The sequence below is a fragment of the Diceros bicornis genome, chromosome 17 (genome assembly GCF_020826845.1).
Source record: "Diceros bicornis minor isolate mBicDic1 chromosome 17, mDicBic1.mat.cur, whole genome shotgun sequence".
NCBI classification, from domain to species: domain Eukaryota; kingdom Metazoa; phylum Chordata; class Mammalia; order Perissodactyla; family Rhinocerotidae; genus Diceros; species Diceros bicornis.
In genome coordinates, this window is record NC_080756.1 from 56,845,291 (window position 1) to 56,968,467 (window position 123,177).

A 123,177-nucleotide genomic window follows, 5' to 3' on the forward strand; every position below is an offset into this window, starting at 1 on the left:
CCAAAACAGACCCTAATAGTGACAGAATTTGGTATATAATAAGAGCCAATATCTACATAGCACTTATTCATGTATCAAGCACTCTTTTAATTGCTTTACATACATTAATTCATTTAATTCTCACAACGATCATATGAGTAGACACTATTGTAACTATTTTACAGATGAACAAACTGAGGCACAGAGGGGTTACTAACCTGCCTAAGATCACCTAGCTGGCCATTACCGGAGATGGGATTTGAAACCAGGCAGGCTGGTTCCAGAATCCATGCATTTAACTTCTAACCTGTGACAAAGATGGTATCACAAATTATTGGCTGAGAAAAAGATTATTTAGTAAATAATAGAAAAGGGAAAGGAAGTTATCACTTCACTATATACTGTGTCCTAAAATAAAATGCAGATGTTTTAGAATTAAACATTAGAAAATATAAGAAAATATAGTTAAGTATGAACTTAATATTGCAAAAGGGAAGAATAATGGAAGAATCCACAAATGAAAACATTTAATAGATTTGACTAAATAAAAATTTAACTTCTACATATTAAAAATCAAGTAATTAGTGGGAAAAAATATTTGCAACATGTAATATATGGTTAAAAGCTTCACTATATAAAAGGTGGTTACACGATGGCAAAAAAAAGTTTATCAAAAAGAAGTTTATTGTGATAAGAAAATATGCAAATTGCATTCACAAAAGAAGTAAAATAACCAACAAACATACAAAAAATGGTTCCTCTCATGATCAAAGAAATGCACATGAATAAACAGTAAGATATACTTTATACCCTATCGAATATACAAAGGTTTCAAAAACAAGGAATATATTCAGCATTAGGATGGATGGGCTACCACTGATGGGTATATAAATTGTCCACACTTTCTTGAGGCCATTTTCTCACTTAAAGATGTTTACTCTCTTTAGAGCAGTAATTCCATTTCCTGAGGAAATCATCAGATATGTGGGCAAAGTGTACAAAAATGTTCCTTGCAGAATTATTTATAGTGTTGAGGCCATTTATGAGATGACACCTTTTGTCACACCACACTGGACTCTCATCTCCAAACTGAGCACATGAATTTGAAAATTTATCTCATGGTAACTTCCCTGCATTTCTGAAACAATTTTCCTAGGAGTGGGATAACCTACACTTCAACTTGTTTTCTGGAGTTTTAATCCTGGGGACCTGGTTGCAACACTAACTTTGTCATTTCCACCAAGAGCAAAGGAACCAAGTGGCTTCACATAGAAAAGACTCAGGGTGGCCATGCTGAGACCCTGGTGCTCTGAAAATTTCTCTCTAGGTTAGACTTCCAGCGTCCTCATCATCTCCTAATTCTATCCTGTACTGGGTGGGGGCTCTTCTCTCCCTTCTGGCTTCCCCTCAGCACTGATGGCTTCCAAATCTATACCTGACCTTAGCCAAAATGCCAGCAATGAACTTTGAAACCCCTCCTGTCTGATTCTCCACAGTCACATCAGAGTCCACATGCCTAAGAAGAATATCGTGATCCCTATCAAACTGGATTCCCTTTCTGACTCTCCACCCTGGTTCAGGCCCTGCTAGGTTTGACTTTATTATGGGGGGAACCATTTAGCATTTTTAAGCAAGGGAATAAAAATTCAAGGTTGTGTGTTATGGGGAAAACTCTGACAATGGTGAAACTTGGAATGAATAGAGGTAAAAAAATAAACAAAAGGTAAAAAGATCAATTAAGAGGCCTTTTTTATAGTGTCAACTTTTTATCTTTGAATCCCCAGCACCTAGGACAATATTTAAAACATCATGAGAGTTCAGCCAAATTGAAATTAACAGAAAATTTTGTAACACTCAATGAAAGCAAGGGAACCAGGGTCGTAGAAAGGTTCGTTTTATTTTTATCAATGGTTGGCAATTAATATATTCTGCTTTTTTCTTTTTATTTCAGAGTGCCTGATTATGAGCCCCACAAAACCAAGTCATCCAGGTTTACAGCTCTGGACTTAGAATCAGAAGACGGTTTGCCACTGATCAGCTGTGCCACTTTGGGTAAATCTGCCCTGCTTCTCCTCACCTGTAAAATGGAGACAGTATTTCCCCCTCAGGTTGTTGTGAGCCTAACTCACATCTTGCCTTTCACATGTGTATGAATGAGCGCAATGACTAAAGGCAGAGATAGCCCTGTGTGTATTTGATATGCCAAGTAGACTCCAGTGCAGTGTTGGGCATATTTGGTAGGAGGTCAGTCACTTTTTAAATGAATCAGTGAACGAGTGCTTATGCAGTCTAGTCGTGAAACTTACAAAGGAAACTCAGAAGGGCAGAGGCTTTGTTTTTTATCCACACTATGATCCTTCGAGTTTTCCTAAAAATTCATCCAGGGTTTTGTTTCCATTTTGATTTACAATCACTAGATGAAGACTGTCCTTGAGAAAGAATCTAAGTATTAGGTTTAAAGGACCTAGGAATGTTTCTTCAGTCGACACTGAAAAAAAATCATTTGGAGAAGGTAGTGGGTTATGAAAGCTTCTTTGAAAATTCACCCCGCCCACTCTGTTAAAGGGTCTCCCAATGGCCATTTCTTGTGAACCTGTGGTCTCACACAGCTCAGGCTTGCTCTGGCCCCAGGAAAATTGGAAAGGGTGACCACCTTTCCTTTCCTCCTCCAACTCTCATTTTTCCTGATGGCACCGAAAGCCTGTGTCTCTCCCTGCCACTGCCATTAATTTCTGATACCTGGTCTCTTTGCAGTTGTCCTGTAACATGGAGTGATGCCCACTTCACAGGTTGGTGGTGAGGATGAGGATGAGCAAATATATGAGGGAGGCTTGGGTCTATTTCAGGTCAGCATATGTTGCTCCTTGGATCCAGGTTTCCCCTGGTTTTCTGACCTGACAAGGTGGCCAGGGGTCTGCATTAGGCCACCAGCAAATTTTCTTGGGCACACAGAGATTTTTTTGCTTTATTTTATGTAGTTAGTTTTCAATATTTAAAAACAAAGGGGTTTCACACATTTACAAAAATTAGATTTTCAGCTTCCCTTGAGAAACTGGAGATCCGGCACGATTGACCAACATCCCCATCTGGAAACAATCATCTGGAGAGAGCAGGCGGGGGCTGCCCCAGTTCACCACAGTCCCTTTTGGTAAGGATAACTGTGAAACAAAGGTAACAATCACGACTCTCATATGGATATAGAAATGAACACAAGTTAAAGATTGTGTTTAATTCATTAATGAGGAAAGTGATGAGATGTTACAACTCGTTTAAAGGAGAATCCAAAGATCAGGAATCCTGAAATAAATGTGCCATTGGAGGCAGAACTGGGGGAGACAGTTCAGCTGAACCTCCGCTGGACAGAACTTACATGTCTACAGACAAGAATTATTTTGCATTGCTATGGGTTATCTACACTTTACAGTGTGGTAAAATAGCTCCCAGATAGCTTCAGATAACCTGGAAGGTTGTGTTCCCATCTAGAGTTTAGACTCCAGCCAATGCACAATTTTCCAATGAAGTACAATTTTTCCCCTACACTTCTATTTCCTAGTGTCCTATTTACGGACTGCCTAGCTCCAGAAGTGTTTCTCCACTCAGATCCTATAGAGCGGTCATTTCTCTTGTTTTTATTGTTTCTTCAATTATAAAATGTGGAGATTGGACTAGATAATCTCTAAATTCCCTTACAAGTCCTTAATTCCAATTTCTTAGTACTGCTTCCATCCAACCCCCTCCAACATACACCCCCTCCATCAGTTATTCATCCTGATTCAGCCGTCAGGTCCTTATCAGCGAGGTGCAGCTGCTTCAATTTGTGCTGAGGTGTTAATGGGTGATGTCTTATTAATACGATACTTTATCCTCTGCCACACCTACTTCTACAGCCTCAATTACCATCCCAAACCATCATCACTTTCATGAAAGCAACCCACGAGATTCAGCTTTGAACATCTGCTGCCAGGAAGGCCCAGACATCTATCTGTCAGTGAAGACCCTCGCCCCATAAGACTGTGCTCTTTTCCCCAATCCCCCTCTTGCCCTCGACCCAGGCCCAGAAAGAGGACAACCTCTGCTGGTAAACTGGGGATGAAGATAAGTGAAGGCTGAGAAAGTTAGCCAACCATGCCGTCTTTCTGGAGTCCAGCTGGAGGGCAGAAGAGATTTCAGTTGCCAGGCTAGGATTTTAATTATTACTCAATACTGGCATCCTAATGACCAACTTGAGATTTTATTACAAAATTGAAATTGTTATTACCTGAACAAGTCCAGGACAATTTGAGGTCAGATGAAGTTTTTATCTAAGAATAACCAAAGAGTCTCTCCATCTCATTCATTCATTCAACAAATAATTATTGGGTGCCAAGGAAGAGCCCAGCGCTGCTTTAGGTGTTAGAGACACAGCAGCAAAGACGACAAATAAACAGTCCTGCTTCATGTGGTTTACATCCAGTGCAGAAATCTTAAAGGCAAGTTGAGAGACAAAAATTGAAATCGCACTTTGAATGCCTCGGGAAGAAGTTTCCTTTAACATATGCTCTCACATGACTACCACTACCAATCCACACTCTCCTGGTGTTGAGGCTAACTCCCCATCTGTGCTCTGAATTGTCCCTTCCACTTCCTCCAGGACCAGGCACACAAATCACGCCAGGTTCACCCCAGTGCACATCAAGGTACTTAGATCTTTGCACCCCCCTGACCAAGAGGGCCTTGCTGTTGTCCCCTCAGCCTGACTAAACTTTAGACTCTGGGCTCCTGACCTCCCTTAGAGCATTTTCTTTAGAAAACTTGTAAAGTCTTTCTCTGTCCCTTGGAGACGTATGTAAATATTTTTAAAAGCCTCTTGCCAATTTTACAACCCAGGAACGTCTTTCTCAAGGACCTGAGAGCCATCTCTTTGAAATGTAATCATCAAAGTGATGACATCCCTATCTCTCAGTTTCTGTGGGACGGGAGGAGCCTAAGTCTGTTGGGGGGAGGGGGGCGCCTTGCTCCAATCTGCAGAACTACAGACGAGAGTGGTTTCTTTTTCCTTTGGATAAAGTCAGTTAGCAAACATGGATGGCCTATGACCCCCTACATCCCAGCCCTTACAGAATCCAGATGGCCTGACATCCTCCAGTCCTTTTCCATGAGCTCACCCCAGCCCTTAAGAACCCTCCCACCCTCTGCTTCAGCCGAGCAGAGCTCAGACTTTGTTTTGGTCTCTCTCTTCAATTCAATACTCTCTTTCCCTCCTTGTAATAATCTTTCCAAATACAAGGCTTTCCTTACTAATCTGAATTTGTTTTGCATTTGACACCCCTCAACCTTCAGCCCTGCTCTTGCTCTCATTCTCTCTCAGGCCTTTCCTTCAATGGAAACATTTCTTCAAATATGCCTTCAATTCCCTACACCTCCCATTCACTGCATAGCCTTCTAGAACATAAGTCTGATCATGGCTTTCTCCTGAGCATCCTTAAATTCTTCCTGGAACGAGGTGTGGGGGATCAGAATTGGCCACCCCAAAATGTGTCTTTTTGGCATGAGGATTATTTTGGGCTGTGTTGGGGAAGAGGGAGAATCCCCCTCCACCCTTTCCCTTAAAGTTCTTATGGCTGGCCAAATAATTAAAAGACAGGTTAGCAGGAGAAAATAATACCAAGTTTAATAACATGTATACATGGGAGAAACCAGGGAAACTGAGTTTCTCAACAAAATGGCAGAGATTCTCATCTTAAATACTATCTTTAGCTAAAGACAAAGGAGGATGTTGGGGGTGGGGGGAGTCGGTTATGGGAGATTACCAGAAAAGCACAGTAAACAAGAGTAAGGTTATTATGCAGATTTAAGGCCTCACCTTTCACACTGATAAGTTTCTAGAGATGAGGTCATCCCCTCTCTTCCCAGTACAGAGAGAGAGATACCTTTACAAATGGAGATTTTCCTTATAAATGTAAATGTTTGGCAGCTCTTTTCAGGGTCACCTAGAGAATGTGGCCGGGGAGAGACAGAATTTTTGAATAAGATGGGCTTGGTGCCTTTGCTATTGTAACATCTATTTTACATTATATTACAACCATCATATGATAGTTCCTTCATGAAACAGGTCTTCTATGTTAAATTCTTTAGGCAGTTTGGGGGAGGTCAAATATGCATCAGAGAAAATAATCAAGGTAAAGCGATATATTTCAGGGTGGCCAATTTTTATCTCCCACAGCTGATTACTTTTAAAAACTGCAGACATGGGAGAAGCCCTGAAAAGTAGAATTTACCCTTTGTAAGAGACATTTACATTTGTAAGGGAAATCTCCATTTGTAAAGGTATCTCCCTCTCTGTACCAGGAAGAAGGGGGGATGACCTTATCCTATAAACTCTTATCAGTGTGGAAGGCAAGGACTTAAATCTGCATATTAACCTTACTCTTGTTTACTGTGCTTTTCTAGTAATCTCCCATAAGTGACTCCCCCACCCCCAACATCCTCCTGTTTTTAGCTGAAGATAGTATTTAAGATGAGAGTCCCTGCCATTTTGGTGAGTTACCCAGTTTTTCCTGGGTCTTTCCCATGTACACGTTATAAAGCTTTCTTTGATTTTCTTCTGTTATTCTCTCTCACGTAAATTTAATTCGCACCCCAGTCAGAAGGACCCAGGGTCGGTAGAGGATATGTCTTCCTCCCCTACAGAGGCATCGGTTTTATATCAGTTTTATTGTCAGACAGAGCCAGGTCAGAAAACCAGTTCAGCTATTTACCTACGGGGAAATTGACCTTCTCTAAGTTCCTGTTTCCATCATTTAGCAAATAGGGATCACTCCCTCCCTCTCAAGAAAGGCAGCCATTACCTATTAATTATTAAGGCAGGAAACAAATGTATAGACTCAGATAGTCATGGTGTTCTCTGCTTAAATAATAGCTAACATTTACTTAGTGCTTACTATGTGCCATGCTCAGCATTTTAGATGCATTATCTCATTTAATTCCTCACCACAATCCTATGATGTAGGTATTTGTAGGTATTATTATCATCACCTCCATTTTACAGACAGGGAAACTGAGGCTGAGAGAGGTCAGTTTTGTCCAAATCTCACAGCTAAGAGGCTGAGTTCACATGTGAACCCAAGTCTGTGCAGAGCTTAGCTGCTCAAACACTCTGCACCACCTCCAAGATCAAGGTTAAACCCCCCACTCCTCCCCCTCTCCCCGCACAGACTCTGCATCCTACTGATGCCCACCTACTCTCTCCTGCCCTAGTGTGCTTGTTCACGCTGTTTTCACACAGTGACTGCTTCCTCCTCACCCAAACACACATGCACACAAACGCAAAAGCACACTCACACATTTCACCTTGTTTACCTCAACACAGCTTTAAAAATCCGTTTTCTGTAGTTTTCCCTGACTCCTTCAGAGAAAGCCTCTTCTTCATATTCTCAGCTCTTCACGTATATCTCCACATATGCTTCCATTAAAGAACTTACATTTATCATTAGGATAAGGTTTGTGGCGACCTTAGAGCCAGGCAAAGCTGATGGAGACAGACATACAGGACGGCCCAGGGAGAAAGGAATTTAGAACTTAGAGTAGGAATTTGGAGGATCAGAAGGTAACTAGATTTGTTGAATTACAAAGGTATAATGATAAATGTAGGTAGTTTATAATGACAATGTAATGATAAATGGGGTGGGTTTAGTCTTGCAGGCTGAAATCAGCTTTGATGATCATGTAACGTGCAACTTGAATCCAGAGAGTATGGGCTACGAGCGCACCCCTGGGAGGACATGCTTTGAAGTCGCTACAGGAAAAGCCCCTATAAATGGACATTCAGCTCGTCCCTCTTTATCACGAAAAGAATCACCCTGGATATGAGTGTCCCAGATCTTGCATCCAGGGCATAGACCCTGGTCACACGCAATCTCCACACATTAAGAAGAGAATTCCAAAAAGCCTGGGATGATACAATTGTTTCCTTAGTTGGTAAAGGTCTTCAACCTCTGAAAGACTTAAAATTAAATATGCAGAATGAAGTAATTCAAAACTTAATATTTTACATTAAATTTGGAAATAACCTGTGCATATTTCGTATTGAAAGTATTTATATTTAAGAAGTTAGCATTTTGAAGTCTAACAGATTCATCTTATGATTCCAACTTCAAATGTGTACTTTATTAATTCAGACTTTGATGTTTAAGTTGAAAGTTATGAGAATTTTGCTAAGTTTTTAAATAGTATCATGATTACCAGACTTTAAGATGAATCTCTACATAATTAATTAGCTTTACTAGAATTGTTCAAGTGCGTGGGAAGGTTTTGTATATTAGTCAGACAGCTCCAAAACTTAACAGAAAAAAGAATTTGTTAGATTTAAAAATGAGTTTAAAATATCTAAGGAAATTTAAGTAACTGAATTATAAGAACCCCTTAAAGCCAACTGCTAAATTCACTAGATTTATAAAATTACGGATTGAATTTAAAAGCTGAAAATTAGTTTTATTACTTCAATAAATTATATAATTTGAAAATTTCTGTACTGGTAAACTGCCCTCTGGGAACCCTAAAAATCTATGTTGAGGTACAATAATTACTGTTTGTGTGTCTGTTTCCTGCCACTAAACTATGAATCCATTGAGTAGCAAGCATCTTCTCCCTACTTACATCCCCAGCACCGAGCACAAGAAGGGCCAGAAGAGTAGGTCATGCACGATGAGAATACCAGCAGCCAATATTTACTGTTTACCAGAAGCCAGGACTGTGATATGTGCTTTATCCACATAATCTTGAAGAATCCTCACCACAACCTACTTATACGTTTGAGGGAGGGAACAGCAATGACCCGGAAAGTTTAAACAACTCTTAGGTTCACACAGAGAGGGAGCTGGAGCCCAGGCTGAATGCAGGCTCTCTGACTACAGGGGCTGCATCTTCCCTTAGCTTTTATGTTACTAGTTGAATGGATGAAATTCTTTAATGGTGGGACTTTTGACAGTATTATTTGAGCAGAGGGGACAATATGCATGTGCTAGACAAATGGATGTAATTGTCCCATGTGAACAAGTGAACAGAGCAGTGATATAGGATCCAAGTGGAACGTCCTGGGAACGGTTTGAGAAAGGTGAAAAGGCAGTCTTCCTTAAAAGACAGAAAACGTGAAGATTCTGGAGGGAAGGAGATAAGCAATGGAGGAGAAGAAAGCAGTCTGGCTTCATTGAGAAGGACCAGGAAAAGCACCGCCTGGCTCCTGCTTTATTTGGTGGAGGCCCAGGGACATTTCCTTCATGGTCAGTTGGCTGTCGCGGCATTTTGATTTGGAGCTGAGGCGTAAGGCCAGGTAACTCAGATTAAGCAAAACAAGATTCCTCAGGAACCGAGGAAAGTGAAAGAGAAACCTTTGGCACTGGTCTAAGGAAAGAAGCCTGAGAGAACAAGCTGAGGAGAGCCCAAACAGACAAACAGTATTAGAGAGGTCGCTTGACCTGGAAATGAAACCAAGCAAAATAACCACTAAATTTTGGTTATTGTGCTAATTTGTGGCAAACCATGAATAGTGAGTCTATACTTTTAATTTAATATACTTTAATTTAAAGTCAGCACCCAGAGATACACATACAAAAGGATTCCTCTTCCTCTTTTTGTATTCTGAACTTCAAATGTGTTAACTTCTACTGCAGGGGGCGGCCCCGTGGCTTAGCGGTTAAGTGCGCGTGCTCCGCTGCTGGCGGCCCGGGTTCAGATCCCGGGTGCGCACCGACGCACCACTTCTCCGGCCATGCTGAGGCCGCGTCCCACATACAGCAATTAGAAGGATGTGCAGCTATGACATACAACTATCTACTGGGGCTTTGGGGGAAAAAATAAATAAATAAAATTAAAAAAAAAAAAAAAAACTTCTACTGCAATGTACTGTGGGGGAAGAGGATCAGAAGCAAAGCAGGAAGGCTGAACCACAATTTGTCCTGGGCCTACCTGACAGAAAAGCCAAAGGAGAATGTTACGTGCTGGTGCTGCACAATTGGCAGGTAAGCGAGGGAAATACTATACTCAGCTTTTTAAATTAAACCATGGTCACCTTACCTAAACCCATCCCCCAACTCCCGAGACAAGATAACAGCATACTTTCAAAAGATTTCCATGGCACAGATCACAGCAGTAGTTCTCAACAGGAGAGGTACAGCCCCCTGGAGGGCATGTGGGAAATCTGTGGGTGCAATGTTTGGTTGTAACAGTGATGGGGGGGCACTATGGGCATTCAGTGGGTGGGAACCAGGAGTGGTGGACACACCACAGAAAGTTAGAACACACAAATGAGGAGTTAAAACATATCTCTCATGACTTTCAAAAACCCATTTATAGTCATCTGAACTTCGAATCTAATTCTGTTTTATAGATAAAAGGGACTTCTGGTATGGATGTAATATATGCTGAATTCTAAGAATGCAATTATATATAAATCTAGGGAGGATTATATTTTGTTTTGTTCTGAACTTTACAAAAGCTGTTCACTAATTCAGAAGCCGACATCATGAACAGTGACAGCGCTCACAGTATTTAAGCTGCCAATACAACCCCTCCCCCACACTTCAGGCCAGTTTGCACTTGTGCCTGCTGTAACTGCCCACATGGGTGCAAGCAATTGGTGACTTCATCATACCCTCAGTGTGGTTGAGCTCACGTACCGACACATTGGACTACATGTTATTTTATTATGTGTTACTTTCCTTTAATTTCCTGTTTATATCAGGTAAGGCATCGTACTTTGATTACATGTTAGATAGGTTATAGTAGCTATGACCTTCATATTAGGATCATAAACGATGCATTACAAAACATAAGCGGGGGCATCGGTGTGACAGGAAGGAACTACCCTGGTTGATTGATGGTTTTAGAGAAAGCAAGTATGTAGCATTATGAGTTACGACACAAATAGAAGAGATGTGAAACAGCATTGCCAGAACATGCAGATACTGTGAGAGAAGATGCTGTACACTATAGAATTATTATTTCTTTTCAAGTCAAATCCATTCATCTGTGTGCCTACTGTCTGGCTTATGGCCAGCAGGGATATCTTCTGAAATAACAACAGATAACTGAAGAAAAAAATTAAGCTGGAGTTGGGCTCCTTTCCCTACAACACTGACTCTCACATATTAGTGTACCTGAGAATAAACTGGCATGTTTAATAAACATAAAATTTCTGGGCTTTTTCTCTAGAGGTTCTGATTCAGTAGGCCTGGGGTGGGGCTCAGGCACCTGAATTAATAACAGAAATCGTACAACTCTGATGCGGCACTGCTGTACATCAGTGCTCTTTACACTAATGTGCAAACAAATCTTCCGGGGAGCTTTTTAAAATGCAGATCCTGGTTCAACCTGCCTGGGGTGGGCCTGGTATTCTGCATTTCTAACAAGCTCCTCGTGATGCTGATGCTGCTGCCTGTGGACCACATCTTGAATAGCACATTTCTGTCCATTTTGGGACAAAAGACTGGAGCATGCTGAGAGGGCAGGCAGAGAACTCCCCTTCAACATTCATGTGCCTTACTCTGTAAGGATGAGATGGGCATTCCTATAACTGAACAGGGTTTTCACTAACATTCCCATCCTACAGATCAAGGGGCTGAATTGTGGGGAAATGCAGTGACCAACCTGGGGTCACTATGGGACCTACGGGATAGTGGTGTGTTGGCTTCATCGCAAATTATGGGAATTTTCAATTGTATTGTACTGAGGGATTTGCCAACACTAAACCAACTGTTCATCTGGATCTTGGCTGCAATATTAACAACTTACACAAAAAGTTCTAATTCCTAAGCATTGGCATTACTGAAGAGAGGGTGCAGCACCTCCTGCACAGGAGAGTTTCCATCTATACATGTTATCTGAAATCCTCTGGATGGTGTCCTAACAGCAGGGGACAGAGGCCTCAGGTAGCTCAGATCTGAGCAGAGGACTATGAAATTACTGTAAGTGGTTGAGAATCCATGTCTACAGACGTTTTTATATGTATGTACTATTTTTAAAATGTATGTAGATATCTTTAAGACAAATTTTTAAAAATATCTTAAATGTGAATAAATTCAGATTAGTTATAGGACATTCTTTTCTCAAATAACGGATATTAAAAGACAATCACAGGGCTGGCCCCGTGGCTTAAGTGCGCACGCTCCACTACTGGCGGCCCGGGTTCGGATCTGGCTTCTCTGGCCATGCTGAGGTCGCGTCCCACATACAGCAACTAGAAGGATGTGCAACTGTGACATACAACTATCTACCGGGGCTTTGGGGGAAAAAAAAAGGAGGAGGATTGGCAATGGATGTTAGCTCAGAGCCGGTCTTCCTCAGCAAAAAGAGGACGATTGGCATGGATGTTAGCTCAGGGCTGATCTTCCTCACACACAAAAAAAAAGACAATCACATATCACTTGGGGTCTTCATAATATTTTGACATTAAAAAGACACCTTGTCTTCCAGAACATATGCTAGAAGTGGCCTGACATAGGGAAATTCAAATCCTCCAGCATTTCAGAGAATAAATGATATATATGTCATTATTAAATATATATATTTGGAGAAAATTATGCTCCAATTCTAAATGACTGAATTTCTCATTTTATAAATCAAGAAAGAAATTGTGGTAGCAGAATTTAACCCCAGATGTTTTAAGAGAGGGATCTTATTCACTATGTACAAGATTCTCTGACGAAAGTGGCTGGTCGCTAGCCAGGTGACCTGAATGACACCAAACACCAAGGGCAGCTCAGGAGCCACTAAACGTCGACAGTCTTGGCTGGCTTCACCTCTTCCATTTCAGAAGACAGCCAGCGGTAACTGCGATGACGCCGCAGCACCTCAGTGGCCTTGAGTTCCAGGGGTGTTGCCTGAATACCAAGGTCCTCCAAGCCAGGGAGGTGAGGCAGGGTCATGTCTGTGATGTGAACCTGTGAAGAAACAAAGAACCATGCAGAGCGCTGAGAACTAGCCAAGAACACAACGTGCCATCCTAGCAAACACTTATAGACATTTGAGCCGACCTGAGCCCCATTACCAAGACTTAACTGTTTTCAAAGGAGATGTGGCAGATTTTGATTCCTGGAACTCACTAAAAGTAGACTGTAAAAAAAAGAGTTTAAGGGGAAAAAGGCAAGGTCACCAAATATCAGCCCAAAGGTCCCCAGCATTATCCAGGAGCACAGGACACCGGCTCTCAGTGCGATTTACACAGGATAAGTCTAGAGTGGAGAGCACGAACCACTGCATTCGTCAGGGTGGCTTTACAGTAGGGGCAGGAATAAAACAGAGGCTAAAGCAGAACCAGCCCATTCCCCAAGTCTCCCTGTGCCTGCCCTCTGAACACAGGCTTTCTGCCTCTGTTTTAAATGAAGGAAGGAGATAATCAGCATTTGTTCTTTGTTCATTGAGAGAGTATCCATTAACCTTTGTGCTCCAGCTATACTTACCTGCTTGACTAATGCTCACTATAGATCTAAAAAACCAAACCCATCTTGTTTGTAAAGAAGCATGAACTAGGGCCAGCCCCGCGGCTTAGCGGTTAAGTGCGCGCGCTCCACTGCTGGAGGCCCGGGTTCGGATCCCGGGCGCGCACCAACGCATCGCTTCTCCGGCCATGCTGAGGCCGCATCCCACATACAGCAACTAGAAGGATGTGCAGCTATGAGCAGCTATGACATACAACTACCTACTGGGGCTTTGGGGGGAAAAAAATAAATAAATAAAATCTTTAAAAAAAAAAAAAAAAAAAAGAAGCACGAACTATAAGATTTTCAAAGATTCCAGCTCATCCAAAAGCATATGAAGAGGATCGATCTGCGAATAGAGCAGCATTAATCCTTCATCTTCACCACCCGAGAAAGTCTCACTCTACCAGAGAGCTGTAAAGAAGTCTCCAAACGAATCCAAAACCCATTCGGCCAAGTGAATCAACACTTTCTCACTTATAGGAGGCACATTAGTGTAAGAAACACTGAAGTGTTCTGACACCCAACTCTCCTGCCCAATCTTTCTTGAACACTGAAGGGACATCTTGAAAATGGTCTCAGCTTTCCAGATGCAGCCTGTCAGAAGGGAGGATAATGGCTGCCTATTCACATCTGTTCCCTAAGGACTATTTTTTCATCTTCTCCACATGTCAGCTTTTAGGTAACATTCAGAGGACAATCTGGCTGCTGCTTGTTGATAAAAGGTCAACAAGTCTTCAAAGGCAGGGACAGTATAGTATTTTTATTTTATTTTGTATCCTCCCTACAAACACTCCTACACACAGTGGCAAATGATCAATGAGGACGACTAGAATGGGAGACAGCAAGATGGGAAAAGCCAGAGCTTTGGCATTCAACATGCTGTAGAGCGAGAAGAGGCAGCAGGAGACTGGTCAAGAGAATAAGGAAGGAGAGCAGCTTGGGTCAGAGTGGGTAGAGGGGAGATAATTTCCTCTACCTTTCTGTAAACTGAAAAATTCCAATACTATTATAAACATTTTCATACTAAAAAGTTGAATAAAAAGGTAGGAAGAGGGAGTAGTAGTAAGATCTGGCATAGATTTTGAGGGTTACCCGAATAATACTTGCTGATGGTTTAGATCTATGCTGTCCAATATAATAGCCACTAGCCAAATGTGATGATTTTAAGTTTAAATTAATTAAAATTTAATAAAATTCAAATCTTATTTCTGCAGTCACACTAGCTACACTTCAAGTGTTCAAGTCACATGTTGCTAGTGGTTACGTTTTGGACACTGTAGATTATAGAACATTTCCATCATTGCAGAAAGTTCTACCAGACAGTACTGGTTTAGATCTACACTGGTAAGGGAAAAGAAGAAATCAAGGGGGATTCCTAGATTTTTGGCTTGAGCAACAGAGAGAATAGTGATGTTAATTGAGATGAGAGAGGCTAGGGGAAATGCAGGTTTGCAATTCTATTTAAGGACATGTTATGTTTCAGATGACTATAACATATCTAAATAGATTTTAGAGTCTGCGCAGCTGAGGGTGTGAGGGCAATTCAGGGCTGGCAATAAAATTGCAGCCATGAGCTTACAGACAGCAGCTGGAGCACGGGATGAGGTGATGGTCATTTAGAGAATGAGTAAAGACAGAAAAGGGCTGAGGACAGAGCCTTGAGGTCCTCCAAAATTTAGAGATCAAGAAGAAGAGAGTGAACCAGGAAGAGAGACTGAAAAACATGGCCTAATAAGAGGAGGAAAAGCAAGAGAAGGTGGAGTTGGCCAGAAAAGAGGTGAGAAATCAGGGTTTCAGGAAGGAGAGAAGGGGCCCCTGTGACAAACGCTGCTCACAGGTGGAGTGAGATGAGGTCAGAGAACCGACCATTGGATTTGGCAGACTGGAGATCACAGGTGACCTTGAAAAGAGCAGTTTTAGGGGGGAAATGGGAATAAAAGCCTGAATGGAGTGGGTTAAAGAAAGAATGAGGTAAGAAGCTGTCAACAGCAGGTATAGACAGCAGTTCCGAGGGTATGACACAAAGGGACACAGACAAACAGGGCCACAGCTAAAAGGGACGTGGGGGCAGGGAGGGTTTTGCCTGTAAAGAAATGGAGCTCTTAAGGCATGTCTGTACACCAATGGGAATGACCCAGCCGAGAAACACTGATGATGTCCGAGAGAAGATAATGGAGAAACCACACCCTGGAGCAGGCTAAGAGAGGGTGAGTTTCAGCACACAAGCGGAAGGGCTGACTTTAGACAGAAGGAGGACAGACCAGAGCATGAGAATAACCCAAGCGAGCAAGCAAAAAAAAATCCCTTCTTCCTTATCCATCTCTGCAGCTCTCTCCCAACATCTGCCCGGGCCGCTGTCCACCCGCATACTCACCCGCTCCACCTTATCCCTCGTGGTCCAGGGCTCAAATGGACTCACTTCCAAGAGTCGTGCCACCAATCTGGAAAAAGGAAGAAAGATGGCCCGTGTTGTAAGTGTCTCCTATGCCCAATATTCGAGAACCACAGGAAGAGAGGCTGCTGTAGAGGCAGGAATTCACTCAATCCTTTTTTTTTTTTAAACAGTTTTATTTATTTATTTATTTATTTTGTTAGGAAAATCAGCCCTGAGCTAACATCCATGCTAATCCTCCTCTTTTTGCTGAGGAAGACTGGCTCTGAGCTAACATCTATTGCCAATCCTCCTCCTTTTTTTCCCCAAAGCCCCAGTGGATAGTTGTATGTCATAGTTGTACATCCTTCTAGTTGCTGTATGTGGGACGCGGCCTCAGCATGGCTGGAGAAGCGGTGCATCGGTGTGCGCCCAGGGTTCCGAACCCGGGCCGCCAGTAGCAGAGCGCGTGCACTTAACTGCCAAGCCACGGGGCCGGCCCCACTCAATCCTTTTTTAAGAAAATCACCACCATCCAGGCACCACTACCCGTGAAGCTACTCTCCTCTCACGCTAACCCAGCCTGACTGCTGGAGCTGCTGGCAACAACTCCCTGTTCTCCACCAAAGAGACAATGAATCCTAAAAACTAAAATAAAGTGAAGCTGCCACCACCAATAAAACAAACAAATAAGATCCAACATTCAGTGAAGGCTGTGAAACTCAATCTAATTTAAGCCTCAGACATTCAAATATGCTTCTGTTAAGGATGCAGGCCAAGCCGAGTAGCATGCAAGATATCAACTGCAATCCTTCAAAGCAGGGGCCCCATGGGAACCAAAACATCCACAAGTAAGGAGAAGCCTGCGATCTACGATTCAAATCAGGAAGCCAAACAAACCCCAGGACAAGAGCGGCTATCTGCCTTGATCAATGCCATCTCCTCACTCTAGAGAAAACTGAGGGTTCTCTTTATCTGTCATCTCATTTCTGTCTTAAGTATCCTTAGGGCAGTGGGTTTTAAGCCAGCGTCTGAGGTACCCTAGGAAATCCTTGGGGTCCCCACAGAGGACTCAGGGCAAAGGCTGCGAGTATATGCTCTGAGTACCACCCATCACTGCAGCCAGACCAGCTCTGCTTTTATCTGACTTAGCTGGTGGGCCTTTATGTAAAAAGTCATTGAAGATAAGGCTCCACAGCTTTTTAAAAACTTGAAAAACATCGTTCTAACATGTGGCACAAAACAATGAGAAAGGAAGCTGAAGATTGGTCAGAACATATAAAGCCTCAGATTCTAGACAACCTGTGCCAATGGCAGGAAAAGGCACCTTACTGGGCTCACATAGCTTAATAAACACCCCTAACAAACCCCCAACTCTCTGCACTCTGGTTCTGTGCTAACACGTCACTTCTGGTGTCTATTTCAGTGTCCTCAGTGGGCCATGCCATGTGCACATGCCAACTCCACTATAATTCAATTTTATGCACAACCAAGAAAGTAGCTCCCTGCAATCTGGCTTATGATACCCCCCGCCCCCACCCAGTGCACTGAAGCCGCTGTAACAAATGACCTCACTACTAACTCCAGTGGACACTTTTTAGTCCTTTATCTTATTTGACTCTTCTGTGCCATTTCATTCCACAAATATTAACAGAGTGCCTATTGTGTGCCAAGCACTGTTCTAGGGGCTGCAAATACAGATATGAACAAACAGTAATGCTCCATTCTTAACACAGTCCTTCTCTCCTTGGAACATGCCCTTCCCTTTGGTATCTAGGCTTCCAAACTCTTTTCCTTTTTCACTTAAATGTCTAATTACTCTTGTTCAGTCTCCGTGATAAAGTTCTCTCCCTCTGCTAGTCCTTTAACTGGAGGTATTTCTCTCGCCCTGTCCTCAGCAACACTCTCACTCACTCTAGACACTCTTCCCACCTACTTCACAGTCACTGTGAGTATTAAATGAGGATGAAGTAGACAGCCAGAAAAAGAGAACACTCTTGATAAATACTTTCATCACACTGCATTCTAACTGTCTACTTTTCTGATACCTCTGTTTGATCATCAGCTTTTTGAGGGTTTACTGCAACATCCTGAGTCCCTACTGCATTGCCTAAGACACAACAGGCAATCAATAAATACTCGTTGAATGAATGAATGAACAAGCGAATGAAGGAGTGAGCTGCCATGTTGGTTTATAAATCAATCTCGGGCAAACTGGATGTCAAAGTCTCCCTGACCAGACAACTAGTGCGTGACGTGACAACTCCAAGATTCTAAACCTACAAAGGGAAGAAGTGAACCAAGAAGCAGGCAAAGAAGACAGGCAACCGCAAGCCAAGTCTGAGTCAACCCAGCTCCTTTCGCCAACCACATGATCAAACTAGTTTAATAAAGAAGGGTCCCTTTCCCACTCTGGGCCAGTGGTATGAAACAGAGGGAAACGTGATCACTCCTTTGTACAACCTGCCAAGAAAGATACTTCTCCAAATTAAAACTTAGTGATTTTTAATTGGAGAATTTGAAGAATTGCAAATCTAACCTCTCAACACACATTGTTTTTCTCATCCACACTAATCTATATTTCTCTCTCTCAGACACTTCTGGTTCTTTCCTAGACTAACGTCAAGACACCAGGAGCACCTCCCAGTTAAGAGATTCGGAGACCTCATTGTAAAAGACAAACTCCCTATAACCCTAAGTGAGAGCATTACGAACAAACGTATCGAGTTAGTTCTATTTTAGAAGGCACCAAAAGAAGCACTTTACTTACTGATAGGCAAAATGTGGCAAAGGGTACGGGAGGAAGGGTCTGTGAGCCACAGCATAGACATACTGCACCAGGTCAAAAAGGAGGTACCGATTGGGCCTACAAAAAGAGAATTCATAGTTCTTCAAATTATTTGCTCCTTACAAATTTTCTTTTTTAATTTAACAAAATAACATTTTTCTTATGAAAAGAGAAACACATATGCATTATAGCAAATACAGATTAGCATAAAGAAAAATCACCCATAATCCTGCCAAAGATAAAGTTAATATATTTAATACATATCCTTCTTAACCCCTAACATATACACATTTTTTATTTTTATAAATATAAGATTACACAGGTCATCCTATTCTGTAATGTCTTTTTCATCTGATATTAAATCCCAATCATCTTTCTATGTCATTAAATATGCTAGTGCATGTTTAAAGGTTGCACGTATTGCACTGCATGTAATCATAACTATTTTACCAATTCCCAGTTCTTAGATATTTAAGCTATTAAATATATTCTTTTAATAAAATGCTTTTAATGAATACTTATAGTAAATATTTGTACTTATCCATGATTATATATTTATAATACATTCTAGAAGTGGAACTGGCTCAAAGTATATTTTCAAATTTTCAAGCTTTTATTGAATACTTCCAAACTACCTTCTAAAAAGATTTATCAATTTACCCAAAATGCTAGTAGCCTCTTCACCAAAAATGAGTTTAGTCATAAAAAATAAGCAAACTCAATTTTGCCAACCTGCCAGGTAAACAAGGTACCTCAATGCTTTAATTAGCACTACTTTTATACTAGAGATTAATTTTTTTCTTCATATATTTTTGGCCATTTACACTTCTTTCTTTTCTCTCTTTCCTCCTGGAGTCCCTCCTTGTAAGAACGATTTGTAAAAATTCTTTTTATTTTAATGATATAGTTGGAAATATCTTTTATTGTCTGTATTTTGCTTTTTAATGTTTAAGTGTTTTGTGGCATACAAAAGTTTAAATATTTCATTTAATCAAAACTACTGATTTCTTTTACTTTATGGTTTGTTTTTATATTTAGAAAAATCCCTCTACAGTCACCAGTGACATAAACGGCCATATATTCTGTGTAATGTTTTTAAGCTGTTTTTTAATACCTTAAAATAAGTTCCTTCTATAATATATTTCTGTATTGATATAAAGCTCTAACACCATTTACTGAATAATCTACCCTTTCCTCACATTTTGAAATGTCACCCTTATCACATACTATATTCTGACACGTATTTGAGACTGTTTCTGGAATTCTGTTCTATTCTATCGATCTGGACAGTTTTGCACCATTATAACCTAGCTTTAATAATTATCACTTATAATACATTTTAAAATCTCTTCACCTATTTTCCTACTCCCTTTTGCCTCAGAAAGCCTGTGACAGCTAAGAGCTGAATGAAGGTAATTCATTGAGAACTTCATCATTCAAAACAAAAACAAAAACAAAACCTACGAAAATGTCAGCTAGGGGAAATATCAGACAAAGCCCTCAGATAGCTTCTTTCAAGTTCCAGAAGGACCTGTAAGGATTATTGCAGGGCATATAATATATACTATGGCAAAGAACAATTCGTAATCTTTACGCTGACAAGCAATCCTGATATCGTGGGTAAACTAATTACATGGAATACGTTTGCTCTTCAACTGTTCTAAAGCACTTTGTGTTCCGCTGTGACTCAAAGACTGCTTTCAGTGACCCTGCTAACAGAGAAAGGTACACTGAAGCCTATGTCCTTCCCAGCTTAGATTTCATGGTTCAGCACTGTAGTCATCCCTCTGCAAATATCCTCAGCAAAACCCTGTCCCTTCTGTACTAGTGTAGCAAAACCCCTACTCTGATTAACCCAAGCACCTGTCTTCTTTGTGCCTGAAGCCCCAGCAAGACAGAGCTGTAGAGAAAATACAACTGGGCTAACTGGCTTCACCCACTTCAAACGGAAGACTCGGCTCTGCCTGCAATCCTACTGTGCTCTCCAAGGAAGTATCCTTTTCCTGTCCTCCTAGGGAATACTTCCTATCTTCTCCTCTGTCCTCCAATTCTCCACATACCTCTCTGATTCACCCCCTCCTGCCTTCTAGCTGACGATCTCCTCACTGGTCTTTTCATCATTTTCTTAATGGTATCTTTTGAAGTACAGAAGTTTTTAATTTTGATGAAGTCTGATTTATCAATGTTTCCTTTTATGAAGCATGCTTTTGATGCCATATCTAACAACCTTTGCCTAACCTAGAAGATTTTTTATTTTTCTTCAAAAAGTTTCATAGTCTTAACTCTTGCATTGAGGTCCTTGATCTGTTCCAAGTTTTTTTTCATGTATGGCGTGATGAAAGAATCTAAGGCCATTTTTTTGCAAGCGGATATCTCAGTACAATTGGTTGAAAAGACTATCCTTTCCCCATTGAGGTGTCATAGCACCTTTGTTAAAAAACAACCATCCATAAACATAAAGGTGGATTTCTAGACTATCAATTCTGTTTAATTGATCTCTACGTCTGTTCTTATGCCAGGACCACACTGTCTTGATAATTACAGCTTTAGAGAAAGTTTTGAAATTGGGAGGCTTATGTGCTCTAACTTTATTCTTCTTTGTCAAAATGGTTTTGGCTATTGTGGGTCTTTTGCATTTCCATATAAATTTAGAATCAATTTGTTAATTTCTGCAAAAAGCCTACTGGAATTTTAATAGGATTGAGTTAAATATATAGATCAATTTGGGGAAAATTACCATTTTAACAATATTGACTCTTCCAATCCACAAACATGAGCTATCTTTCCATTTACTTAAGTCTTCTTTAATTTCCCTCAAAAATGTTTTGCAATTTTCAGTATACAAGTCTTGTACTTCTTTTGCTAAATTTATACCTAAATATTTTATTCTTGTTGATGCTACTGTGAACAAAATTATTTTAATTTTATTTTCAGATTATTCACTTGCTAATACATGGAAATGGATTTTTATATATTGATCTTGTACCTTGTGCCTTTGCTGAACTTGTTTATTAGTTCTCATAGTTTTGTGTATGTGTGTGTATCAGTAAGTATTTAATGAATGAACGATAGAATGCACCAACATCATATAATTAATAACTGTGAAAAACCTGGGAGCAAAATTAAGCTCTTATGCCTCTGCCTTAGCCTCAAAATGTCAGGGAAATAAGCAAAGTTTTCCCCTGGGGCTGAAGAGAGAAAAAGAGAAGTGTAGATGAATATTTACAATTTCATAAGGAAAAATGCCTACACTGCCATGTCTAGCATTACTGTTCCCATCACTGTGCCAAACAAGTACGACTTACTATAGCCTGGCAGAGATTGGAGAGGCTGGACAAAGGTAAAGAGGAGAATGGCTAAGTCATCCCAGAGCCATTTCCCCTGAGTAGTGAGCAAAGTTTGTAAAGCCGTTTCTGTTCATTCCTTGAAATCCTGGTCTAAGTACTTTTTGACTAGATCCTGGTATCTTTTGAGTCTAGACTTTTATGGAACTTGCGCTGAACACTTTTATAAATAATTTTCCTAGAGTATATAACTGATTACATACTAATGTACCAAATTGGGAACTCAAAGAGAAATACACATCTTGCAGGAGCTAGTTGACATAAACATGATATAGAGTTTTTTGCACTGAAAAAAAAATTTACTAAATTTATTAATAAAAGTGAAACATCACAATGTATGAATTCATAATCCTGGGAATATATACTATGCCTCCAGAGAGAAGTGTCTTTTCTTTTTGTTGTTGTTAATACCACAGAGTCAATTCCAACTCCTAGCGCCCCTGTGTACAGCAGAGCAGAACCTGCCCAGTCTTTGTGCACCACCCTCTCACCTCCCGATGCCATATCAGACAATGCTCCACTGCTATTCACGGGGTTTTTGTGGCCAATTTTTTTCAGAAATGTGTGGCCAGGTCTTCTTCCTAGTCTGTCTTAGTCTGGAAGCTCCACTGAAACCTGTCCACCACGGGTGACCCTGCTGGTATTTGAAATACCAGTGGCATAGCTTTCAGCATCACAGCCACACGCAGCTGCCACACTATGACAACTGACAGACCAGTGGTGTGGTTCCCTGACCGGGAAATGAACCCAAGCCTCAGGAATGAGAGTGCAGAATCTTAACCACTAGACCACCAGGGCTGGCCCGTCTTTTCTCTAGAAGCAAATATTTTTTAGGAATTAGGCTATAACTTATCTGTTGAATCAGATCCCCACCTTTCATAGAACATCAGGTGTCATTAGTTTGCTTCAATAATGACAAGGTTCTGGGCCAAGTATCAAGTGGACTTGGTACTTTTCAACTTGGTAGATTGAGTCTCAGTTTTTCAGTTTTAGTTAATTCAGTAAAAAGGTCCTAAACCTAGCTGTGACATGATTCAATAATTTCGAGTAAGTCACATAGCTTAACTGTGCCCCATTTTTCCTGAGAGCAAATTTCAACAAAGAGAGCATAAAATAAATTGCACAGCACGAGCAACTGTACCCTAAACCAGCCATTTCCAACCTTTTGGAGGTAATGACATACTCTACCAAAATTCATTCAATTTTGCAACTATACTCACTCCCTAAAAGTATTCTGTTTATGTTTCAGAATTTATAGTAGTATGCTTTTATATATTAAAAACATCGCTGTAGTAGTACAAAACCATCCTTGGGGAATCACTGGACTAAGTATATGTAATATACTAGGGCAGTGGTTCTCAGACTTTGGGGATAGAAGAATCATTTATTAAAATAGATTCCAGGTTCCCTTAAATTCTGATTTAATATATACATTCAGGAGATTCTGACAATGGTGGCCTTTGGACTGCTCTTTGAGACACACCGGTCTCAGGGCTAAGGGAGTAAGGTTTCTGGAATAAATACAGTCGAAGAAAGACACTGTAAAAATACAACGAACAAGTCTGTTAGTAACACGTTTAGAAATCTTTGTTGTAAATCATTATGATTCTTTCGTTTTAACAGGTAGCACAATTTTAAAGTCAAGGTCTAGCCACCTACCCAACGAAGACAAAAGTCTTCCCTCTGGCATCTGGGTCCTTAATTGCATTAACAATTCCTTTGGCTACGTCTACAACCTATAAGAAATTATAACACGTGTTTGAGTAATTGTTGAAAGAGAGAGAAACAGAGAGATGGGGAGAGAAAGAAAGAGAGGAAGGGAGGAAGGGAGGGAGAAAGGAAGAGAGGAAGGAAGGAAAGAAAGCCACATCAATCACACACAAAAAAACCCCACAATCAAAGTAACGGCATTGTCTGTTTTCAGAAAGCTTCTGAAAGAACCCACTTCTCAAGAGCTCAAATAATCTCCACATTGGAAGGCTCACTTACCTATTTCCTCTCCTCAGAACGAGTTTGTCTTCAGACGGCTGTCAGGCCCTTCTGAGGTGCCTTTGCCCACTCCCGCTCCCATCTCACCCCTGACCACTCCTCCCAACTCTGTTACTAAGACACCACTGACCACTAGGCTCCACCACATGGAACTGCCGATATTCTACCACTCGACTTTCAAAATAATAATTTTATGTGGTTTCAGACCCCACGGTTTTCAACTGGGGGTGATTTTGGCCCCCAGGGGACATGTGGCAAATACCCAGAGACATTTTTAGCCTGGAGGGGGGGGCCGCCAGGGGCAGTGTCCTACTGCCATCTGGTGGCTAGCAGCCAGAAACACTGCTAAACATTCTACAACAGCCCCTACAACAAAGCATTATCTGGCCCAAAACGTCAATAGTGCCATAGCTGAGAAACCCTGGTTCAACATCATATGGAATCCAACACTGCTCTCTCACCTTTGGGCCCCTATACACTCTGTTCCCTCTGCATGGAATACTCTTCCCCAACCCTTTCATCTGACTTGCTACTGGTCATGTTTAAGGTCTCATCTTAGATGTCATTTCCTCTGGAAGGCCTTCCCTGACCCTCAAGTCCGGATCAGGTGTCCCTCTGATGTAATTATGTAAAACCCTCTTCCCATCACAGCACTTATCAAGTTGCATGATAACTGCTTTGCTGACCTGCCTCTGAGACCAACTTGAGGACAGCAATCCATGTCTGTTGAGTTAATATCTCTGTATTCCCAGTGATGTGTACAGTGTGTCTAAGGGTTCAATACATTTTCCTTAAATGAACAAATAAGTGAAGACACAGAGAATACATGCACCTCTTAGGTAAACTGAGAGGCAACCAGTTGAAGCAAGTTGACAAAGAAGAAAATGAAGGAGTTACAGGATTAAGATAAAACCAGAAAATTGATCCCCTGAATCTGAATTCAGCTAAAGCCCCTTCACCCAAGGTACTTACATGTACTGGTTGTTTCACTGTCTTCTTGCCCATGGAAATAAAAGGTACACCACCAAATGAGCGAATATCTGGCAGAAGAAAGAGAACTATTCTTAGAAGGCCTAAGCTGCTATAAGACCCACCAATCTCCAGGTGCTCCAGGTAAGCATAACATTTCATTTTGCATAACAGAAATAACGAAATAAATGAAGCTGACTCTGAGGAAGCTAATGATCTTCCTCATTAAAAGGAGTAGCCATGTGTTTCTCAGACATGGAGACATGGAAAGTAAAAAGGCCTTGGCTACTTGTCTTCTACTCTATAATGCTAGAGGCATGGCCACTCCCAAGACTGGGCTCTAACTGCACCCCATTCTAAGGAGGAACATGGGAATCAACAGATGAGCGATACAGCATAGGTAACCCAGAAAAGGATGCTGGTAAAAAAGGGACTCAGTGTATGATGACTGCAGTACCACAAATATGTGGGAAACGGAAATATTATCTAATACATGGTGCTGAGACAATCATTCTACTCTGTGAAAAACAAATAAAAAGAAATGGCTCACATCTTACCACAAACCAAAACAAATCAGAAGTGGATTAAATGTAAAAATAAAAAAAGCTTTTTAAAAGAACTTGTTCTTTTGGTGAGGAAGATTCATCTGTTGGCAATCGTCCTCTTTTTTTTTTTTTTTTTTGCTTGAGGAAGATTAGCCCTGAGCTAACATCTGTGCCTATCTTCCTCTACTTTATATGTGGGATGCCTCCACAGCATGGCTAATGAGTAGAGTAGGTCCGCACCTGGGATCTGAACCTGCAAACTCGGGCTGCCAAAGCAGAGCCCATGAACTTTAACCCCTCGGCCATGGGGCCAGCACCTAAAAGAACTTTTAAAAGCAGAAATTATTTATAAGAGCATCAAAAAGAATAAATACTTAGGAATAAACTTAATGAAGTTGGCTAAAGATCTGCACACTGAGAACTACAAAACATTGCTGAAAGAAATCTGAAGACACAAATAAATGGAAAGACACCCCATGTTCATGGATTAGAAGACTTAATATTGTTAAGATGTCAATACTACCCAAAGCAATCTACAGATCTAATGAAATCCCTATCAAAATCCCAATGGTGTTTCTTGCAGAAATATAAAAATCTCCATCCTAAAATTCACATGGAATCTTAAGGGACCCCAAGTAGCCTCAACAATCTTGAAAAAGAAAACAAAGTTGAAAGTCTCACACTTCCTGATTTCAAAACTTATTACAAAACTACAGTAATCAAAACAGTTTATAGTAACCAAAACAGTGGCATAAAGATAGACATATAGACCAGTGGAGTCGAACAATCAGAAATAACCCTTGTGTATACGGTCAATGATTTTTGACAGGGTGCCAAGACCATTCAATAGAGAAACGACAGTCTTTTCAACAAATGGTCCTGGCAAAACTGTATATCCATGTATAAAAGAATGAAGTTAGACCCTTAATTTACACCCTATACAAAAATTAACTTAAAATGGATCAAAGAGCTAAAACTACAGAATCCTTACCAAAAAAAAACAGGGGAAAAGCTTCAAGATATTAGATTTAGCAATGATTTCTTGGATATGACACCTAAAGCATAGGCAACAAAAGTAAAAATAGATAAATTAGACTACATCAAAATTTAAAACTTCTGTGTATCAAAGGACACAATTAACAGAGTGAAAAGGCAACCTATGGAATGGGAGAAAATATTTGCAAATCATATATCTGATAAGGGGTTAATATCCAGAATATATAAAGAACTCCTACAATTCAACAATAACAAAAAACAAACAACCCAATTAAAAAATGAGCAAAGAATGTGAATAGACATTTCTCCATATAAGATACACAAACGGCCAACAAGCACATGAAAAGATGCTCAACATCTCTAATCATTAGGGCAATACAAATCAAAACCACGAGATATTACCTCACATCCATTAGGTGTGTCTTTCTCTGCCAAGACAAGTCCAATTAGTAAACACAAAAACCCCGAGAGTAAACATCAAAAAAATAGAAAATAACAAGTATTGGCAAGGATATGAAACAAACTGGCACTCTTGGTGGAAATGTAAACTGGTACAGCCACTATGGAAAACAGTATGGCAGTTCTTCAAAAAATTAAAAGTAGAACTACCATATGATCCAGCAATTCTACTTCTGGATATATATCCAAAAGAACTGGAAGCAAGGTTTGGAAGAGATACTTGCACAGCCACGTTCATAGCAGCATTATTCACAATAGCCAAAAGGTGGAAGCAACCCAGTGGCCACTGACAGATGAATGGGTAAACAAAATGTGGTCTATACATACAAGGGAATATTATTCAGTCTTAAAAAGGAAGGAAATTCTGTCACATGCTACAACCTGGATGAACCTTGAGCACATCATGCTAAGTGAAATAAGCCAGTCACAAAAAGACACATACTGTATGATTCCATATGTATAAGGTACTTAGAATAGTCAAATTCACAGAGACAGAAAGAAAGATGGTGGTTGCCAGTACCTGGAGGGAAGAGAGAACCCGGAGTTGTTGTCTAACAGACACAGAGTTTCAATTTCACAAAATGAAAAGAGTTGTGGAGATGGGTTGCACTACAATGTGAATATACATTCTACTACTGAACGGTACACTTAGAAATGGTTAAAATGGCATCTTAGTCTGCTGGGGCTGCCATAACAAAATACTATAGACTGGGTGGCTTAATTAAACAAGAGAAATTCATTTTCTCACAGCTCTGGAGGCTGGAAAGTCGGAGATCAAGGTGTCTGGTGCAAGCTCTCTTCCAGACTTGTAGGCAGCCACCTATGTTCTTACATGGCCTTTCCTCAGATCTCTCTCTCTTTCTTCCTCTTCTTATAAGGCCACCAATCCTATCAGGTTAGGACCCCACCCTTATGACCTCATTTAACCTTAATTACCTCCTAAAAGGCCCATCTCCAAATACAGTCACACTGGGGTGAAGGCTTCAAGAAATGAATTTGCAGGGAACACAACTCAGTCCATAGCAGAAGGTTAAATTTTATATTATGTATATTTTACCACCATTTTTTTTAAAGTGGAACTCAATACAAAAGGTGAAAGGACACAAGCAATTGGAGGAAAAAACACATGATAAAAACATCTAAATTAGGGGGCCAGCCTGGTGGTGTGGTTAAGTTCACACGCTCTGCTTCAGCGGCCCGGGGTTTGCAGGTTCGGATCCCGGGCACGGACTTATGCACCGCTCATCAAGCCATGCTGTGGCAGCATCCCACATACAAAATAGAGGAAGACGGCCACAGATGTTAGCTCAGGGCTAATCTTCCTCAGCAAAAAGAGGAAGACGGCAATGGATGTTAGCTCACAGCCAATCTTCCTCACCAAAAAAAAAACACAACAAAACAAAACATCTAAATTGGATAAACAAACTGTGGTACACCCATACAATGGAATATTATTCAACTATAAAAAAAAATGACGGGCTGGTCCTGCAGCCAAGTGGTTCAAGTTCCACCCACTCTGCTTCAGCAGCCCAGGTTCATGGGTTCAGATCCCAGGAGCAGACCTACTCCACTCATCAGCCATGCTGTGGAGGTGGTCCCACCTCCCACGTGGTGGTCCCACGTGCAAAGTGGAGGAAGACTGGCACAGATGTTAGCTCAGGGTGAATCTTCCTCAAGCAAAAAACGAGGAACTGCCAACAAATGTTAGCTCAGGGTGAATCTTCCTCATCAAAAAAAAAAATAAAGAAATGAGTTCTCAAGCCATGAAAAGACATGGAGGAACCTTAAACACATATTAACATATTCCTCAGTGAAAGAAGCCAGTCTGAAAAGGCTACACACTGTGTAATTCCAACTATATGATATTCTACAAAAGGCAAAACTATGGAGACAGTAGAAAGTTCAGTGTTAGCCAGGGATTAGGGGTGGGGGTAGGGGGAAAGGAGGGAGGGATAAATAGGTGGAACAAAGGGGATTTTTAGGGCAGTGAAACTATTCTCTATGATATTCTAAAGGTAGATATATGTCATTATACATTTGTCAAAATCCACAGAATGTACAACATAAAGAATGGACTTCAGTTAATAATAATGTATCAATATTAGCCCATCAAGTGTAACAAAGGTACCACACTAATGCAAGATGGTAACAATAGAGAAAACTGCTGTGGGGGAGACTGAGGGATTAAAGGACATGTGGGAACTCTGTGCTTTCCACTCAAGTTCTCTGTAAACCTAAAACTGCCCCCAAAAATAAAGTCTATTATTAAGGAAAATAAAAAAATTAAAGTAAATAAGCTAACAAAAAAGTTGTAGCAAATATAAGAAAAGATACATATTCATAATAGATAAAGAGCCTAAATAAATCAATAAGAAAAACTTCTCTCAAAAAAACAACCAAAAACCCACATGGGCAAAGGACATACATAAAAAACTCACAGAACAATACAAATAGCTAACGAGGAGACACAGGAAGGTTCTGATAAAACAGTAACTACTAACCGTCCTAGTACTTCCTAGGAGGAAGGTCCAAATCCTCTCCCAACACAGAAGTGAATAAATTTAGAGGTAACTGGTAGTTCACTCGAATCAGAAACTAAAGCTGGGTTCTTATCACAGACTTTAAAAATGTATTCTCCACTCCTGCCCCCAGAGAAGTACAGGGAAATCATTTTCTCATCCCTAAAATCTCAAAATCTCTTCACTTAGTCAAACACTGATTTTCTCTGCCAAGACAAGTCTAATTAGTAAACAAAAACCCTGAGAGTAAACAAAACATCTTCCAGCCTATGAAAGCAGTTTATACCAACTGACTGGTTCTAGTTTAGCAATGCCCAAATTAATATTTATTAATCTCTAATCCTGTTCCATAGAAATTGCTATTAACAAGGAAGACCTATTAAATGTGTCTGACCAAGCACAATGCTACCTCTTTGTCTTTGAAAGCCAACATACAAGTGACTTGGCTGTCAGACTAAATGTGAGAAAGCAGTAAAGAAACAGGGACTTCAGAGGAAAAGTACAAATGAAGCCAACATTTAAGCATTTACTATGTGCCAGGTGCTGTAACATAGGCTACTTCATTAATTAACGCACCACTCTTGAGGTAGACATTATTATGTCCACATTCACAGACAAGGAAGCTGCCACTAATAGACTTGCTGAAGTCACAGAGCTAGTTAGTCCTAGGGCCAAAATTTAAACTCAGGTCTCTGACTCCCAAGTCCATGCTCTTTCCATGAATATGAGTTGCTTCTTTTGATACAGAGTAATGAAGATCAGGAGAAGGACCACACTGACTAGGCAAATATAACCTTTGGGGAGAAAACGGCAAGTAGGGGAAAAAAAATGTAATCTCAGTCTGTCAAGTCAGAGAACACTGTTAGCTTGTGCTTAACTTCAACCTGGTTAACCAGTGTCCTCTCTTCTACTATTAAGAATACATACTTGCGAAATGATTGAGGAATCTATCCTCTCTTCCAAAGATGTCCGATGGCTTTATGATAGTGGCTTCTGGAAAAGCATTTCTCACTTCTTTCTCTCCAAGAGCCTAAACAAACAACCAAACAAAACAGAGTTCTGAGGCGAGTGAACAAAGCTTCCATTCATTCCACTGTCAGGACACTACTTATATTTCAAAGGTCATATTTTCCTCCAGATTAGGGTAATCATAGTATTCACAAAACTCAGTTACACAGAAATTCTTTTAAAAAATAACACATAAAAATGCCCTGCCTCTTACAGCTCTTTTTGGGTTTCTTCTCATATTCATTTGACAGAAGCTTACACAGAAGAAAGAAAAATCAGAGTAGAATTTTTCTAGCCTCCCTTTTTCCTTCTAATCACAGACTCTGGTTTGTGTCAACAATCTGGCAGGCTGCCACAGAAAGAAGAACATGCTGGAACAAGCTACAATAATGGAAGCAGCAATCGTATACCAGAGGAGTTGGGATGGGTCATTTATCTTCCTAATTTCAACTGCTGTAACCCACTCACTTGTCATCTGCTCACCTCCTAGACAAGGCTTCTTGTTCACTGCCAATATCAGCACCACTTCAGTCTTCCTTTCCACCCCAACTTCCTTTCCACCTACACCACCACTGTGGGCATCATCAATGTCCACGTGGACTTGGACCTCTCAGTTTCTTAAGCGTATCAACGCCAGTGACCTCCTCTTCACTCCACTTCTGCTACTTGCAACTCTGTCAGGCCGCAGAGCATATCAACTACCAAAAGTGCCCTTCTTCTGAAACACTGAATGAAGACAGCCTACTCTCAGGTGACAATCCCTTGTACTTCCAGCCTGTCTGTTCTCTGTTCATCCGTTCCCGAGATATCTGTTCCTCAGCCTTCTCAGGAACTCTAGTCCACTGATTCTGCTTTCCTCTGTTATCAACCCCTCTTAACTTCCCCCGCCTCAGATTAGATTCTACGGCCCAACTTTTCAATCACTCTCTTACCAATATCGTAAACCACCTTGTCCCTCTGTCCTTTACTCTACCCACCAGGCAAAATCTCAATCCTGTAGGAACCCCATTAGCCTCCTTTTTTGAGTCACTCACTCCTGCTGCCTTCGGAGCTGGAGGAAAATAAATAAAAATCATAAATTGGTACCACTGTAAATTCATGTTACCAATTTTAACTGGGCTCTCAACATTTCCGAGAAATAGCGTTTTCTTCTAATTAGTTTACTGTCCCATATGACAATTTCAAACATTTTCTATTCTATTCAAATTTCTCCCTTACTTTTCTCTTCCTTCCAGTAAATGACTTCACCTTCTAACTCAAAGAGAAAATACAGCAGCAGAGAAAAACCAGATCAAGTTCCCATCACTAAATCCATACTCAGGTGCATGAACCAACATTTTCTCCTCCTTTCTTACCGCAACAGAGGCGCAGTGCCACCTGCAATGCTTTAGAGTTCCCCTCCTTTCATTTTCTCCAGAACCTGCCCAATTTATTCTCTCCCACATCTTCAGTCTCACTCTCTTTACCAGCCCCTTCCCAACAGTATGCAAACAATGTCAAGATCCTCTACTTGAAAAGAAAAAACAGTCCTGACTCCACATGCCCGTCCGGCTTCCTGGCCCCTCCGTCCTCTTACCAAACCACTTAAAAATGCTACCTGCCCTCACTGTCCCCACTGTCTCAGCTCCTGCTCACTCTTCGCTCACCTATACTCTGGATCCTGCCCTGACACTGCACTCCAACTATTCCTGATAAGGTCATCGATGACCTCCATGTCAGCGGATCCAAGGTGACTTTACACCTCTCACCTTACTTGGCTTCTCAACGGCATTCATAAGTAGCTACTCCCTCCTGCGACACCGTCTTCTCTTGGCTTCCACAACCTTGCACTCTGCTGGTTTCCCTCCTATCCCACTGTGTGATGGGAGTGGTCCCGTCTTTCTGTCTGTTTTGTGTTTGCAGGTGCCTCCTCATCTCCCAAACCACTGATCATCGGTATTCCTCTGGTCTAGTCCAAAGCTCTCTTCTCAATCTACACTTCCTCACCAGGCCATCTTATCCTCTCCCATTGCTTCAATTAACAACAAATGCTGGTGACTCCCTAATTTATATCTCCACTCCAGACCCCTCTTCTGAGCTCCAGGATCATAAACTCCATTCACCACTGTTACCTTGTTGATTGACATGCAATCTCTGCTGCACACTGGAATTACCCAAGGATAGTTAAAAAATACTGACACCCAAGGTATATCCCCAGAGATTCTATTTTAATTGGTCTGGGTGCAGCCTAGGTATCAGGATTTTTGAAAGCTCCCTCAGTGATTCTAATGTGCAGCTAAGGCTAAGAACCACTGTCCTAAAGCCTAGTGTCCCATATGTTTCACCTTATTCAACAGTACCACCATCCACCCAGTGGTGTAAGCCAGAGGGCTGGACGTCTCTGACTCTTCCCTCTTTCTCACCACTGACAACTTGCTCCATCCCTCCCAAACAATCATGAATTCAGACGATTCTATGAATGCTAGGGCTGAGGCAGGCACAGTGTGCACTCTCTCTTTCTCTCCAATGTAGTACGAAAATGTGAGGCCTGGATGTACCATCAGCCAGTTCTGTGACTATGAGAAACAAAGCTTACACAAAAAAAAAGAGCTGAAAGAATCACAGAGAGACAAAGCTGAAGTCCCAATGAACCTGGGCACCAATGTGGCTAAGATTCCCTATTGCTGGATTTTTCAGATACGTAGGCCTATAAATTCCCTTTATTTTTAAGCCAATTTACACCGAATTTTCTGATGCTAGTAATTAACTGCTCCTATCTGATAGGTGGCCCCTCTCCCCCATTATTGTAGCTATGGCACAGTTTGCTACTCTACAATATCTGGTGCATCTGGAATTATTTTCCTCAATGGACTAGAAACTAGATATGGGCTAAGACCACGTCTGTTTCATTCACAACCGTATCCCAGCACCTAACACAATATGTAGCACACAATAAGTGCTTAATAAATAATCTGTTCAACAAAAGAATACAGTGGATTGAAAAGCTGACGCCACTGTCAAGGAACTCTGTGGTGCTTATCAGTCTGACTGAAAGCAGGCTCACTGCGGCAGAAGCCAATGCTAAAGGCAGTTCCAGACACTGCAATCCTTTCTGAGTCCTTGATAATAAAGGCGTTTCAGGTTACAGACTGATTCCAAACAGGAGTGGTCAATCCCTAGGTACAACCTGGACTACGATGGGGTTTCTGGAAGTACAAGAAGCCTAAATACTATGTGAATAGCCATTTTCCTTGGCAAACATTTATCCGTGTCATCCTCAGCCTTCATATAACTCCTTCAAGGTGGCATAAGACCATGACTGTGCAAGGGGTCTGAGAAAGAAAGATGGTCCTTTAACCTTGGTAGGAGACACAGATATGATTCTTTTGGCAGGAATCATACTCTACCTTTTATGATGTTTACTGTGTAATTCTATTATACCCCAAGAAATTTTAAGCATTTGTCAGCAGGTAATAATATGGTCTATTTATCTCTGAAGCTCCTTAGCATAGTTGCCTGCAAACAGAAGGCACTCAACGAAAGTGTCAGAACACACACACACACACAAAATCTAATTCTGGATATGGAGAATTAGAAACCCCTTCTAATTCTGGATATGTCAAGGAGAAACCCTTCTTTTTTTTTTTTTTGCGAGGAAGATCAGCCCTGAGCTAACATCCATGCCAATCCTCCTCTTTTTTGCTGAAGAAGACTGGCCCTGAGCTAATATCTATTGCCAATCCTCCTCCTTTTTTTCCCTTTTTCTCCCCAAAGTCCCAGTAGATAGTTGTATGTCATAGTTGCACATCTTTCTAGTTGCTGTATGTGGGACGCCGCCTCAGTATGGCCAGACAAGCGGTGCGTCAGTGCGCGCCCGGGATCCGAACCCGGGCTGCCAGTAGCGGCGTGTGCACACTTAATCGCTAAGCCACGGGGCCGGCAGCCAAGGAGAAACCCTTCTGATTTAACTCACGTTTCAGAGGGGCTGAGAAACTCTAGCTCTGTGAACTGCTTCCCAAATCAATTTGTTACCTTATTTCTCAGATATCTAGAAGAGCTTTTAATATCAGCATTCAGATGGGAAATATGAATGAATTTTTCAATTCCAGCTTCCTTGGACACTTGAGCAATCGCTAGGGGAATCTTCACAAAAACATCCTCAAAATCAAAATTCCTGGAAGAAAAAAATAGGGATCAGTTAAGAACACCTGACTCAGGATTTCAAAGCTTTCTGCAATAAGCTGGTTTTCATCTTATTGCTAAAATCATAATAGTTAAACTTTTAAACAGCACTGATTTAACCCAAAGTCAAAATTAATGTTTTTTTTTTTTCAATTTTACAGGCCTGCTCATCATCATTATTATACTTAATTTAAGGCTTACTATATGTTATAAACCAGCATGTGTAACATTCTCTGTCCTCAAGGAATTCTAAATCTGAGGCCCTTTAGAAACATCTGGCTGCACTGGTTGGGTGGGGCGGGGGGAAGTATTGGGGGCTGGAAGGGGAATCACTTCTTACCCTTGGGCCTTTGTTTCCCTCAGGGAAAAAGGGAAACTAAAACGTCAGTCACTAATTTTCTCCAACAACATTAACTACATGCTTACTCTGTACAAGGCACTGTGTTAGTCACTACGGGGGATATAAAGTTGAACAAGACCCTCCAAGTTGTCAAAAACTTAAAATATATGATGAGGCAGACACATATAAATAAATCTAAGTCAAACTTTAATAAATTGTAGAATTACAGGATTAAAACGTTATTTGTTGATAAACAATCCAAACAAAAGCTAAAAAAAACTGTCCAAACCAGTACTCACGCCATTTTTGATTAACAATGTGGAGAACAGACCCAGAACTTTGTCTACTCAAGAAAAATCAAGGTTCAACTTGTTGAACAGTAGAACAGGGAAAATCCTCCTTGCTAACCTCATCCCAGCTGGACAGATCCAAGCACAGGACCAACACCAGTCATTCCGTCACATTAATGACACTGACCACAATGACACAATCCATACTGGCTTGTTAGGGGCAGCACATCACACTGCTTACTTACATCAGACTTACTGCCAACTAAATTCCCTAAGGGGGAGTCACTGGGTACGTAAAAGGTCCAGTCTTTTCATGGACTAATTGAAAAGGTCACAACTACAATGCCTGGCATATTAGGTGCCCAATGAACATCTACTGAACCCTAAGACAGCTTTAAGAAGAAACGAGAGTCAGACACTTACTTGGTTTCCCAATCTCGCCCAACAAGATTGATGACCACATTGCTGTGCTCCACTGCTCTTCGGATAGAATCTTTGTTTCTCCCATTCCATTCCTATAATAGCAGTAGCCAGTCACATGAAAACATAACGGGTGCACCCTGGCAATGAACACTTCTACAGCCCCCAACCAGCAAGTTTCAAAATGGGCCACATGTTATAGTTGTAATACGACACCATTTCGTACAGGCTCCATTTATTACAACAGAAATAATTTTGAGGTCTCAAACTTCCTGTTGATTCTCTGACTCTTCTGGAGACAAATAGGTCAAAGTACATTTTATTCAGGTAATCAAATGATAGAACTAGAAAAGACATATTCATTTTTAATGGGGCATATCAATTTTTGTCCAGCTAACTGCCCCCCACAAGTTTGTAAAGGAATCCAGTAATCAAGTCTCCCTTCCTGAAATATAGCCAAAGAACCAAGGAACATTTGGGAGGTAAACCGACTTTCCCTTTTTAGCAGCAACCAGTTAGACTGCAGATAAGAGGAATGCTCTTAAAGGCTAACATTAAATTGGAAACATTTACAACTATTTTCCTATTTCTTTTTAACTCTTTACTCTTTATAATCCTAGATCTAGTCATTTCTACTTAAACAAATGAAAACAAAACTCAGAGACAACTGACCTACCTAAAACTTCAGGGTGAGCCAATGCCAGATTTTGGTGTAGAACTATACTTCTGAGCAGTTATGCAGGAGTTAAATTAGATTGATGATTCTTTATCCAAAATAGTGACTGGGGATTAAATAACCCCAGACAAAGGTACAGAATTTTCTACGTCAAAACTATACTGAATTTTAAAAATATTTCAATGGAAGATAATAAAGAATAATTTCTTAGAGTCAAATATTAAGTGTGTATGTATGAGTGAGTAGGGTGGGAGGGAGAGTGAGAGAGGAAGGGAGAACGGGGAAGAGAAAGGGTGAGAGAGAGAGAGAGTACTAAAATGCCTGCGTAATTAGACAAGAGAGAATGGGCTACAGAAATGAGATTCTAGAACAAAAAGATGAAGCCCTCAGCAGGAGGAACTAGTTACCACTGATGATGGAGAGTGGGTACATGAGACAGTATAGAATAATAGATCTGAAGTCAGACAGGAATGCAAATTCCAGTTTGCCATTTACTAACCACGTACAAATGATCTCTCCAACCTCCACCTAAAATCTGAAAATGCAACCTACCTCATGGGGTTGCTATGAAGATTAAGTGAAATATACATAAAATCTGCAGCACAGTGAGTGACATACTCAACAAAAAAAAGCCGCTCAACACACAGAGAGCTAAAAACGTCTTTTCCAGACAAGATGGCAAGGGTGAGAGAGGAAGAATCCCAGAAGACTCAAAGAGTGGAAGAGCTTGAGGCATAACTGCATGAACGGCCCGAGAGCCCAAGAGCGATGCGGAAAGAGAAGGAATCAAAAGGAAACAAAATTCACAGGGATAAGGCCTAGGGGGCACAGTCAGATTGGTAAACCAAGTAGCCATTCAGACAGCAGTTTCAAACAGAGACTAAAGCGGGAAAATTAGCACCCCGCATCCGATGTGGTCCATCCTTCTCAAAAATAAACAACAATATAGCGCTCCCCCATTACACCTTCCCTGGACTTCCCCTTTCATAAACATTATTATATCCAAAGTTATGTGTTTGGTGACTGTATTCCCTGTTAAGACTGTGAACTCCCTACGGTCTTGCTCATCAAGACATGCTCAGAACTTAGCTCAATGTCAGGCATATAGCACTCAATAAACACCTGTGGAAAGAATGGACTACATTTCATACGGCTCAATTCCAATGATTCCACATTTGCATGCCAGTGAAAGTTTTCACCTATCACTTGCTAAATACTTTAATTTTGAGGATTGACAAGGTGACTAATAATCTTAAATCACAAAGAACTGGGAAAAAGCTAAGCTCCTGTAAGTGTAGTATCAAGAAGATATTTGAGAGTAAGATTTTGAAAAAGAAAAACACTTTAGATACAAGAAATTTCCAATATAAATATTATACTTAGCTTGTGAACATTCAGTAAAGAATAAATGAAAATGCCACTAAAAATAAGTCAAAATTTAAAGAGATCACAAATACTCTGTATAATATCAGAGATACTAAGGACGTTTACCAAACATTTTTTAAAAGGGGAAAGTGTGTAAAGGGAGGAGCTCAGTTCTACACAGGATGACAGAAGTAGGAAAGTGAGCTAAAAGAACAGCAGAGCCAAGCATCAAGGCCCAGAGCGTTTCTGCACAGGATCACTGCAGGCCCTGTGGGCAGCATAACTCTTTGTGGAGAAAGACTGTCCTGTGCACTGTAGGATATGTAGCATCCCTGGCCCCTACCTGATAAACCAGTATGGTCTCCAGTCACTGTGATAACCCAAAGGGCCCACACATTTTTTTTTTTGGTGAGGAAGATTAGCCCTGAGCTAACATCTGTTGCCAATCCTCCTCTCTTTGCTGAGAAAGATTGGCCCTGGGCTAACATCCGTGCCCATCTTCCTCTATTTTATATGTAGGATGCCTGCCACAGCATGGCTTGACAAGTGGTGCATAGGTCTGCGCCCGGGATCCAAACTTTGTGAACCCAGGGCCACCAAAGTGGAGCGTGTGAACTTAACCACTACACCACCGGGGCAGCCCCAGGGCCCACACATTTTTAATAACTCCTTTGAAGGGTCTTCCCCTACTCTATTCCCTCTGTCTAGCCCTACTGGCAATGTTTGGCCTAAAGGAAGAACCTGCAGATTACAGAAAAACAACAGGAAACGCTCAGGAAGGACTGTTCTAAGTTAAGCCTATGCCAAGCACATCGTAACTCAGACTAGCCACATTTCAAGTGCTAATAGCCATGTGGCTACTGGCTACCATACTGGACAGCACAGCTCTAGAGCAGGGGTTGGCAAGCTATGACCCACAGGCAAATCTAGCCTGCAGTCTAACTTTGTAAATAATGTTTTATTGGAACACAGCCACTCCCATTCATTTACATATTGTTTATGGCTGCTTTGGGGCTATGGGGACAGAGCTGAGTAATCATGACAAAGACCCTATGACCTGCAAAGCCTAAAATATTTACTATCTGGTCCTTTAGAAAAGAAATTTGCCAACTGCAGTTTACAAGAATGCCCTGTGAATGGAGGATGTCCTTGGTCCACCCCGGGATGCAACTGTTACTTTATTATACTGCCTTTCTCTCCTAAAAATGACCTTAGTAATTTACATCTGTCAACTCCAATAATAGTAATACAGGCTCTTACCAAAAAGATAATCTGGCCCAGGTCACCCATGGGACGAAGGTACATGATGTCATATGTATCACACCGATAGGGTATGATCACCTGTGACCCCATACGTCCTAAAAAAGAATGGATTGAAACAAGGATCAACGTTAACATAATAAGGATACATTATACAACATTGATTTGGTAAATATTTAAATTCTAGTCTGATATGTGAATTGATACTATCTTTAGCAAAAAGCACATTTCGCCACGCTAGAGATGCCATAACTTTTCAGAGTCCTCTATTCTCATTTTAACATCCTATATAGAAAGCATGGGTGGGCTCATAATGCACAGCAGACCAAAATTACATAAATCCAAGATAGGAGTATTTTGTAACACCGTTAAAATGAAAAGAAACAAAGCTCATGGCTTCTCATTAGGCAATCCTAGTAAGTGGCCTTTAGTATACTAAACTCAAGGAACTTTACTTACCAAGGCGATTGACAACATATCGGCCCAGGAATCCTGTTGCTCCAAACACAGTGGCCACAACCCCACTGACTGAGGAGCGCCCGCCTTTCCCATGAGGTATGAGTGCATGATGAAGCTGGCGCTGGGGTGGGCCATGAAACACGGATGTGGCTATTGCAGTAATAGAAGAACCTTAAACAAAACCCCAGAATATACAAAAATGGCCAATGTTAATATAAATGTGACTACGAATACAAACAGTTTCTTTTCCTAGAAACTTGTAATGTTATTTTGCTATCAGTATTTTCATTTACTGAGGTTAAAGTTTAAATTTAACTTTTAAATTGGAAGTTATAATTCAAGTGCCAACAGCAATAATAAACACAAACTATTGCAACAAAGAATACATAGGACATAAGGAAATATACAAAAATGAAGAAGTAAACTCCCTGCCCCATAGGATATAATTTAGCTAGGAAGATAAATCACATTTAAAAAAACATTAAACAGTAACAAATTAAGACAGTATAAATCTCCATGGTGAAAGAAACCGAGAGAATGCAAAGTAAGGGAGCAATAAGTTAGATAATCATGAGAAAAGATTCCTAGATAAAGTGTTTTGAGAAAGGTTTTAAAGAGCAATAATAGAAAGAACAGATTTCCATGTGAAATACATAACACATATAACAATGCAGAGATGGGAATGAACAAGCCCTGTGCAGAGAACAGCAAAAGACCTGGAACAGACTCTGAAATGGATGATGAACGAAAAAGTTGATGACATGGATTGGAGGCAGGGAAGGTTAGTAGAGAACATTTTTTTAAAAAAGAATGCAGTTCGGACTTAATATACACAACTACTGAAAATCATCAAAAGTAGGTAAGTAGGTAAGTAAGTAACTAAGAAAGTAAGTCTGTGTCTGTTTTCTAGGGATCACTTTCCAGTGGCACTCTGCCCGAAAACCATTGTTTTTCCCTATCCAAAAGTATGGAACTGCAGAAAAAGCCTAGCTTACCAAATAGTTACTGAAACCAGAGATTAAAAACAAACATCGCAGATCAGACACATAACAACACAAAAATAATATCATAATAAGAGCTAAACTCACAACTTACACCTGGTATTGTTCTAAGTGCTTAATAGGTATTATCACATTCAATGCTATCTATATTGCCAATTTACAGATGAGGAAACTAAGGCTCAGAGAGGTTAAGTGACTAGCCCAAAGAGCCAGCAAAGGAGAATGAAAAGCAGCCCACAGAGGTAGGAAAAAAAACAAAGGAAAATGGTATCCAGAAGCCAAATGAAGAAAGTGATTGATGGAGAGAATAGTTAACTCTATCAAATGCTACTGAAAAGTGAAGAAGGATGAGGACAGAGGACCATAGCATCTAGAAAATGTTGGTTGTAAATGGCCTTAACAAGAGCAATTGTATTTATTTTTATTCCACTGAATGAAAGCCTGACTGGAGCAGGCAAAAGAGAGAATGTGAGGCAAAGGAGTGGTAAGAAAAGGATCACAATTTCTCCTCAAGAGATATGATGGACAAAGGGGTAAAGAGAAATGGGACTGGAGGAAAATGAGAACAAGGAAGGGTTTTTTTCTCAATGAGCTATTATAACATATTTATATGCTGATGGAAATGACCCAGTAGAGAGGAAAAATTAATGACCGAGGAGAGGGAATGAATAGGTAAGAGAGGATGGGATGGAATGCCGAGCGAAGGAACTGGCCTTAGATCAGAACAGGAGCTCACCCACTGCAAGAGGAGGGAAGGCAGAGCATTATCACAGGTCAGCTATTAGACTTTTATGGTGGGAAAAAGTGTGTTCTCATCTGATTCCTTTGATTTCTCTGTAAAGCTGAGAATGAGACAGAAGCACATGTTAAAAGTTTTAGGGGACTGGTGGGTGACATTAAATAATCATTATGGAGAAAGAGAAAGTGAATTTCCTAGGAAAATGTAGTGCTGAAAATCTCTTCAGATTTCTATTCATGAATTTAAAATAAAGCCTGTCAGTTAGTCTGGAGTTTTTCCTAGCTCAGTTCTCCACTGCTCTGAGGCAGGAAGCAAATACATGGAAAGCTTGCTTTAATCAGTGTTGGTTTTTTTTAATGACAAAGGGAAACAGGCTAGGGAATTGAGAATGCATGAAAGGGAATGATTAGAATGATGAGTAAGGAAGTGAGGGTATGTAATAAAGGACAGAGTTAATAAAATGGGAAGAGTTATCGGAGTCAAAGAATTAATACCTCAAAAGATTGTTACGAGGATTAGAGTCAATGTACGACAAGCATTTAGCACATTACCTAACACACATTAAGCATTCCACGAATAATAGCTGCTTTCATTTATTATTACTTCAGAATTCTGCAGAAGGTAATGTTACACTAAGCTCACATGGTTATTTGTTTTTTCAATAACTATGGGCCAAGTACTATTCTAGAAACAGTTTTCACTAGCGCAGTAAAAAAGACAAAGTCCCTGACTTCATGGAGCTAACATTTTTAGAACGTTGCTGAGAATTAGTAATACAAGGGTAAGCACGTGTCACAGTGCCTTGCACACAGTAGGTGCTCAATAAATAGAAGTTCTTGCCCTCTTTGGCTCCAGCCTCTCCATTTTCTGTATTTATTATGAATATCATTAGGCGAGTAATATTCTTTATTCCTTACAGTCCTTTGCTCAAAACCTTATATTGGTTTCCTACTGTAGTATCTACATCAATAGTCTCCAAACATATTTGCTTGCACACTGCATTAGCTTTTTATTTTTCAACTATCCATTTATAATTACCATACACGTTCTATGTAGTACCAGTATGTTAGACACATCATAAAACACATTAAAGCACTTACAATAGTGTCTGGTATATAGTTCGAACTACGTTAAGTGTTAGCTATTGTTATTATTACAGAAAACGTTTTTTAAAAGTTCTAATACTGTATTTTTGTATCCCGTTATTTCCTCTTGTAAAACTCACTTTGGAGACCACTGGTCTAAACCCTGCTTAGCTTTCCAAGGCCTCCTTTATTTCATCCCATGTAACATATTCAACCTGCTTTCCTACTATTCCAGATCTATAGGTAGTCATTTTACTGTCTCCTAAGTACTTCATGATTCCATTCTCATCCCCTTGTCCTTGCCAGTGACAGAAAATGTCCAACCTGTCTGACTTTCCAGATCACAACAACCCTAAAAAAAAATCAGTGGAAGCGCTGCAATTCTCCACTGGTCTTCCATTCTCCCCTTGCTACTTCAAATGATACCAACCTTTCCCTTTTCTGATTTCCTATGGTACTTAATAGTCTCTTCACATGTACTATATAATTGTTTTACACAGTTCTGTTCTATAGTGTTTTGATTACGTTACACACTAGACTTGCCTTTCCAGAGTTTACTCAAAAGCTCACTTTACCAGAAACAATAAAGCACTGTACTTAAGAGCACACGCTATGGAGTCAGTTTAAAAAAAAAAGTAAGTTAAAGGAAAAAATTTATGAAAATATCTAGAACTGTGGTTAGCAGATAGCAGGTACTCAATAAATAGCAGTTATTACCATTCACAATCTATATTATGTCAAGCCAATGTAACAGTTTAACAAGAACCAGCAAATGTCTTTGCAAAGAAGTCATGGCTACAAAACCATCCACTATAAATGATATGCACCAAGCCCCTTCCCAGTGGTATGTAGGACCTCTGCCAACGACAAAAAATAAAAAAGAATCCTCCAAATACTCCTGACTTTCACCTCAGGCTGAACATTAGAACTACCTGTGGAGCTTTTTAAAATTTAAGGTGCAAGGAGCCAATCTCAAAAATTCTGATTCAATAGCTCTGCAGTGAGTCTCCATTTCTATTTTACAAAGCTCTAAGAACGATTCTGACACGTAGCTAATTCTGAGAGCAAATGATACTCTAGGATGACTAAAGTACTACGGACAAACACAACTTTTGGAGGTTGATTAGCGTGTGTTTGTGAAGGGGTGGAGGGTGAAAGAATGATAGTGGAGTGTAACTGTATTAAATTCCCTTGCTTTTCTAGCCTCTCTCGGAGAATAGAAGAGCAAAGGTACGCTCTCAATTTGAGGACCATGACAGCGGATCCAATAAGAATAAAACGTAAAATGAACGACGCTTAGACAAATCCTAAAATATCCTTTAATCTTCTTCCTTTTCCTTTCCACCAAGCTGCTGATTCTTCTCTCCCCTCGCGCCCCAGCGCCTCGATGCAGCACACTCTACATCTGTAGAGATGCTTTTGATTTAGAAAGTGCTTTGATAAATATTATTTCATTTAATGTTTTCAGAAACTCCTTGACGTTGTGGTATTATCATTTCTACTTTGCCACGAAGAATCTGGAAGTTGAGAACAATTCAGCGTTTGCACAAGGTCATAAACTCAATCCACGAAGAACCCTCTCCCCACTATCTTTTTTCCATTCCTTTCAGATTCCTCGTCTCGCCCGGCCCGCCACAAATATTTAGCATAAACCTACAAACCTATCAGAACTCTGATTCTCTCGACCCTTCACTGTGCCCCACCTTCTCCCCTTTCCGTTGCTCACGTTCTCTCAGCGCAGACCCCTTCCCAAGTGCACAATTTAATATGTGAGCCGGGGAGAGGGAAAGGAAAGGAAAAACTGAGGCAGCTCCGAACCTAGGAAAACCAAGAAGCCCAGGAAGACGGCGCGACCGCTGCAGCACGGCGCCACTCCCCAAACTTTAGAGCCCCGTCTCGGAATCCCGATCGGAGGCAGCCGTTCCCGGTGACACTTACGTGACATTGGCAGGGCCCGGACAACCCGAGGGTGAACGGCGGCCGCCATCTTCTCCCAGAATCCCCCACCGCCGGCGCTCCGACCGACTACGGCTACTAAGCTGGGTCAAAAGTAATCGTCCACGCCTGTCTGCGCAGGCGCGAACCAGGAAAAGTAGGGGTGGGTCAGAGATTGGGGTGGAGTGTGGCCGAGAAGAGAGCTGGGGAAAGCGAGAGAGCGAGACGGAAGGGAGAGAACGTGAAGACGGGGAAGAAGGGAAATAGAAAGAAAAGACTTTTGGGGTCGGAATCCCAGATATGGAATGGACCGTAAAGATAATTTCATTGCCGAGGAACCCGAAGTTTAGAGTCAACCAGTGACTGACTCAAGGGCATACGACATGGCAGAACCCGAGCTTCAGGAGCCCGGCTCTCGTGACTCTCAGTTCATTGTTCCCTGAAAATGGCAAACAGGGCAGCCCTGGTGAGACTAGGGGAAGGTGGGGGCGTGGCCCCTGAATTCGGAAAGTTCTTTAAGGAGAGAACCAGGGCCCAGGGGAGGGAGTGTACAAGAAATGAGCGGGGCGGGGACGCAGAGGGAGAACGTGAGGAAGAGAAATAGAAATGAGGAAGTGCACGTCGAACTCGCCAAGCACATTCTCTCCTTGGAGCCTTTGCTCTTTTCTGTTGCCTTTTCCTGACATGCTGACTCAGATGTTTCCACCAGCTCAAGTCTCTGCTTGCAGATGACCTCCTTGGAGACTTCTCTGAGATCTTATCCAGGGTGATCATCATTCCAACTGTCTATTATTGTTATTACTTATCAAAGCACCTGACATATGAACCCAGAAATTCTTAACCTGCAGTGAGATTCATGAGTGGACTTGAGGAAGTCTGTGAACCTCCTGAAATGTTATGTAAAACTTGGTGTGTGTACCATTTGTACGTTTTTGTAGGAAGAAACTCAATGTGGCTCTTTCTAGAGCAGTGGTTTGTAATTTTTTTTTTAACTGTGGACCCCTTTAAGAATTTGCATTGTTCTAGAAAGAAGTGTTTAGAGCCCGAGGAGATTCCAGAAAGATTAGACTAAACACTTGCGTTTTTAAATAGTTTATTCTGGTCAACCTCTCAAGATCCCCAAGTAGGGGACAGCAACCAGCAGCCTGTCCTGAGACATCTACCTTGGGCTTATCAGAAAACAAACTAGTTTGGGGGATCTTTCTACACATGATGATTCTTTCAGTGCTTTGTATTTTCAGGAAGAAAGGAGTGTGCCTTGCTGGGGTGGACAAAAGACCTGTAGTAAGTAGAGGTTACCTATTATTAGGCTTGTAAGATTGGTTGTTCCCACTCCACCCCACCCCTGCTGTTTACTGAGGTGTCACCTACCAAACTGAATTGGAAGAGTTAAGAAACTCTTGAAGAAATTTTAGCAGAGAAGTTTAATAATGCTATGTTGTCGTGTATTTCTTGGCCTCATCCTATGTTCACTCAGTACTTAAAATTTGCTAATGTTTGATTCTGGGGTCAGTATGAATATAAACATACTTTGTGGGTTCTGATAAATTGACAGACCCGGTTATCATCAGCAACCTCCTAACACCTGTGTGAAATTGCCAGTTGTGTTATTTTATATCTCGAAGTCAAACACCGCCTCATGTTCTCAATACTAGTTTTTTGTGTGTGTGTGTGAGGAAGCCCTGAGCCAACATCTGCCAGTCCTCCTCTTTTTGCTGAGGAAGACTGGCCCTGGGCTAACATCCATGCCCATCTTCCTCCACTTTATATGGAACGCCACCACAGCATGGCTTGACAAGCGGTGCGTCAGTGCGCGCCCGGGATCTGGGCCTGCGAACCCCGGGCCGCCGCAGCAGAGGTGCGCACTTAACCGCCTGTGCCACCGGGCCAGCCCCTCAATACTAGTTTTAAGGTGACATGCTATAGTTGAAAGAGCACTGACTTAAAACTCAGAATGTTAGATCCCAGTCCTAGTTCTATCAGTTATTAGTTTTGACCTGGGCAAGCTTATACACCTGTCTAGCAGGGAAAATGATACCTGCCCTGTTACCTCAAAAGGTTATTGTGAGGATCAGATGACATATGGAGGTGAAGGTGCTTTGTCAACTGGAAAGTGCTGTATGCGTGTACAGCCCTCCTCCTTTATCCACGGAGCATACGTCCCAAGACCCCCAATAGATGCCTGAAACCACAGGGTACCAAACTCTGTATATGCTATGTTCTTTCCTATACATACACGCCTGAGATCAAGTTTAATTTATAAATTAGGCAGTAAGAGATTAACAACAATAACTAATAATAAAATGGAACAATTCTAACAATATACTGTAATAAAAGTCGTGAATATGGTCTCTCTCTCAATATCTTGTACAAATTTAATGCTTTTTCCATCTTAAATAGGCATTTGTCATGCACTGTGGCTATAAATTTTGCAATTTGAGGTGCAACAGCAAAACTAGCACGAATTTCTTTTTCCTTCTTCATAATTTCGTGGATAGAAGATTCACTCTTACTGTAGATCTTAGCAACGTCAGCAAATGATTTTTTTTTCTTTCCTTATTGAGAACTTTCACCTTTTCAGTTAAAGGAAGTACTTTACGGCTTCTCTTTGGCATATCCGAATTGCCAGCATCACTACTGTTGCACTTTGGGGCCATTATTAAGTAAAGTAAAGGTTACTTGAACACGAGCACTGCGATACCGCGACAGGCGAGCTGATAACCCGGATGGCTACTAAGTGACTAAGGGTGGGTAACATATACAGCGTGGATACAGTGGACAAAGGGATGATTCACATCCAGGGCAGGACAGAGCAGGATGGTGCAAGATTTCATGATGCTACTGGGAACAGGGCACTATTTAAAACTTATGAATTGTTTATTTTTGAAATTTTCTATTTAATATTTTCGGACTGCCATTGACCATGGGTAACTGAAACCGCAGAAAGCGAAACCGAGGATAATGGAGACTGCTGTAGGTGCAGTTCTATTCAAATACCACTGAAGTATCAAAATCATAAAATGTTAGAGCTGGAAGGGGTTGTAAGAGATCAGCAAGCCCAATTTCTTTATTTTAAAGATGAAGAAACAGACCTAATATAAAAGATCATCAGTAGATAAATAACCTTGTTGAAAGAAGCCTGTAATAAATCAGTCACTTTTGAATTCATTAACAATTTTAATATTTCTCTTGTGGCCTTGGTCAGAGATTCTTTTTGCTTCATGGAAACTATGTATTAGTCCTATATTTAATCATTCATTAAGAGTACTTATGGTACATTTCCAAAGAGAATATACTAGTAATAAAGTCCTCCTCAAGCCTAGACATTGCCAACCAAATGCCTCTTGGTCTGATTTATCCCAGTACACTTCCTCAGGTCAAGGCATTGCAGAGGATGGATTAGTGTTACGGTAGCTCTGACCACCTAAGACAAATTATAACCCAGAGTTGGTCAGTTTAGGCAAAATATCCCAAAATTTACATTTTTACAAAAGGTAAGATGCTTATGATTAAGAAGAGTCCAAACTGGATGCCACAAAATGAAGTGATTCCATGGGCTTTGCATAAAAAGTTTAGGAGACCCTCAATTCTTTTATTTCTTACTCTCTGCACCCATCTAGATTTGTTAATACATAATACTTACTCTGTTGTAAGTGGAATCCATTGGCAAAATTTCCCCCTCCCATATTCCTTACCTAAATTAGACAATTAAAGAAGAAAATTAATCCAGAGAAAGCAAGCCCAGTCCTTCCAAACTAAGCATCAGAGCCTTGGAGTGTATCTTCATCCCTCCCCTTGTCCTTTGAGGACTCAATTTCTGGTAGCCTCACCACTGTTGCTATAGAGACAATGATATCACCAGCGTGATTCTGATGTCACTCTCCAGTCCCAACAAGGAGGAGGTACATGGAAGGCTGGGGGAGGAAACAAGATCTTGAGCTGAGCAAGAACATCCCAGCATCTTCATTGACTTTAAAAGTATATTCTGGAGTCTTCTGTGGTTCACTATTCCAGTGCTGCAGAGGTAGGAAATCCCCTTGGACTGATAAAACAGTCCATTTGCTGATCTTTTGTGGTTAAAAGGGAGAATTCAGTGACAAGTGATGGGTAACTTTTAATGTTCAACCCAGCCTCCCTCTTTGCCCACTCAATTTTAATTTTACATCAGAGTCTTCCGGAAATAAATGAGCCTCTCCCTTAGCAGCATTACAGCTAAACCTCCCATCTTTGCTTCTGAAGTTTTAATTTTGTTGCAGATTGGCCAGATCTCCTTGACTTTCCTTTTGGGGAAATGAGGGGCTCTCACCCCCTGCTTCCCAATTTGAAGATGAGACTGGAATCTTGACTATCTGCTGACTTTTCCTCTTCATTGTGTGGCTATTCCAAAAGTTTCTTTCCAGGGCTCTAATAGCAAAATCAGACTGGTATAGTTCTGAGTCCTGATTCTCATCCACTTTCATCCTCTCACTATTATTTCTAAAGCTTTGGCTAGACAACAGAACTGGAAAAAGGCAGGATATGTACAGCTATGAGGAGAAAGTGTCTGTGCTAATGGGGCACTAGAGGAAAAAGCTGTGGAAAGGGCAAGTGAAAATACAGGAGATCCACAGGAAAGCTTAACAGTGAATGACCACTGAGATACACGCACACACACTTCTGGTCCTTATTAAACAAAATCAATTGAGAATAATTTCACCAACAATCAAATCTATTGAGTGTCTACAATGTGCCAGGCGCTTAGAGAAAAGAAGTGAGAGAGCAAAAGAGAATGGATATAATAAAATATATTCTTCCTTTTTAAAACTAGTAATAAAACCTGGTTGAATAAAATTCAAAACTTCATCAGATATGTGTCCACCCCACAAATGCTTCATTTATGCTGCCTGTAATTTGAGCTTTTCTGTGAAGTTAGGAACCTTGAATAAACAGGGACCTCTTGTTTATGATGAGTACAGGAGAAAATGTCTTGTGATGAAGCTGTGGTCTGGGACGCAGCACCATACCCAGACCCTGGTGTCTCCCCGGCTGGCATTCGTGCTTTGCACTCCTCCTTGATTGTTATTATATCACACTGACATTTTTAAGGAACATTTTAGGTCAGTGCTTATATTGGCCACAGGATCCGTCTGTTGGCCATAGAAAAATTTCACAGCTTCCAGGAGGTTAACCTTCAGAGCTGTAATATTTAAAGGACTACATCCACTGGTTTTAATATTCCCTTTCTGGGCCTCAATTTTCTAATCTGTAAATTGAGTGTGTTAGAATAAGTGGTTTCTAAGGTCTATTTATCTTTACATTGTATATACTCAGCTTTCTTTCCTCATCAGATTTAATAGATATCACAAAGCATCCTTTTTTTTTTATTTTCTACCCTAACTCAAGGATATTATTCACCAGATTTGAAGTTAAGAAATTTATCCATTCATTGGCTCCATTAAACTCTTTAGATTTTCCTTCCCTCTTTTCCATTTCATTATGGGAAATATATACAGATTAAGAAGCCTGAATATCATTATCAGCAAAAGGTATTTAAGTACTTCTTTATATATACTATTATCTAGGACAATTTAGGGAGTTTAAAGTCTAAAACAAGCTTCGTGGATGCAGATAAACATGCAGAAGATATAGAAAATAGAATGAAAACAGTAGGACATATGTAAGTGGAAGTGTTTGCTGGAGATAGATGACTAATAAATGTACTTTCTGTTTATGAAGGAAGTACAAGAGCAATTTTGAGGTGTTCATTTATTGGTATTATTGGGATAGGAAGGACAATTAATAAATCATTGGATAAGTATTCACCCCTTGGGTAAGTCTCTGGGGTGAACTTATCCCCCAAAGGAGTCAAACTTCAAGTAAGCCTGAATGTATGACTTACCACCATAGCAAACTTGAGCAAGCCATTTCTTTTTTGTTGTCAGATTCTCCAATTTAAGAAAGAAAAATTGAGCTATCTGGAATTAGATATAGGCGGTATTCATGTATTCCTTCTTTCAGCAATTATTCAGCACCAGCTTTACGATACTAGCTACTATGAGGGATACCAAGATGAGTAAGAAAATGCATCTGCCCTCGTGAAGCCATCTAATAAAGGAGATGAAATATATGTGAGCAATTAAAATACTAGATAGGATGCAAATTGAAACAAAATATGATGGAAATTTAGATGAGGGAGAAATCTCATTCAATTAGGTGTTTAGAAAATATTTCATGGATAGGATAAGCTTTGACTTGTAATATGAAGTAAGGGTGGGATTTAGAGAGACATTATTAGGGGGCTGGGTGGATATTCCAAGATGAGAGTACAATGCACTAATGTCTGCTATTTAAATGTCTTAATAAAGATAGTATAAGGAAGATAATTGATCTAGAAGCTGGTTTTAACATTAACTATGAATTCCCTTTATAAAAGGAGGACGTATATTTCCTCTCAAGTCCTGAAAGGAATACTTACAAAGTGATTGGAGATCCATGAGTTCAGGGCACTTTTTCTCCATTCTGGCTACTTACCTTCTGACTTCCTATTCAAGCATGTTTGAGATTAGGCTAAAATCTTTCAGTTTCCTCATTGTTAAATAAGCCTATATATCAATGGTTTGAAAGTGGAGGATAGCAATAGTCATTTCAGAAATGATTGGCCAGAAGGTGAAACTTTTTTTTTGCCATTTGGGAACCATCAAACTGCACCAAGAATAAGGTCTAGACTTTAAATTTGAATGTCATTTTTGCTCATCGCTTGTGTACTACATGTGAAAAATAATGAATAAGTCGAAACATTGTTTGGTAATAAAAGCAATACGGTTCATATGTAAAATTAGCTATTTTTATTTGTGTCTTTCCATTGCAGATTCCGTATATTACATGGCAGGAGGGGTGGGTAAACTTAGAGATAGTGAAGACAACAACAAATTAATCAAGAGCTTTTCTCATATCTCAGAACCTGTCCTCAGTGAGAGTAAGTGATCACATAACTTCCTTAATTTTTGTAATTAATTTTCATCATTACTTTTTAATTGGGCTATGTAGCTTAAATAAGTCAGTAGATCCTATTGATTTTATCATTTTCTATTAGAAGTAATTCATTAGGATGAAATATAAACTGGAGATTAAGAAACATAAGTTTCTGGCTCTCACTTGCACTGTCAACAGTCCAGAACAACCTGTTTCCAAGTCTTCTCATACTTTGCCCAAGTAATAGTACCATCTGTTCCTTTCTTCATGGTCATGATTCAAGCATAAGAATATATATAATAGTGAGCTGTTGAGGGACAATATGGGGTTTAACTTCATAAACATTAACAGCTTCCTTGTTAGGGTTAAAAGAACAACGTTAAAATAAGATACCAAAGAAGGTTAGGAAATCTCAGAGAAAATTTTTAAAGAAAAGAATAAATAATTATCTTTCTGGAGCTGGCCAGTCTTTCTCAGAGAAGATCTCTCCAAATAAGCCCAGGCCAAGGGAGTCTCATTTCTAGATGTACATTAGAATTACCCAGGAGCTTTTAAGAAATTCAATGCCTGAGTTTCCCCACCCAAAAACTATTGAAAAAAGATTCTCTGGGGGGTGGTATCTCAGATTCAATATTTTTAAACAATTCTCTGGGTAATTCTAAGGTCTAATCAGTGTGGAGAACCCATTGCTTACCCAAGGAATCTGTTGTATTACAGCATCAGGATGAGTAAAAGAAATTTTCCCTAGCTCAGTAATCTGAGTTAGTGCTTGGGTATGAAAATGAGTACAAGTCCTTGTGGGAGAAAGAACAAGTAGCTCTTGAAAGATCTTATATTTTCTTTTTAATAATTTCTCATAATATTCTATATAATAAAAATAATATATCCACTTATAAATAAGTTTAAATCATGTATGTAATCTGTGTTTGATTTGTGTTGGTTTTATTTTGAGGGAGGATTCTACCCCCACCACAGCCCAAAGTCCTTTAAAACAATTATTTCCAATTAACCAGATATTCAACCCCTAATAATACTCTACTTATTTCAAGTAATTCTTTATAAAACATAGTTTTACTCTAAAAAATTAGGATAAACTTTTGGACTTTATTATAACAGAGCTTTAAACCAGTATTTTGTTGGAAACAAAATAGGAATATTATGTCTGTCTCACAAAGATGTTTAGGGACACTGGGGAGGAAAAATTGGCCATCTTATCCCACCTTGCTTATTGAGAAGTATAGATATAAGGAAATAGGTTTATAATGAAAGAAGTGAAACTTCAGTGTGGAAGCCTAGTAATGGAAGTCTGGCATGGAAAAAGAGGGCAAAGAGAAGCTTCTTGTACTTGTAGATTATCAGTGGGCAAATTTCACGATAATTAGCTGTGTTTTCAAAGACTACCAAATAAGATGTAATACTGTGGAAAATGGATGAGATTAAGTCCAAAGGCCAAAGGAGTATATGGAATAGGGTCTCTGATGCTCAGTTGTGAGGTGAGGCATTATGTATAATACGAAGCAAGTATAAGCAATTCTTTCAAGAAAAATGGCTACAAATGAGAGAAGAGAGAAGTAGTAACCAGAGGGAGTCTTGGGGTGGAAGAAGACAACTAAAATGAATATCGGCTTTCTGGTTTGGAAAACTAGGTGGATGATGGCATCATTACAGAGGTTAGGGAATGCAGCAAAGCGTTGGGAGAGATGAAAGAATCAACATCAGCAAGGGCATCTCTGCATCCATGGACAAAGACCCATTGGATGGTGCTCATGACATCTCTCTTCCGGCATTCAGAAGTTTGGCTGAGCCATGGAGACTGAGAATTCCCCCAGGATACTTGGCTAACTGGAGGAGAAATTAGTCTTAAGGAAGAGCTATTAGACTTACTGCTAATGTTAGTAAGTTAGTGCTCTAGAAATTAATTAAAAATGAAGCATATATTACTTTAAAAATAAGTTGATGGGACAAGAACAGGCAAGGGAGAAGTAAATTAATTCTATTTTGATCATGTTATGTTTTGAAGATGTGGAGGGGATGTCAAGCAAGGACACAAAGAGCAGGACATGGCTGCTCAGGTTCATGCGTGAGCAAATCTGTATTGAGCACCTCTAGCATGTACCAGCCACTGGCCTCAGCACTGGAGATACGTATGTTTAAGAAACTTTTCTGCAGTTGAGAGCTGAGGATGAAGATACCCAGAGTTAAGTGGGCCTGAAGTAGCTCTTGGGATAGGTCTCTATTGGAAGCATTGCTCCTATTTTCCACACCTCAGCCACTTACCTTATTTCTCCTTACTCTCATATAACTTGCCCTTTTAATGACTCTCATTTTTTTCAACTTTCAGATGTCAGATAGGGTTGACTGGTTACAAAGTCAAAATGGAGTATGCAAAGTTGACGTCTATTCACCCGGAGATAGCCAACCCCAGGACTGGAAATTGGTAAGGGTCAACCTCCTTATAAATACTGGGTTAGGAACATATGGGGACCTTATATTAAGGCAGCCTTATTCTCTCCACCACCACTACCCACCGCTTATTTTTGAAGATGGAATTCTTGGGGGGAAAATGAACTGCTTTAGAACAAAAAATTTCCATCTAGAATTTTTTTGGAAAAAATTCCTTTAATATGGTATTTAGCAGGAGAAATATGCTATAAATAATGAAAAAACTATATATTACAGCTGTAAAATTTTGTTTCATTTTCAAACAGAAAGGGATTGTATTTCAAACAGAAATGTCTCCAAAGTTCATAGATACTATTTTCTGAAATGTAGAGTGCCTCAAAATTCTCAGAACTATAAACATTTTTCTAAGTAACATTGTCATTCTGCCTTCATCATTCAACAAACATTTATTAAATACTTAGTATCAGGCACTGTAAGTCAGAACATGGAAACCATACCAGTAATTTAATATGTAAAAATTGTTTAGTAAAAGACAGTTAACTAAGTTAACTACTAAAAGCTGTAAAAAAGGACTCTGAGAGTTCTAGAATTAGCAAATGCAGAAAGCAGCTACTACCTCTAGGCTGAGACAGTCAGTGATCGGGGAAGAAACTGAGAACTCACAAAAGCTCCCTCTCCCTCAACCAAGGCTGCTTCAGATCTCTGGAGGATCTGAGGATCCACAGGAATATGCACACTTGCCAGAGGGCACAGGTGAGCCAAAAGGGAAGCCCTTTCCTCCTGCTATGACCCTGCAGTGTCCCTCCAGTGTCCTCTATTAACAAAGCCAGCTGCCAAAAGTGAAACATTTAAAGGGTTCAGTTCCAGTGTCACAAAGCAAGACAAAGAAAGGTAGACTTGGAGTTGAGAGATAATAATGGATAACCGGCACAGACACTATGCTAAGTCTTAGGGTCAGAGATATACAAAAAGACAGAATTCTCTCCCTTAAAGGATTTCATAATCTAATGGAATCACTCTTGTCATCCTCATCCTTAGTATTAACATTTTTCAAACACCTGCTTTCATGTAATGTTACATGGCCCATCTTCTGTTTGTCCAAAATCTATTTGGTATATCTTTACATAGCCTAAGAGAGAAAACATTAACAAAATTACATAAGACATTAATACATATTGATAATAAATATCCAATTACTACAGAGTAAGTGCCAACCAAAAGTGCTTCTACTAGGTCTTTTATTTACCTCTGCCCTTTCATTTAGAACAACAAAATATAGACAAGTTTCAAAATTAAATCAAATTAACAAAAATTTCTTGATTTTTCACTAAGTGAGAAGCACTGTGGGGGATGCAAAAAAGAACAAAACAATTTCTGCCCTCATAGACCTTACCATTCATTTGGGAAAATAAAAAATACACCTGTGAAAATATAAATATAATTTAAAAACTCTAAATAACTGGTGGACCCTAATTATGAGAAGTTCATCAGCCACTATGGAAAATGGTAGGAGATTTCTCAAAAAATTAAAAATAGAAATACCATATGATCCAGCTATTCCACTACTGAGTATTTATCCAAAGAACATGAAATCAGTAATTCAAAAAGATATGTGCACCCCTATGTTCATAGCAGCATTATTCACAATAGCCAAGACATGGAAGCAACCCAAGTGCCCAAAAATGGATGAATGGGTAAAGAATATGTGTTATATATATAAAGTGGAATACTACTCAGCCATAAAAAAAACAAAATTGTGCCATTTGCAACAACATAGTTGGACCTTGAAAGTATTGTGCTGAGCGAAACAAGTCAGACAGAGAAAGACAAATAACATATGAGTTCACTCATATGTGGAAGATAAGCAAACAAACACATAGATAAGGAGAATAGATTAGTGGTTACCAGAGAAGGGGGTGGGGGGAGAGCAAAAGGGGTAAAGGGACACATATGTATGTGATGGATAAAAACTGGACTGTTGGTGGTGAACATGATGCAATATATACAGAAACAAATATAGTGATGTACACCTGAAATTTACACAATGTTGTAGGCCGATATGACTCCAATAAAATAATTTAAAAAAAAAGAAGTTCATGATAATTTGCAAAATGGATTTTCTGGACAATAATTGCTATAGGTGTTTAAAGAACAGATCATTTAAGGAGGTGGTCGGGGAAAATTTTATAGTGTTTAATCAAGCTGGAGGTGAAGAAGAATAGGACTGGAGGTGTATATGAAAACTAAGCTACTAAAGCAGAAGATGGCTGAGCAGAGGAGATTAAACCTCTTAACCCTTTCCATATTCTCCTTCATGGACATGAAAATTTCCCCTGGCCTTAATTAAGAAAGATTCAGAAATAATTTGGCATCCACCTTCCCCAGCTGCTCAGGATACTACTATATAAGAAGAGAAAGAGCTAAATGTTGCAAGAGGGCAAAGGGATTAGGAAGAGATGGATGTTTGATGGTAGACTGCATTGATAGAAAAGAAATGTGGTTAGTCTTTCACTCACTATGGCTTCATCAACCACTTTTGCAAAATTCTTTTGGATCAAGTAGAATAATGGTCATAGAATGCATACATTTTAGGTTTAAAAAACATAGACAATAAAAACCCATAACACAGCAAGCTAAAACAACTCTTTAGATTCCATCATAAAGCTCTACGTCATGCTGTAGGTTTGTTGTTTTTTTTTTAATGTGCCGTGAAAAGAATGGAAAAAGATAAAAGACTATACCCCATATCTATATTATAATAAGACTTTCCTGTACATATTACAGCCCAATTATGGAAGCATGCCTATTTGCAGATAGTGTGCTTATCTATAAATAAGTAGGTAACATTAAGGGATAATTTTCAAAAAAGGGTAAAATCAAGAGTCCCAATCAGATATGGAAGTGAATGCATGTTAAAGATTTTATTTAACTCATGAATGAGAAAATTGGTGAGGTGTTACAATCAGTTCAAAGGAGAATTAACAAAAGATATATTCATAGATCAGGAATATTGAAATGAATGTGCAAATAGAGGCAAAACTGGCCTCTTCCACAATGAGGAAGGAAGTTGGCTGAACCTCCGTTGGACAGAATTTACATGTCTATAGACATGTAGAATTATTTTGCATTACTATCAAATATCTACAGCTTACAGAGTTGTGAAATAGCTCCCATAGAATCAGTATGTAGGAGGCTGTAGACAATGCTTAATCTATAGACTGTGGACTATAGACAACGCATAGTTTTCTAGTGAAGCACAAATATTTTGTCCCTTCACTTTCCTCCATTTTGATAAAATGTCTCAAAATAAGGTAACTTTTGATTACAAAATAAGGCTAGTCTCATCAGATTTGGTCTGATTATTTACGTAGGTATAGCAACTGGATAGACCTTAAGTTTGCTTTCCTGGAAGTTTTCATAAAGAATCCCATATTGGACTTTTAAATAAACCATTATTTGCTGTCCTGAGACTAGGAAGTCAAGACTGAGAAACTCTCTCCACCAAGTTGTACCTGCAGTCCCTAGAAAAACAAACATGTACACCATTGGATTTCTCAGAAACTGTTGTTCCAAAATATAGTGTCAACTGCTTACATTAATCATAACTTTTAACCAAAGTACTTTCTATTCTTTCTATTTCACAAAGAAAACTGGGGAAGGGGAGGTGTATTATTATGAACTGTCACATACCAGCTAAAGTGCAGACTAGCAGAGCTCATGAACACACATAAGACAATTTTCTACAGCCACATACATCCCTTATACAACCTAAGTGGCACAAATGAACACATTCATTAACAGACCCAAAGATATAGCCTCCATAGTAATAAAAAATAAGAAGCAGGGGCTGGCCTGGTGGTATAGCAGTTAAGTTCATGCATTTCTCTTCGGCGGCCTGGGGTTCACTGGTTTGGATCCTGGGCACGGACCTACTCACTGCTCATCAAGCCATGCCGAGGCAGTGTCCCATATAGAAGAGCTACAACTCTATGATACAACTATGATACACAACTATGTACTGGGGCTTTGGGGAGAAAAAAAAGAGGAAGATTGGCAACAGATGTTAGTGCAGGGCCAATCTTTCTCAAAAAAAAAAAATGAAGTAGCTTTAGAGGCACTGATACAGCAACACCTCTAAAGATTAAAAAAAAAAAAAAAGAAGAAGCAAAAGCATATAAACTATGCTTAGCTATCAACATTTCAGTATTCTGTCTTACTTAGAAATGATGTAAGTATCCAATAACTATCCATTAATTAACTCAATTTAATACCAGTCCAGTGTTTTAAATTATATAAAAATGTTGGAAATTTGTCATCAAGCTGACATACTATAAAACATAATAACTGTTGACATAAAGTTTTTCAGAATAATTATTCAATTTGATTAAACACAAATTTATATTTTTCGTGATCTTAAACAGTAAGTAGAAGTAATACTAGCTTATTGGATCTGTATAACATGTATAAATTTATGAAGAGCATATCAAAGTAAAATAAAAATGTGCGATTGTATTATACTTAAAACTAATCAGAAAAAGCATAACTATTTTTATTAAACCAAAAGTATTAAACTAATCTTGTTTACCAAATGTTTACCTAACTTATGTGAACTTAGGTTCCTAAAATATTTCTGAGTTATGTTCTATAAGAATACTGTTTCCAATCAGAATAAAGATCTTTTAATTTAAGAGACTTTATAATCTTATTAATACCATGTGGAGGTAGGGAGTCATTACTACTTACACTTAATGCTTTTCTGAATGACAGATACATAGTGATACAAATGCTGATAGACAGCTTATGGCCTCAATTCTAAACTTTCAGCCATTAGATTCAAATGTGCAGTTTTCAACAAAAAATCATAAGGCATATAAAAAAATGGGATATTGTGGCCCATTCAAAATAAATAAATAAATAAATAAATAAATAAATAAATAAATAAAAACTGTCTCTGAAAATGATCTGATGGCAGATTACTAGACAAAGACTATAAAACAACTATCTTAAAGATACTCAAAGAACTAAAGAAAAGATGTGGATAAAGTCAAGAAAACATTGTATGAATAAAATGGAAATGTCAACAAAGAGATAGAAAACCTTAAAGATAACCTAAAAGAAATTCTGAAGCTGAAAAGTGCAATAGATGAAATAAAAAATTTACTAGAGAGACTCAAAGACAGATTTGAGCAGGCAAAAGAAAGAATCAGCAAACTTGAAGTTAGGACAATGGAAATTATCAAGTCTAAGGAACAAAACAAAGAAAAGATTGATGAAAAGTGAACAGAGCCAAAGGGATCTGTGGGCCACCATCAAGCAGACAACTATATGCATTGTGGGAATCCCAGTAGGAGAAGAGAAAGAGAAAGGGGCAGAGAGAATATTTGAAGAAATAATGGCTGAAAAAGTCCCAAGTCTGATGAAAGGCATGAATATAAACATCCAAGAAGTTCAACCAACCCCAATAAGATAAATTCAGAGACCCACACTGAGACACATTATAATCAAACTTTCAAAAGACAAAGACAAATGGAATATAGACAGACATGATTTTTGTCACTTCCAGGCCTAGACCACAAAAGTCTCCCATTCAATCCTCCACAGTCTCTACTATTCCCCATACACTGGCTTGAAGAAAAGGTTCTGAGGTCCTAGGGTAGGGTGAAACCATGCAAAAGCAGAGCCTGAGTCCCTGAGTCACTGTGAAGAAGGTTGCTCCTTGAATGCCCTCTCTAAATAAAGCGATTGACAAATAAACCACTTTTGTTATACCACTAATAGTTCAGGGGCTATCTGATTTAAAATTAGCATTACTCCGAATAATATATTTTGCCTGTGTCATTTTGTTGCCAAGAATGCCCACCCTATTACATCTGACTGTCAAAATGCTTAAAAGTCTTCTCAAATGCAATTTCTTTCTCTAGTTACCAGCCAAAATTATCTCTCCCTCTTCTAACATTAAGTATATCTCTTTTTATTATTTTATAGCACTGATCATATAGTATTTAATAATATTTGTGTTCATGTTTTGTCTCTACAGTAAACTGTATGCTTCCAGAAGGCAAGGGTCACATTTCTTTCACCTTTATACATCCCACAGTATCTGGTAGAGTGTGTTGTACACAGACACTATATACATATTGAATTATACAGGTAGTTTCTGTTACACATCCTTCATTTCCCCTAAATCACCTCTGCAATAGAGTGCTGTCAGGTTGATCCTCCCAGCGGATAGTTTGTACATTGGAAGCTGATTTTCCATTCTTGAATGCTGTCTTTGCTCTGACTCCAGCACCTTTGCTCTGTCCCCTTTTCAGACATGCATAGGCAGCTGTCTTTCCTAAAACTTCTTCTTAAAGCTAAATTTTATCCATGTAGAATTTCCCGCTTGTTATTGACCTTTGGTTCAGAAAAATAACCTCTTAAAAGATTCATTACAGAAACTCAGTAGTTTCCCCACACATCCCACCCAGTCTGACAGGAATGAATCGCAGAACACATCCCCTCACCATGCTTTCTTCCAGCCCTTCCCTTTTCACCCAGAGCACTGCTTCCCCATCCATGTAGGAAGTCGGGTTTTATTCCCTAGGACTCCCACAGCTGGGTAACTATGTTTCACTGAATTCCCCTCAAGATCAAGCTTATTAACTTCTCTTATCTTCTCTTACCTTTTCTGAACTCTATTCTTTTTTTTGAAATGTTTAAGTAGTATTATCTATCTTATATACACAACTTTAAGTATAAAAATAATTTTGTTCATATTATCTCATTTAATCTTAAACACAATCATATGAGGTAATTATAAAAAATAATAATTACTATATGATCCAGCAATTCCACTTCCAGGTATATATCTGAAGAAAACAAAATAACTACCTTGAAAAGATATCTGCACCTCTATGTTCATTGCAGCAGTATTTACAATAGCCCCGAAGCAGAAGCAACCTAAGTGTCCGTCAATGGATGAATGAATAAAGAAAACGTGGTATATATGTATAGGGAATATTATTCAGCCACAAAAAGGAAGGAAATCTTGCCATTTGCAACAACATGGATGGACCTTGAAGGCATTATGTTAAGTGAAATAAGTCAGACAGAGAAAGACAAATACTGTATGATCTCACTCAAATAATAATAATAACTCAGATACAGAGAACAGTTTGATAGTTGCCAGAGGCAGAGGGTGCGGGGGTGGGTGAAATGGGTGAAGATGGTCAAAAGGTACAAACTTCCAGCTTCAAAATAAATACGTCCTGAGGATAGCATAGTGCCTATATATAATAATACTATATCGTATATTTGAAAGTTGCTAAGAGTAAATCTTAAAAGTTATCATCACAAGAAAAAAAATTTGAACTGTGTGTGGTTATGGATGTTAACTAGACTTATTGTGATCATCATTTTGCAATATATACAAATATTGAATCATGTTGTACACCTGAAACTAATATAATCTTATGTGTCAACTCTATCTCAATAATAATAATAATAAACTTTCAGCCATGCATCAAAATAAACACAGGAGACAGCCCTGATGGCCCAGTTGTTAAAGTTCGGCATGCTCCACTTCAGCAGCCAGGTTCAATTCCCAGGCACAGAACCACACCACTCATCTGTCAGTAGCCATGCTGTGGCGGCAGCTCACTTAGAAGAACTAGAAGGACTTACAACTAGAATATATAGCTATGTACTGGGGCTTTGGGGAGGGGAAAAAAAGTGAGAGATGAAAGTTGTCAACAGATGTTAGCTCAGGGTGACTCTTTCCCAGCAAAATACAAAAATAAAAGTTAAAAAAAGCAGGGAGGAGGGTTTGCTTTAAAAGTAAGTAAATAAATAAACACAGAAACACAAAACTCACCTGTCCAGAGATCAAAGAGCTCTTCTCCTTCCAAGTGGGCACAAAATTCATAGTTGATTTGAGCTTAAGATGGGCAAAAAATGCTAGCAAAACTAATTTTCTGTTGTTTCTCACCCAACACAGGATAGATCTCTATAAACCATTAATCCACTAAAGAGATCACCAAATGGTCAGACAATAAAACCAAATTCTCCATCATTGCTGCCACCAATGATTATTGGCCATAAAGGAACCAAAATGAAAACCAAAAGCAAAATTAGTAGAGAGGAAAATTAAAACAAGAAAGCAGAAAGTCTGTGAAGTTCTGTTGCCACTTTGGATGCACCTCTGGGGGCCAAGAAAAGACGCAGCTGGCTCACTTCTCTCACAACGACATTCACCTCTGTCAGGTGAATCTGTGAGGCATCGTGGCAAAGACTTCCAAAACTGTCAAAAGATTATTTTCAGAGAAGGGCGAAATAATGACTCTCACACATATATAAAAATAAACTCATGTTAAAGATTTTATTTAGTCATTAATAAGGAACTGGTGAGGTTCAAAGGAGAATCAAGAAAAAAAGACACATATATAGATCAGGAATATTGAAGTAAATGTGCAAATGGAGGCAAAACTGACCTTTTCCGCAGTGGGAAAGAAAGCCAGTTAAACCTTCCCTGGTCGGAATTAACATGTGTATCGACAAGAATTTATACTGCATTGCTATCAGTTATCTACAGTGTACAGAGTTGTAAAATAGTTCTAAGAGAATCAGAAAATGTGGAAGGGTATTCCCTAGATTATGCCTAGTTTACCACTGAAGCACAAAATTTCCCTGTAGTAGCTATTCTTCAAATTAGGAGAACCATTTAGGAGGACTTCGAAGCAAGCACTATGGCCCATAAGCAGCTTAAACTAGCCCTGTAGAGGACTGGTGCAACTGCTTTTCTCTTCTTTCCAAGTTATCAAAACATGGCAGCGTAGTGTAGGGATGGAGAGGACCGATTTTAGAGTCTGAACTGGGCTTGAATACTAGTCCCCATCGTGTGGTAGCTGTGAGATGCCAGCCAATGTATTTAACTTCTCTAAGCCTCAGTTTTTTCACCTGTGAAACTAGAAGAGTAATACCTGCCTTACAGGGTGTGTATGAGGATTAAATGAAATAATGTGTGTGAAGCATTTAGCGCAGTGCCTGGCAAACATAAATATTTAACAAACAGTAGCTCGTAACTATATGACACTTGGTAATTAAATACCAAACTATTCTTTAAAGATGGGTAATATTCGTGGTCATTCCCAGATAGACATAACTCCAGTAATTCCAATGATCCTTTACTTTTGATAGCCAATAGGACACCTTCACATTCACTTTTATTTTGGCCTATGTTCAAGTGAAGAATATAGATTACAATATGTAGACATATAAATACGTGCATGTGCTTATCACAGCTGGTGTCCACCAAAGAATCTGTATTCTCTCAAAACTAATAAATTGTCCACAATTATAAATCAGATTGTTAACTCAAGTGATGTCGAATAGTCCATTGGAAGCCATTTAGCATATCAAGATTGTACTTGTGTAGCCTTGCAAAGTGGTAAATTATGCACAATTGTCCTTGAATTTTCTAATTTTTTGAAAACTATACTTGTAATAGAAGATCCAAAGAAAAACAGAAAAACCATAGAAAATAGCTCTTAATATCAATACAAGAAAAATCTGATTCAGTTCAAATGCTAACTGCTATGTAGCCGATAACTGTCAGATCTTAGGAATATATGCTGTTAGATGCAATATAGTGTAGCAGCCGAGAGCATGGGCTCTGGATTCGGACTGCCTGGGTTGGAACTCCTTCTCCATCAATGATTAGCTATATAATCTCAAATAAGTAACTAACTTAATCTCTCAGTTCTTTAATTTCCTCCTCTAAAAACATGAATAATAAGAGAGTTAATATTTAAGTGTGAGAATAATATTAAATGAGATAATAGTCTCAAAATACTTGGAACAGTGCCTGATACATAGTAAACACTCAATAAATGTTGGTTACTTTATTGTGATGATGAAGCATTTAAGACTTGAGAGGTGGCCATTTTTGTAACTGATCTTTGAGGTTATCCTGAATATCCCCATATCTTTACTTTGTTATAGTCGGATGAATCCTTGTCTATTTTTAAGGACGCCTCAACTGATCCTATAAGAGTGCTCAGCTGGCTCCGCAGAGACCTGGAAAGAAGTACAGCAGAGTTCCAAGATATTAGATTCAAGGCCGGAGAATCATCACTTGGTGGGGAAATGACCAACTCAGGAGACCCAGGCAAGGGTTTCTTTGTGGACTATTACAACACCACCACCAAGGGCAGTCCAGGGAGATTGCATTTTGAGATAACTCACAGAGAGAACCCTGCCCAGGGCCCCGGTGCCCAAGTTGGTAATGGGAGTTCAGTAGATGAAGTTTCCTTCTATGCTAACCGCCTCACAAATCTAGTCATAGCCATGGCCCGCAAGGAGATCAATGAGAGGATAGATGGCTCTGAAAACAAATGTATCCATCAGTCATTGTACATGGAGGATGAACCCACACCCAACAAATGCCTGAGTACAGTTGCATCAGAGCTGGTGAATGAGACCTTCTCTGCATGTTCCAAGAATGCTACCTCAGATAAAGCTCCTGGCTCTGGTGACAGACCCTCAGGATCATTACAGAGTCCCCCAAATTTGAAATACAAAAGCACTTTGAAGATTAAGGAGAGCTCCAAGGAAAGCAAGGGTCCAGATGACAAGCCTGCTTCTAAGAAGTCTTTCTTCTATAAGGAAGTGTTTGAATCTCGTAATGCAGGTGATGCCAAAGAGGGTAGAAGGTCCTTACCTGCGGAAAGAAAGATGTTCAGAGGGCAAGAAAGGCCTGATGACTTTACAGCTTCTGTTAGTCAAGGGATCATGACCTATGCTAACAACGTGGTATCCGAGATGATGGTCTCTATCATGAAGACACTGAGGATCCAAGTGAAGGACACAACCATTATCGCCATCCTGCTAAAGAAGGTACTAATCAAGCATGCGAAAGAGGTGGTCTCAGATCTCATCGACTCCTTCATGAAGAACCTCCACAATGTCACAGGGACCCTCATGACTGATTCAGAATTTGTCTCTGCTGTGAAAAGAAGTCTCTTCTCTCACGGAAGCCAGAAGGCCACAGATATCATGGATGCCATGCTGCATAAGCTATACACTGTGATGTTTGCCAAGAAACCTGAGAATATCAGGAAAACCAAGGACAAGTCTGAGAGTTATTCCCTTGTCTCCATGAAAGGAATGGGTGACCCTAAAAACCGAAATGTCAACTTTGCAACAATGAAATCTGAAGGTAAATTGAGAGAAAAAATGTTGTCTAGTGCAGCCAAACCAGAGAAGGAGAAGACTTGTGCTGAAACTCTGGGAGAACACATTATCAAAGAGGGACTGACCTTGTGGCATAAAAGTCAGCATAAAGAAGGAATGTCTCCAGGTTTACAGCGTGCAACATTTGCAGCTCCCAACAAACAGTACAAGCCTGCACCAGACAGTCCCCTAGGATACCCTCTGGATACTTGCAACCTCACCCCCCCTATGTATCACCCAGAGAATTTTATGTGTGATTCAGACTCCTGGGCCAAAGACCTGATCGTATCTGCCTTACTTCTGATTCAATACCACCTGGCCCAGGGAGGAAGCATGGATGCACAGAGCTTCCTTGAAGCTGCCAGCACCACCAACTTTCCCACCACCAAGTCCCCTGAAGTTTCTGATGAGCCCAGCCTTAAGTCTCCACATATGGGAGGTGACCAAGAAGAAGCAGAAAAGAAGGACCTAAAGAGCATTTTCTTCAACTTTATCCGGAATTTACTTGGTGAAACCATTTTCAAGAGGGACCGTAGCTCTGAACTCAAGGTGCCAGAACAGCCAATTAAGGAAGGAGATGGCCACCACTGTGAAAGACCTGTAACACCTTCTCCCATCAAACTAAGTGAAGGCGATGAAGCTGGTGGTACATTTGCTGGGCTGACTAAGATAGTTGCCAGTCAGCGAGATGGCCACATGAATGGTCAGATGATAGAACATCTGATGGACTCAGTGATGAAGTTATGTCTCATTATTGCCAAGTCCTGTGACTCTCCCATGGCAGAACTGGGAGATGATAATTCTGGGGATGCCAGCAGGCCAACTTCAGCCTTCCCAGATAGTTTATATGAGTGTTTACCAGCCAAGGGCACAGGGACAGCAGAGGCTGTCTTGCAGAATGCCTATCAAGCTATCCATAATGAGTTGAGAGGTGTATCAGGACAGCCCCCTGAAGGATGTGCAGCACCCAAAGTGGTTGTCAGCAATCATAGCCTAAATGATACGATTCAGAACAAGCAACTCCAAGCTGTGCTTCAATGGGTAGCTGCCTCTGAGCTCAATGTCCCTATTTTGTACTTTGCTGGTGACGATGAAGGAATCCAGGAGAAGGTAAGGAAGTAGAGTCAGAGGAATCTGGAAAGATTAAGAGTTAATTAGGGTTTTAAGTTCTGTTTTCTTTCTGAATGAGAAGATAGCCACAAGAAGAGTAGTACGGGGACAGTAAGAATTTGAAGATCATGCCTCCTGACAGAGATAATTGCCCAGTAAAAGGTATATAAAAGGGAAAAAAAGAGGGATAAATCATAAATCATTTTTATATATATACAATATATGTATTAGAGATCAATCAAATCTGATCTTTTTTCTGCATGTATTGGTGCAAATGCACAGATGAGGAACCTCCAAGAGGCTTGGTGAAAGAATCAGATTAAGGTCTGAGCTTCAGACTGAACTTTGGATAGGACAGCATTGCCCAAAGAATGAGAAGGAGCAGCTAGGAAGCATCCTGGGAATGTGTTGAGGGGGATGGAGGGTGAAGGATCAAGATTTATGACCTTTTCAAACCCGTCATTAATCTCTTAGCTGGTTTTCTAGGAGATGTTGGGGATATGAAGGGATTCAATAAATAACATCCTGCTTCCCCTCACCGTATGTTCTGAATCAATTGAGAAGTACGACTAAAGAGTAGGGCCAGTGGGAAATCAACTTATCACTGTTATTACTCATAAAGGTAAGTGTGCCTTCTATCTCTTTGTTCCTCCCAAGGAAGGCCTTGGAACTGCTCACTGAAAGAAAATTTTGAGCCTGGAAAGCATGAGCACTTATGCAAGTTGCTGCTTTATGCTAGTGTAGAGGAATTAAGGAAGAGAGACCATCCCCACAACACACACACGCTTAGGGCTTTTGATTATTTTGTCTCAATTGAGAAAAGTGGAACAATGGCGGTTACCAATTAAGTAGTAAGGAGTGGCATAAGAGGCTGAGATTATTCATAAAAATAATTCATCCTCGTAGAAACTAGATGATGTGAAGGAAAAGGCTTTCTCTGTTTAATATGTGGTATTAATAACCTTTGTAACTGGGTTACTTGGTTTATCTGATGACTGGGAAGACACAGGATTGTGTTGCATCCAGATTAGGCTACACTAAGCCTGAAAAAGAAACTGTATGATCTATAAACTCATTACTCAAAGTGTGGTCTGTGGACCAACAGCATTGTACTTGTTAGAAGTACAGAATCGCAGACTTCACTCCCGACCTACTGAATCAGAATCTTCATTTTAGCAAAATCCCCAGGTGACTTGTGTGCATAGTCAAGTTTGGACTGGAGAACAGAACATGGAGTTCTGATCCTAGGTATGTCCCCAAGAGTCCTTGGCAAGCTCTGTCTCTTTACAGTTTTTCCAATCTATAAACAGACAACTATTTTGGTCCATAGCAATTAGCAGAAGGGGCTGTATTCACAAAAGTTTTAGATTGATGAAAAAAATCTAAAAAGAAGGATAACTTTCATGTGTACAATATGTGAAACAGGCTTTTGTTCTGTAGACATCTTTTACGTCAAACCCATCATATGTAATGCGTAATACATTTTGATTATTTTGAATTAGAATGTCTGTAATCTAAAATGGGGACAATAGACTTGCAGTCCTCCTTCTACATAGACACACACACACACACACACGCATACACACACTCATACAGATTTGCCCACTGTAAAGATATAGACAATCATCTATTTTATTAAAGGAAAAGAGCGGAAAGGATGGGCAGCAGCACATCCAAACTTCAACTAATGAGTAGATTTGCATTGAACATCAATATATTTTTAAGAATAGTTGGATGAAGTATACACCAAAGAAATTACTTTAAAATGATTTGATATTTTTTTGGAAAGAGATTTAATTAATGTGTGCAAATATTCTCACGCTGATGCAGGTGATTAAACCCAGTAACACCGGGATGCCCATTAGCCCAATTCCTTTAAACAAATTTGCATCCTTTGTGTGCATAATTCAAAATCCAAAGGGACAAAAGGATGCACAGTGAGAATTAAGAGCTTTTTCTCATCTTTATCTCCCGTCTCATTGCCCCTCCCTGGAGAAAACCATTCTGATTAATTTCTTGTTTATCCTTCCAGAAATACATATGCATACACAAGTGAATACTTCTACGTATATATGTTTTTTTGTGTGTGTGTGTGAGGAAGATCAGCCCTGAGCTAACATCCATGCCAATCCTCCTCTTTTTGCTGAGGAAGACCGGCCCTGAGCTAACATCCATCGCCAATCCTCCTCCTTTTTTTCCCCCAAAGCCCCAGCAGATAGTTGTATGTCATAGTTGCACATCTTTCTAGCTGCTGTATGTGGGACACGGCCGCAGCATGGCCAGAGAAGCGGTGCGTCGGTGTGTGCCCGGGATCCGAACCCGGGCCGCCAGTAGCGGAGCTCGGGCACTTAACCGCTAAGCCACGGGGCCGGCCCTATGTATATATATTTTTAAAGTCACAAATTGTAGTGCAATATATATATTCTTTTCTGCAACATACAGAACTGCCATATTCTTTTTAATGGCTACAAATTCTTTTATGAAGGTGCTATATTTAACCATTCCCCTAGGTATGGACATTTAAGTTACCAATATTTTACTACTACAAGCAATGCTGTATGCACAGATTCAAATGTATCTGTATGTGCTAAACACCTAGGAAAGAAATTTCAAGATCACCACAAATGTATATTTGTATATTTGATATATACTGCCAAATTGCCTTCATAGTGCTTGCGCCAATTTGCACACCTCAAAAACAGTGTGCGAGTGCCCGTTTCCCATACTTTAACCAACAGTGAGTGCCAAATTTTTGATCTTTGCCAAGCGTTGCCTTACTTTGTACTTGTTAGAAATGAGGGTATCTTTTCATATGTTTAAGAGCCATTTGAATTTGTTTTTTGTGGATGGTTTGTTTATAACCTGCTCATTTTTCTATTGGGTTGTTGGTCTTTTTCTTATTGATCTGTAAGATTTCTATATATCCAAGGAAATTAGCCTTTGTAATATTAAATATAATTTGTTGTCATTTGTCTTTTGATTGGTGCTTTTTGTCGTTTTGACCATATAGAATTTTAGAAATGTTTCTGTAGTCAAATCTAAGACATTTTTTCTTTCTTTTTCCTAGATTTTGTGTCATATTTTGGAAAATATTCTCCACTCCAAGATATTAACAAAACTTTCCCATATTTTCCTCTAGTTCTTTTATGATTTTTAAAAAATAGTTAAGACTTTGATCCATTTTGAATTCATTTTTATATGAAGTATGAGGTAGGGATGCAATCTCTTATTTTTTTCCAAATGACTACCCGTCTTTGGTTCTTTTTCTGAACTTTCTGTTCTGTTTCATTGAATTTTTAATCTATTCTTACTATTTTAATAGCACACTGTTTTAATCACTATAATTCTGTAGTATGTTTTGCTATCTGGTAGGACTAGAGGTTCCTTATTTCTCTATCTCGGAATTTTCTAGGCTAAACATTTCTCAGTTTCCACCCCTCATCACAGGCAACCATTAACCTGCTTTCTGTCATTATAGATTTGCCTTTATGACGTTTTATATAATGGAGCCAAGAAATATGTAGTCTTTTACATCTGGATCCTCATACTTAGCATAATGTTTTGAGGCTTATCTCTGTTGAAGTATGTATCAGAAGGTCATTCCTTTTTACTGATGAATAGTATTTCATTATACGGATATACTACATTTTGTTGATCTATTCACCAGTTAATGGACATTTGGATTGTTGCCACTTTTTTGCTGTCCTGAATAATGCTACTACGACATTTACATACAAGTCTTTGTGTGGGCTTGCGTTTTCATTTCTCTTGGGTAACAAGGAGTGGAATTGCTGCATCTTACGGTAAGTATAATATCTTAAGAAACTGCCCACTAGCAACTTATGTGGGTTGAAGTTTCTCCACATTCTCATTAACATTATTCTTTTTTTAAATTATAGTTCTTATCTTGGCATCTAATTGTGGACTTAATTTCACATGCATACACTAAAATGAATAAGGATATTGAACATATTTTTATGTGCTCATTAGCCATTCATATATATTCTTTGGTGAGTAGTCTATGCAAATCTTTTGCCCATGTTTCAACTGGATTGCTTTCTTCTTGTTATAAATTATGTTGCAAGAATTTTTTATATATTCTGGATACAGATCCTTTATCAGGTATGAACTGTAAATATTTTTCTCAGTCTGTGGCTTCTCTTTTTACTTAATGGAAACTTTTGAAGAGCAAAAGTTTTTAATGATGAAATCTAACTTAATATTTTTTCTTTTATTGCTTGTGCCTTGATGTTATATCTAATAAATCTTTGCTTAACCCAGTGGCACAGTGGTTCTCAGTTGGAGGCAGTTTTGCCCCCAAGTGACCCTTGGCAATGTCTGGAGACATATTTTTGTTGTCACAGCTGGGAGGTGGGTTGCTACTGGAGTCTAGTGGGTAGAGGCCAAGAATGCTGCCGAACATCCTACAATGCACAGGACAGCCCCACAACAAAAAATGATGTGCCCCGTAATGTCAGCAGCGCCAGACTGAGAAACCCTGGCCTACCCTGAGGTCATGAAGATTTGCTCCTTTGTTTTCTTCTAAATATTTGATAATTTCAGCTCTCATATTTACATCTGTGATCCTTTTTGAGCTATCTTTTGCATATGATGTGAGGCAGGGTCTAAATTTATTCTTTTGCACGTGGATACGCAGTTGTCTCAGCATCATTTGTTAAAAAAACAAATGGATATCTGGCCCTTTTGAATTATCTGTCCTCTTTTTAAAAAAGTCAATTGACCATAAATGTTGAGGTTCAAGCTTTCTTTTGACTGGTGTCTTCATGGTAGATCTTTTACCATAATTTTACTTTTAACCTACCTATATCATTTGAAGTGAGTTTGTCTATAGGCAGCATATAGTTGGCTCGTTTTTTATCCATTTTGACAATTGGTATGTTTAGACTATTTACATTTAGCCTAATTATTAATATGTTTGGATTTAAGTGTACTATTTTAAGGTTTGTTCTGTTTTTCCTATTTTTCTTCCTGTTTTTCCTTTGGCCTCCTTTTGGATTATTTAAACATTTTTTGGTATTCCATTTTAATTTATCTATTGTGCTTTTGACTATTATCTATTGTGTAGTTTTTTTAGTAGTTTCTCTAGGGATTACAATATACATACTTAACTTTTCAGAGTCTGTGTAGAATCAATAGTTACCACTTAAACTGGAATGTAGAAATCTTACTACCATATGGGCCTCTTTACCCTTCCCCCTTATGTTATAGTTATTTTATGTATTTAATCCACATACACTGAAAAAACCCTTAGACAATGTTACTTTTGCTTTCAACCATAAAATACATTTTAAAGAACTTAGGAGAATAGTTTATTATTTCTACTGAGATTTTTACTGTTTCTGTTGTTCTTCATTCATTCCTGACATTTCCTAGTTTCCTTCTGATATTATTTTCCCGCTGTCTGAAGAATAACTAGAACACATTTTCTGGCAATGAATTCCCTGAGTTTTCTTTAATCTGAAAATTTCTTTATTTGACCTTCTTTCCTGAAGGATATTTTTGCTGGCTATAGAATTATGGTTTGACAGTTCTTTTTTTTTAGTGCTTAAAAATTGTTGTGCCACTTCCTTCTGGCTGCTAGGTTTCTGATGAGAAATCTGCTGTCATTTGTTGTTCCCTTATAAATAATGCACCACTTTTCTCTGGCTGCTTTTAGATCTTTTTCTTTTTCTTTCGTTTTCAGCAATTTAATTATGACGGGCCTTGAAGTGAATTTCTTTGGGTTTATCTTATTTTAGGTTCGCTACACTTCTTGAGTCTGTCAGTTATGTCTTTTGGCAAATTGGGGAAGCTTGCATCTATTACTTCTTGAAGTATTTTTTCTGCACCACTCTTTTTCTCCTCTCCTTCTGGGTTTCTAATGACACGAATGTAAAACCTTTTGGTATTGTCCTGCAGGCCCCTGAGCTCTGTTTTTCACTCTTTTTTGAAAGAGGTTTAATCAATCTCTTATGTTATTCGGTGTAGTTAATTTCCATTGATCTGTCTTCAAGTTTACTGACTTTCCTCTCTCATCTCCATTCTATTTAGCCCACAAATAAATTTTCATTTTGTATTTTGTATTTTTTAGTTCTAAAATTTCCATTTGGTGGTTCTTTATATCTTCTCTTTGCTGAAACTGTCTTTCTATTTGTTTCAAGAGTATCTGTATGTACTTCAGTCTCTTGCATGGAAATTTCCCCTTCTGAAAACCTCCTGATATTTGGCCTGTGTATCTACTCATTGACTCTTTCTCACAGATTCCGGTGCAGAATGCACAAAATAAGAATCTAGTTACTTTAGGGGCTGGCCCCTAAAGTGGCATAGTGGCATAGTGGTTGTGTCCAGCGTGCTCCACTTCAGCAGCCTGCGTTCATGGGTCTGGATCCCAGGCATGGACCTACACCACTTGTCAGGCCATGCTGTGGTGGTGACCCACATGCGAAATGGAGGAAGATTGGCACGGATGTTGGCTTAGTGCTAATCTTCCTCAACCAAAAAAAGAGGAAGATTGGCAACAGATGTTAGCTCAAAGCAAATATTCCTCACCAAAAAAAAAAAATCTGGTTACTTTAGTTTGTTGCCTCTAGGATTCCAGATAAAGGGCAATGAACTGTGTTCATATTAGAATGGTTGTTTTGGCTAATTTCTCTCATTTTATTCTTGGAAAGAGAACTAAACATAGGGTTCAGGGTCCTAGGTATGAATTTTGCCTCTCCTAATTTCTAGCATTGTATTACTGACAAGTCTGTTCACCTCTCTGGGCACCATTTTCATGGGATTGAATGGATCTTTGAGCTGCCTTTCTGCTCTAACATTCTAGGGTTCTGTGGTCTGTGGGGCATGGAAAGCAGTGTCCACATTTCTCTTGTGGCTGTTTCTCTACTGCCTTTGTTGGTCCTGAGACAATGATGGAGACTGTTTTATGATATTACAGTGAACTTAAGAACTTCAGAATTCTCAGAGAGCAAGAACATCATTGACCAAACACCCACTGGAAGCAGGAAGATTTTAGTCTTAGTGGGAAATCATATTTTCCATATCATGGACAGGTGGATGTTAACATCTCCTGTTTAAAGTAAGGGTGATATAACCAACTTGCTTCTGTCAAACAAGCCAGCAGACTTTATACTTATGGAAGTATTCTCAACATCTACTTTGAGTCTCTTCTGCTGCAGTTTCCCAGAGTCCACCTGGCCTCTTTGTAGCCTCGGCAGGCCCTCTCCAGCCTGCTGTGGAATGCTCTGCCCCTCCACTACTGCTTTCTTTTTTCTCCACAGCTACTTCAGCTTTCGGCTGCCGCCGTGGACAAAGGACGCAGCGTGGGTGAGGTTCTGCAGTCAGTCCTACGCTATGAAAAGGAGCGACAGCTGGATGAGGCAGTGGGAAATGTTACACGGCTGCAGCTGCTGGACTGGCTGATGGTGAACCTGTGATCGGCGCCTACCCACTGCTTTCCCCTCTTCCAGCAGTGGGCCCAGCCCTTGTCTCCTCCCTTCTTTCTCACTTGCACAGCTGCCCTCTCCATATCCTCTCAGAGCCCTAACACTATCTTCATACGACTCACATCAAAGACATGTCACCTTATGCTAGTCACTGGATTTTGCAGATTTTCCTGTCCATGCGAGCAAGGACATAAAATTAAAAAATTACAATTAAAGGGCTCTAGGTGTTTGTTTTTCTTGGGATCCAATGGGACAGTTAAGAAATCTCAGGGATGAAAAAATAATCAGATGGGGCCGGCCCAGTGGTGTAGTGGTTAAGTTCAGTGCACTCTGCTTTGGTGGCCCGGGTTTGTGGGTTCAGATCCTGGGTGCGGACCCACACCATCCATCAAGCCATGCTGTGGAGGCATCCCACATACAAAGTAGAGGAAGATGGGCACGAGTGTTAGCTCAGGGCCACTCTTCCTCAAGCAAAAAAGAGGAGGATTGGTAACAGGTGTTAGCTCAGGGCCAATCTTCCTCACCAAAATAATTAATTAATTAATTAATCAATCAGATGGGTAGTAGAGAAAAACTAGCACTGGACTGAGAGGCCCGGCCAAAGGTCACTCAGCCTGTTCCCCATGTATCCCCCTATCTGTGTCACAACTTGCAGCTCCCCTGCTTTATTATTTTTTTATTGAAATATAGTTGACATATAATATTATGTTAGTTTTGGGTGTACAACATAGTGATTCAATGTTTAACAGCTCCCCTGCTTTAAAATGTTCCCTAAAAATAAGCCACAATTTATCAATTCATTTCAACCTTTTATAACCATGCACATCAGGAAATATTTTCTAATATCTAACCTAAATCATTCTAATTATGATATCAAGGACTTGACTTCTTGTCCTGTCTCTGTCCACCTCAACTTTATTCATGGTTGAAGATAGTTGGTATCAAAAAAGGTCCAGAAGACTTCAGTTCTATTGCCAGTTCTGGCTACAGGACCTGAGACAAGTCACCTGTTATGACACTGCTCTGACTTAATGTCCATATCACTCTTCTTTTTTTTTTCTTTTAAATTTATTTTAAACTTTATTTATTTTTCCCCCCAAAACCCCAGTAGATAGTTGTATGTCATAGTTGCACATCCTTCTAGTTGCTGTTTGTGGGACTCGGCCTCAGCATGGCCAGAGAAGTGGTGCGTCGGTGTGCGCCTGGGATCCGAACCCGGGCCACCAGCAGCAGAGCGTGCGCACTCAACCGCTAAGCCATGGGGCCGGCCCATATCACTCTTCTTAAGAAGCATTTTCTGTCCTTATTCTGACCTTTCCATGGAATTTTATATTCTTGATTCTTTTTTCTTCTAGAAACTTTGTCCTCCTTGGGTTTCCATGTTTCTTGAGGGCTCTACTCAACTCTCTCAACCCCTTACATATTTATCTTCCCTAGGACTTTCTCTTGACGCTCTGCTATTCTCACTCTGTATCCTCTTCCCTGCGTGATCTCATCCAAATCCATAGCTTCAATGACCTAGTGTCTCCCTGCATGGAATATTACACAGTGATTAAAATGAAAACTATAAACCCAGGTATATTTTCCATGTTGTTTATGATGTATGATCTTAATTTGCTTATATAATTTTATCTGTACTATGATTACAACCATGTTATATATTCATGCAGAAAAAGTCTTAAAAAGGCAAATAAGTAAATGGACATAAAGTCTTAGAAAGGCAAATAAGTAAATGCACATGATTAGATTTTAGGGGTGGTGGATGAGTGAACATATCCTGTTGTTTACTCAATTGCCTTTCTTTTGGGAAACCCTCTGTCCCCTACTCCACGTGGTCCTAGAGAAGCATTAGTCATGGTGCTATCATGACCACCATCACAATGTGGGCTGTTGGCCCACATTGGCCAATCAGAGGATCCCAATATCTCAGACACAGTGACTGGTTCAAGTCCAATCATTTCTGAGACTTCCCTTCCAGCAAGGAAGATGGCATCTTTTGACTGGTTGTTAGTGGTCATCTTAACTTCTGGGCAGAGCTTGTCTTCAAAATGAAATTAATCATAAAAAGAAGCAAGGCTAAGAGATGGAGAGGGAGTCTGAGCCCTATGAATTTGTTTGAATGCCTAGATCCTGCTGTGCCTGAAACTACACTTACCCTTCTTGAGTTCCCAATTACATAAACCAATAAATGTCCTTTGCTGTTTAAATTTGTTTAAATTCGGATTCTGTCATTTTCAAACAAGAATCCTGACTAACATAGATTAGCTCTCTTAGGCAAGAAGAAAATATTTTTTCTTTCATTTAGAGTTCTATTAGTGATGCTATAACATTGAGTATTTAACACCCACACATGCACATACACACACCCATTGTTTTATCTGGTTAGGGGCACAAGGAGGAAGTGTAGGTGCAAGGACATCCTTCCCCATCCCTCATAAGAGGAATCATGCCAACTGGCCATGTGAATAGAGTTGTTTGTTTTCGTTTTTTTAACAAACCTTTATACATTAAAAAACAACAATCTGAAGTATTGTACAATATAAGTGCTGTCTCTAATACAAATCATTGGTGGAAAGGAACAGGGCACACCCTCAGCAAAAGTCATACAAGAGGTGGTAAAATGTTCGTGTTCTTGGGGGAGGAGTTTTTGCTTTGTTTCCCGGTGGAGGTCTTGGACAACTCTGGCCTAACAACTGCCTCTGGCTTTCTGGAAGCTTCTGCTAGATGAGGCAGCTGGACAAATTCAGCTGCGTGCTGGAGAGAGCCCTGCTGATCACCTGAATTCTGAATCTGCTTAGTGGTGACATCTTTTATTTTGTCCATAGTCTCTTCTTTGATGATCACATCTGTCAAAGAAGAGGAGACATAAGGAACAAGTGTTCAAATGTGAATTATATTCTAACTGTCCATTAGGCTGTAAATCACTTTGAGGAAATCCTGGTTGTAATGATATAAAAACAATTCATTTGTAAAGCACATTCTATGTGCCAAGTATTATTCTAAGAACTTTACATTTACTAATTCATTTGATCCTTTCAGCAACCACAGAGAATAGACGTTATTCTCATTCTCATAAATGGAGAAACCGAGACACAGAGAGGTTAACCAAATTGCCCGAGGGCCCACACCTGGTAAATGTTAGAGCCAGAATTTAATCCCAGGCAATCTGACTCCAGTGACCATGTACATAACCACTAGGCTACATTGCATATAAAAGATATTTTCATAATGCCATAATCTGTCTGATAAAAATTCAAAAGGGCATGCAGTGGAGGACACAGTGAAGGAAAAGGAAAGGAGGAGAGAGGGAATTGAAAAGAAGAGAAAAATGAAAAATCCCAGTGATATGGGGGCAAAAAAGAGATGAATCCAGCTAGAACCAAGTTTCCTGAAAGAGGAAAATTCCAAAAGAAAGAAATGGAAGGCTAGCAGTGATATAGCCAGAAGGATTATCCAAGGCTGAGTTCAGAGAAACTGACATATAATGCTCTAGAGATATCTGACCCCCTGGACTATGGAAATAGGACAAGTTGTTGGAGGGGCTGCACCTTTTTTGTCCAAGTGATGATGCCCTTGAACCTTGTCCTTCCTGGCCTCAGAGGGGAAACAGAGACCAGGTTTCCTCAGGGTCTGGGGCCTGGATCGTGGTTTGAGGTTCCGTGGCTCATGAATCCAAGCATGCTTGAGGGCCTGGTCAGGGGTCATGCGAAGAGAAGGTTCCCATCTAAATATCAACAAAGCCCCATATAGGTTATTATTTTACTTCTCTTTTTAATAATAAAACATTTTCAAAGACCCCGATAAAGAACCTTAGTAAGGCATAATAAAAACGGTTCATTTTTAAAGAACCCATTTAAGCCATGTTACAACTCAAAGATATCATAGAACAGAAATTAAGAAATATACTTTAAAAGTACCTGGAAGCACCTTTTGGAAATAATCTTTTTAGAAAATTTGTATGACAAGCCAAGGAATATCTTAGAGCCCAAGTCTTCCAGAGGTCCTAGAAATTCTCTTACAAGAATTTTATAGAAAATCTGAACCAATGGGATTTAGGGTTCAGTGAACTAAGAATATCAAAACAAAGAGATGTTTAATTTCAATTCCCAAACTACCGAGTTTGGACCTCCAAATATATCACAAAGAACATTATAGAATGCTAGAATATTAAGATTATAAGGGGACTTAGATATAATCCAGCCAAACTTCTAACACAGTAACAAAATACATTTGATAGAACCCCCAACAAGGAATCATTCTGCCATTCTTGAGTAATTGAGTAACAAGGCATTAACTCACAGAACTATCTATTCCAATTTTGAAAAACTCCAATTCTTTAAAAGTTCTTCATTTGTATTGAGCCAAAATCCACTTCCCAGGAAATCTTACCAAGTAACTTTGACCCAGGTCCTAATTCTGCCCATTACCATTATACGGAATGAGACAACTAATCCATCTTTTATGTCATAATCCTTCAAGTATCTGAAAACATTCACATCCCTACTAACTATTGATCATATCATATGGTTGCCACCTTCCAAGATAGGAAATTTCAGCTGTTGTCTACCTGGTGTCCATGCTGGGAATAGCTTCTAAATGCAGGTAGATGGCATTGATATTCTAGACTCATCAAGGTCATAAACTCAAGCTCCCAGTTCTTTGTCAAATGAACTGCTGTTAAACTACATCTCCCCTCTCCTGAACTTCTAGAGTTGGTCTATAAAACCTAGACACGAGGCTTGACATTTACCCCTATTAAATTTAACTCAAAACTTTTTGTCTCTCATTCCAAAGATCTGCTAATTAGCAAAATATGGAGTGATAAGGTAACAGGCCCCATTAGCTTGACTGCCTCTTGCAAATTGTAAGCAACCAGCTCTTTGCACTAAAAAAGAAAATACAAATTTTTTCTTGTTTCTGAGCTGTGTTCTGGATGGTTGGGGTTTCTGAATAACTCACCTCTTCTCAGTAGTGAGTTTCTGTCATTTGTTAATGTACATTCATTCCATACCCATTAGTGAGTAATGATGGGGTACAGGATCCTTCTCTATTTCCATTTTCAGATGAGTAGCATGTCCCCCTAGCTGGGAAAACTTTCAGCAGTACCTGATGGTTTATCCTCTGAGCTAGTACCTAAATTTCAGAGTGCACAAATGCCAGAAGAGTATTTTGCTCAAGCTACTCCATTCAACTAGAAGAATGAGAGAATATAAAGATATGGTCTTCTAAAAATATGAAACAATTTTATTGGACTGATACAGCTGGAAGGGACCTTAGGAATACCCCATTTTATAGAAAAGGAAACTACGGCTCAGAGAGAGACAATGACTTGCCAAATATCACACAGTTAATCTATTTGCCACTTACAAAACTTCTTTAAAAATAATGACAATAGCTAACATTTTCTAAACACCTTCTAAACTAGGCACTGTTCTGGGAGCTTTTAGTGCTGTTATATTTTTACTATGACTCGACTAAGTACAGAACCTAATTTCTACGAGTCAAAATATGCACATAGATTCTAAAAAGTTGTACATCATAAACGGTTTATAGCTCACCCTTTCCATAACTCCCTAATATAAGAGGATTTAGGCTCTAAATCCTAGGGGAGTGGGCCAGGGCCCTGAAACCAGCTTACACTGGATGTGTGTGCAAACAGTTAGAACAGGCACATCAAAGAGATTGGCTTCAATTTATGGAAGCAGAAGACATTTAGGACTTGCTACAAGCTCGCTGCCAGGCAATTTGAGGCCAAGAAGAAGGCAAGCTCTACCCACACACTGTAACCCAGGGCAAGTCACTTAATCTCTTCGAGCCTCAGCCTCCATATCTCAAAATGGAGCAAATCGTCTACCCTGCCAGTCATACAGGTGGTCTGATGAGGCAAGGGATGGGAAGGCATTTTGTACACTCGAAAGCTCGATGGTCAGTATTTATTACTGTTTTTATAACTGTTTCCCAGCCCCAGACTTTCACCAGCACATATGTAGGAAAGTACAGTATTTAAGAGGAAACCCAGAGACAAAGACAAACCCCGACAAACTCACACCAAACACCTTCTGAGAAAGTCCAGGAAGCTGGTGTCGTAGGTTTTCAGCACCATCGTGAGATCCTTGGAATCTGGGTATCTTTTTTTCCCCCTGTTGTTGGTTATATTTTTAGGAAAACCTTTGGAATCTTTAGAGATACAACATTCTGTGTTTAGTTCCAGGTGGAAATATCCATCGCTCACATCACAGCTGCCCACTCAACCATGCTGCTTCTTGGAGTGGTCTTTGCAGCTCTCTCACTCTCTGTCTACACTGGCCCCCGCCATACACACGAACACACCCGCAGTCTCAATCAGTTGAAATAACCACATGAAGATTATCCAATGGATGCAATTAACTTTTACAAACAATTTTGTAAAAATTTTGTTTACAATGCTGTAAAAAAGTTACAAACAATTTTCCCTAATTTACTATGTTCTTAGCTTCCTTCCCACCACCTCCTCCCTAAATCAATCAAATGGTTTAAACGGTTTAACATTAACTAAAGTAAAATAATAATGATAATAATAATAATTAATCATAATAAATCTGAAGTGACAAAGACATTCAGCTCTGAACAGAAACGATAGTGTCTATTCTTGGATTATCTATGCCCTTGCTCCTTCCCCACCATTCCAATAAAGTAAGAATTTGGGACACCCAGGGGATATAACAAGAATGTCATTTTAGGAGAATGATTTGCTTTTAGAGCTCATTTACAAGCCACACAAGCAAATTAATCTCATTACTTCTTCATAGTCACATCAAAATTTTGTCCATAATTGGAATGATCAAACTTGGTTGGTTGATTAAGACACAGCTTGAAAATGACTTTCTTCAGCCGTTTCCACTGATTAAAGCCCTCACCAAAAATACGATTTGTCCTGCCTGAAAAGAAGCCCTGAAGACAGCTCCAAAGGTTTCCCAAGAATGCTTCGAGCAACGCTTTGAAGATGAGCCCACTCATTTGGACATCTAGATCCTGGTGTGCATGTTCAGGAGAGTTGACCACTTACGCTTACACCTTGTGAATCTGCATGCAAATGGGTGGATGCGTATACACACACACACACACACACACGCACACACACACAGTTTAAATATTAAACTGAATTCTCATAAAAACTCAGTGGGGTTCATGTAATGGACATTCTGGAAGGTGCATAATGAAGTGCCTCTAGTACTTTTGTAATCAATACAATTTGCAGGGCCTCCCAAAGAACATCTGTTCTTACTGAATTCCTGGAAGAGAGCATGAATGTGCATATGTGCATGTGTGTATATACAGATGTGGGTATCTATGTATTTATATGGATAAAAATGGGTTGAGGTATTACATAGGTTACTGTGAACTCATACCAATCCTCATTTCCTTTTGGACTGTGGCAGCAGTGTTCTGACCTTATCCTAGCTCTCTTTTAACAAATGACCAAAGAAGAATCAGGCTCACAGGCTTATAAGTAACATAGCTCCTAAAGTCATCGTTATGTAATTGTTTTTCTTATGCAAGTTTTTCTCACCCCTCTGGCCCTCCCCGGTATCTAATTATTCTCTCCATCTCCTTCTTGCTGCCTGGAGCACCTAAGTATCTTACAACCCTTGAGGCAACATCACTTTGCTGCCAATTAGGGGTATTAACTAGGAGTGGCTGGGGTTTGAGCAGCTGTTGGCAGCCCAAACCTGGGGAAGGGAGAACCAAGACCTGAAGTGGACACAGTATTTCCCAAACTCACCTTATGATAAGAATCACAAAGAGATTTTATAAAAAACGTAGAATCCTGAGTCTCACCACAAACCTACTGTATCATAGATTATAGTGGGGGATCATGGGAATTAACATTTTTGCCAAGTACCCAAATTATTCTTATAATCAGATAAAGTTTGGGAAACACTGAAGAGATGCAGCTCCCAATAAAATTCTTCCTTATGCAGAAGTGAAGACATGTGGATGTTGCTACTAAAACCACATCACCAATCTAAAGCCTAGTGCTGATGGTAAAAATCAGGTTCTCCATGAAACGGATATGTGTACGTCTTTGGTACTCTCTCACCAAGATGCTCTATATTTCCTTCCTTTTAGTCCCCACCCACACACTATCTCTTGAGTTCAGTGTTATAGGCTTAAGATGTAACTCTTCCCACAATATCTTTGTCTAGCAGGAGGCAACACCAATATCTACACTTTTCTTTCCCAAAATCCTTTGAAGTCCAAAAAGCTGAATTATAAGTGGTAGGTAGGAAAAGTATATTTGGGGTCAAAAAGCCAGTTCCATTGCCCCACGTATAAGTTATACCAGCCGGTCAGCCAGATCCTCTGCCTGCCATCAGACTGCTCGGGAAGAAGGGTTAGTGTGTGGGCGCTGTTCTGAGGCAACCAGGACACTGGCCTGCTCAGAGGCAAGGTCTTCAAAGCTCTGGTCAGGGCTATAAGGTGACATTTAAAAGATTTAACTATTGGAATGGTATGGGACTGACCAATCAGAATGGACAACAGCCTTGACACTGAAGTAGGATCATGGAGGACCTCTGCTAGCCAGGCCTTAAACCTTTAGTTTTCTGGATCATGGGGAGTCCAAGGAGCCCTGGGAGAGGGGCCGGGGAGCCTGTGGCTGTGGCAGGAGCTCAGGGCTGTGGCATTTTACCAATGGGAGAGGAGTAGACTACATTTTAACCCCCACATGGCTGAACCAGCACATACCGACTGACCATCAACATGACTGAAACCCTTTTGTCCGGGAGGATCCCCCATGAGGGTGTTTTTGATGCTCCAATTGATGCGACAAGTTGTGGAGAAAAATTATGTGATTTGCCTACCCATTTTGAGGTCACTCCTGGGTGAAAATAAGAGGTGAGAGGACTAGGAATGATTAGGATTCTATAGTATGAGAAGGCTGAGTATGAGCCTATGAACTAACCTGACGACAATGGCTAGTCAGAAATGTCGTTCCAGACGACATGGAGCTCCTATCTGTGGAGTCTGCTTTCCCTTATGTCTGGCTTTCCTCCACTTGGCTGACCTTTGGGCCACTGTGGTTTTTTCTACATGAGAATCTCTTAGCTTCTTATGGTTCTTCAAAGGGATTTTAGATCTGGCGTGGCCTCCATCTTTTTAGTACGTAGTGCCCTGGACACCCTGCCTCAGTTGGATCTTGTTGGTCCGCCTGCCCACCTTGCATAGCACCACTTGAACAGAAAGGCAGAAGATCATAAAATCCAGAGCCTGGGAACTGTGATGAGGGGGCAGCACGGGGCCGTGGATGAGGCTTAATCCCAGCAATTTGGCAGATATCCTACACATAATTGGCAAGCTACAACATATCCACAGCAAAACTGTTCTGACAGCCCTTGCTTACCCATTTTATACCAAAGCTGCAATGAACCTGGGATAGTAAGGGTCTGGAGGATTAAGAAAATTTGAGCAGGAAACAATAATGTTCCATTAATGATAGAATGTAGCAATGGAATTTTCCCCTATTCTTGAAAAGAAGCTTCTGCTCTTTGATTTCCCTACAAAGTGCATTGTGTGAGGGGGCAAGCTGCTTGGGGAGGCAGCGAGAACTTACAGGAGATGGTATTGTTATAATCTTTTAAGGTTTCAAGATCTGCTGATAGATCTGGGCAAGAACCTGGTCATTCTCATGTTCCTGCACATTTTCACTGCCAAGACCTCACTCTCAATGCGACTCCCCCACCCTGTCTCCATCATGCCATCTGGTACCACTTCTCAGCATCTTTGTACTTTTCTGAAAGAAACTCCTAATCACATCTTGCCCTTTGGGATGGGGCCAGGGGAAGAGCACAATGCGGTTTAGGGCATGGGAGATGTCTTCCAGGCTTGTGACACCTCATCAGCCACAATGGGAAAAAAGGAGTTAGACCTGGGGACAACTTACCAAAGAACGTCTGTCTCCTGGAGGCTGTCTGAATGAAGCGGGCTGGCGGCAGGCCCAGGACCTTCAACAAGTACAATGCAGTTGGTTCACTGATGAAGTCACATATTCAAAGACTGTTACAGCTGGGAGAAACTTTGGCCAAACTTTGCCTGCTATAGATAAGGATCCAGGGATATTAAGTGACAATGTCAAGACAGTGGCAGAGCAGGCCTAGAGCCTGGGTCTTGTGACTCCTAGTCCAGGGCTGTTTCATCATCCTGAGTATCAACACTGGCTATGTTATTCTATACAGGCATCAGCACCCACTAGAGGTAGGCCACCCCTGATGGCAGCCAGATCTCACTGTCCAAGTGAGTAAACCAGTGTACATACTGACCACTTCTGAACTAAAGAATGACGTATCCCAGTTTGGAACATTGGGAAGGGAGGAAAGGAAAAGCAGATGGAAATCACCAGATGGATATCATCAGACCACTATATGATAAAACACCTTCTTGAAAGGAAAAGTGTAGCACTTGTTTACCTTTACCCACTACAACCTAGAGGGGTGCACAGAGATAGAGAAATTACAGGCGTCACCCTCAGCCCTGGGTCACCTATCCTTGCAGCTGGGTTCCCAGCCATATCCATGTACAATCTGGCCCTCCTACTCCACAGGACCCTCCTGCTCCTCAGCCCCACTGACACCGAGATCAGGAGGAAGCTGAATCAGTTCTGGGATAGTAGGAATTGCAACTCAGATCCCATACTCCCCATTCTCCTTGGTACTGGAAGTAGGAATAGTTCAGGAAGCCTCCATTAAATCATCCCTCATCAACCTTAGAAGCCATATACTCTGATCCCCTCATTTTACAGAGGTCAAGAGCAGGGAAGTGACATGCCAAAGAGAAAGAGCCAGGACTAGACTCCAGGTTTACTGATTCCCAGGCCAGCGTTCATTCCATCATAGCTACCACTTATAGCTATTATTACCTAAATTATTTTAATACTTTATTATTAGTTTCAACCATGAAATGAAATTATCTATATTTAGTAATTCTCAAGGTTGTATGTGTTTCTATGACCATCCATAACTTTGAGACAACAAAAAAAAACAGACATTTGGTATAGATAGATTAGATAGACAGAGAGAGAGAGAGAGAGATAGATAGATAGATAGATAGATAGACAGACAGACAGACAATATAGATTGATCTTTGTTCACAGTCAAAATATCTTTGTTCACTGGGAAAATCCTAAAATGTGAAATTTCCAATTTGGGGGGGAGGTTATTTTCTCCCATTTTGTCTAATTTAGCTCCATAACAAGATGCCTTTAAGTAAAATAATAAGAGGTATAATAAGTAATGATACGATGAGTCTTGGTAAAGCCTTGTTGTTGGGAGATAGTGATCTTCTTCCCAGAAAGTTAAGATAGTGACTAATGACCAAATAATACATAGCTTTCAATGAGTGTCATGTCACTCTGGTTTTTAGATTCTTTTGAATATATTTGAAATTCTGGTATAACAGTTTTATTTTAAGATGGCACTATTTACATTATGCTGGAAATTACATTCTTTGCAGCTATTTAAATTTATGATAAAAATTTTAGATGTCAACTCATAAGTGTACAAGAGGGTACATAATTTCAAAAATACTTTTAGGGAATATCCCACCAAAAAAAAATGTGCAGGCCACTGCCCTACAGTGAGTTTGATGCAGCCCACCGTTTGAGAGTGCAAGCTTGCTCTCCTACAGCACCTCAGCTGAGCACGGCCGGGCCCTCCCCTCACCTCCATGATGCAGGCCAGCTGCTCCACTTCATCCTCCCCAGGGAACAGAGGGTAGCCCGTGTGCAACTCCACCATGATGCAGCCCAGGCTCCACATATCAATGGCCATGTTGTAGGGATGGCCCAGAATCACCTCCGGAGATCGGTAGAACCGGCTTTGGATGTAGGTGTATACTGCGGGGAAAGAAAGAGAAACCTCATGTAGGAAAACCTTCTCCCCTCCAGAGCACCCTGCTCCACGACACCTTCTCAGGTGAGGGTGGATGATAATTAAGAGTCCCCCACACCTCCTCACTCTACGGGCTTTGCAGGAAGTACAACTGACCAGTGCTTATGAATCACATTACATATCTAATCAAATATCTAATTACATATCTAATCTCATCAAATCCTCACAGCAACCTGATTATCATGAAGGTGTTATTACCCTCACTTTATACTCTAAAGTAGGTATTGTTCTAGGGAAACAAATTTAAGTCAGCTAAGCTTAAAAAAAAAACCATAAGACTAATTAATATAAAGTTAAGTTTTCAAACTGTCAGATTAATTTGGGGGAGACATTTTCTGAAAATATTGCAATTTGGCAAGGGAGAAGGAGTATCAAAATTGGAAAAGCAGCACACAAAATGCATAATTTAAAAAGGTATATTTAATATCTTATGTGCATTGTATATAGTACAGAAAGAAAAGCTCAACGAAATCTCAGCAGACGAGGATGTGTAGAAGATAGTATTGTATGGAGCCTAGATTCTACAGATGAGGAGACTAAGGTTGGAGAAATGGGACATTATAGCTATTTCCACATGCTGTTGTTGGTGTTTCCCTCTATGGAGGTGGGGCAGGGATTCTGTAATCACTTCTCTGTTGTTTGAAATGGTTACAATAAGGATGTAACAATTTTGTGATTTAAAACAAAATAGAGTTAATAAAAATGACTTTTATTCCCTGCCTGCTTCCAAAATGGATTTGAGGCACTTTGCAATCAAAGTACATATACATAGGGCAATTTTAAAAATGGATTTAACCAATACTTACGTAATGCTTAACATGTGCTAGGCACTGTTCCAAGTGCTTTTTACAGATGACCTCTTTCAATCCTTACAACAACCCTATGAAGCAGTTATTATGATTGTCCCCATTTTAAAAAGAGGAAACTGAGGCATACAGAGATTAAATAAATTGTCAAGGTCACTCAGCGATAAGGGGCAGAGCTGAGATTTGAACCCAGGCAGTTTGAGTCTAGTATCCAAACTCTATATTGTCTCACAGTTAAACTAAAGATCAGCGGAAGTCAGAAAATATATAAATGAGAAAATGACTATCAGAAACAAGGATAAGATAGTTACAAATTCAGTTCTGAGCATCCTGGCAGCCAATAAAAATGATAACTAATAGCTTACAGATTACACAACTTTTATATCTGAGAAGAGTAAGCATATGTGTTCTTTGTGGGAGCCATATTGTTTCCTAGCTGGAATGTCTTACGGGATCTAGGGGTAAAAGATAAAGAACATATGTATTCAAAAGTGGTGCTGCAGAAAACTTGGAAACATCCATGTAGTATTCTTTTCTTCAGCCTTAGGAAGCTTCCTCTGACATGCCTTGCCACCATGAAGGATGCTCCCTTAGCACAGTCTGTGCAGATATATCTCTAATCATTGCACCTACCATGGTATCTTTTTATTTTTCTGTCTCTTCCATTGGACTGTAAGCAATCTAAGGACAAAAAAACGTTCATTTTTTGTTCCTGAAACCCAGGACAGTGACTGACACACAGAAGATATCCAATAAATGTTTGTTGAATGGTACATGTTCTTGACACCAAATGATAAGAGCCAAAAGGAGAGACTGTAAGTCAAGCTCAGTGAAGGTTGTGCAAATGTACTCCAGGGCTGCTTTCTGGATTCTAGCTTGAAAAAGTGTAAAGCTTAGAGAACCTAGGGCAGTGAATTCCAAAGTTTAGAATGGCCATGTTTTTTAATGTGCAGACTCCCGAGTACTCCCCCAGAAATTCAGATTTGGTACATCTGAGGAGAGGCCCTGGAAGCTATAACTTCAGAGGCCTCAAGTGATTCTGATGCACATCTAGTTAGTTTTGGGGCCCAGTTCTCTTGGGTAATTCCAAATCCACAGAATATGAGAGCTGCAAAGAACACTTATGGAATTTGAGTCCAACTTTCTCATTTTATAGATGAGGAAACTTAGGCTCAGAGAAGTGAAGAACTTTATTCAAAATCATACTTGTTCAAATCCATAGCCCTTGTTGTTGCTGAGCCCAGACAAGAACCCAGGTGACCTCACGTGTGAAGCATTTGTTTCACTAAGGGAAAGAAATCGCAGTAGGAAAATTCAGACAAAGGGATTGGAATGGGGCCTACCTTTCTGGTCTTCATAACAGCTTGATCCAAAGTCAATCACTTTAACAGAGACTTGGCCCTTTTGGTATAACACTATATTCTCCTAGAGAGAAGAAAGACACATGTCAAGTTTTAATAATCTTGCCCTAGGCTCTCTATTTACCTAAATGCCTGCCATCCTCCAGGACCCAGTTCAAAATGTGACCACCTCCAAGTGGACTCCCGCCACATCTTCTCCAAAGCCCATTGTTCTCCCCCTCCTCTGACTTCCTGTTCGACTTGCAGTCTGTACCTCTTGTTTGGACCCAATATTTGCTGCTTTGCAGTATTTCTTTTTTTTTTTTTTGTGAGGAGATCAGCCCTGTGCTAACATCCACCAATCCTCCTCTTTTTTTGCTGAGGAAGACGGCCCTGGGCTAACATCCGTGCCCATCTTCCTCCAGTTTATATGGGACGCCGGCACAGCATGGCTTGCCAAGCAGTGCGTCGGTGCGCGCCCGGGGTTCCGAACCAGCGAACCCCGGGCCGCCGCAGCGGAGCGCGCGCACTTAACCGCTTGCGCCACCGGGCCGGCCCCATGCTTTGCAGTATTTCTTTCGCATATTTTGTCTCCTTCCCCATATAGACTGTGTAACTCCTGAAGACTGTGGGTTCCTTTTTATCTTCCTTGGCACCTGGTTCTATGCCTTGCTTGAATAAGGCCTTAGAAAAATCATTGACTGAATTTGATGTTTCCATTAAATGCCCCACCAACATATTGCTATGATTGTAGAGGACCAAAAAAAGAAAAAGAGGCAATGATTTGATTGAAGTTTGTGATTCTTTTTTTTTGTGTGTGAGGAAGATCAGCCCTGAGCTAACATCTGATACCAATCCTCCTCTTTTTGCTGAGGAAGACTGGCCCTGAGCTAACATCTGTGCCCGTCCTCCTCTACCTCATATGGGACGCCACCACAGCATGGCTCGACAAGCAGTGTGTTGGTGCATGCCCAGGATCCGTACCGTCGAACCCAGGGCCGCTTGCGGCCACCGGGCCAGCCGGAAGTTTGTGATTCTTATGCTGACTCTAGGGAAAATGTGAAACCAGGTGTTCCAGTAGAGTCACGGATAAGAAAGCAGACCTCCTGAACTCTCCTCTCAGAGCATGAGAGTATACTGCCTAGGGCTGGAAGATTAAAGTCCTAATCATGTTTTCAAGGACATCGATATCAGATGAATTGATTGCTTACTGAGTCCCTGAACATTCTAGATATCTCATAGCAGGCCTGATCTAAAACTTCTGGCACCACAAACTAACAAAGTACAAATTTAGTCCATAGTACCTTTTCTAAAGAATATTTGTGTTAACTGAAAGAGTGTGATCAGCAAAATTCTTAAAAGAGCAAGACTTTCTAGTGTGTCTCGAGCCCAGTGAAAAGGCTCCTTAACTCGATGGGGCTGGCCTTCCCATCTTATTGGCAGAAATAGCTCTACAGAGGGGATGGATGCATTAGACCATCACAGCTCAGGGATACTAACCTTTAAAGTCCATAAGAATAACTCCCTGATTCTTGAATCCACACTCACCAAACACTCTCCTGGTTGTGTGTATATTCCAGTCTACTTGATCTATTTCTCAAGGAAATCTATTACCTGATATTTTGGCTACCAAGTGTCTTATGGATTTCCTTGATGAGAGTCAGTCCCCTAAGCCCAAAGACCATGGTGTTGTGACCCTTTGTGGCTGCAAAACTGAGGATTAGGAACTTGATTGTGGAGACTAAATCAATGTACCACCATCCTTGTGAAGTTCTACCAGTCAGCCCTGAGAGAACATCTTTTGTTTTTTATTTTTTTTCTGTGAGGAAGAACAGCCCTGAGCTAACATCTGTGCTAATCCTCCTCTTTTTGCTGAGGAAGACTGGCTCTGAGCTAACATCTATTGCCAATCCTCCTCCTTTTTTTTTTCCCCAAAGCCCCAGTAGATAGTTGTATGTCATAGTTGCACATCCTTCTAGTTGCTGTATGAGGGACGTGGCCTCAGCATGGCCGGAGAAGCGGTGCGTCAATGCGCGCCTGGGATCTGAACCCGGGCCACCAGTAGCGGAGCACGCACTTAATTGCTAAGCCACGGGGCCGGCCTGAGAGAACATCTTTATCTTGATAATCTTTAATTGCAAATATATCCCAAATTTACCCAATGAGTTGCGTGTTTTTAAAAAAAAAATTTTTAATCATTTTTGGGAGTGAGGAGAAGGGAATGAGGAAAAAGTTAAGGGATATTTACATATCTGCGAGGGTTGTTTTTGGAACCAGCTCCTGACTCCATATCTTCACACACTTATACTTTTTCCCTAGCTACCTCCCTGTATTCCTCACATTTGCAATCATTAACTCATCTAACAAGCATTTACTTATTGCCTCACATTACTACTGCCAGGTACCATGTTAGGTCCTGGGAACAAAATGGTGAGAAGACATGATTCCTGACCTCGAGGGACTTTGCAGTCCAGTGCAGATAAAGAAACAATTCCTACACAAAGCAATCAGTGCAATATTAGAGCTACATACAGCATACTAGCCGGATAGGTAGGAAGTGCACATCCATTTGGAGTAGAGGAAGTGGTCAGGGATTTGCCGTGCCCTAGGACCAACTCGGAGTACAGTAGATATAATGAGGATTTAGCACAGTAGTGAGTCATGCCCCTGCATGGGACATGTCTCTGCAGAGCAGACAGGGGAGAACTTCGGGTCCCAGGGTTGAAGTATAGGCTACGTTTACTGTTGATTTTCCCACTGAGAAAGGGCAAAAAAGGTAAACCTAGATGCCCAGGACTTCTCACTACACATCTTAATGCTCAAGACACTAACCACTCACCCCTAAGCCTTCCATAGGAAAGCCCTCACGACTTTCCTATTTCTTTCTGCCTCAAAGACACCACATGGCTGTTCATTGCCCCAGTAGCCATGTCTTAGTCTTCACGCACCTCACTCGGTTTACACAACCTACAAACATGACTGCTTGGCTTCCACCCTGGATCCCCGGCCATGACGGCTGCCCAGTTACCACTGGGGAATGGAATGGGGCAAACAGTTTCTGCAGGTGGGAACCAGCTCCCCTGGCAGGACAGAGGTTGTACTCACTGGCTTGAGGTCACAATGAATGATTTTCTCTACATAAAGCATTTGTAAACACTTCAAAACAGAGAGGGTGAAGCGCCGAACTACTGACAGACTGAAACCTTGAAAGCTGTTATTCTTCATCAACTCGTACAAGTTGATTCTGGGAAAGAGAGAGAGAAAGTGATGCGTATCACTATAAAAAGTATAATTCTGAGTTTGAACCTGCAAACAATCCCATACCACCTGGTTTCCCTGTGGTAGTAGTAGGCAAGCGTCAGATCAGGAGGTAGGGCTTCCGTGTCCTATAAACTCAACCTTCCCACTGATATTCATGGTGGATCCAGGGTGAAGCTCATCTGTGCTGGCCTCTCGGATGTCCCCTCATTTCTTATGTGACAAGGTCATTTAATCATTTTGTTTGTTATGTGGGCGTTAAGAGGTTAGAGCAAACTTCTGAAATATTCATAGTTGTTCAGGCCCTAGAGTGTAATCCAGGAAGTTCACTGGTCACTCCACCACGCAGCCACTCCCTCCCAGGCCTAATGACGCTGTCTACAGCCGTCAGGGTCCTGATAGGTAAGGGAGCAAGAGAGTGGACAGACGGGGCTGAGGCAAAGTGGAGAAGCCCTACCCTATCTAAAGTGAGCCTGGCCACTTGGTCCCGTCTGTCACCTGCAGGGATGGGGGCTTGCTCTTGCCAGAGCATCCTAAAAGCCTGCAATATATAAAAGCCAGCTATATGATATGAAGTCTGCTGACTTAGACGTTGGAAACTAACCTAAAGCATTTTAAACAAGAAAACTTATCCATGGGCTGCCAGTTGGTGACTTCTGTGCAAACTGTGAAATGGGGAGAGGAGGGAAGGGCACGATCCAGGAACAACTGTGCATCAATCTCTTCCCCGTTCCTCCTAGTCTTCCATTTCTGAGCTTTATCTAGCTCTGGCAGTACTCAGGAAGCCATTCACTCTTGAGGGATACAGTGGAGTTGTGAGACACGCCTCTGGCCTCATCCTGACTAGCCGTGTGACCCTGGGCAACTCCTCAGCTTCTCTGCCTTTGGATCTCTCTCCCCACATCTGCCTCTCCTGACCTCCCAAAACTCTTTTAATACAATGACATCCTAACTGTGCACAATGATTAATGGCCAAGAAAGGCCATTGATCATTGAGTTGTCCGTTTTGCTGCAAGAAAGATAATTCACCTCTGCATATTGGAAAATAGACCACATTTTGTAATCATCAGAGATGGTGAGGAGAGTGTCAACTTTCTTTGTGATTCAAATTTAGCCAGTTCCTAGAATTTCACCGTCAGCAATGGTGTCATGGGAGCACCATGCTACCAGCTCAGTGAAGCCAATAACAATGGGCTCCTGAGAGCTCACCCCTGATTATTCTCCTTTGCTAAATGCATTCTGGGTTTCTGGTTTTATTTAAATTGCATCAGATGGTCTTCTCAGAGAAAAAATTTTATTTAATTGCATCAAATTAGCATGCCTTTTCAATTAGCACGCCCTTTCAGCCCCAATATTCAACCAGATGATGCCCATCTATTTCAGTCAGGTACTGCTCTCTTAGCAAAAATATCTGCTCCCATCCTTATTTGCTCAAAATCAAAGCCCTTTCTCCACTCTGAGCAGCCAGCTGCCTGCTTCCTTGGGTTCCAACCTCTGCACGATACGGTTGTAAAGCCAGTGAGTGGGACATGGTAGCAAAGGAAACAGATTTTCAATATATTTCAGTTTAGCTTTTGAGGGCAGAGGCCTTGTTTTGGTTATGTCACCCAGTTCAGCACCCAGCACCTGAGCAGCATATCTTGTATGTTGACAGGGGACAGGCATGACTGACACAGGGGTAAGATGGGCAGCTTTTGGTCCCAGCCTCCTCATTCCTGGGTTTTCTAGATAATTGGGTGGCTGTGTGTCCATTCTAGTCATTAAAGGTTCACATCCAGAAAAATCTAGTGTTCTGACCTCAAAGTTGCTCTTCTGTCACTTAAGCAACTTTTTCAAAGAAAATGAATTAAAAAGAGAAAGGAGCTGACCCCAGGAGTTCAAAGGTGATGCAGAGGTGATTGCGGAAGTAGAAAAAGTCCTTCATGTGTACCACATTGTAGGAGTTGTCTTTGTCCTTCCTTCTGAGAGCTTCCAGGATCTTCAGCTCCACCAGGGCCTGGTGGTGAAATCTGAAGTGATTGGCGAGTGGCAGGGAAGATGGGAATGAGGACAGAAGACATGGGTGTCATGTCATGCTGCAGCAGTTAGCCCATTTCCTCAGCCCCTCCCCATGACCCCAAGATTGTCTAGGGTGGCAGAAAGCACTAAACATTCCATAGTCGTGCCTCCTCTTTGCTCCATCATTGAATCAGACAGATAGAGAAAGATGAAAAAGAAGAGGAAGATCAGAGGAAGAAGCAGAGTCAGAAAGGGTAGGCATTATGAAGGGGCCAGAGTTGTGCGGTCCCTCGTCTAAAGTCTATGCCATCTGCCAAGCCACACCTCTTCTTGTTCCTGATGATTTTCAAGGCCACCAACTCATTATTTTTGTGATCCAAGCACTTGGCCACCTGTCCAAAGGACCCTTTCCCGATCATCTCCAGAACCTCGTAGCGGTAGGCAATGTGGTCATGCAGGACCTGCAGAAGCCAGGCCAGGAGTGAGGAGCAGAGCTATAGGTTCTGGGGCTCCGCTGACACTGGGGCCCCTGGATACCTATTCCCAGCTCACGGCTGACTCCTGGGGGGAACTTTCTGAACTGCACTGGGCACTTGTGCAACTCCCACCTTCATCTCATTACCACTGCAATAGTTAGGCTGTTGCCTGGATCCCAGGCCACCCAGGTGGTACTAGGCAAAATCCCACAGGCTCTATCCATGTTAGGCAGTGCAAAGAACATTGGATGGTCTTTGGGAAACTGCTACTACCTCCAGTTTTCTGCATGTGTGGGAACCTATAAAGTAAGAGGGTTGAACAAAGTGGCCCTTAGGTCCCTTCCAGTTTGGATATTTCATTATTCTAGAACGCAGTTGAGCAGCAGCTTTAGTTTGGAAGAAGTTTCATTTCTGACCCCTGATGTGCCTCCATCAATCACAGAAGACTTTGTTTCTGTTCTGCCTCTTCCTGGCCAGATCTGGTTCTCCTCTTGACTTATCCAGATTTAATTCTATCTTGGAGTTAGCAGTACAGAACTTAGACCTTTCTCAACTAAGAAGAGAAATATTTTCCAAGAGCCAGAATCACCCATGTCCCTCTGTGCGCTAGAAACTAGGGAGCAGGTGTTTAGCCAAAGCAATAGGAAATTTTCAATTAATAAGACTTTATTGGAGTGGCTTCAGATAAACTACTTACCCACTCTGAGCTGCAGTGCCCTCATCTGTAACTAAAGGTTCTGGATAAGATGTCAAAGGCCTTCCAGCTCTGAGAATCTTTGCGTCCTAGTGTTACACTCATGAATTTGGGAGAAGTGAAGAAGTATCTGTGCACAAGTCCTCAGGATGTGTTTGTGATTGTGTGGTGGGGATCTGTTCATACAGGAGGAATCAAGACCATGAGTATGAACATGCACAGCTTCACTGATATGTGGAATTAGATTACTCTACTTGTAAAGATCTGTCATGAGAATGTATCTGGAAAGGGTAAGGGATAGGTTCCACACATGCGGGTGTAAAGGTACATATGTGTTTCCCTAGCATTTGTATATATCTCCTACAGGCCACCAGTTTGGTGGTATCATAATTAATCGCTTACACGTCAACTTTGACATTGTGTTACTCGAGGCGAAGGACCAGGTCATACTCATTTTTGATAGTTCCCTTTGTATTTCCAGAGTCTAGTAGATGCCCAAGCATATGACAGTTTCTCAATAACCAGGTATTCAATTAACATTTGCTGACAGAATAAATGTGAGAATGCAGCTATGGTGCTTGTTTGGGAATTTAGCCATGTGTATTGTATATGTGTGCGTGCACTGGAATGCAGTAAGGATGGAGATTCCGAGCATACAGAAAGAAGACACTATTCCTCTCCCCTAACCAAAAAACATAGCTCACTAAGATTTGAGATTGAGAAATTGAGTTCTAGTGAACTAATTCGAAGGTAGTGCTAACATCCCTGGGGAATTTCCCAGGGACTCTAGGGCCAGGTGACAGGATGGGGTGGAGGAAGGAAGGGGAGGGAGGAGTTGAGGATGTCTGGCTGAATTGGAGGTAAGATTTATATTGGAGATTCTTAACCAAGGACCCATTAACAACTCTCCCCCTCCAACCCTTGAAATTTTGTGTATGCGCAGGTTGCCTTTTCTGGGATGAGGATTTATAGCTTTTATCCGATTCCCAAAGGGATCCTTGACCTAAAAAGGTTGAGAACCAGGGCTCTAGATAGTGGGTGTGTGCCAGAAAGTCTAAATCCTTGCTTCTCAAAGTGTGGTCCAAGGACCAGCAGGATGGGCATCACCTGAAAGCTTTTCAGAAAAGCAAAATCTCAGGCCCCACTCCAGACCTGCTGAATAAGGATCTGCACTTTTAACAAGACCTTCCAGTGATTTGTGTGCATAGTAAAGCTTGAGAAACACAGCTCTAAATACTATTAAGAAAATCTGCCTCTTCTATGGAACCATCAAAGACCAATCTTGTCTTCTAAACCTAACTAAGCTATGAGGAAATGTCCAGAGGAGGAAATTCCCAACAGCCCACAGCCCAGTGGACTAAGCACCACACATCTGGACATCCTCAGAAGTAGAAATTGCTTGCTGAAGTGAAAGGGACACCTTATATTGCCCAGATTCCACCTTCAGGCTGGGAAGAGGCACTGTCCCAGGGAACACCAGAGACACATTCATAAGGGGAGTAGGTGGAGTTGCTGGGATCCATCTTTGGAAAACTAAAGGAAGTTAAGCACTATGCATCAGGGATTATAGTGGCAAAACTTTTTTTGTCTCTGGGGGAAATGACATTTATCATAAAATAGAAAAAGGTCTACTATGGGCTTGAATGGAAGTGACAAGAAAGGGAATGTTGGGGAGACTATATCTTATTCCACAGTCTGGTCTTTTCCAATGGGTCAAGGACTGTGCAGGAGAAGAGCCTGTGGGAGTTCACCCAGGATACAAACCTGTTACCCCAAATACTCTTCGAGAAAATCATTATTCTGTTATCAGAGTAGTTTGTATGTTAATTGCATGTTTTTCCATTTTTAAGCATGGTATTTTTTTGGTTTAGCACCTACTAGAATCCTTCAGGATGCTTAGTCCCAGATATATAAGCACCAAATGCTATAAAATGCCCCACACTTTTTTCCTTTCCAGACTATCTCTTGTCCCCAAGCCCCAAACCCCTGCAGTTACCATGGCCTCCTCCACCATCACCTTCACATAGGAGCCGTGTTCATCATCAAAGCTTGTCTTGCTGAATCTCTCAGGAGCCACGTGGAGCTTCTCAGCTTCGAGCCCCAGGAACCACAGCTCTGTGTAGCCCAGGATTTCACTTTGCTCATAAGAAGACAGCTGGTTCTTAAAAAACTTTAGGGCCTCTGTATGGAAAACACTGTAGTTGTCAGTGAAGTTGAGGCAACATGGGGATTTGCCCAGGGTGGAATCCCTTCCAGTTCATGAGCCAGTCAGTACTTTCCTCAACTAGGTGGCTCACTAAGGACCATGCATCCTGAATCTCACAGGTGGAAATGTAACAAGGATACACGCCAAGGTGTTGTACTGATTTAAACAAATCAGTAGGAAAACGCAAGGGAAGGGAAAGGAGGAATTTAGTCCCCTAAAGAGCTATGAGTTGCAGCAGCATGGGTAAAAAATCCAGAAATAAACTTAGCATCAACAATAGTAGCAGTCAAGGCAGCAGCTGTCCAAGTTAATGTGGTATTGGGCTACACAAACAGTCTATCCTGAGAGGGTTTGCAAACTATAATGTCTTCAGGTTTTTGGCCAGGAGCCCGCCTCCTCACAAGGTTCAGAGATTCATAACCTATTAAGGTTATGAACAGGCAGGTAACAGAAATGCAACTTTAAAGGTCCAGGAGGTATTCACACTCAAATCAGCAGCTGAGTCGTGAGTCTCCCAGACGACAAGGAAGGACACTGTGTTAGCTCTTCTCTACTCTACACCGGCCAGGTCACATCAGGGGTCTGGTGTTTGGTCTGAGGGCGGGTGAGGTGGGATTCATACTCTGAGATGAAGATAAATGGGACAGTGCTGAAAGGAAGGAAACCAGGATTGGTGGGTGGGAGGGGCACCATGTTATTGACAAACTGCTGAAGAGTTGGAGAAGGAACGGTCGAGAGGATAAAAAGACTTATGGGGGACAAGATCTGTGTGTCTATATATGTGAAAGTCAGTCATGTGTAAGCTGAATCAGGCATACTCTTTGCCCAGAACACAGAACCAAGGCCTAAGAGAGCAGGGAGGTATCAGCAGAGATATCAGCTCTGTAAAGGCAAGACTAGCTCCAAACTGAAATGATCTCCTCGTGGGTAGTTCCTGAGATTGTTCAGGAAGAAGGACAATTAATTTCAAAGTTGTAGTAGAAAAGCTCCAAGCATCAGATAGTGCTGGCACATAGTGGATTTGGGTTTTATTCCTTTGAACCTTAATAGGTTATGAATCTCTGAACCTTGTGAGGAGGCGGGCTCCCGGCCAAAAACCTATGTGTGATCTTTCAGGCCTGACCATAGGTAATTACAAAGGCGTTACCTGGCAGGCCTCACGGGAGAAGCTGCCCTCCCCACACCAGCCTTGGAGCATAACCAGTGCATTGAAGTCTCTGAAGATTGCAGTCAAGGACTCAGATTCTCTCATACATATCTATATTCCTAACCCAGGAGCCTCCACTCAGACACCTTCCTCAGGTGCTTCTGCCAAGACCACCTTATCAAGGTGGGCGGGGGGGGGGGACTTCAAGACACTCTCCCCCACTCCCACTCAGTATGCAGTACTTTTCTACTCCTAGCTCTTCCCCCTCCCATTTCCACCACCCGCCTCCATAAAACGACAGGAGCCTTGTTCAGACTCCTGAGGCAGTGAGACAATTCCCTCTGATGGTGCTGATATGTCTGACCTGGCCTGGTGCCAGTCCACGGGGGAAAATGGACCAGTGGGGAGCCAGGCTTTCTCCTATTCAGCCTCTTGCTTATACCATCACAGTAAGTGAAGAAAGGCTTGACCATTACTTTCATTTTGGCTTGTTGCCTTAATTGACTACTCCAACACCTGCCAGTTTAGCCTTCTCCAGCTCAGCTCAGTCTTGACACCCTGACCATCTATAACTACCCCCCACCACACCTGCTACTGCCCCAAAGGCATACCTGGCGCTGTCAGAGGCACCTTGTGCTTCCGTGGCAGTTTCTCCTCTGGCTTGGGATCTTGAGTTTTAATGCTCAGATGGAAAGGCATCTCTGAAGCCTTGAGCCCAGAGGCTAACATCTGATTATGAGTTTGATTCTCCTGTCCGGGGAAAGAGACTTGCAATAAAGGATTGCTTAGGCTTCTCCTGGGTGCCATAAACCCATTTATCTGACCAAGAATACCCATATCCAGCCAGACTCTTCTCCTTCCTCTCCAGGGAGAAAATGGTAATTATGAGTCAGCAGGTTTTCTCAATCTTTCTCTCAAAGGAAGTATCTGTCTGACTCACATTAGTCTCTGTGCGACTCATGTACATTGCAGTATGCAGCTGACAACCCAGTGATATCTTACTGCAGGAAGAGATAACAGTTGTTTACTGCTGCTCTTGAGGAGGCCAGTTCCTAACTAGATAAAGTGACTTGCCAAAGGGCGCAAACACTTGAACTTATGTGTATATAACACCTCTTTAACTTGGCACTTTCTCACATTACCTCATTTGGTCCTTACACACAAAAAACCAGGAGACATGGAAGGAAAACAAACATTTTGAATGCTTCTACCATTTATACACCAGACACTCCACTTTGCCTTTTCTCAGTGAATCCTCGTGAATCCATTCTGTTTTGTAGAAAAAGTCAATGACCTGTTTGCTCAAGTTTACATTCATTATAAACAGAGGGACAGGACAGGACAGAACCCAACTCTTCAGCTAGCATTGTGCTTTCCCATCCTCCTAGGCCTTTCTAACCTTGGTTCTGGACTGAAATCAGGTCTTTCACTTGCCCGCTCAGGGCCATGCCCACTGCCTGTACTCACCTGATACAGCAGGGGTGGCTTTAGCGGGATTTTACTGCTGATGCATGGGAAGTTAACCATGTTCTTCTTCCCCTTGGTCTCCGCAAAAGGGAGTGAAGCGATGTTGGTGTTTGTATTCTATAGAAGGAGAATCTGGGTAAGTTACAGACATCTCAGGCAAGAAAATGTCTACAGGGAGTCATTTCTCTCAGCTCCCTACCCACAGCAAGGATGAGCCTGAACCAAATGCAGGCCTAAATCTATTTTTCAAGTTCTTGGAGAGGAAAACAGGGGGTCACGCAGATGGGCTCTGGATTTGAATTCCTGCTCCACCACTCACTAGCTGTAGACCTTGACCAGGTCACAGCGACTCTTTTTCTAAGCTTCAAGTATCTCATCACTACCATGGGGACAACAATAAGACCTACCTCATAAGGACTTTATGAGGTAAATGTAGAATATTCCATAAGTGTTAGCCATTATTATCATCGTTCCAATATCTTACCACCCTAATACAGGGAAGTTCTTCCTGCTATATAATGCAAATCTTCCTGGGTGCAACATATGCTCCCACTTCCTCTACATTATTGACTTGACCTAGTCACTTGGATCCCTGCTTTTCCCACCCCCTGCATTAATTGATTGATTAGGAGAGAGGCAATCTGACTATCAATGAATAGCAACATTTAACATTGTATAGAGACGGGGCATGATGATGTGAATAGAATATGCCATCATGTTATGCTGAGTTGACCAAAAATGCCTATTCAAAGCTACCCTGGCCACCTACCTGCCCTCAACCTCTCCTAGAGAAAAGACACTAAGCATCACTTCCTACCTGATGCATGAATCGGGTCATTCTGGGGTTCTTGATCTTGGAAGGTGGGTTCTGGGCTTGAACCAAAGGCTTATTCTCAACCTGGATCAAGTGGGAAAGAATTGGAATAGTGGTCGGCATGGTTTCACCTCAAGCCACCCAGAAATGTATTTTGCTTCATTATGATAAGCATACACTTGAAGCCAGCTGTCCTGATCCCAAAGCTAGGAAAAGCTAAGAGAGGCTCAAAGAAGTGCTGAATGAATGAATATCCCCCCAAAATGATCTTTCTAGCAGTGTTTATCTTAGATTGACTTGTCCTATGGTTTTCACACTTTAAAAAAAATCCATATAACCCTTTCTCCAAATAAAATCTTATCTAGAAGCCCTGGACATGGAAAAAAATAAAAGCTGAGCTGCTCTTCCTAAAAAGAAGAAAATGTCTATAGTCTCACCTAGGAATTCTTTCCACCCTCACTGTGGCTCTGAAGGTGCCTTAGTGGAACCTACGGGAATGTAGGAGCCCAGCCTGAACACCAGTAACCTGATCAGAAGAGACCTCACATCCAGAAAGGAGTGGGCAGGGGAAGATCAAAACTCCAGAGCAATGTGTCCCAAAGAGTGGTAAGCACACTACAAAGGTATGTGACACAATTATGTATAGCACACAGATAACAGTTATCTAATGGTTATGCTCTTAGTATCCATTTGAAAAACTATAACTATCAATTAAACCTGTAATTTTCGGTTGTTATTACTTAGGGTGAGACTAAAATTAAAAAAATAAAACAGAGTGTGAGTACCATGTAGATTTGGCAAAATCACAACGGTGGCTGAAATGACTGAAGTTTAGCAAAACAGGCTACAGCTTGAATCTAGGTTCTGCTCTTTGAAACACAACCCAGGTGTTCTCCTTCTTCCAGCCCTCTCTTAGGGAATTGAATGACATTTAGCCAAAGCTGAGACACAGCTGGTGCCAGACTTACCTCTGTAAAACTTGGTATACTGGCCATACTGAAACAGGAACTGGGTACAATACTTCAACTTAATATCATCCAGCACAGCTAAGCCCTCCACAGAGCTGTAATGATGCAGACTATCTAGAACAGTTCATCTTGACCTCCTAAAATAGGGATGTGGTCTGAGGGAAAGGCGACTGCATAGAGCATGGGCCATGCCTCAGACCAAACTAATTTGATTGGCTACTATGTACTATATGCAGGATTTGGTTGTCTATTGGATAGACAATGATGACATCTGAGCAAATCTTGCAGTCACAAATCTCACTGAGTCTCAACTTCTCATCAAGTAAGTTTGTGGGGATTAAAACTTACAACCATCGGGCCGGCCCGTGGCTTAGCGGTTAAGTGCGCACGCTCCGCTACTGGTGGCCTGGGTTTGGATCCCGGGCGCGCACCGACGCACCACTTCTCCGGCCATGCTGAGGCCGCGTCCCACATACAGCAACTAGAAGGATGTGCAACTATGACATACAACTATCTACTGGGGCTTTGGGGGAAAAAAAAAGGAGGAGGATTGGCAATAGATGTTAGCTCAGAGCTGGTCTTCCTCAGCAAAAAGAGGAGGATTAGCATAGATGTTAGCTCAGGGCTGATCTTCCTCACACACACACACACAAAAAACCTTTAAAACTTACAACCATCAACAATGACAAGGTGGCACTGAGAATAAGTTGGGGAGACTGAACAGATAAATGAAAAGTACATTAACAAGACACAACCCAGACTACATATCAACCAAAGAGCATGGACAATGAGTGTCAACAAAGAAGGGAGAGGTCACTGTGAATGCAGTCTGCCCAGGAGGATATGGGGAGGCTTTTTGGAAGAGGCGTGGCTTGGTCTGGGCTTTAATAGGGAGGAAGAGTAGAGAGCATGCTCACTAAGTGAAACACCAGTATCTGGGCATATCCAGGGGTCTTCACTGCTCATGCTGGTTAAACTGGAGCAGAGGGTACACTGGATTGTGGAAGGCACTAAATGCTAAGCTAAGATACTTGGTCTTTAACTTAGGGGCAATAGTGAACTGCTGACAATTTGCAAGGCTGGGAGTTACATATGCAAAGCAGTATTTCAGAAAGACCCCTCTAGCAGCAATGTGGCATAAAATAATGCTTATAGATATGGACTTTGAAGTCAGACTCTGGTTTTGAATCCCAGCTCCACTACTCATTAGCTGATTGACCTTGAGCAAGTTACTAACCTTTCCTCATTTAATATGGGGATAATAACAGTACCAACCACATAGGGTTGTTGTGAGGATTAACTAAGTTCATATGCGTAAAGCACTTAAACTAGTGCCTTGTATATGCTAAGGGTAACTGTTTGCTAGAGCTTGTTTTCATCATCTGGAAAACAGAGAGAGTGATCTTTGCTCATTTCTCATTAAACAGGAAAATGATGGACTCAGAATTGATGGAAGATGAGCAAGATAGTGTGAAGCCTAAAACGATTAAAGGAGATGAGGATGTTTAATCTGAGAGAAGACAAAACAAAACAAAACTTCTGAGAAGTTAACAATTCTGATACTGCCATACATGTATACTGGAATCAATTAAATAAGTGCATGGTAGATGATAGGAACCAGGTTTCCAACTGTTGGAGTGGAAATTTATAGATAACCTAGGTCAACATCAAATTACCACCATGTGATAATGGATTAGAGTTGGAGACATGAGGAAGAACTTAAGGTTAACTTAATATAGATATAGTTGGCTACATACAGAAATATTTATAGATATGTGTATATACAAGGGCTAGTGCATGCACACACACACACATTTCTTTGCTTTGTCAGCTGATAGGTCCTAAAAGAAATAATGCCCCAGAAGAAAAAGCACATCTAGCACTCAGATCTTGGTTTCTAATACCACTCTCCAATAAGAGGAACCAAGGCTCCTTGGAAAAGTGAGTGATTCTAGGGTTGGGGCAGGAAATGTCCAAGATGAGCCTGGAGCATCCTGTAGTGACAGGAAGTAAGGAAGTGTTCAAAAAAAAAAAAAAACCACAGTGATGAGAGTATGTCAAAGGGGCACAGGAGCCAACTGAAAGAGCTCCCAATGGCCAAAGCTGGAAAAACTGTAGCAACAACATAAATAACTCAAAAGTATAATATAAATGTCCATGAGTCAACACTGATGTAAATAAAAGGTTGAATAAAGAAATAAATAGAGGAGAAGAGACAAATCTCCCTTGCAGAAGAATTCCTAATAAATGATACAGAGATTCTGGCCTAGAGGAGGGGGAGCACAACTCCCCACTCCTCACGCAGGGGCTGTGCATAGTGACTGGTTTCCAAAAAGTACAGCAATGGAAAGTGGGGGAAAGAGCAACTTTACAGTGAAGAAACCAGACAAACACTACCTCAGCCAGGTGATCCGGGTCAACATTGACAGTCATAAATCACGGTGACAGCATGCACTGTTGATACGATTTGATGAAGAGGGCACTTTACCTCAGTGGTCTTCCTCCCAAAACCTATACCCCCAGTCTTACCATGAGAAAAACAGACCAATTCCAATAGGCAAGCATCCTACAATACACCTGACCAGTATTCCTCAAAAATGTCAAGGTCATTAAAAACAAGGAAAGTCTGAGAAACTGTCACAGGCAAGAGGAGCTTAAGGAGGCACGAGAACTAAATGTAAAGTGGTGTCTTAGATGGGATCATGGAAGAAATAAAGGACATTAGGTAAAAATTAAGGAAATCTGCCTAAAGTATGGAGTTTCATTAATAATAATGTACCAATATCGGTTCATTAATTGTAACTAATGTACTACACAAACGTAAGAAATTAATAATAGAGGAAAGTGGTGCAGGGTACAGAGTAGTATAACAGAACTCTGTACTATCTACTCAATTCTTTTGTAAATCTAAAACTGTTCTGAAAAAATTAAGTCTATTGATAAAACTCCTAAGAAGAGTGGCAATATCAGAAGGGCTGTTGCTTACGACACAGTATAACCTTGTTCTACGTGGTCCAAAGGACAGAATCAGGCCAAAGTGTGGAATTTATAGGGAGGTAGCTTCTGGCTCAATAAAAGAAAGTTTTTCTAAAGTTTAGATCTTTTGAAGAATGACATGGGAGTCCTTGTGAGGTCATGAGCTCTCTAACACTGAAAGTGCCAGAGTCCACCTAATGAGCTTCCGTGAGAAATGTGCACAGAACTGGGAGCTGAGCGAGATGTAACCTCCAAAGTCCCATCTGTAGGATTCCTTCAAGTGACCCCTGGGAGTGTGTCCTGAATGCAACCATCACCCTCTTGTGGAACCAAGACTGAGAACCGTTGTATAGAACAGTGCTTCTCAGCCTTTGTCACATCATGCTGCACATAAACAATTATATTTGTACGACAACCTGAGGCAAAGAGAGGCAGTTCACAGCCAGAAGCTAGGGTTCCAGCCGCCCGAGGCTTGACCAGGCTACCCTGAGGGTGGTAGCCTCTCCATCTCTGCACACCCATACCCCATGCACAGATACCAGTATGTTGCACAAGTTTATGAACTTGCTGGCTGTTTGCTGTCTCCAGCAGCTTCCTCAAGAGGCACACAATGCCCCATAACAACACTTCATTCTACCATAGCATCCCCAAGAGGCCAGAAGAAGAAGGTGTGATCTCCCGTATCCACGGTGGTAAAACAGAAGTTTTCCTTTAAGACAGCGAGTTTCATGACATTGATCTGCGGTACCTTACTGACCTCTGAGCCAATATAACGGTAATCTCCTTGATAGTCTTAGCTCTGCGTCCAAATTTAGAATCCTCAGTGTAATAAAGATTTTTTTCACAGGGGTACACAGCATAGGTGGTGATTCCTGTGCTGTCCAAGACTTGGGCACTGGACAGTGGCTGGAGAAAGCCTCTGGAGGCACCAGGAGATAAAAAGACAGGGCACTGAGGAAGCCACCAGGCCCTTCCAGGACTCATTTTTGTGTTCATCACGGCACCTAGAGGCCTCCTGAACAGCCAGAACTCAACTCTGAAGCTCCTTTATTTTCCAAACGTTTTGTTTCAACATATACTGCTTTTATAATTTAAAAACACCATTATTTGACAACAAAAAACTTTACAACAGAGAGCTCTAAATGGCCCAGTGCAGTGCAAGGGGGAAAGACAGTAACCACAGCAGGGAGCACTCTCTCCCTGAGAGCCCGGAGCAGAATGAATCAGACTTGAGAAGAGGCTGTCAAGGGACCTGGACTCAGAGCCTCGGAGCATGGACACCACATTGCGTGGATCAGAAGGGAGGGAGACCCTGTGTACACAAGTAGGCTCAGGTTGTTAAGATTCTCCCACATCTAGGCCCACATTTGACTCTTGGGAATCCCCTGGGGTCTCCGGCTATGCTTGCCGTCACTGGGTGATACCCCAACATGCACGGTGACAAGGCCACTGATCAGAGGCCTCAAGTCTCAAGTCCCGACCCTGGGCCCCTCCTCTGGCTTTCTTGTGCCTCTGTCTTCTGAGCTGGAGGCTCTTGGGTTCTCACACTTCTTTTGTTTTCCTAGCAAAAAAAAGGCAAATTCCATCTCACTGCTTTGCAAAAGGCAGCTCACCTTTCTCAAACAGAAGCTGAGTTCAGCTTAAAAGCTGATTTGGGGGAAGGTGGGAAAACTGAAACCCAGCTGCTCCACCCCCGACCCACATCCCGGGCATTCATGCAAAATAGCTGCACAGGTGCCAGACTATTCCAGTTACTGGTTCCTGTGACTCGGCCACAAGGATTCTTCCAGGAGCACCTCCTTCCTGCCTCCTCAAGCCAGGAGGATACTGGAATGACAGCATTGGACGGACTTTGGAGATGTGTTCATTGTTAACATATTTACTGAGCACATCTACATGCCGGGCAGTGTGCCAGGCACGGATCACACGGTCCAGTGGTTTGCAAAGTTGCCTGAAGAGCTTTTAAAAGACAGATTCTCAGACCTGACCCCAGACTTCCTGGTGGCAGAGCCTAGAAACCTGTATTTTTATCTATTTTTTTTTTTTTGTGAGGAAGATCAGCTCTGAGCTAACATCTGTCACCAATCTTCCTCTTTTCACTGAGGAAGACTGGCCCTGGGCTAACATCTGTGCCCATCTTCTTCTACTTTATATGGGACGCCGCCACAGCATGGCTTGACAAGCAGTGCATAGGTCTGCGCCTGGGATCCGAACCTGTGAACCACGGGCCGCCAAAGCAGAACATGCGCACTTAACCGCTACGCCACCGGGCCGGCCCCAGATACCTGTATTTTTAAAAATACAGCAGCCCGGGAAGACAGTCAGCTTTGACTTCAGCATCCCCTCCCGATTGGTAGTCCACCCTTTCCCCAGTGAAGCCACATTCCCACTCCAAGTGGCTTCCACTTGCACCAGATACCAGTGCGCACCGGCTCCCTGGCACTTCCTTTTGGAAGGAAAGCCTCCTAATCAGCTAATTCACACAAGAGAACCCTCCTCTCTATATCCCCATCTCAAAGGCAATTGCATTTTCAAAGAGAATTCTTACAAAAGGAAGTGCTTTGTCCCAAATACATGAATCTCTACTCAAAGAAGACTTTCCAGCGTTGGGAACTAGATAAAAGAGATGGTTCATTTTAGGAAAGAAGGGCTTCACAAACCTTATCTGGCAGGAGCCCATTCCCACTGTGAATCACATTGACATGTAATTTTTATGTCAGAATGGAGGAAAAAGGTACATAGGAAGGTGTAATCTCTAATCCTATGTCCTGCATCAGTGTCCGCTCCCTGGTGGCACTCTGCCTTCCCTTTCCCTATTTTGCATTCTCATCATGCCAAACACCAACCCCCAACGTGCAGAGTTTACCCATGGGTCACAGGGGAGTATATTTCCTGCCCCCTCACTCTGAAAGCTAAAGGATAACAGGCCTGGCACCTATACAGGGCTAGTTAGAGCAGAATCCTGAGACACACTGCCTCATCTTATTACCTTGGATAGAACCCTGGATGTCGTCATCTGTCAAGTTCGGGGGAGAAAGCAACGGGGCTCTCAGCAGGCATCAGGGCCACCCTAGTCCCCTGGCCCGAAGCCACCCAGCCTTTTCAGAAATGCACACCTCCGTCAAACAACCCCACCTCCATCATACCTCACAGGCTATTTTTCTATTTTCTCAGCTGGCTCCTCCTTGTCTCTTCCTCCTCCCCATTAAAAAAAAAATCCCCCAGTGCCTGGTCAAGGTTGGATGGGCAGATGAAGGTCAAGTTCTGTGATATCAAATCACAGCTTCCTCCTTGCAGGTGCCTTGATCCCTTCCCAGAGGCCAGAACAACAGAGAGTTCAAAACAAATGCGTTAATGCAGGGAGAGGGTGTGACAAGGAGAGAGGAGAGAAATCTTTAGGGATTCTCTACAGAGCACAAGTTCAATGATTAGGCCCAGCAGAGCATCGCAGAGAGCTAAGAGAAAGAGGGAGGTGCCTAGACTCCTCACTTCCCGAGCTAAGGCACTAATCTACTTTCTGCACAGACCTTAGGCAAATTGCAGCATCTCTCCCACTGCCACTTCTAGCTAAGATTCTGCCTTAAAGCCCCTTTGCTGTGTGAAAGGAAGCCTAGGATGCCTCGACAGAGGCGAGCAGTCTCTTGATTACACCCACGGTCACAACTGGACTCTGGAGACCCATTACCAAAGTAAATGTGGCCAGCCACCTGGGAGAACCAGGTTTGCATCTCACTGACACAGCGTCCTCCCTGGACCCCAGGCATATGCCCCTGGTGAAGGTGGAGGAAAGAGACCCTAGTGGTCCTTAGGGCTTGAGGGAAGGGCAAGAGCACGAGCCTGAAAGCCCAGATGCTTGGAGCTATTTTCTAAGGCACTTAGTGCATGGCCTCGAGGGAGACACTTCCCCTCATGGGCCTCTGGATGTAGATCTTGGTAAATCATGGTGCTGGAAGCCACCTTAGGGAATCTGTAATCAAATGCTCTCATTTTACAGATGGAGAAAGAGAGCCTAAGTAGGTTATCCAAGTGACTTGTCCAAGATAACACAATAGTAGCAAACCTGAGTCTAGAATCTATGCCCCTCAGTGCCTTTTTACTGTATCATGCAGCCATCGGATGATCCCGCCTGACCTCTTTTGTGTTCTGTCATGAAACTGAATGGGAAGGGATTATAAAGCACTTCCCCGCCAAAGGTCTCTAATTAAAAATAAGATCATGCTTTTATTGTAACGGAGCCTGGATATAGATGACAATAGAAAGAAACATTCAGAAAGCAAGTGTTTATTCTATAAATTAGACACGAAACTCCCTATAATATAAAGTGGATTTATGCATCATGTAGGAGGGTTATAGTAGATGATTTCTAAGGCTCTATTCCCATTGATTTAGATATATTCAAGGTATTTGCATATGTTATTCCTTCTGCCTGAAATGCCCTCTCTCCAGCTCACCATGCGGCCTCCTTGCTCAGCTCCAGGGGGCATCATTCACTTTGAAAAAATGCTGAATTATGTGCCCTGTAAGTATGCCACTTGCTGGGAATGTAGCTGACTGGCACATCAGTGAAGCATGATGTTGTGCCTCGGTATTAGCCAATGGCTTAAAATCTTCTCTAGACTCCCAGAGAACTTTGTTTCCACCTTAGTGAAACGTTCCACCATGCCTTACTGTCTATTTACAGGTTTATGTCCCCTACCAGATTGTATACTAGGCAAGAAGGAGATGTATATTGTTTATTTTTGTGTCCTCTCAGCACCAAGGACAATGTTTGGCTTGAAGTTGGCTCTCAATAAACACTTGTGACATGATTTATGAAAGATTTCACCAGCCCAGGGCCTTTAAGGCTTCACAGGATAGAAAAAAGCACATGGACTTTGGAATCAGAAAGACTTTGACTAGAGTTCTTGCTCTGTTACTCGCTAGTTGTGTGACTTTGGCAAGCCATTTACCCTCCCTCAGGCTGTTTCCATTTCTGCAAAACAAGATAAGTAACCTCACAGTGAAAAACAGAAAACAAAAAGTTACAAAATACACAAAGAGACAAGGTACTGTAAGAACTAGCAGAAATTATAGACACCAGAATCAGATTCCTTACCACTCAAAAATCCGAATATTGGAATTATCAGGTAAAAATTACAAAATGATGCATAATATGCTTAAAGAAATAAAACAAACTAAAAATATAAGTAAAGTGTAAGATGCAATGCAAATGATCAGATTTAAAAATGAACAAATTAGAACTTTGAAAAATAAAAAGTATGTAAAAATTGAAACTTAAAACTTAATGATTGGGCTTAATAAAAGATTACACATAGCCAGAGAGAGAATCAGTGAACTGGAAGAGATAAGTTTGAAGAAATTATCCAGCAAGCAGCAGAGAGAGATAAAAAGATGAAAAGTACGTTCAGAGACTAGAGACACAGAAGGTAGTGTGAGATCTAACATATATCTAATTAGAGTTTCAGAAGGAGAAAAAGAATATAGCAGATATAAAGAAAAATGGCTCAGGGAATTTTTCAGAACTGATAAAAGACAAAATTATAAAACATCCAGAAGACATATCTTTATCTTTACGATTTCAGGGTAGGTAATGATTTCTTAAAGAAGATAAAAAGTGCATACTATAAATTTATCTACTTTTAATTAAGTACTTCTATTCATCAAAAGACAATATAGAGAATAAAGACAAGCCAAGATAATATCAAGGTTGCAGGATACAAGATTAATGTACAAATTCAATTGTTTTCCTATATACCAGCAATGAACAATTGGAATTTGAAATTTAAAAGCCATAATTTACATTAGCAACCCCAAGAAATTGGAATACTTAGGTATAAGTCTAACAAAATATGTACAAGATCTATATGAGGAAAACCATAAATTCTAATGGAAGAAATCAAAGAAGATCTAAATAAATGGATATTTTTCCATCTTCATGGATAGGAAGACTCAATATCATTAAGATGTTAGTTCTCACTGAAAACTATAAGACATCGATGAAAAAAATTGAAGACACCAACAAACAGATAGTCCGTGCTCATGGATTAGAAGAATTAATATTGTTAAAATGCCCACACTACGCAAAGCAATCGATAGATTCAGTGCAATCCCTATCAAAACCCCAATGGCATTTTTCTTTTCTTTTTTTTTGCTGAGGAAGACCAGCTCTGAGCTAACATCTATTGCCAATCCTCCTCCTTTTTTTTCCCCCCAAAGCCCCAGTAGATAGTTGTATGTTATAGTTGCACATCCTTCTAGTTGCTGTATGTGGGACGCAGCCTCAGCATGGCCGGAGAAGCAGTGCATCGGTGCGTGCCCGGGATCCAAACCCGGGCCGCTAGTAGCGGAGCACACGCACTTAACCGCTAAGCCATGGGGCCGGCCCCAATGGCATTTTTCATTGAACCAAAACAAACAATCCTAAAATTTGTATAGAACCACAAAAGACCCTGAATAGCCAAGGCAATCTTGGGAAAGAAGAACAAAGCTGGAGGTATCACACTTTCTGATTTCAAACTATATTACAAAGCTATAGTAATCAAAACACTATGGTATTGGCATAAAAACAGAAACATTGATCAATGGAACAGAATAGAGTGCCCAGAAATAAACCCACACATATATGGTCAATTAATTGGTGACAAAGGAGCCAAGAAGATATAATGGGGAAAGGATAGTCTCTTCAATAAATGGTGTTGGGACAGCCACATGCAAAAGAATGAAACTAGACCCCTAATTCACATCATACACAAAAATCAACTCCAAATGGATTAAAGATTTGAATGTAACCATCAAACTGCAAACGCGAAACCATAAAACTCCTAAAAGAAAACAGGCAGTAAGCAACTTGACATCAGTCTTGGCGATGATTTTTTGGATTTCATACCAAAAGCAAAGGCAACAAAAGCAAAAATAAATGAGTGGGACTACATCAAAGTAAAAAGCTTCTGCAAGCAAGGGACATCATTAACAAAATGAAAAGGCAGCCTATGGAATGTGAGAAAATATTTCCAAATCATATATCTGATAAGGGATTAATATCCAAAATATATAAAGAACTCATACAACTCAATAGAGAAAAAAAACCTACACAACCTGATTTAAAAAAGGGCAGAGGATCTGAACAGACATTTTTCCAAAGAAGATATACAAATGGCCGACAGACCATGAAAAGATTCGCAACATCACTAATCATCAGGGAAATGCAAATCAAAACCACAATGAAATATCACCTTGCATCTAATAGAATGGCTATTAACAAAAAGACAAGAAATTACAAGTATTGGCAAATATGTGGAGAAAAGAGAACGCTTGTGCACTGTTACTGGGAATGTAAATTGGTGCAGCCACTATGGAAAACAGTATGGAGATTTCTGAAAAAATTAAAAATAGAACTACCATATGACCCAGCAATTCTACTTTGAGTATTTATCCAAAGAAAACAAAATCACCATCTCAAAAAGATATCTGCACCCCCATGTTCACTGCAGCATTATTTACAATAGCCAAGATATGGAAACAACCTAAGTGTCCACCGAAGGATGAATGGATAAAGAAAATGTGGTATATACATACATACATTGGAATATTATTCAGCCATTAAAAATAAGAAAATTTTGCCATTTGCAACAACATGGATGTATCTGGAGGGCATTATGCTCAGTGAAATAATTCAGGCAGACCAAAGTGCTGTAGAAAACTGAGACTCTGTTCTTAAAAGGCTCGCACACAGACTCACTTGCCCCAGGATACAGCAGAAAAGCAGCTGTTTGAAAAGCACGTAGACCATTATGTGAAGGAGATTCATTAACTAATCTTAAAGCATCTGCCAGAGGGGCAGGGGTCTGTTGGAACTCTCTCCAGGGATAGAGGTGCTGGCAGGAACCATTTTTTGCACTCTTTCTACCTCACTAGTGCCACTTGCCCTACTCTGATGCTGTCCTGCAGCCCTGCCCCACCAAACCTGGAGGGTATGTGCAGGCCACACAGGAAACGTCAGTTGAGTGCCTGGCACTGGTGGCCAGGGGGCTTTATGTTTCTGGGCCCCATGAGACTGAAACAGAGAGACAGTTTTTGGCAAGCTACCACCCCCAGAGCACTGCACAGACAACAGACTGAAACACACCCCCAGTTTTCCTGTGACTACTCCTTCAAGAATGGAAGAGATAGCTGTTTCACTGAATACATAGAAACAAACACAGAGAGTCAAGCAAAATGATGAAACAAAGGAATATGTTCCAAATAAAAGAACAAGATAAAACCCCAGAAAAAACCTTAATAAAATGGAGATAAGTAATTTACCTGATAAAGAGTTCAAAGTAATGGTATATACAACAGTGGCCCCATAAGATTAGTACCATATAGCCTAGGTGTGTAATAGGCTATATCATCTGGGTTTATGTAAATACACTCTATGATGTTCACAAAATGAGGAAATTGCCTAATGACGCATTTCTCAGAACATGTCCCCATTGTTAAGTGAGACATAATTGAACAACAACTGAACTGAAAAATACACTAGAGGAGTTCAACAGCAGATCAAATGGAGCAGAATAAAGGATCAGTAACCTGGAAGACATGGCAGTGGGATTCACACAAACAGAGCAGCAAAGAAAAAAAAGAACTTAAAAAGTGAAGATAGCTTAAGAGACCTATAGGACAACATCAAGTGGAACAACATTCAGATTATAGGTGCCCCAGAAGGAGAAGAGAGAGAGAGAAAGGGACAGAAAACTTATTTGAAGAAATAATGGTTGAAAACTTTCCCAACCTGGGGAAGGAAACAGACATCCAGATTCAGAAGCCCAGAGAGTTCCAAATAAGATGAACCCAAAGAGATCCATACACAGACACATGATAATTAAAATGTCAAAAGTTAAAGAGGGAATCTTAAAAGCAGCAAGAGAAAGACAACTTGCTATGTACACTCAAACCTCCATAAGACCACCAGAAGATTTGTCAGCAGAAACATTGCAGGCCATAAGGGAGTGGCATGATATATTCAAAGTGCTGAAAGCAAAAAACTTCCAACCAAGAACAATCTATTTGGTAAGGTTATCACCCAGAATTGAAATACAGATCAAGAGTTTTCCAGACAAGCAAAAACTAAAGGAGTTCACCACCACTAAACTGGCCTTACAAGAAACATTAAAGGGACTTCTTTAAGCTGAAAGTAAAGGGCACTAATTAGTATCAAGAAAACATAAGAAAGTAAAAAATATTTACCTTTCTCTCACTGGTAAAGGTAAATATATAATAATGGTAGCAGACTAATCAATTGTAAAGCTAATATGAAGGCTGAAAGACAAAAGTAGTAAAAATAACTATAATTACAACAATTAGCTAAGGGATACACAAAATAAAAAGATATAAAATGTGACATTAAAAACATAAAATGTGGGAGCGAAAAGTAAAAATATAGTTTTAGAATGAGTTCAAACTTAACTTGCTATCAACTTAAAATAGACCAGTACATAAATAGGCTAATATATGTGAGCATCATGGTAACCACAAAGCAAAAACCTGTAGTAGATACACAAAAGATAACAAGAATGGAATCTAAACGTAACACTAAAGAAAGTCATCAAACCACAAGGAAAGAGAGTAAGAGAAGAGGAAAGGAACAGAGAGGAACTACAAAACAGCCAGAAAACAATTAACAAAATGACAATAAGCACCTACCTATCTATAATTACCTTAATGTAAATGAACTAAATTCTCCAATCAAAAGTCATAGAATGGCTGAATGGATAAAAAAGCAAGACCACCTATATGCTGCTTACAAAGGACTCACTTCAGATGTAAGGACACACACAGACCAAAATTGAAGGTATGGAAAGACATTTCATGCAAATAGAAACCAAAAGAAAACTGAGGTAGCTATACTTATAACAGACAAAACAGAATTTAAGACAAAGATTGTAATAAAAGACAAAGATGGGCATTACATAATACAAATAATAATAATTATCAATAATGATAAAGAGGTCAATCCAACAAAAAGATATAACTTTTGTAAATACGTATGCACCCAACATAGGAGCACATGGATATATAAAGCAAATATTAACAGAACTAAAGGGAGAAATCGACAGCAATATAATAATAGTAGGTGACTTTAATACTTCACTTACATCAATGGGTAGATCATCCAGACAAAAAAATCAATAAGGAAACATTGGCCTTAAATGGCACATTAGACCAGATGGACTTATATATACAGACATATATATGGACATATATACAGAACATTCCATCCAACAGTCTCAAGTGCACATGGAACATTCTCCAAGACAGATCATATGTTAGGCCACAAAACAAGTCTCAATAAATTTAAGAAGACTGAAATCATATCAAGCATCTTTTCAGACCACAATGGTATGAAACTGGAAATCAATCACCAAAAGAAAACCGGAAACATCACAAATATATAGAGATTAAACAACATGCTACTGAACAACCAATGAATCAATGAAGAAATCAAAGAAGAAATCAAAAAATATGTTGAGACAAACAAAAATGGAAATCCAACGTTCCAAAATCTATGGGATACAGCAAAAGCAATTATAAAAGGGAAGTTCATAGTGATATACAGGCCTACGTCAAAAAAACAACAAAAATCTCAAATAAACAATCTAACTTTACACCTAAAGGAACTAGGAAAAAGAAGAACAAACAAAACTCAAAGTTAGTTGAAGGAAGAAAATAATAAAGATTAGAGTGGAAATAAATGAAATAGAGACTGAAAAAACAATAGAAAAGATCCATGAAACTAAGAGCTGGTTCTCTGAAAAGATAAACAAAATTGACAAACCTTTAGCTAGACTCACCATGAAAAAAAGAGGAAGGGCTCAAATGAAATCAGAAATGAAAGAGAGAAGTTACAACTAATACCACAGAAATACAAAAGATCATGAGACTACTATATACAGTTATATGCCAACAAATTGGACAACCTAGAAGAAATGGCTAAATTCCTAGAAATATACAACTTCCAAGACTGTCCCATGAATAAACAGAAAATCTGAATAGGCTGATTATTAGTAAGGAGATTGAATTAGTAAATCAAAAACCTCCCAACAAATAAAAGTCCAGGACCAGATGGCTTCACTGGTGAATTCTACCAAATGTTCAAAGAAGATCTAATACCTATCCTTCTCAAACTCTTCCAAAAAATTGAAGAGGAAGAAATGTTTCCAAACTCATTTTAGAGGCCAGCATTACCCTGATACCAACCCTAGACAAGGATATCACAAACAAAGAAAATTACAGGCCAATATGCCTGACAAACATAGATGTAAAAGTCCTCAACAAAATATTAGCAAACCGAATTCAACAATACATTAAAAGGATCATACACCATGATCAACTGGGATTTATTCCAGGGATGCAGGCATGGTTCAACATCTGCAAATCAATCAATGTGATACACTACGTTAACAAATTGAAGAATTAAAATCATATAATTCTCTCAACAGATGCAAAAAAGCATTTGATAAATTTCAACATCCATTTATGATAAAAAAAAAATTTCAGTGAAGTGGGTATAGAGGGAACATACCTCAACATAATAAAGGCCATATATGACAAACCCACAACTAACATCAGACTCAATGATGAAAGGCTGAAAGCTTTTCCTCTAAGTTCAGGAATAAGACAAAGATGGCCACTCTTGCTGCTTTTATTCAACATAGTATTGGAAGTCCTAGCCACAGCAATTAGGCAAGAAAAAGAAATAAAAGGCATCCAAATTGGAAAGGAAGAAGTAAAACTGTCACTATTTGCAGATGACATTATACTATATATGGAAAACCCTAAAGACTCCACCAAAAAACTGTTAAAACTAATAAATAAATTCAGTAAAGTTGTAGGATACAAAATCAATACACCTAAATCTGTGGCATTTCTATACACTAATAACAAACTATCAGAAAGAGAAATGTAGAAAACAGTCCCATTTATAATTGCATCAAAAAGAATAAAATATCTAGGAATAAATTTAACCAAGGAGGTGAAAGACTTGTACACTGAAAACTATAGGACATTGATGAAAGAAACTGAAGAAGACACAAAGAAATGCAAAGATATTCTGTGTTCATGGATTGGAAGAATTAATATTGCTAAAATATCCATACTACCCACAGCATTTTACAGATTCAGTGCAATCTCTATCAAAATTCCAATGGCATGTTTCTCAGAACTAGAACAAATAATTCCAAAATTTCTATGGAACTACAAAAGATCCTGAATAGCCAAAGCAATCTTGGGAAAGAAGAACCAAGCTGGAGATATCATGGCCCTGATTTCAAATTATACTACAAAGCTATAGTAATAAAAACAGAATGGTATTGGCATAAAAACAGACACACAAATCAATGGAACAGAATAGAGAGCTCAGAAATAAACCCAGACATATACGGAAAATTAATTTATGACAAAGGAGCAAAGAATATACAATGGGGAAAGGATAGTCTCTTCAACAAATGTTGTTGGGAAAACTGGACAGCCACATGCAAAATAATAAAACTAGACCACTATCTTATACCATATAACTCAAAATGGATTAAAGACTTTAATTTAAGACATGAAATCATAAAATTTCTAGAAGAGAACATAGGTGGCAAGCTCCTTAACATCAGTGTTAGCAATGATTTTTTGTATCTGGCTCCAAAGGCAAGGGAAACAAAAGCAAAAATAAACTAATTGGACTATATCAAACTAAAAAGCTTCTGCACAGCAAAGGAAACCATCAACAAAATTAAAAGGCAACCTACTGAATGTGAGAAAATATTTGCAAATCATAGATCTGATAAGGGGTTAATGTCCAAAGTATATAAAGCACTCATACAACTCAACAACATAAAAACAAACAACTCAATTGAAAAATGGGTAGAGGATTTGAATAGCCATTTTTCTTCTTTTCTAAAGAAGACATACAGATGGCCAACAGGCATGTGAAAAGATGTTCAACATCACTAATTATTACGGAAATACAAATCAAAACCACAATGAAATAAGACCTCACACCTGTTAGAACGGTTATTATCAAAAAACAAGAAATAACAAGTGTTGGTGAGGATGTGGAGAAAAGGAAAACCTTGAGCAGTGTTGCGAACGTAAATTGGTATAGCCACTATGGAAAACAGTATGGAGATTCCTCAAAAAATTAAAAATAGAACTACCATATGATCCAGCTATTCCACTTCTGGGTATTTATCCAAAGAACATGAAAACACTAATTCGAAAAGATACATGCTCAATGCGGTATATATATATGTGATGGAATACTACTCAGCATAAAAAACAAATGAAATCTTGCCATTGCAACAACACGAATGGACCTTGATTGAGGGTATTATGCTAAGTGAAGTAAGTCAGATGAAGAAAGACAAATACCATATGATCTCACTTATATGTGGAATCTAAAAAACAAAACAAGTGAACAAAAAAACAAAACAAAAACAAACTTATAGATACAGAGAACAGATTGGTAGTTACCAGAGGAGAGGAGGGTTGGGGGTGGGCAAAATGGATGAAGGGGGTCAATTGTATGGTGATGGATGGTAACTACACTTATGGTGGTGATCACTTTGTAGCATATACAAATATCGAATTATAATGCTGTACACTTGAAACTTATATCATGTTATATGCTAATTTTTCCTCAATGAAAAAAAAGGAAAGAAAGCAATGGAATAATAAATGTAAAACTCAAGAGAGGTAGTAGTTATCTCAGAGGGGTCAATGAACAGGGTGAGATAAGATGGAGAGGGACACACAGGGGACTGCTTTGTTAAACTGTGTGTTGGATACTCACAGCATATTCATTGCATTATTATTCTTTATACCCTACGCATTTACTTAAATATTCTTTTATATATATTCAACATTTAATAATAAAAAACAATGTTTAAAAATATTTAATAAATTACAGAATAAAATTTGAATCCCTATTTCAGCTTTTATTAGCAGAATGATTTTAGGTAACTTCCTTAGTCTCTTTGGGTTTCAGTTTCCTCCTCTGTAAAGTGAGGGTGATGACTACCTCAATATTATTGAAAGAAGCAAATGTAACAAGCTAAACATATATGGGAGAGAGGTTTGTATTTCTAACATCTCCTCATCTCCACCTCCAATGTCAAACAGATGGACTCTATTTTTCATGGCCTGAGGAAGCTATCAACAGAAGTTATCTATTCGCTCTAATTCTGGCACTCAGAGACATTCCCCCACGTCTGCTTGCTTCACATTCTTCTCACTGCAATTGAAGGCAATCTCAAGTCTTTGTTCTCCCCTTCTCCAAATTGAGAGCACCACTGGGAATGCAAAACAAAGAAACTGGTACTTACTATGTAGATCTCAGAAGGAAGAGTGGGGTCCTAGGAGAGAATGGGAAAAAGTATGTAAGCATTCTCCTTCAGGACCCCAAATCCACCCCAAATGTAGATATTATATTGTATTACATGCCTACTACTCATTGAGCCACCAATTGTAGATTGGCTGCTGGTGGTTATATTTTAAATATTTTAAGTTTCAGTTCTGTGATCATTATAAGTTATTCTAGTCTGAAGCTTCCATTTGCATTTAAAAGGTGAATTCATTACCATAAATAATAGTGTAGCACACTAAAAACCTAGACAGACCGGCAATTGGAATCTCTGCTTTCTGTTCTCTCTTCAGTTATAATTGAGTGAATTTGACTCTTTTGCAATACCAAATGGTCAGAATGTTTGTTTTTCCTATGGAGTACTGATGAGATACAGAAATGAGACAGAATGAATGGTCCCTCAGATACCCTCTTCTACTGTGTGAGACTCATTAATAAGCCTGTCTCCTATAGCAAACTCCTTTTTGTTAAACGGAAAGGAGGGAAGGTAAAAATAGCCAATATTTATTGGCCTTCCACTATCTGCCAGCCAACAAGCTCATGTTCTCTTATCTCATTTAATCCCACTGCAATCAGGGGATGTAGGAATAACTGTTCCAGTTTCACAACCAGTAAACAGAGATGCTTAATGATCTGACCAAGGTCTCACAGCTGGTGTTTAAATGGACATTTGTCACCACATTATAGAAAAGAACTTTTTAAAAAATGTCTGTGACCCCTAGAGATTCTGATTTCAGTGGTCTTTAAAATCTCCCTCAAGTGATTTTATATATACAACCAAGGTTGAAAACCACTGGTCTAGTTCAATCTCCACTCTTTACCAATCAGGAAAATGAGGGCTGGTCATTACCATTCTCAGCATTTAACTGCACCATCTAGTCTTTCTCCATAGAATCCAAATTTTAAGGTACATAAGAGGTTTGTTTTTGTTTTTGTTTTTTTTGTTTGTCTGGTTTTTCTCCACTGAATCCCCAGCACCTATAACAATGCCTGAAATGAGTAGGCACTCAATAAATATTTGTAGAGGGAACAAATGAATAAACTTTCTCCTGGTTTCTATTCCACAAGAACACATCAAGTGCCAATCTGTGCCAGGCGCTGTCCGAGGTTCTGGGGATTCAACCCTGAACCAGACCAAGACTATCTTTGCTGCTAAGGAGCTTCCATTCGGGAGTAGCACCGTCCAATAGAAATATAATGCCAGCCACACGTGAGATTTTAAATTTTCTAGTAGCCACATTAAAAAAGTAAAAAGAAACAGGTGAAATTAATTTTAATAATATATTTTATTTAACACATTATATTCAGAATACTATTTTAACATGTAGTCAATATAATTTTTACAAAATTAATGAGGTATTAACACACTATAAAATCACCCAATTATACAAAGTTATCAGTAAGGTATTTTACATCCATTTTCTCACACCAAGTCTTTGACATCTGGTGTGTATTTTTCACGTACAGCACACCCACATTTGGACTAGCCCCAAGTCAAGGGCTCCACAGCCTCACACGGCCAGTGGCTGCTGTATGGACAGTGCAGGTCTAGAGGGTGACACAGACAATAAACAAGTAAACAAGCAAATATATAATATAATTAGAAGGAGTGATGAAGGAAGGCCTGTCTAAGGGTGTGGTATTCAGTTATTGAATGATTTAAAGGATAGAAGAGAAATAGCAGAACAATTACCCACTTTTCCCGTGCTGAAAACAGAAAACGTGTCTTTAGCATGCTTTCAAATGTACTTTGTTGCATCTACCCATTAATTGTCAGGGAAATGGTAAAGTAACATCCTAAGATAACAGAGCTCCCTTCCCCAGGCTGCTCCCAGGTTCTTCTCCTGAGACGGCCTAACCTGAGACCCTGGAGTTCCGCTAGCTACTGCAATCCCAAAAGCCAGCTGTGAGGCAGCACTATTTTCTTTGAATAGACTGGTAGAAGAGCGAAACATCCTCCAACTACTAGCTGAGATATCTGAGGTCTAGAAGAGGGTATGTTCCCTCTGTCAGTAGTTGGGATAAACTATAACATGAGAGCTTTTTCCTGAAGCGCAGCAAGATCCCACGTCATTGAGAACCACTGTGAGAGTTCTGTGATCCTTGGCAGCTAAGCTGAAAGGGTGGGAATTCTCCACAGTCATCAAAGACAAAGGGCTCTCTGTAGAGATCTCTCTGCAGTAGATGGCTCTTTAATATTTTACCACGTTTTAGCAAAACACATGGGGGCATTTTTAAAAGAATCATATATTAGTATATAGAGGAGCACCCTGTTGTCTTAAAGCCAGGTGAAATCAATTATTAAAAATCACATTTAGGGGCCGGCCCAGTGGCGTAGAGGTTAAGTTCTCGTGCTCCACTTCAGTGGCCTTGGGTTCGCCGGTTCGGATCCCGGGCGAGGAACCACTCACCACTTGTCAAGCCATGCTGTGGTGGCGTCCCATATAAAGCAGAGGAAGATGGGCACAGATGTTAGCCCAGGGCCAATCTTCCTCAGAAAAAAGAGGAGGATTCGCATCGGATGTTAGCTCAGGGCTAATCTTCCTCACCCCCAAAAAAATCACATTTAAAAAACTCCCTTAGATGAAATACTACCAAGATCCATATTTATAATATTTAAATATTTAGTTATTAGTATAAACATTATATTTATAATTCATAATATTAAATAGCATAAAATAAACATAAATTATTATTAATTTATTTAAATATTTAAAACACTTTTTTCAATACCTGCTTGGGGCAGTTGATAAGCTGAGATCCATAGCTCTCTCATCTTCAGTGTATTTTTAGGTGAAGAGATTATAATTCATTCTTTTCCTCCTCCAATTAAATCACAACTATCCATTGAAACCCAAGGTTTCATATGCTGAGGACAGTTATTGACTTGTTTGCATTTACTTTACCCTATTCAATTCAATTGGATGAGAATTTCATTGGAGAAAATGAACACATTTTGTGGTGAAAAGACATTTATTTAGGGCCCATCAGAACGATTACCAATGTAAAGATAATATTTATAAGTTTAAATAGTATTTTAAAATGATATTGTCAATTTTCCGGCAGTTATCATAAAATACAACATAAATGAATTTATCTCGAATGTGATTTTTTATTTTATTTTTGACTGTAACTGCAGCAGAATTTCCTTCCCTTAAAATTAATTTAAATAAATTAAATATATTAAGGAACTTTACAGGACAACATTTAACAGAGTTGCACTACTCAGCCAACACATGTGGAATAGAGTGGTTAAGAAGATGAGTTTGAATTCTGTCCTCCACTCACTGGTTCACAGCCATGGGCTAGTTAACTTCACTTAAATCTCAGTTTCCACCCCTGTAAAATGGGGATAATCATAGTACTTGCCTCTAATGCTCATGTGAGAGTCAGCTAAGCACTCAATAAATGTGAGCTCAAGCAACTAAAAAAAAATATAAGGTGCAAAACTTGTGATGATTTGGTTAAAGTAAAATCATGACTAAGACCATTCTGTTTGCGTAATATTTTTAAATTTGAACTAAATGTTATCTTTATTATATTATCATTTTTGCTGTAGATTTACTATTTCAAATATTTTATATTAATTTTTGTTTTATCAAAAGAAATGTTTTAGGTATTAATAAATTTTTGTACCTATAAATTGCAAAATATATGTTTTTTTGTCTGGGGTGATGACAGGGGTAAGGATGGGGAACAATGGACTTTGCATTAGGATATATTTTTATGAGTTATCACCCTGGAGAGGGGGATGCTAGGGCAAAATCAGGAACACTGCTTGGAGGAGGTGACCTAAGAGTCGTAATTTTAAGGAGGCGGTATGTGATCTCTGGGGAGGAGAATTTTCACCAGGCCTTGGGAAGGCTGCTGAACTCTGGCTCTCCTGATCAGTGGTGCAGGCAGGATTCAGAAAGCCAAACCTGAATGCTCTGAGCTAAAGTTTGCTGCAAAATTTTTAGAACAAAGATCCCAAATAATATGATCTTTTGAGTAAGTTGTGAAATCCAAACTGAGGGCATTACATTTAAAAATACACCTGATTTAGAAGTTGATCTTATAAATGGTAATCACAAAGTCACCTCATCACAATATTACCTTTAGTGCTGTGGCATTTCGCTAGTTTTTGAGGCAGAGTGAAAAGAAAAATACCATGTCTGTGTTAGAAAGAAAAAAAAAACAACAGACCTTTTCTGGAAATATTCTTGGATACTTGTTCGGAACATTCCAGGACACTTCCAGTATGGTCCCAGATATACAGAGCAGAATAAAAGACACTGTGAAAGAGACACTAGCCCAGGGGCTCCTCACATACAAGTCACCTGTCAGATTAAGGCCTTGCAGTTCCGAAGTTCAAGAAATCACACTCTGGCTGCCCAGCTGATTTTCCCTCCAAGCCCACCCAGACCTGGCTCTGCCAGCCAGCTTAGTGCTCCCACACCTGCCCTCACCTGTCATCAAAGGTGCTTGAAGGCACAGCAATTGCACTGGGTCCTGATCCCCAAGTCTTCATGGTGATACCTCTCTTCCCCAAATGAAATTCAAGGATCCTTACCTTCATTGAGGTGAGATTTTGTTTCTTTCTTCCTTTCAAAATCGGGAAGGATGTCAAACTGTGTTTCCTTGGCTTTTCAGCATCCATTCCAGTCCTGCAAGAGGGAAAGCAAAAAATAAGTTGGCAGTAGGAGCACAATATAAGTAACGGCCCCCACACCCAGGGATGGGACGAGCCCAGGGCAGGCTTGGAGAGAAAGGCGGCAGGCCTGAAAGCAGTAGCTGAGTCTCTGCTACTCCTTTAATTTCCCTTCTCGTGGCCAACGAGGTTGGGAGAGGGGACATCTTGGCATTAGTCCTCATGTGCTCAGGGCAGAGGGAGACAGGAGCCAAGGAAGAAAGATGAGCTAATGAGGAGCATAGCAGTTTAGGACACCAAGCAAAAAGACCCATTTCCCCTAGCTAACTGCAAAGTAAACCATTCTCTTGCCCAAAACACCTTTTCCCCTAAAATATAGACATAGTAGTGGTTACTCAGTAGCTTAATGCCTATAGAAAAGGCAAAGGGGGACAATTGGTAGAAACGCTTCCCCTGGATCTCATTTGGCTATTTTTGCACCTTCTTCACTCAGACCACGGCTCTATGAGTAATTATTAACTCACTGCAAGACGAAAAAATAACTCTCATAAGTTTATGGAATCTAATTAAAGAGGTGATTTACGGAAGTGGAAGGTAGAGTCTTAGAGGGCTCTCACGCCCGTTACACTCCTGTGACAGCGGCAGAGCACTGCTGAAATTCTGCTTTGTGTCTCTTGGAAGGACCTTTGCAGCCCCTAATCTTAGCAAGAGCCAAAGGAATATTTAGAATACACCATATAGGGACAGAACAGGGACCACGCAAACGTTATCTGCCAATCACTCCATTGCTACTTTCTTACAGACACTATCATAAA

General features: G+C 40.4%; 3 protein-coding genes across 3 annotated transcripts; 1 reads left to right on the plus strand and 2 right to left on the minus strand.

Moving 5' to 3' along the window:
* Positions 1-10,650: 10,650 nt before the first annotated feature.
* Positions 10,651-44,351, minus strand: NDUFA9 (NADH:ubiquinone oxidoreductase subunit A9). The gene is made up of 11 exons (XM_058559015.1): positions 44,156-44,351; positions 39,393-39,563; positions 38,934-39,031; positions 35,636-35,727; positions 34,433-34,574; positions 30,341-30,443; positions 24,898-24,965; positions 23,596-23,672; positions 18,575-18,670; positions 15,808-15,874; positions 10,651-12,893 (listed from the first exon to the last, which is right to left on the minus strand). Exons 1-11 carry the CDS (start codon positions 44,202-44,204, stop codon positions 12,723-12,725), a joined length of 1,134 nt encoding a protein of 377 aa, XP_058414998.1. The 5' UTR covers positions 44,205-44,351; the 3' UTR covers positions 10,651-12,722.
* A 215-nt stretch (positions 44,352-44,566) lies between these two features.
* AKAP3 (A-kinase anchoring protein 3) lies at positions 44,567-73,485 on the plus strand. Its single transcript, XM_058559014.1, has 4 exons — positions 44,567-44,618; positions 53,445-53,540; positions 63,515-65,827; positions 73,108-73,485. Exons 1-4 carry the CDS (start codon positions 44,598-44,600, stop codon positions 73,261-73,263), a joined length of 2,586 nt encoding a protein of 861 aa, XP_058414997.1. The 5' UTR covers positions 44,567-44,597; the 3' UTR covers positions 73,264-73,485.
* A 2,290-nt stretch (positions 73,486-75,775) lies between these two features.
* DYRK4 (dual specificity tyrosine phosphorylation regulated kinase 4) lies at positions 75,776-97,871 on the minus strand. Its single transcript, XM_058557610.1, has 11 exons — positions 97,733-97,871; positions 95,786-95,949; positions 92,923-93,059; positions 92,469-92,609; positions 90,448-90,586; positions 87,346-87,427; positions 84,969-85,141; positions 83,195-83,255; positions 79,320-79,449; positions 76,821-76,996; positions 75,776-76,118 (listed from the first exon to the last, which is right to left on the minus strand). Exons 1-11 carry the CDS (start codon positions 97,848-97,850, stop codon positions 75,874-75,876), a joined length of 1,566 nt encoding a protein of 521 aa, XP_058413593.1. The 5' UTR covers positions 97,851-97,871; the 3' UTR covers positions 75,776-75,873.
* Positions 97,872-123,177: the final 25,306 nt, after the last annotated feature.

Excerpts from the sequence above, each read along its gene's own strand:
- NDUFA9 (XM_058559015.1), bottom strand. The coding sequence starts at position 44,204 with ATGGCGGCCGCCGTTCACCCTCGGGTTGTCCGGGCCCTGCCAATGTCA. Across the intron at positions 24,966-30,340 it reads ATTCCTCAATCATTTCGCAA|ATATTCGCTCATTTGGTGGT; the intron begins GTATGTATTCTT and ends TTCTTCTGCCAG. Across the intron at positions 23,673-24,897 it reads CAGTGAAACAACCAGTACAT|GTTGTAGACGTAGCCAAAGG; the intron begins GTAAGTACCTTG and ends AATTTCTTATAG.
- AKAP3 (XM_058559014.1), top strand. The coding sequence starts at position 44,598 with ATGGCAAACAGGGCAGCCCTG. Across the intron at positions 44,619-53,444 it reads TGGCAAACAGGGCAGCCCTG|ATGTCAGATAGGGTTGACTG; the intron begins GTGAGACTAGGG and ends TTCAACTTTCAG. Across the intron at positions 65,828-73,107 it reads ATGAAGGAATCCAGGAGAAG|CTACTTCAGCTTTCGGCTGC; the intron begins GTAAGGAAGTAG and ends TTTTCTCCACAG.
- DYRK4 (XM_058557610.1), bottom strand. The coding sequence starts at position 97,850 with ATGTTAGCCTCTGGGCTCAAGGCTTCAGAGATGCCTTTCCATCTGAGC. Across the intron at positions 83,256-84,968 it reads AGCTGGCCTGCATCATGGAG|GTCCTGGGCCTGCCGCCAGC; the intron begins GTGAGGGGAGGG and ends TACTTGTTGAAG. Across the intron at positions 76,997-79,319 it reads TTTCTCAGAAGGTGTTTGGT|ATGGGAACCTTCTCTTCGCA; the intron begins GTGAGTTTGTCG and ends GTTGATATTTAG.